The sequence below is a fragment of the Muscardinus avellanarius genome, assembly GCF_963383645.1.
Source record: "Muscardinus avellanarius genome assembly, chromosome: 1".
Classification (NCBI taxonomy): Eukaryota; Metazoa; Chordata; class Mammalia; order Rodentia; family Gliridae; genus Muscardinus; species Muscardinus avellanarius.
The window spans coordinates 188,797,231-188,941,409 of NC_137786.1; the positions used below are offsets into that span (position 1 = coordinate 188,797,231).

At 39.4% G+C, this 144,179-nt stretch overlaps 3 protein-coding genes across 13 annotated transcripts; 1 reads left to right on the forward strand and 2 right to left on the reverse strand.

The window, feature by feature from the left end:
- Nucleotides 1-1,020: 1,020 nt before the first annotated feature.
- On the forward strand, nucleotides 1,021-32,546 carry BMAL1 (basic helix-loop-helix ARNT like 1; the record flags this gene model as incomplete). 11 transcript variants are annotated; one of them, XM_080707114.1, is made up of 17 exons in its annotated part: nucleotides 1,021-1,160; nucleotides 1,664-1,684; nucleotides 3,332-3,370; nucleotides 3,655-3,696; nucleotides 4,801-4,958; nucleotides 6,671-6,750; nucleotides 10,947-11,039; nucleotides 12,345-12,462; nucleotides 14,834-14,983; nucleotides 17,629-17,875; nucleotides 19,757-19,863; nucleotides 21,295-21,445; nucleotides 22,300-22,388; nucleotides 24,184-24,307; nucleotides 27,169-27,262; nucleotides 31,624-31,726; nucleotides 32,386-32,546. In XM_080707114.1, the coding sequence occupies 17 exons, from the start codon at nucleotides 1,021-1,023 to the stop codon at nucleotides 32,544-32,546; spliced, it is 1,917 nt and encodes a 638-aa protein (XP_080563240.1). The 11 variants fall into 11 exon arrangements, with proteins under 11 accessions (XP_080563240.1, XP_080563243.1, XP_080563244.1 ...); XM_080707117.1 differs by having other exon boundaries at nucleotides 24,199-24,307; XM_080707118.1 differs by having other exon boundaries at nucleotides 17,632-17,875; nucleotides 24,199-24,307.
- Nucleotides 32,547-34,828: 2,282 nt separating this feature from the next.
- Nucleotides 34,829-89,843, reverse strand: BTBD10 (BTB domain containing 10; the record flags this gene model as incomplete). The annotated part of the gene is made up of 8 exons (XM_080690233.1): nucleotides 34,829-35,139; nucleotides 43,126-43,236; nucleotides 46,353-46,550; nucleotides 51,701-51,821; nucleotides 54,277-54,379; nucleotides 57,358-57,643; nucleotides 60,175-60,371; nucleotides 89,743-89,843. The coding sequence occupies 8 exons, from the start codon at nucleotides 89,841-89,843 to the stop codon at nucleotides 34,829-34,831; spliced, it is 1,428 nt and encodes a 475-aa protein (XP_080546359.1).
- Nucleotides 89,844-132,459: 42,616 nt separating this feature from the next.
- Nucleotides 132,460-132,909, reverse strand: PTH (parathyroid hormone; the record flags this gene model as incomplete). The annotated part of the gene is made up of 2 exons (XM_080712801.1): nucleotides 132,460-132,721; nucleotides 132,824-132,909. The coding sequence occupies 2 exons, from the start codon at nucleotides 132,907-132,909 to the stop codon at nucleotides 132,460-132,462; spliced, it is 348 nt and encodes a 115-aa protein (XP_080568927.1).
- Between the last annotated feature and the right edge of the window lie 11,270 nt (nucleotides 132,910-144,179).

The window sequence follows — 144,179 nt, forward strand, 5'->3', positions numbered from 1 at the left end:
GTTTCACTGTTTTCCAAAATGTACAATGTGGGCACTCTCTTAGCCCACCAGCCCCACTTTTAGAAATATATTCTTAAGAAATAGTCGCTCAAATACATGGGGATATACACACAAAGATGTTCACTCCAGCAGTGCTTATGAAAGTGAGAAATTGGCACATGCCTGACAGGAGGGTCTGGTTCACTAACCCGCGGGTGTAACAGTGAGACTCACACTCACTACCTTGCTTTGCAGATGAGGGAACCTGGGCCCAGAGGGAGGGAGTGACAGCTCCAGCCAGATCCTCTGGGTCTCAGAGCCCTGACTGCAGGGTGGCGCGGCCTTATCAACTGGGTTTGGAGTTGGAGTCCCTCACAAGGTACTTACCAAGGTACTTTTGGGTGTGTGTGGGGAGGACAATGGCCTTCATACTTGTAAAACATGAATTTTCAAAATGCTTTGAATTTGTTTATAATATCTTTATTTTATTATGCAGGAGGAGGGTGGGTATGGAAAGATGGACTTTGCCTGGGCTGCAGATAGAGGGACCATAGTAAAACTTTAAGTAGAACTTACACTTTCTTTTATTATGGGCCTTCCTACAACTTTTTACCAAAGTCATAACAAAAACAGATAATAAATAAATTGTATTTGTTTCATTTGATCACTTATTTATTGATTACAAGGAAATAAAAGTAGGGGTTTGAGGGGGCATATGGAACACCGAGTTGCCTCCCAGAGCCTCGGTTTCCGTTTAGTTCTTCAAAGGCCCAGCATGGGGCCTCAAAGCTGCTAGGCTTCTTTGGGCCTTTGTGTCTTCACCAGAAAAATGAACAGGTTGGTCTATATTACCTATTAAAACTCTTAAAGTAAAAATGTGATGTTCCTTCCATTCCGTCATGTGCTGCCAGTTCTGGGTTGGCTGGGTGAGATGTTAACGCCAGAGACCAGCCCCCCTGCCCCCCCTGCCACCCAGCCCTCTACCACCTTAGCAGAGTCCATTGAAACAAATACCCCCTTATAACTTTTCCAGCACTTCCAATGGCGGACCAGAGAATGGACATTTCCTCAACAATCAACGACTTCATATCCCCGGGCCCCACCGACCTGCTCTCCAGCTCCCTGGGCACCAGTGGCGTGGATTGCAACCGCAAGCGGAAGGGCAGCTCCACCGACTACCAGTAAGGCCCTCGTGGCTGGCCTTCCTCTTGTTAAACATGGTGTCAGGGGACGGGCATGGAACAGCTGCCATTGCTCCCAGAGGAAGGGATGGGAAGGAAAGGGCCGACTTGGCGCGCTGGGCAGTTGGCTTTGGCTCTGTCTTCCCCAGGATGGGAAGCAAGGAGGAGCCTCTGGCACCACTGAGGCGTCTGGCCCCCTCCTGTCCCCCAAACTCCACATAAGGGGAGAACGAACAGCCTTAAAGCCAAGTTCTGCCTTTACCTCCTTCGCTCCTCTGAGCAGGAGGGCTGAGCCTGTGGATGTCGTTTTGGGGCTTCAACCAGGGCTGGCCCGAGGCCTCCCGCTGAGAAAGACAGCAAGTAGCAGGCGCTTGATTAACATGTGTGGAATGGATGAGCCGAGATCCCTCTGCAGACATCGTAGGAACATTGACTTTGACCTTAACCAGTATTTAAGTTAGCATGTACCTGTTATGTTAAATAGTATTTCTGTTTCTTTTTAGACTTGATGACTTTTCTTTTGAGTAAGTAAATTTCCCCACTCACTGTCCACTCTTCTGCATCTGTAAAGCCCTAGGGAGGAAGGCAGTGTAGAACATTCAAAGGCACATGGTCCTTTGCTGTGTGGGATCTTGCCCAAATGTCCCTTAAGAGGTGTTCTTTGTTTAATGAGGGAAAATCTCCAAGGAGGTATCCCCCCTACAGCAGATGTCCTTTCTGCTGAAGTTCACAGGTCGAATTTGGGGAGCACAATGGCTGGAGGTCAGATGCCCACTAGGAGGTGCTATGATTAATATGTAAGTTATCCCAGATCGTTAAGAGAGTCAACACCCAGGGGATGGAGAGCGGGTGTGAGGACCAACAGGGCTCTTCTGTAGCACTGACTTTTCTCAATAGAGACCAGGAAGTTTTCCACGAATTCTTTGTCTTGGGCAAGTGCCAACGGAGCCACTGAAGTGTTCTAAGATCTCTGTTACCTAGACCTGTGGTTTCCAATTGTGTCATCACTCAAAACCCTTCGGGTTTCCCTTGTGGACCCCAGTTTGCAAATCTGCTGTAATTTGTGGAGAATCGATTGCTTAAGCGGCCACGGCCTGTCGTTTTCTCCAGCTAAGACCATGAGCTTCTCCTCACCTGAGTGGATCAGCCCGGCCTCAGTAGCGGATAAAAGCCTGGGCAGAAGGGGATGATGTATTTTGCAATGTAGCCTGTGGGTTCCTCGCAGCTCTAGGACCTCCTGGAGAAACTCTGCCTGTGAGGGTGCCCAGGGTGCCTACTTGGGAACTGTGCTGTAGAATGCCCTTGATGTGATCCAGCACTAGAACCAGTGTACATTGTTTGGAGGACCAGAATCCCTGTTTTCTTATGGGAGAAAGGACAGAAGCCCAGGTGGTGGCTAGCGCCCTCCTGATCAATGTGTGGGTTGGAGGAGGAAGAAGAGATGGGGACTGACCACAGGGGAGTTCTGAAACTCCTGCCTTGGGGAGATGTCAGTCTATTTTTATTGAGTGCACAAGATGCCATGAAATTTGGGTTTCCAGGGTCTGTGAAAAGGAGGCAGATCCTACTGTGGCCCTAGCACCCACTCCTTTTGCCATCCTCATTCCTCGAGCCCAGGGGTTCCCACCTAGATGGCAGCAGGACATTTGGGCCTTCGAGACACTGCCCGGGACTCTCTGCTCAGTACTGTCTTGGTGCTTTAATTAGCCCTTCCTCACTTACCCTCTTCCCCACACCACCACTAAATAGATATAGACCCACATGAATCTTTAATGCTTGGCGTGTTTTGCAAGTGAAATAAGCTCCATTTATCCAGAATGCCTGGGGAATGAGGTGTTACAGACATCTGGATACTCTAGCTAACTAAGAGTTTCTATAAATGCTATGTTTCCCCAATTTTCAAACAATCAGAATATGGTAAAATATATTTAACACACAAACTCTATTGAGATTGCGTATCACTTTTGTTTGGTAATCTGAAAAGCCAGCCCAGGCTTTATAATAGGTCCAACATAATTCTTTGTCTGTGTTATACAACATTAATGCATACTGTGGCTGTTTCAGCTTTCTAGTTGTTTGGTTTCTGGATAAATGAGAGCCTTCTATATTATGGTAAGAAGGTATTCTGTCCATCTCTACTAACATGCGGTTATATTCTCTTGTTTTTGCAGAGAAAGCATGGACACAGACAAAGATGACCCTCATGGAAGGTACCATGACCCTTGTCATTTGGACTTTAGCCTTTTTTTTTTTTTTTTTTTTGCATGGTTACACATGCTATGACTTGGGGCATGTTCTACCTTGTTTCAATTGAAGATAAGCAAGGAGGCCATAAGCCTCTTCCCTGACCTCAGTGCCCAGTGTGGCTAACAACCAGGAGCCTTAGTGTGTCTGCGGAGAAGTGACAGGGATCCCATAGGAAGAAAACAGAAATTTAACTTCACCGTTGACCTCCAGAGGATTGTATTTTTATCTTTTGCTGTTTTATTCCCAGGTTAGAATACACAGAACACCAAGGAAGGATAAAGAATGCCAGGTAAGCTTAGACCCTCATTTCAGCAACAAACTGCCAGTTCTGGTTGCTTAGAGTGTGGCTGGGGAGGCCTTGTATTTGCTCCTAGTCTATGGAGTCCTTTTGGGCATCATCACATGCTTAGAACAAGACAGGAGATAACAGGCCTTGGCTTGATGGGGCCTTCTGTCCTCTGCTCCCGCCAGGCTGAGCTGGCTTCGCTTGTCTCCATCTAAGCCTATTTGACCTGAAGGGGACTTTGGAGGTGACAGAAAATCAGCCAAGACTACTTTTTCCCTGGCCTTAGGAGATTGCTCCTTCCTGACCCCAGACTCCAGAGAGGAGACACGGCTCGGTGATTCCATCCCTAGGCGGTACCTAGCCTCTCACTGGCCCCTTAGTGTGCTGCAAGTTGCATATGAAGGCCAGACCAGGGACAGGCCCCACTCCCCTGAGTAGATCCCCTGACGTGGTCCTCGCTACCTTCAGCTACACCTGCAGACCCCTTTCCATTGGGCCCTAGAGCTCTTCACCGTCAGTCCCAAGGCCATCTGAAAGCACCAAGGGCTGCAGAAACTGGCTGACCTAAGACTTATAAATGGGGCATCTGCTGCATCCAGGTGTGTCCTGGTGATTCAAGGATGGCAGTTAGGACTTGGCACCACAGTCAGTGCAGTTCTGACCTGAAGAACAGTGCCGCAGCTGGCTGCACACAGACCCCATAGGCACCCACTGCGGGACCCAGGCCTGCTGTGGCCACTCTGGATGTTTGGCTTTCTGAAACCTCTACCTCTCTTCTCTCCTTCCTCCCCACCTCAAAATCTACTTCTATAGAGGCTGAGAGGAAAAGCAATGAAAAAATCAACAATTCAGTTTACTATGAAAAGGAAATTTTTATATTTAGGAATGAATTAAGCATTAAAAAAAAAAAAACTAACTCTGACCTTGGTAGCAAGACCCTTTAGGGAGTGATTTTAGTAAAAAAGTCTAATTTGAAACATTCCGCAAATTCTAAATTTACCTTGTCAGATGAGTACTGAAGACAGTTACAACTCATTTATTTTTGTCATCGTTTCCTTGACACTTGCTTACATTTTGAAAGAAATAATTTTTCATATTGTTGTTCAGGGAAGCGCACAGTCAGATTGAAAAGAGGCGTCGGGATAAGATGAACAGTTTTATTGATGAATTGGCATCTTTGGTACCAACGTGCAATGCGATGTCCAGGAAATTAGATAAGCTTACCGTGCTAAGGATGGCGGTTCAGCACATGAAAACGTTGAGAGGTGAGGCCCCAGACTTTGTTGTCTTTTATGTCCTTGCCCACGGTGTTCTCGGGTCCTAAAGGCAAATGTTGATTATTTGCAAGGTGTGTAGCCCTGAGTAATACAGCTCATGCTTTTCAGCAACAGTGAAGATGCCAAATGAAGTGGTTATTGAGCCTCTGTGGGTAGCGAGGTGCAGACCTGTAGCTGCACATCCCCAGATGCATAAGCTGTGAGCTCTGTCCAGCTCTGTATGTGCAGGTGCTGGAGCTGCTGCAGATCAGAGGGGGACACCACCAATGTCCACCCTGGATCCCACCCCTAGTTATAAAAATCAGAAATATAATGATATCGTGATGCAGAAAAGTCAGTTTTGGTTCTTAAGAGGAAATTTTATCACGGTTTCTTTGAAGAGTGAGTCACTAGTTGATAGACAGTTCTTGCTGCATTTTATTGTCAAGAATGAACACCGATGATATTTTCATCTTCCTGGAATTTTCCCGAACTAGATTGACTCTTTGTGAGGGAGGCAATATTTTCCTTCTTTGCCGAGTGTGGGGAGGGTGAGAAAACAGAGGCAGAAAAGTGGAAGTGACTTATCCAAACCATGGAGAAAGCTAAACTGTATCAGGCATTTTAGTGGATGTTGGTCCTGGAATTTTCCATAACTTAGACCTGAACTATTAAACACATTTGGAAAGTAGATGCTCAGTCACCTCTGACTTCATGGTAAAAGGGTCCCAGCTTTATATATGCGTGAGGCCACCAGAAAGAAGAAATGGTGGGATTTCTTCCTGATTTGGGTCATTAATCAAAATAGAAATGTTGAATTATATGCTTGAAGAATGGCATTTGGAAATTAATTTTAGTGAAAATGACATGGGTTTTTATTGTAAGCTGATTTCAATTAAATTGGAAAGGGGGGGAAAGCAGAAAATCTCAAGGTATAATAAAAAGCGGGGATGTGGATTACAACACATGCCTCATTAGCGGATGTGAAAGCCACCTCCTGTTTGCCTCCTTCCCCACGGGTCTGCGAGTTGCTAGAGATCTGCTTCATTTTATTCCTCACTTTTCTGCAGATTCCAAGTCATTTACTGCTGGCATTTTTCTCAGCTACTGTTCTCCTGAAAAATGCCTGATTGACAACCTTTGAAACCCAGCCCAAGTCTTGTCCCCTCCAGCCCTGGGAGCTAGCGCTGCAGTGACTGGAGCAGCGTGTTCCTCTGGTTGCCCGGCTCGCTAGCTCACGCTGATGAAGAGGCGCGCACCTCAGTGCCCTCTGCTTCATGATCACCCTGGGCCCGGCAGACCGAATGACTTCCCAAGAATGTGTAGAGGGCCTATTTGCTGAACCCATAGACAGCCCGCTTAATACAGACCTCGGGAGGTGAGGATCCTCCCAGGAGCCTTCAGAGTTTGCTTGTAAAGCTGCCTTCCATTTTAGAAGCAGATTCTTAGCTTCCTCTCCTTATCTCTTGGTCTTCCCTGTAACAGGGAAAGCATGCCTGTCAGGGCTTCTGTGGGCGAGCGTTCGCTTTCCAATAGAATTATCTCTGGCATGACAAGATTCTCTCTGAAGCCAGATCTAGCCTCGTTTTAGTGAAGGAAAAGAAAATCAAACGTCAGTCCCAGCAGGTCCTAGGCCTCATCTAGAAGCACGAGGCAGTGAAGCAGAATGAGATATCTGAGTGTAAAGTCTCCCAACTCTTCCTCTATTTCTTCTCCCTCAGGTGCAACCAATCCATATACAGAAGCAAACTACAAACCAACTTTTCTGTCAGATGATGAACTGAAACACCTCATTCTCAGGGTAAGTTGCAATTATGGGATTGTTTTACACACATTGATTTTTTTTTTTTTAAATCAGGTTCAGAGTGCGTTCCTGCATATGGGGATGTGGTATGTCAACACTGAACTCTTTTAGGGTCATCCTTTCTCAGGTCTCTACCTTCATCTTATTGTTTGGGCAGGCTTCACATTCCCTCCACAAGACCTTTCACCTCTCTTCTATCCTTGCTTAGACAAAAATAGAAGGTCTAGCCAGGCTTTGTGCTGGATACCTATAATTCCAGTACTTGGGAGGATGAGACAGGAGGATCACAGGTTCAAGGCCAGCCTCAGCAACTTAGTGAGAGTCCCTCAGCAATTCAGAGAGACCCTGTTTTAAAATAAAAAAATAAATAAGTAAAAGAGGACTGGTGGTGTTGCTCAGAGGTAGAATGCCCCTAGGTTCAATCCCCAGACCCCCCCCCCAAAAAAAAAGGAACTTCTATGCTACTGTGATAAATCAGAAGAGGCAAAACGGGGGGGGGGACCCTGCAGCAGTCACATTACTGCATGGAGGTTTTAGGAAGAGACTGAAGCTGACAGCAATTGAGACTTTCTCTTCCCCTGACTTAACCACTGGAACAAAAAGGTCTGTTCATCAATCCATCAAAGCAACAAAATGGCTGAAGAGGAAAATGAATGAGAAGGCGCATGCTTTTCCCCGCTTGACTTCTGTGCTTGGTGTCATGTCGTTTCTGCCTTCCATGCAGGGTTAGGCCTGCACAAGGCTCCAAGGTGAGCTACTGGATACAGTGAGATTAACTAGGAAATTGAAGAGAAAGAAACTACATTCATAAACATGTCCTTTTGCAGACTGCAAAATGCAAATAGAAAAACCCAACTAAAAGAAAGGATACCTGGCCCCTCTGTCCATGCAGCCAGGGCTGACCTTACCTGCCTGGCCACCTAGAGCACCCTCGCCCCTGTGTTTCAGCAGGAATTTGCAAAGCCCCTGGGTAGAGGTCAGCCAGCTGGATCTGTGTATCATCACTATAGTTTTCAGTTCAGCCTGGCTCCAGGCACTCCACAAGTCTGGCCTGTCCACTCTCTCCAGTGATTTCATCTAGCGAGTAGGAAAGATTTCAGTGGCAGGGAACAGAGGAGCTGATGAATACAGTTTTGTTTCTCGGGCGTCCGGGGTCTGGGTAGGTGGCGTGGGTTTCCCTTGGAGGACGCTGAGGTCTGCAGGAACCAGGCTCTGTGTTCGCACACAGCTGGCAAAGCGAGTACACTCCTCAGCATCCTTCATGGAACAAGGTGGCTGCCAGGCCTGAGTAGTCAGACCAGGGAGGGAACGGGAGGCTCTGGGCTGGCTGAGGATATGGATATGCCTTCCCGGAAGCCTAGCACTGGATTCCAGCTGATCTAGAAATATGTTGCGTGGTCACCTCTGGCTGCAGGGCAGGGTGCAGAAGCAAGTGTGTGTAGATGTGCCAGCCTCCATCTTGGAGACACAGAGGGGAAGTGGGTATGGGTTGGGAATTGGCCCCCATAAAAGTATTCACACACACACCTTCCAGAGCTACGAGCATTTGCTACATTTTCGTCTCCAAGGGGCTCATACCACCCAGCTCATGGTTCCAGCTGTGTTCTGGTTGGCTTGAAGCTGAGGGAGCCACAGAGGCATCTCAGCACCACAGGTGGGGCAGCTGCAATGTCGTCCCTCCCTCATTGTCTTGTATGTGAAACACTGTTGGGTCAAAGTTCTGATGTCTTGTGCAGATGCAGTTTGTGTTTTTTAACTTAAGGCAGGACTTCTTTGATCGCCGTCACCATCTGTTCATTGGATGGCTGCACATCCCATCCTTTCCACAAAGCTGTCCTTGTTCTCAGGAATTCACTCAAGTAAAATATAAGCTAGGTGTGAGCATCCCTGGAGCCGCTGCTGGAGCTGGCTTCACAGACACACAGCCTAGGCCCAGGGCCCCTGCTGGCTTTAATGCTCAGGCCTTGCCATCTTGATTTTTGAACACGGGTCCTCGCATTTTAATTTTGTGCAAGACCCCATAAATTATGTTATAGATCCTGATTGCCAGTACTGGTAAATCAAATTTTGTTAAGAAAAGAGATGTATGTGTGTGCACACACGCACACGTGTGAGGGTATATAGTTCAATCCCCTTTGGCAACATCACATGTTTAGTAACTTTCTTGTTGCTGCTTTTCTAAGTGGTTCTTAATCAGATGCCCACACAGAGTCGGGTAGAAGGGTCGTAATGCTATTTCATACAGCACCGGCAGTGGTCTGTGTTTCCCGGTGCCTGGCCCTACCGCTGTGGTGCATGTCAGTGGCCGTGAAGCCCCGCACTGGCCCTTGCCATGGCCAGGGGCCCAGAGGCCCACAAGTAGCACTGACAGGAGGCAGGCTCCACTCAGGTGGTGTCCAAACAGTTAGGCAGCAGGTGCTGGACTTCCACTCTTCTTCAACAAGGCAAACCTGACCAATCGCTCTCTTTACTAAGTATTTCAAAATATCTCTAATGAATGGTGTGTCGGATCAGTCAGCCTTCCCAGTTCATAATGTCAAAATACTCTACCTCTGTGTCTTGAGAATTAGGCAGACAAGCCCTTCTGTGTCACTTCCTCATTGGCTCCCAAGGAGCCTGGCCTCAGCTGGCCTGCGGCCCTTGGTGGGAGTGGTGTTCTCACAACCTCTGCTTTCAGCGTGCCCTCGGGCCCACAGCTTCCCTTGGGGGTGTGAGGAATGGGGGTGTTGAGGTCTTCCCTGCACACACCAGCCTTCCCAGCCTCCTTGCTGCCCCTGGGATGTGTTGAGACCTGTTCGGGCCAGCACTGCCGCCAAGATTTCATAGTCACCCTCTTCCCTGACACCTTTAGTGCCACGTCACCACATCAATGAAAAGCCTGAAAACACTTTTCCTGTGAGATAGAAGATTGTCTGCAAGGCAAATGAGGAAGTTATTAATACTCTATTTTTTGACAGAATGAGGCTCCCAGCAGATGGTGCTTGGAAAGTTACTTCCCCTCACCAGCATCCTTTGCCCCTGGGCCCGCTTAGGGACCTGCCTCAGAAAGGATCCTCCCCAGATGCTGCTGGCTGGCTGGCCTGCCACGTTTAACAGCGCTAGCGGTTCCGTTCCCCCCACTCTCTCTTCAATCCCAGCACAAGCGCGCACACCATCCTTTTATCTTCTAGAGCATGAACTCATTTCCTAGTTCTCTGCATTAAACTCCTTCCCGAAGGCCCTTTTGTGGAAGAGAAAAAGAGTGTCTCTAGATTTTCCCAAAGAACAGACTGAAGATCTGTGAGTAAAGCAAGTGTTTTGAACCAGGAGAGCGGAGTTAGACGAACAAGCGTGAGGCAGGTTAGGGACCCACCCCGCCATTAGAGACCCACACACAGAGACAGAAGCTACGAGCTCGGCCACTGTGGCCTGAGCAGCTCCCTGCTTCAATCAGCCAAATGTTCTGTCTCTGTACCTGTTGTTGTTGGCATTTTAGATGTTTACCTGCATTCACACTGAAGAAGGGGTAAGAAGAATCTAATGGGAAATTTTTGCTTTGCTTTTCTTGTCTCACTTAAAATACAAATCGTCCAGTGACTGAGGGATCATGACTGAGCACAGCAGTTCCCTTCCCTGTGTATGTTTGAATCACTTTGGGTGGGGGCCTAAAACAGCACCAGGGAGCCAGCCCCCTGCCAGAGCACCAGTACAAAAGTGAAGGGAAAAGCCACCACTCCAATGTTGAAAGCCCAAGTTCTGGAGAGCGCCCTGTAAGTGGCGGTGTTCAGGTTGAGGGCAGACGGTGGCTGAGATGTCCGAGATGGATTCTGCACTTAAAGGGCCCTTGCAGTCTCAGGTTCTAGGTTCTCCAGAGTTGCTATAAGTAGACCAGTGGAACATGGTTTCTCTGAACTGTCATACAAGCAAAGGAAAATTCTTAAGCAGAATTCAACTTTGAAACAGAATAAATGAAATTGGACTTTGTCCTATAATCTAGAGATGACCCGTGGATAGAAATGTCCACCTTAGAGACAGACAGTCTTACTGTTCTCACAAAGCATTTGTTTCAAGACTCCATTCTTGGGACACTGTCAGGGAGCGTCCCTGTGCTTTGGTGACTTAGAAAACGAATCCTTCATTTGCTGGCAGTCAGAGTGAGTACAAGTCACATATCCGAAAGTGTGATCAATTGATTATCCATTTCTCCTGATTAGGCAGCAGATGGATTTTTGTTTGTCGTAGGATGTGACCGAGGGAAGATTCTCTTTGTCTCAGAGTCTGTCTTCAAGATCCTCAACTACAGCCAGGTATTGTTCTGGTTCCTGTTGGTGGTGGGCCATTCACAACAGTCATTGGTGACACGTCAAAATGTCACTCATTTTTTCAGAGTAATATGTGTAAGTCACAGCTGGGTGTGATGGTGTAAACTTGTAGTCCCACTACTTGGGAAACTGAGACAGAAGGGTCGCAAATTTGAGGATGGCCTCAGCAACTTCGCAAGGCCCTCAACAACTTAGTGAGACCCTGTTTCAATTAAAAAAAAAAAAGGCTGGGGGGTGTAGCTCAGAGGTAGAATGTCTGTGGGTTCAATCCCTAGTACCGTACACTGACACACAAAAGGAAGTATTTAAGTCATGTATAATTCGTCCTGAAAATTCGTAACTTCTTAATAAAGAAAGGGATCTAAATTTAGAAAAATCTTTTACTCTGCCCCATATTTTCCCTACCAGAAGGTTTGACTCTGATCTGGCAAACAACGTTATAGCTGTCCTATTGCTGCAAAATAAACATCCCACAACTATAGACTAGGGGTAGGAAGCAAAGCCGTCTGACAAGGGGGCAGGCGAGGCAGGCAGTGTGATAGATGCCTGAGAGTCGGAAACTTGGGAACCCACCCCACACTGTGCTTGCAGTGACTTGGAGCTCTGTTGAACCTCAGCTTCCTCTCGAGATTGATTCTAATAACCCACACCTTTCATGATTGTAGGATGAAAGAAGAGCAATATATAAAAGCGTCTATAACCAACCTTCTCACCTGCTGCATCCCCGGAATCCTTGTTCATTCACTCACTCACTCCCCTTTTCACACACTGGTGTTTGTCTAGAAGCTTGGAAGGCAGAATTGAATCAAAATGACGTAAATTAGAATTTATGTTTTAAAAAATGTTTCGCTCTTTCTAATTGCAGAGCAAAGTTATGGAAGAAGTTAACAGACGAGGCAACTGAGGCCCACGTAGTGCCCGATCTAAGAACAGAGAGGCTTAATGGCAGTACGTAGGGTCAGAGCCCACCGTCCCGCTCCCCGTTATGAGGTGCTAACTGGGAACTTGAAAATAAGTTAAAAAGAATACACAAAGCCAAAAGATTCTTGCCTTAGAGAATCACGAACTATTTATATCCTTCTTCCTCTCTCACGTTGTCAGAATCAGCCTCCATAGTGTCTGTCTAGGCGAGGGGCTGGACGTGTGTACAGGCCCGTATATGAAATGTTTGAGATCCTCGTGCTTAAAAATACATCATTAAGGCAAAAGGATGTGCAGGCTGTGAGTGCTTGCTGCATAATTTATATTCCACCTGCAGCTGACTTGTCTTCTAACGCTTCATCCCCACAGAATGATCTGATTGGCCAGAGTTTGTTTGACTACCTGCATCCGAAAGACATTGCCAAAGTCAAGGAGCAGCTCTCCTCCTCTGACACCGCACCCCGGGAGCGGCTCATAGATGCAAAAAGTGAGTAGAGGGGAGGGCTGGGGGCTTCCCCGCCCACCTGGAGCCAGTCAGCGACCACAGAGGGGACATGTGGTGGCCTCCGCCCCTCCCTCCCACCTCACTGCCCTCTTCCTCATCACAGCTGCTACCTGTGGCTACAGGGACCTGCTATGTTCTTTTGGGTTTGTTGTCATTTGCATAAAGAAAAGTTCCATGTTGGAATTCATTGGAAGGAAGAATTTGACTTGATCCTTTTAACGATTTGGGAATTCATAGTTGTGTGCTCCCAGAACTGCCTTTATCTATGTGAGTTACACATGTGCACCTCAGAAGATGAAAGTAGGAAGATTTAAAATGTAAATGTGGTTTCTTAGAGCCAGTTGGTTCTTCATTAGATTGGCTCCCCCCGTTGGCTTCCTCCCGCAGCGGTGGAACTGCCATTCACATTCCCCCGTTTCCCAGGCTTGCTAGTCCCACGGGCAGCTGTGCGCTCCTGCTCTCAGGGTGTGGACTCTGGAAGCTGGCTCTTGGGTGCACATCTGGTTCTACCACTCTCTAGCTGTGTGTGTGGCTTTGGGCAACTTTTTGTGCCTCAGTTCCCTCATCTTAAAAATAGTATCTATTTCACAAGTTTGTGGCAAGGATTAAATGTGTAATATACTACATAAAGAAAGTGGGACAATTCCCAGCACAGAGCACCAGGTCAGTGCTGGGTTTGCCTTGGCCCAGTGCAGCTTCCTGTTTCAAGCTTTTCATGTTGATCTCTGAGGGAAGTACCACCAGGTGAACCTCCTTTGAAGCCTCCTTTTCATTAAGGCACTTCTCTTCATCCTCAAAGTAACACATAGTCCTTAGTACCATACCAGAGTAAGGAGTGGCCTTGGCATTTTTTTTAGTGACCTAAGGAGAAAAGGATGAATGGTGATTGGCCCTTGCTTCTGAGGCTCTTACCATATAGTCAGGAGACAAGGACACAAACCACACCCTGTACCATAGGTGCAGCCATAGAAATAGCACCAGGCATAGAGAACGGGATGATTCATTCTTGTGTGGGCGTGGGGACAGGCGTCACCGAGTGGATGACAGCCGAGGTGGATTTGAAAAGGAGAATTAATGTTTGCCAGGTGATGGAGGAGGAAGAGAGCAGAGGAAATGATTTGTGAACAGGTAGAGAGGCATGGGCCCTCCTGGCCTGCTTGGTGGCACTTCTGGAGCTCGGAAGAGATGGTGCAGGGCTCTGAGTCGGCTGGGGCAGGTGTTGGAGGGGACAGTGTGTGAGGTAGAGGAGAAAGGGGGCACCCCAAGGAGCTGTGCATGGCATCTTCCACCGATGGCTGGCTGAGGGTGCTCTTTCCCGCCCCGAATGACTTGCAGTCCTACCTCCTGCACCATATTGTAAGGAGGCTTGCACATCAGAATCACTCAGGGAGTGCCGAATGTGGGCAAGCACCACCTCTGGAACTTGAACTAAGTGGGTCTAGAACTGCCCAGCCCAATAAAAACAAAGCGCAAATTCAAAGCACAAAATACAAGCCACAAGTAACTGTACATTTCCTGATAGCCACATTTTAAAAAGTAAAAAAATAAATTTAATAATATATTTCATTTAAGCCATACAACTTAAATATTTTGACATGTACTAATTATAAAAAATCAGTAAGTTCTTATACATTTTTTTGGTTACTATCTTTGAAATCCTATGTATTTCACCCTTACGGCACATCTCAATTCAGAAAAGCTACCATCATGTATACTATTTATGTTCAATAAAAACATTGTTAAAAAAAATAAAAAGAAAAGCTACCTTCAAGTATCCAATAGCTGCATGCAGCTAGTGGCTATCGCAGACAGCACAGATAGAGAACGAGGTCGAAGAATCTGTGTGTCAAAAGAACCCAGGGATTCTGGCCTATAGCCAGGCTGAGAATTTAAGGCAAACCCCACTGCCTCCCTTCCGGTTCAATACCTAAGTCCTGCCCAGCCCTTGCTTGTCAGCCGGTGTTCTTCCTCTGGGAAACAGGCTGTCTTTGCCACCTGTTTGGCACTAATCATACATTACCTTATTATTATTAAACATTTCCCGGTGCATTTCAATTTTCTCTTCTTATTCAAAAGCTCCTGCTGGATGGGAATGCTGTGCTATATTTCTTTTTCCCTCAGAGAACCTAAGCCATTTGTCCAATAGCACTTTCTACATGATCTGTAAACATTCCAGATTAACAATGCATCCATTCTTAGTGCATTTTTTGAGGTCTGAGCTGGTAAGAAATGTTATTCTCACATCATGGTTATAAAACAGTGAGACAGCAAAGAAAAGGCTTTGTCAAGGCCACGCTCCCCCTCCGGACAGACCCCGCTCTCAGTTCATCACATTTTGTGTGTTGATTTGCAGCTGGACTTCCAGTTAAAACAGATATAACCCCTGGGCCGTCTCGATTATGTTCCGGAGCACGACGTTCTTTCTTCTGTAGGATGAAGTGTAACAGGCCTTCAGTAAAGGTTGAAGACAAGGACTTCCCCTCCACCTGCTCAAAGAAAAAAGGTACAATTTGACAGCTCCTTAAACTCCTGGGGCAAGAGGCTGGCTTTCTGTAGGGGGTTCTGTGCATAGTGCTGGCTCCTCACCCACTAGAGTATGGCACCCAGAACTGCAGACAGGACCCTGCTCTCCCCCTGGAGCACAGGAAAGCAGGCAGAGCCAGGAAGAAGCCTGGATGTGTTGCCATGGTAATGGAGATTTGTGGAGAGGCTTCCTCTGTTTAAATTCTCTTTTGCTTAATGTGGTTTGGAAAGAATACTGTCAGCCACAAGTCTAAATGCCTCCTGAGCACCAAACAGTCCACCTGAATTACTATTGCCAACCTCATCGGGGACTTTGATGTGTCTAAGTGCAAGAAGGGCTTCCCACCGTGCCCCCTCCTTGGCCCAGCATTCTTATCAGCCCTGCCCTCTGCTGGCTCCCCTCCCCTCTGTCTTGGGGCTTCTTTCCTCTCTTCACAAGATCCTTAGGTAATGTTACCCCTCCCTTGGCTTTAAATGACACTTACATGCCAGTAACTTCCAACTGTATATTCCCAACCTGGGCTTTTCTTCGGAACCCACATTAATGAACTGCTTCTTAAATCTACCTGCTTTGATATCGCAGGAGCATCTCAAACATGATACACACCAAAGTAGCCACATGGGCCCCTCCTTCAGTGCAGATGGTACCACCATCCAGCTGACTGACTGGAGGCTGGTGAGGAAGCTAGCCCTCACGCCAGCCAGGCCCATCTGCAGAAGTGGCCCGAGGTGTGTTCTGCTGTCTCGAAGCTCACTGCTTTCACTGACCCAGGCTGCCCTTATCGTACACCGGGCATGGGGAAGTAGGCCCGCACACCTTCCACCTCAGCACAGCTGCCAGAATGATCTTTTTTTATTTTTCATTTTTTGTGGTACTGGGGATGGAACCCAGGGGCATTGTTCCTCCGAGGCACACCTCCAGCCCTATTTTTTTCAGTCTTTTTAATTTTGAAACAGGGTCTCACTGAGTTGCAAAGGACCTCGCTAAGTAGCTGAGGTTGTCCGTGAACTGTGATTCTCCAGTCTCAGCCTCCTGAATGCTGGGATTACAAGTGTGTGCCACCACGCCCGGCTCAGAAAAAGTGGATCTTTTTATCCATCCCCTTATTTAAAACCCTTTGTTTCCCACTGCTCTTTTTTTTGTTTGTTTTTGTTGTTATTGTTGTTGTTTGGTGGTACTGGGGTTCCTGGAAACCCTTCTACCTCTGGGCTACACTCCCAGATCTATTTTTATATTTTTATTTGGAAACAGGGTCTTGTAAGTCAGCGCAGCTGGCTTCAAACCTGCGTGATCCTCCTGTCTCTGCCTCCCAAGTGTGGGGATTACAAATGTGTGCCACTCCACTGCTCTTGAAGAACTAAAATTCTTCATGTGACCCTACACCCCTGCCATTACTCAGTACGTGAGAGCCCTGCTGGCTCCGTTGTGAGGCCTCAAGCCCCTTCCTGGGCAAGGCCTCTGTGCATGCTGTCCTCTCTGATTGGAGCCTCTTTTGCCCTTTCACCCTAGCCTACACTGCCTAGGTCTTCTTACGGCACCTGCAGGCTTTTTTTCTAGTGCTTTCTTATCGCTGCAGCTCCATAGTTATTTGTGTGGTTATTTGTTTAAGGGTCTGCCTCCCCAGCTAGACCGTACACTCCCCTGGGATGTGTCTGACTCGTTCTCCACTGTGTTGCAGTAGCCAGCGCTGATGTTGGTAAGCACTCCACCACAGTCTGGTGTTGAAGTGCAGAGGTGCTTCGAACGTGATCTGGCCCAGATTGAAATCTTAATTCTCTTTTTCATCTGATCTGTGTTCTTGTCTCTGAATCAGCGAGTGACACCAGCAGCCACGCAGTTCAGAAGAGAGGGCCACCCTTACGTTCCTTCTTTCCTGTAGGCTTCACGTTCATGCTGAATCTTCACAGTTTTCAACATTTCCTCCTGCTTCCCTCTTGCTGTGCTCCTGCCACTAGCCTCAGAGCCAGCCTCTCTGCTTCCAGTTTCTACTCTTCCCATCCCCTCATCCCTCTGCTCCCAGATCATCCAAGCCATGACTTGATTTTGCCGATTCCCCACTTGAATACTTTTGGAAGTGCTCCATTTACTGTGTGAAAAAAACCAAACCAAACAAACAAAAAATAAAACAAAACAAAACTAAGAGATTTGTTAGCAAACAACCCAAGACTCTTATAATCTGCCTCCAGTTTGCCATTCAGACTCAGCCCCCAGGACCTTCCTTCCTTTTTACTTCAGCCACAGGGCTCTGCTATTCTTTATGTGGGATGTGTCTCTGTGCCTTGCACATCCTCAGCCTGTACCCATTCCAGTTCCTTAGCCACTACTCATTCTTGGTTAACTTTCTACGCTGATTTTTTTTGGGGGGAGGGAGTCTTCCTCTTCTCACATAGATTTAGATATTTCTAAATGCCCTTGGTATTATTGGCTGTACTAAGCGCGTATGATACTAGATGACCATTGTCAATTTTTCTGTCTGCCCCATTCACTAGATGCTCATTTCTGGAGAATGAGCCCTTTTAAAAAAGTCTTTTGACTCCCGACCTGCATCCTCTCCCACCATCAGCTGCCTGTGCTTCCATTACCCAAGCCCAGCACTGACACTAACCATGGACTTCGCTTTCCAGCAGATCGAAAAAGCTTCTGCACAATCCATAGCACAGGCTATTTGAAAAGTTGGCCGCCCACGAAGATGGGGCTGGACGAGGACAATGAACCAGACAACGAGGGGTGTAACCTCAGCTGCCTTGTTGCAATTGGACGACTACATTCTCATGTGGTCCCACAACCAGTGAACGGGGAAATCAGGGTGAAGTCTATGGAATATGTTTCTCGGCATGCAATAGATGGAAAGTTTGTTTTTGTAGACCAGAGGTAAGTCTATATGTCACCCTTGAGCAGTGCGGCAGAGAATTTTCAACACTGTGTTGAAAAGCAGAGATTGGGCCATCAGCTAGCTCCCTTAAAAATAAAGAAAGGGAAGTGATGAGTATCTCGCTAAAACTCAGACTCATTAGGGTATCATCACAAATACGGAGATCTTCTTGGTGTCATTCTTTGGTATCTATAAATAATTAAAGTAGGGTGGCTTGATATCCATCGCTAAAAGGAAATACTCACGCTCTCTTAATCTATAATGTTCCAAGACTTATACTTTAATTGGAATATAAAACTTGGAAGCAATTACTTAGTTAGGCCTGAGCTGTCCAATATAGCATCATTACCCATCGTAGCCTCATATGGCAATTTAGATTTGAATTTAATCAACTAAAAAATAAATTCAGTTCATCAGGCCCACTGGCCACATAAATACACGATAGGCACATGTGACTACTGGCACACAGACCACGTCTGTCATTATAGACGGTCCTACTGGACAACACTGAACTAGTCTAGTCTCCTCATTTTCTGGATTATGAACTGAGGCTGCCTGGGAACCAGTCTCCTTCCAGGTTTATAGCTCAAATAGGTTGTAGACCTGGGCTGAGAACCCACATATCCCATGTCCTCTGCTTGCCTCCTTTAATAACATTCACAGGCTACTATATTTCTAGCTACTAGAGCCAGGCATAAAATGTCATAAAAGTCCCTTATGGCCCCAACTGCTAGACCTTCTGGAATTGGCTTCCTGGTTAAAAATATACAGTAAAAAGGAGAAGTGTGCAGTGGGATTTAGATTTCTACCACGTTTACCTAATTGTTAATATATTTGCCATTTTAAAACCACCTACATTTTTATTTCTTGTGATATTAGTCTTTTTGAAAGGCTTTCTTGATTGGTTTCCTTCATTTTTGTAGCCTTGATTAAATTCAGAAGCCTGAAACAAAAGGCCCCCATGGTAAGCCCTCTAAAAGCCCACTGCCAAAGCCTTTCTACTTCTAGCTTTGGCAGTGCCCTCTTAGTCTGTAGTCTGTTCATCCACGGAAAAGTTGCCACTCATCACCTAGATGGCTTATTCTTCCTTAAAAAAAAAAAAAACCCTTATTGGCCGGGCGTGGTGGCGCACGGTTGTAATCCCCACGCTTGGGAGGCAGAGACAGGAGGATCTCGCAGGTTCGAAGCCAGCCGTGCTGGCTTAAGAGACCCTGTTTCCAAAAATAAAATAGGTCTGAGAGCATAGCCCGGAGGTAGAAGGGCTTCCAGGAACCCCAGTACCACCAAAACAAAACAAAACAAAAAAACCCTTATTGGGGTTGAAACCAGAGGACTACAGTAATATGTGTATACCCTTGTTCATAACAGCACAATTCACAAGAGCCCAACTAGGTATCCATCAATAGATGCATGGATTACATAATTATGGGAAATACACACAATGGAATTCTACTCAGCAATAAAGAACAAAATTAAATCATTTACAAGAAGATGGAAGGACCTAGAGAACATTGTTAAGTGAGATCAGCCAAGCACAGAAAGTGAAGGGTCATATGTTTCCTCTAATATGCACAAGCTAGGGAGTAATTGGGATACCAGAGGAACTCAGGATAACAGAGGAGTCCCTGAGGAAGAAGACCCTTCCTCGGTGGAGTTAGGGAGGAGGGGTAGGGGAAGAGGAAGACTGAGGTTCATTAATAGAAATACTAAATACTAGGTGTATGCATGTAAAAAATGCCATTGTGAATCTGGGGGCTTGGTATTGGGAGGGAAGGGGGTCAAGTACTGTGTGCATGTATATCATTGTCAACATAATTGACATATGATATGAGACTATAATGCACCAATAAAAGCAAAAAGAAATCCCTATTCTTTTTTAGGGCAACAGCTATTTTGGCATATTTACCACAAGAACTTCTAGGCACATCATGTTATGAATACTTTCATCAAGATGACATAGGACATCTTGCAGAATGTCACAGGCAAGGTAAGCTGGGATATATGAAGGGTCTTAAGATTAAAGTGTCCCCCTGCTTCTAGACTAGTTCACAGACATTCCAGAGAATCCGCCATGGATGTTTCAGGCCTAAACATCTGCAAGGAGAGGAGGCAGATGGTCCCAGGCACCCCTCATCCCTGTATCTACTCCTGACCACACAGCACTTCCCTCTATATAGGACATGACTTGGAAACCATCTCATATTCAGAGGGATTACCTAGACCCTGTGAACAATTAATATGGCCCAGATGGATATGGTTCTCTTTTCTGTACTGGCCTACACTGCCTCCTGTACTTTGATTTTTATTTTTTTATTATTTTTTGGTGGTACTGGGGATGAAACCCAGGAACAGTCTACCTCCGAGCTACTCCCCCAGCCCTCCTTTCTATTCTTTATTTTTTGAAACAGGGTCTCACTGAGTTGCAAAGGGCCTCATAAGTAGCTGAGGCTGGCATGAACTACGATCCTACTGTCTCAGCCTCCCAAATGCTGGGATTACAAGCATGCGCCACCATGCCCAGCTGTACTTTGCTTTTGACTAATGGTGCGGCCATCCATGTAGTCTCCTGAGGAACAGTGACCCCTTCCTTCACTGTTTCCACCAGCTCCTGTTCATTCCTCTCAGACATGAATTTCCAAAGTGCCTGCTTTTTACCACCCCCATCACTGTGACCCTGATTCAAGCTTCGTGCCTCCTGTGATATTCTCTTAACAGGCCTTCCTTCTGCCTTTCACCCCCAATCTGTGGACTCAAGCTCAGATCCCTAATAAGTATTGGAATTCAGGACCTCACCCCTCCTGGCCTGGCCCACCTCCTCAGCTTAGCTCTCCATCCCTGACTCAGCCACGCTGACCCTCTCATCAGTGCCTGCTGTCAGGCTCTGCCATCAGTTCTTCCTTCCTCTTCTTGGCAAAGGGGTTTGTCCCTCAAGACTCTGATCTTGATTTTTCCTGTAGCCTTCAGTTACTCCTCTGCTGAGAGCAGGAGTCATTTCTTGTCCCCTCTGCTGTCTCTCAAGCCTGGTATACGAAGGGTCTCATAAGTTTGTTACAAAAAAGAATGAGGTACAAATAGGTTAATGGCCTCCATTGATTTGGATTTCCTAAAACTGAGATAAGTGCTGCATTGCTTTTGAGCTTTGTGATGGAGAAAGAGCAGGCCCTTTGCACAGTGCCTTCTCATTTGTTGTTGTTCACATAAGAACTGGTTCAAGTATTCCTTGGATCCTTAATTTCAGAGTAACAGATGGACAAACAAACTGAAAGGCTCAGAGTTAGATCCTCAGAAACAACCTGTTTTCTGAAGTTGCTGGCTCCCTGGGCTTATTAAAGAGTGATGGAACCTGCGGACAGGTGTTTGGTACTGGGTGTCTTATTTAATACTGAGTTGAAAAAACATTTGTTTTTGTTTTTTTCAGTTTTACAGACAAGAGAAAAGATTACAACTAATTGTTATAAGTTTAAGATCAAAGATGGTTCTTTCATCACACTACGAAGTCGATGGTTCAGTTTCATGAACCCTTGGACCAAGGAAGTAGAGTACATTGTCTCAACGAACACTGTTGTTTTGTAAGTGTTTTCTGTATATCAGAAGCTCCTTTACTTCAAAGGGAGATGCCTTGGGATCTTACCTGGGAAAAGGGGTGCAGGCCACAGCCTTTATTGCATCCTTTAATGCTCCCTTGCTGCTGTCTTGTGAAGCCTCAGGATGGGCAGAAGCCAGAAAGGGTTGTTAAGAGAAGCTTCAGTACTCACACCATGCAAGCCCTGTCTTGTGGAATTGCTCCAAGGAAGCAACAATCTGTCCTTCCAGATAAAACAGTCGTCCTTTGAATTCCACAGGCCCTGCACACTGGGCATCCACTTGTGCTACGGTGGAGGGAGGGGTTGACCACATGAAAGGCACACTCAAACACTAGCTCATACTGGCCTTGGCTGAGGACGGCAGGTCTTCATGCCTGCCGGGCTGGAGGCCCAAGCACTGGCAGCTAGGAGGCCCCCTCAAAGGCTGCTCCACCTCCTGGGTGGGCAGGGGAGGCAAGACCTGCTCCCCATACCTCCTTCCCCACAGTGTCCAACCCCACTTGGGGTTAGAGGTGAGTGAGAAGCTGGGACAGGGTGTGCTGCCGGCTAGCAGGAGAGAAGGTGCAGTTGCAGTAGCAGTGGGCCCTTGCAGCCACCACTTCTACTGGACCGTGTCCCACACAAACGAGGAAAACCCAGGCAGGCAGTGAGGCCAAAGGCCGGGATGCTGTCCATCATGTTATCAAACAGTGAGGAGACCTGTTCAGCCACTCAGACAGACACTTCATTTTCTGGCCTGTCCAGGTCCAGAGTGGACACCGGACACCTTGGCCAAGGTGAAAGGTGCACGGTTCTGAGCAGGCCTGACTCACGTTTCCTTATTGCTGGGATGTTCACAGAGCCAACGTCCTGGAAGGCGGGGACCCAACCTTCCCGCAACTCACAGCGTCCCCCCACAGCATGGACAGCATGCTGCCCTCTGGAGAAGGTAACTATGTTCTGCCGGGGCATTGGGGCTTGCCCAGGAGAAGCTGCTTGTGGCCAAATACCCTCCCCCAGTGACGTGCCGTCCCCTGCCTCACACTCTGTAAACAAGGCAGGCCTGCAGGGGATGCTGTGCTGCCCTGCCCTTAAGTACTGAGGACGTTGCCATCTCACTTTCTGTGTTGAGCCTGGAATACTGGGAACTCACTGTTGCTCTTCCTGAGGCTAGCTGGACCCTGGAAGCCCTCGAAATAGCAAGCTCCTTGTTCCTCTTCTGTTTTCTCCTCCCTAGTTGCCTGGTGACTGTCACTGGCTCCTGCACTTGGGAGGAAGTTGCCTGTCGGCCCTGGGGTGTGCCCCTCTGCAGGGTCCAGCCTTGGCCTCTGCTCTCCACACTGGACTCATCCTTCCTGGGGCCACTTTTGCTTGCATGGCTTCCGTCCCTACCTTTCCATGGATGACTCTCATGCCCAGGGCTCCAGCCCTGATTTCTCCCCAGCTCCAGTTCTGCCTCTCCAACTGCCTCCCAGACAGAGGCACTGGGAGTCACTAAGGCACCTAAAATTCAGCATACCATGATCCCGTTCTCTGCACTCCATCTGGTAATTTAACCCAGAAACCTTGCCTCTTGCTCTCCCCATGATAGCTAAACAAGTTCTTTCCCTTTATCTTGTAAACTGCATCACCAAACTGCTACTTTGGCCTCCTCATCTGCCTCCTGGATTGCTGCAAATAATTTCCTAACTCTAATCTCACTCCCTCCGCCTCATCCCTCCCTATGTGGCCATGCACAGCATAAGAGCATTTCACTCACCACTGGACCAGAGTCCCCCATAAAATCATAATGGAGGCGAGAAACTTACTGCCCAGTGACATGGCCATCTGAATGTCTAGAGCAACACACTGCTCACCACCTGCTGAGGTACAGTTAGATGCCATTGTGTTACGGTTGCCTAGTTTTCAACACAGTGACATGCTGTACAGGTTTGCAGCCCAGGAACAACAGAATATATGGCATTGCCTAGGCTAGACCCTCTAGGTTTGTATTGACAAAACTGCTTGCTTAATGACATTTCTCAGAATGTGTCCCTGTCCTTAAGTGGCATGTGACCGTAGTTTATTCTCTCTGTGGTGGACTTTTAATTACCAAGTCTCATTCAGCACCTTCTCTGTGAAAGCCCTTTGGTATTCCTTGTGGATACTGTTCAGATTCCTTAGTATGGCATGAAGGACCTCATGATCTGATTGACACCCCTGCACCAATAAATTTCTCATGCCTTCATCATCATCCATGAATCCCTTGAAGTAGATTCCCAAGGTCTGTCCTGCCTCCGTGCTCTTGCAGATGTTGCTGTGCCTGGAATACTTTCCCTTCCTTACCTCTCTGCCACGCTAATTTGTATTCATCTTTTAAGATTTAGCTCAGAGTTGACTTCTTCCAGAAAGCTGCACCCGGCCCTGGATGAGTGAGGGACCCTCATGTTTACCTGCCGAACTTAATACACTTTGCTAGACTGTGAGCTCCTTGAGGGCAGGATGCTGTCTTATCTCTGTAACCCTGGCACAGAACACAGTGGTGGTCAGTAAGCATTTATTGAATGCATGGAGGGAACAAGCTGCTTCATGTCAACACTTTGGCCTCTGACGCTGGAAGGAAGCTTGGGCCTTCCCCGGCTAGAACGCCTTTTCCTGACAAGGCACAACCCTGATACTGAACTTCAAGTGGATCATGGGATGAGCTGGTTTTAATTAGTGCATAACAGCATTGCTTCCTGAGTTCTCTCCTTTCCCACACTCAGATTTCTTTGTTGTAGGTGGCCCAAAGAGGACACATCCCACTGTGCCAGGGATTCCAGGGGGAACCAGAGCTGGAGCAGGAAAAATAGGTCGAATGATTGCTGAGGAAATCATGGAAATCCACAGGCAAGTAACACCTTCTGGTTGTTCCCCTAAACCAGAAGCTTTCCACACAGGACCCCACCCCGGGAATGTTTTACAATGTCTACAGACATTTCTGGTTGTCCTGACTGGGTTGGAGGTTGCTGCTTCACATCCAGGGAATGGAGACCAGGGATGCTGCTTGCATCCTATACTATACAGGGACAGCTCCCTTACCCTTGACCCCCCAACAAAGGAAAACCCAGTGCAAAATATCAATAGTGGTGAGATTTAAAAATATTGCCTTAAAGAAGTAGCTAAACCCAAACAGGTCAGCGCTGAAGGATACCACTGAGGAGGCTTCATTTCTCATACTTTGTATATGACTTAAGGAACTTCCCAAAGAGGATGGATGCACATTAACATTACAGGACTGTAGCAGGGCTATGAACTGCCAGTGATCTGGGCCTTAAACATTCACTTCTTCAAGCTACCTAGGGCTAAGAGTAGAGAGCATGCATATCAATTAGTAGTAGAGACCTCCTTCCATTTGAAAGAGAGCTTAGAAGATGTGTCCTATGCCTGCCTCTCATCTGGCTATACTTAGGAGATTCATCTAACCTCTTGGTCTCTATTGACTTAAACCATAAAAGGGAGCTACTGCCTACTTCCCAAGGATTGAATTAGTATTGAGGGAACTAGGGAAGGCCCCTGGGAACACAGCTTGACATTTAGTAAATGCTCTAAAACTGTGAGTTAAATCTAAATCTTTAAAAGCAGTCAATGATAGGGAAACAGCTATAAGAAGTCCATCTGAATTTGGGAAATTGAGCAAGTTATATACTTGGGAAGTGTAACCTTAATGGAACATAATCACTAGAAAAGGAAAAAACAACTAAGACCAATATTCTCTGCTGCCACAGGATCCTCAGAACTGGAGGCTAGCCTGTCTACCCGGCCCCAGAGGGGCTCTTATCCCTGTCGTAGCCCAGTTCTACTCCAGGTCCACAGGACTAGTGGGTCTGGCAACCTGCCTCTGCCTCAGGAAGGACAGTGCACAATATAATCAGGTTCAAACCAGCAACTGACATGTTCTTTGCTTTGTGGAAAACTAGCATTCTTAACCTCAAGAACCTTATAATCTTTGAGAAGTCTATTCTCTTTATGGTACTGGGAAAAGCAGAGAATGCATGGATTGAAACAAACAAGGGAAGAAGGTTTTGAATGGCCTCAGCCAGGATTTGCAATGAGAGTGATGCTCCCTCTAGAAAACCAGGAGGCCTCTTGATTGGGCATTTGAGCCCTGTGTTCAGGGTCAGGAAGCAGACAACCTAACTGAGCCGCCTGTGTGTAGGAAGGAGCCACAGAGCTTTGGTGGAAAATTATTAGGAATGCTAAGAAGTAATGCCAAGCCGTTTGAACTAGAAGAAAACTGTAAGACCCCATTCATTGTAGAATGCTTGACAAGTGTCCACAGTACTGTCTTAAGCATTGTGGAAGTTGCACTGGAATAGGGTGAGGTAAACTGGGTGTGTTTGCTAATGCAGGAATGAGGCCTAGCCTACAGTGATGATGTTATCAAGAGAGAAATCAATACTCTAAGGACTGAACATTGAAGATGAAATAAGCAGAGGTGAAAAGACAATTCTAAGATGGGGAACCTGGGAAAAATAGTTACTCTAGTCATAAGCAGGGGACATTGGGAGAGACAGTCAACAGTTTTCCCGTAAGCAATTAGTAGCCATCTCTGTATGCTGAGGATACAGGGTGTGCAGTATCTGTGTGTAGAGCAGATGATACATGATAGAGTATCTTGCCTTTGAGGAGCTTCTAATCTATAAGAGAAAACATGTCCAGTCATAAATACAGAGAAGTAGGCAGTATAGGCTGAGAATCATGAGACTTGTGGGCAGTGAGGAGTCCCTAAGTGACCCAAAGGCTGCCCTCATTCATCCACAGAGGAGCTGAGCGCCTAGTGCTAACACAGCTGCCTCTTCACTCCATAAACTCTAGCTCCAGGAGGAAGCCATCCTCTCCTGAGGCCCATTAGCCTGATGGGCTTATGTGTATTTAAAGTTCTAAGTTTTTCCCTCTTTATAAATGACCCAGGTGTACATTCCATCGACCTCCTGCTTTTAGAGGCTCCTGCTATTACTACTGCCACATTTTTAGGTGTGGCTGAGCTACCCTGGTACCTTCTATTTCCTGAGAGTATTCACTAACTAAACTTTCTGGAAGGGAGGATAAATCATTTGCTAAGGATTATAATTCATGGAATCAGAGATGTGGTTAAACTTCAAAGGTCTCCAACTCATCTGGTTTCTGTGAGGAAATAAAAGTGGCTACTTACTTGAAATTCACCGAGCCAAATTCAAACCCGAATCCAAGGGCTTTGTCAGTGAGATGTTTGGCTTCACGGTCAGCATTCCAGATTAAGTGCCTGCAGAATGAATCCAACTCATCACCTCTTTGCAATTTATAAAGTTTTATAGTAATACAGCTTACTCATTTGTTTATGTATTGTCTGTGCCTGCTTTAAAGCTAAAATGGCAGAGGGAAGTAGTATGACAGACCATATGGTCCTCAGAGCCTAAAAGTTTGATACTATCTGGCCTTAAAGAAAGTTTACCAATCCTCAGTCTGGATCTTATCCTTGCCAGGCCTCATGATGCACTCCTGTAATCCCAGTACTTGGCAGGCTGAGACAGGATTTCAGGTTCAAGACCAGCCCCACAGCAACCTAGTGACACTGTTTTAAAAAACAAAAAGTAAAAAGGGCTGGGGTACAGCTCAGAGGTAGAATGCCTCTGAATTCAATCCTTCGTCTTGCCCTTTCCCCTTAACAAAGCATAACCTCCTGTGAAAAGAGAAAAGGCAGTGTGATTAACTCTTCCCTTCTCTGACAGGATAAGAGGGTCATCGCCATCCAGCTGTGGCTCTAGCCCACTGAACATCACAAGTACACCTCCCCCTGATGCCTCCTCTCCAGGAGGCAAGAAGGTAAGGCTGATGATTTAGGCTACAGACTCTTGTGCAAGTTGAGGTATGTTGGGGTGTGAATCCAAAAACTTTATTTGCGTTCACTGAAACTTGGACTTTTTTCCTCCTTGAAGTACATGCATCTGTGAGGCTGGGCAAAACAGACTACGGAGCTAGGGAGGCTTGCTGATATCTCCAAGAGGATTCATTTTATGTGAATAAGGGAATTTAGAAGGAACATTTTAAGTAATGAGGGGCTGTCAGTACACTTCACTGAGGGAGCAATTCGAACATTTCTGTGAGGGAAGGCTCAGGTACCTCACATAGAAAAGTATCTCACTGCCCGCCAATTTTCAAGGGAGAAAATTAGCATTAGTGTCGAGGGTAGGAACTAGAAACGGCAACAGCACCAGCAGCACTTGGGAGGTAGAGCCAGACTTTGCAGCTGCAGTGTATGTGGGGATCTGCCACCTGTGATGGGACAGCATTGGGAGCAAGTAGCTTATCAGTCACCAGCTCTCCTAGAGCGGACTGGGGACCACACCAGAGAGGTCTGGAAATCACTCATCTGTTTTCATCACTGCCGGAAAGTATACAAACATAAATCTATCTACAGTGCCAGACCTCAACGTAGGTTAGGACAGCCCAAGGCCACTATCTTTAGACATGAAGTTTTCTCCTTCCCTCATCTCCCAACACACCACACACACACACAGAGAGAGAGAGAGAGAGAGAGAGAGAGAGAGAGAGAGAGAGAGAGAGAGAGAGAATGGGAATGAATATGAGAATATGAATGAAAATCAGGAATTTATATAGGTCAGACCCTTAGGGCACAAACTATCAAAAGCAAGGCAGAGGTCAACACTGGGCTCTTCAGAGGCTGAGGTTACCAAGAGATGTGATGCTACCTGGTGGGCCAGGAACAGGGTGACTGGTAAAGAAAGGGTAAGGACAGAACTCCTGCTTCTACCAGGGTAGCTTTACTTCTATCTTATATGTGAATCTTCTGAAAAAGTTTCCATTTGAAAAAGGGGTTTGCCCCCCCCCAAAAAAAAATAAGGGGTAAGAACACAGCCAACATAAGATCGACCTGGGTTTAAGCTTGGCTTTGCTGTGTACTAGTTAAGTGACCTTATACAAATTTTAAGTTTTAGTTTTCTTTATAATGGAGCTAATATTGGTTGGAACAGCCAGCATCTTTGTACATTAAGTGCTCTTATAAGAAAACATATGTGAAAGTGCCTGGTCCTCAGGAATGACTCAGAAAAGTATCTTCAACAGATGAAGTCTAGGCATGGTCCCCCCACCTGCTTGCCCGTGATGCTCTAAGCTTTATTCTCCTGTTATACCCGTTATACTTCCATAGCTCCTTAGTGGTGTCTCACTGTATCTGCCTCTCACTACAGCTTTTAGGCACTTGATTTCTTTGTATTACCAAGACTCTACTACTTGGATTTGAAATGTTTTCACTCCAATATGTACTAAAATATTACTCAGAAAACATTCATATACACTTTCTCATCCTATTCTCACAACTTAAAAATGATAAAACCCAGGCTCCTCAACATTTAACAAGTAGGGCCCTAAACTACAGTCCAGATCTGGTGACTTCCAATTCACTTCACATCAATAATTGCCAGAATTTCAAAGCTGTGCTCTGCATTGTAAAGCTCCAAGAATTTTTGAGGCATTTATGAATTTCTTTCCTTTTCTTTGGGTTTAAAAAAAATGGGTCTGAGAGAAGAAACTTTGAATGTATTCCCTCATGAGATGAGTCCTCAGCAGCAAGACTTACAAGAAGAGCAGCTTAAACAAGATGGAGTTCAGAATGACCGCAGCATCAAGTGGTGCTGCGGACCCAGAAGAGCAAAGGCTGCTTCCCGATCTCCTTCAAACCGGCCATTTAGCTTGTAGTTCTGTCACTATTAAGCTCAAAGGGGGGAGGCTACGTGAACCTTCATAGATCCCAGGAGTGTAAGGCAGGCACTGAGACACTAAGGCAAGTTTAGATAAAGTAGCAGCTCTATGAATGTCACCTGTGGTCCTTTGGGGCCCCTCAGTATCATTTTGAGGGATTATAAAGTGAAAGCTATTTTCATAATAATGCTAAAACATTACCCTTTTTATCCCCACTGTGTTGAAATGTACACTGATAATGCAAAAGCAATGCTGAGTGAAACTGCTGGTGCTTTTGCAAAGATCAGAGTAGTGGCACCAGACTATGCTAGAAGTCACTGTGTATTCCACCACCATGTACTTGCAATACAGTAAAAATAATGATAAATCCAGTATGATTTAAGACAGCCCTTAATGAGGCAGTACTCAGAGAAATGGAAAAACTATTAAAGTGCAGGTGCTACATAGTAAATGTAATAATTGCATCAAGAAAAGGCACTTGTACAGTGAAGTTGAGGGAGAGAGTGAAACCAGCTGCTTGTTTCATAGGATACTATTCCTACTTTGGCAAACTATGGCTATGCAGACTTGATCTGTCATTTCAGGGAAAAAAACAACTGATGGTATTTTTTGCCAGTGAAAACAATCTGAGCTTTCAAGCAAAAAATTGAGCCTTTAGAAAACTTGTATTTGCTACTTTATGCACAACAGCTTCCCAACTTCCAAAATGGTGGTGTGTGATGTTATGTAATAAAACATGTCAACATCTGAAAGACCTGCATAACTCAGTGATCCTTCATAGTCAGTACCCTATAAGTGGCCAATTTATAAATGGCCAATACTTCAAAATCTTTACGGGGTAAAAGATTCACCCTAAGTGCCAAGATACAACAAAAGACTAACATAACAGAGGACAAAAAAAAAAGTTGATATGGTTTGATTCCATACTGTACTAACATTTAGGAAATCTTTCATATCAGAGAATACCATGGTTATTTGAAAATGCTATTAAACTACGCCTCTCTTTATTTAACTGTGAGAGGTCGGACTTCCTTCATATACTTCAAATAACATTGTCTACAAACTGAATGGAACATATATGAGATTCCAGTTGAAATCTCAAGCCAGGCATTCGATTTGAAAAATTTAAAACAATGACTTCTCAATAATTTTTTTGTTTTGGAAGTTATTTTTCACTGCTATGAATTATTCATGCTAACATGTAATGGGCCCCTAGAGGTCGGGCCCTCCAAGTAGACGCACTGCCCCACTACGGGGGGAGGGGGGGACTGTAACAACATGTAATGGGTTTGTTATATTTTTAAAATGTTAATTTCAAATATATTAAATATTGACAAATATAACCTACATAAGCAAAAGTTCTTTGGAGTCTTCAGTAATTTAGTCTACAGTGGCACATGCCTGCAATCCCAGCTGCTAGGGAGGCCACAGAAGATCACAAGTTTGAGGCCAGCCTGGTGAAAGCTCAGTGATAAAGCACTTGCCAAGCATGCAGGAGACCCTGGATTTGGGGAACAGGAGTGGCATGGTGTGTAGAACTGTGGATGGAGTTATAATGCCACCTACTGGCAAGGCCTGGAATCCCTGCTTCTTCTGAAACCCAGCAGCAATAAAATTGTCAACTGACTCAGCCAAGGGAAGGGAGTTGGAAAGAGAAGGGATTTTGAGACATAATTAGAATTTTACTATCAAGGAAAAATAATGTTCCTCAGAGCTGGGCGTGGTGGCGCACGCTTGTAATCCCAGGATTTGGGAGGCTGAGACAGGAGGATCATTCTCAGCTACTTAGTGAGGCCCTTTGCAATTCAGTGAGACCCTGTTTAAAAAATAAAGAATAAAAACAAATAGGTCTGGAGGTGTAGCTCAGAGGTAGAGTGGCTCTGGATTCCATCCTCAGTAATAACAATAACAATAATAATAATAATAATAATAATACTCATGTTCCTCGGTAACCTATCTTAACATAAACCAGAGGTTAGTTACTAAAGATGGCACCTGTAGTATACGTGATGACAAGATTTACTTCTAGTGTTTTATTCATTTGTGACTCCTGAGAGTTCTTTGCAGCTTTTTAACAATTCCAATTATTTCTTCTTCAGCAATGTATGTTGCCATGTTTTACTCCCCTGCAGGGGAACTGCCTAGCTAGGCTCACTGATGTTTAGGCCTTGGTCTGTAGATAACATGATCCTAGGCAACTTGTGATTTTATTCAGCCTAAATAACCTGTGGGCTGAATCAAGTGCAGATAAAAGAATGCTTTAGGGAGAGGCATTTTCTTGGTATGACTATTCCTAACAGTCCCTTGTTTAAAACCATCTGATAGGAAACTGAACCCATTTGAGGTCTCCCCTACCTTCCTCTTTCCAACATGCTTCATTTCCTGGGTGACATCATACTTGATACCGACTGAAAACTCCTAATTTAAGAGTGTAAAACTTAATGCTTTCTCCCTTTTGTTTGTAGATTTTAAATGGAGGGACTCCAGACATTTCTTCCAGTGGCCTACTACCAGGGCAGGCTCAGGAGACCCCAGGATATCCATATTCTGATAGTTCTTCTATCCTTGGTAAGTGGCATTACTATTCATTTCCATTGTAATGAGCTTGCAGTACATCTGACATAAAGAAAAATCAAGAACTGATTGTACAGAGCAAGTTGGGTTCTAGATAAATTTGATTAGAATAAAGTAAAGAGTTGAAATTTAAGTATTTCAAAGCTGACTTAAATGGTTGTGTTTTGGTGGAGATCTACATGTCTGGAGCAGCCTAGACATAGGTTTTTGCCTGTGTCAGGCATAATCTTCAGAGGAAACGTTAATGCAGGTTCATAAATGCAGCCTAAAAGAATGGCCAATAAGATTCAAAGGGTATTAAAAGCCATTAAGTGATGGCGGTTTTCTTCCCCCATCCTATACATTTTTTTCTTGATCTCTTTTTCCTATTTGCCATTCTTTCTATAATTCTCTCCACTTAAATAGTAACTAGAATATTAAAATGAGGTCAACCCCCAAAAGTTTAACATGTTAAATTTTAAGCATTTTGTTCTTATTTCTAAAAAGTTGGTCCTTTCTTCTGAAAAACAGAAGTGTGTATGTGTTAATACAGCCCCCCAAACAGCCTCAGCCTACTGTTAATATAATTCTCTTACTTAGAAATTGCTTACAAAATATAAACATGCTTTTTTTATTCCTGAAAATCACTGACCAGTCTTTGTCTCCTCCCACAGGTGAGAACCCCCACATAGGCATAGACATGATAGACAACGACCAAGGATCAAGCAGTCCCAGTAATGATGAAGCAGCAATGGCTGTCATCATGAGCCTCTTGGAGGCAGATGCTGGGCTGGGTGGCCCTGTTGACTTTAGTGACTTGCCATGGCCGCTGTAAACACTATGTGTTGCTTTGGCAACAGCTACAGTATCAAAGTGCATTACTGGTGGAGTTTTACAGTCTGTGAAGCTTACTGGATAGGGAGAGAACAGCTTTTATGTACTGACCTCATAAAAGCCATCTCAGAGCCATTGATACAAGTCAATCTTACTATGTGTAACTTCAGACAAAGTGGAACTAAGCCTGCTCCAGTGTTTCCTCATCATTGATTATTGGGCTAGCTGTGGATAGCTTGCATTAATTGTATATTTTGGATTCTGTTTGTGTTGAATTTTTTAATCATTGTGCACAGAAGCATCATTGGTAGCTTTTATATGCAAATGGTCATTTCAGATGTATGGTGTTTTTACACTACAAAGAAGTCCCCCATGTGGATATTTCTTATACTAATTGTATCATAAAGCCGTTTATTCTTCCTTGTAAGAATCCTTTACTATAAATATGGGTTAAAGTATAATGTATTAGACAGTTAAATATTTTTAATAAATGTTTCCCTTGTTCTATAAATTCTGTTCCCATTGCAAATAATTAGAAAAAACTCTTACATGCTGCCGGGCTGAATCATCAGTTCCAGTAGTGGGCATTTAAGGATGATTTATGCCAGTAACATTTGCAATACCTTTCTGATCTTCATAAGGATTCAGGGACATAATCTCCCCAGGCCACTACCTTAGTTATATTGGGAGAAATAGTTTCCAAATTGTTACCATTTCAATTTATGCAAGAACAAAGGTGTTACTGCTTACACACAAATTTCAAATCCTTTGAATTTATAAACTCAAGATTATGGAAACAAACTGGCTTCTTTACTGTTACATCTCTCTTCCACTACCTACAGGTATATGGCTTCAAACATTAAGTGGCCCAAACCACCAAATATTTCTGATTCCATCTTGAATTAGGTTACAGAATTGGGGGAGGGGAGATTACTGGGGATTGAACCCAGAGGCATTCTACCTCTAAACTATACCTCCAAACCCCCTTTTTGGAAACAGCATCTCCTTAAGTTGCTGGGGGTTCTGTTAAGTTGCTGAGGCTGACCTTGTACCTAAGATTCTCTTGTCTCAGCTTCCCAAGTACTAGGATTACTGGTATGTAGCACTGTGCCTGGCTGCTTACAGAATATTTAGGCTAGCATTGAATGAATAGTTTGCCAAGAAAGGCAGGACAATAGAAAAAGCACTGAACTGGTATCAGGAATTGGCTCTGAAACTTAGGGGTTAGTATATACACCTGGCTAAAGTCTTTCACCTTTCATATCAGGTTGGACTAGAAAATATTCTCTTTTCAAGCTCCTGATGTTGCTTTGGAATTATAGTATATTTAATAATTAGAGAATTTAAGTGCCTCATCACACATATACTGAATTAGAATTCCTTGGGCTACTATGTAATTTCTAGTTGTACTCACACCAATAACAGAAAATCTACTAATTATGAGATTAAAAATCTGATCAAGGTGGTTATAAAGTTGGTCAGAAACATTAAAACAATGAAATTTTATTTTGATGAAAAACTTGAGTTTACAATCATTTAGTAAATGAAGAGCCAAACACTTCATTTTCCTATCTCAGAACTCTTAAGAAAGCATTAGTAAATAAATATCTGTGAACAGATTAAGGATAAGGCAGACCGGATAATAAACCACCTCTGATGTTCACACTCCCTGCATGTGACTCACTCAAAAAGGGTGAACCGGCACTGGAGGTAAGTGAACCAAGAAGACATGAGCATTGATCTCATCCTAATCATTCAAATAAGCCCAGATAAATACTTTTTTGCTCATCATGGGCAGCAAACTATACACGTTTTACTGAAGACATACTTTGATAGAAGCACTTAAGTTATATTGTGCATCACAACTATAAAATGGCTTCAACAGTTCCATTTAACCACCATTTATAAAGTGCAACTATGTAATATTCTGCATTTTATCTGGGGTATGATGAATATCAAGCTAGACTAAAAATACCCCAACTGCCAATTTCCACCACTTTTGAAAAAACCTAGATGTGTGAAAAAGGACTGTCCCCCATACAAAGAACCAATTTCACAAACCTACTGGTAAACAAATACATTTATATAACTGGAACCTCAGGATGCTAGAGTTGTACTCATTTAAAAAACCATTCAGCTACCTTTGGTCTTTAAAAATGCCTACACTGCAATATCCTAAAAATTATGTGCATCTCACAATGAAGAAGAGTGGCCTTGCAGTGCAGAATGAGGAGAGTACAGCGTCACTGTGAAGAGTAGCATGCTATGGTTTCAGGAGCAGCATCACTGCATTGGATTCTGTGCGTCAGGATCGAGGTCATTGTTGCCAGGAGGGGGATGGATGGGGAGGATATCCAGCTCATCCACTTGCGGAGTTGGGTGCATGACTACCAGCTGGTCTTGGGGAATGTCTGCAGCAGCTGCTGCCAGGTTGGTGATGGATTTACTTTTTACACACTGAAAGTCTACATGCCGACTCTTTCCTTCTTCCTTCTCCCAGGACATCCGAATAAAGGGTCTTTGGACATAGTTGTAAATGACTTCTGGGCGGCCCCCAGGCCTTTTCTTTACTTTTTCTTTGTAGGTAGGATAACCTGGAGGAAAGAAAGGTTTTAAAAACTGAGGACACACAATTTCTTACCCAATTTACTCTTTAAGAGCTTTTCTGATACAGATCCTGAGCAAATGGAAATTAAACCCAAGAAGGGAAACCAACCAATATTTCATCTATCTAGTCACCCAGTTCATCAGTCAGAATCTAAAATTCTACTGAAGTAATTTAGAAAACCTTCCACCACTCTTCCAGCTATTCAATAAACCAAGCAACAAAAAGCATTCTTATAGAAGTATGGAGGGGATGGGTCCATAAAATACAATGGCATATCACCTGGCACAGATCCAGGGTTCTAGCTGTGATTCCTTAATATCCCTGAACCATTACTACAGGATATTCTGGCTGCAATTTACTGCTGCATTATCTCCTAATTCTCTGATCTTAAGTCTCACTTTTATTTTGCTCTGGGATATTGTTTGCTTTTGTTTTTGTGGTACTAGAAATGGAACCAAGGGGTATAACCTCTTAGGGTATAACCATTGAGTTATACCCCCAGCCCTATTTTTAAATTTAAAACAGGGACTTAGTAAATTGCTGAGGCTGGTTTCAAAACTGCAATTCTCCTGTCTCAGCCTCCTAAATACTGGGACACAGGCATTCACCACACCTGGCTAGTCTGGGATTTTCATTTCCTTTTTTGTTAAACCACAAGTCTACAGCTAAGTCAGCAAGGCCAAATTTTAATCTCCTATTCATCCTGACCAATTAATGTAAAATTGAATAATTTCCAAAGCAGCTTTCCCTACTTACATATTCTCCTTTTGAATAAGTCACTGAAAAGTAACTAGACAATCTTACGTTTCAGAAAATTTTCAATTACCTACCAATAAGGCAATTTCTCCAAAGATACAATGTCCTTAGAAACTACTGCAAGTCCATTTCCTCTTTTATACTAGAAAAAAAATACTAATCAGGACAAAAGATTAACAAACATTTTCTGTAGTGGGCCCAAGTTTTCTATTGCAGCTTCTCAACTCTGCCACTGTAAGGTAAAATCAGCCACAGAGAATATATAAATGATTCCAATAAAACGGTTAAAAATAGGCTATTACCTGGATTTGGTCCATGGATCAAAATCAGACCATAGGTAATAGAAAATAATAGGACTCACATAATACAGGCTCAATTAATGATTACTGCACAAGGGAACAGATGTAGGTATCTTGGTGGCCAGTGTCTTTAGCTACATGTAGAATGTATGTGTATGTCATGGGAGTGAGGGAGGCCTAGGGGGAGAAATGGGAATTTGTAAGCAAGGCTAAGGACCTTCTAAAGACTTTAAAATGTTTTCTTCATTTCATACTTTATCACTATGTGAAGAAATCAAAAAGGTCTCCATCTCTATTCCTTTGTCCTCAATTCTAAGGACTTTTAGAAATTCCTTAAAATTCCTATCATATTACATTCCAGTCTGTCCTCCACTCAGAATCACTCTACACAAATTTAATTACATTGTATTCTTGCTTAGAAATTCCCAATGATTTCCTAATGCTTCAAGGGAAAGGTCCATACTCCTCAGCATAGTATACAAGGCTTTGGTTTCAACCTACTTAATCTCATTTACCATCGGTCATAGAGCTCTCAAACTATCCACATTAAACTTTGCACTTTTTCCTAAATATGCCCTGGTGCATTTACACTTAATTTTCTGCTGGTTCCCTCTTGGCCTACTCACCCCAGCAACTCCAACCTATTTTCTCTCCTGGCAAAAACATTAAGACTCCCCACAGATTTAGTCATTTGTTTCTTATGCTCCGCATCACTGCCATCATAACAATACTTACAGCACTAAATTGTAATTACCTTTTTTTTTTTTTACATCTGAGTCTCTCACCTAAACATTGACTTCCTACATGGCAAAGCTAGCATCTTTGTATCCCCAGTGTTTAGCACGGTGCCTGATATGTCACAGGCACTAAAAAATACTGGAGCAAAAAGTGAATTAACTATCAGGATGTAAGAGTTACAAGTGATAACCTCTTCCTGGGTACCCATCAGAGTGAGGAGGGCATTTTTTCCTTTAAAAGTAGTCTGTCCCTGACTTCCAGATTTACCAGCCTGAAAAAGTAATGGTTTAGCAGCTCTTACATAGAAACATTGCAATGCCAGGGAGCTGCCTTAAATAAGGTGTTTACCATCTACTGAGGGTGATGAAATTTGTCCTTAAAGTCAAAGAATAGCAAGTCCCAAATATCAAGCGTATGCACATAGGAGAGAGTGCTAAAGCAATGGTGGAAGAGTGAAATTTCCAGAAAAGGACATTCTAATGGCTTTCCTTGTGCTGGATATTAAAAGATGAGCAAGACAGATCAAACATACACGATATGCTTAGCAGACCCTGAGACATGAGTGATTAAAGCAGAAGGTGTGTACTAGAGGACAGTGTGGGGGTAACAGAGGAACACTTGGATTAAATGGGGAAACAAATTATGAGCTGCTTTTTTTTAGGGTCTCACTATGCTTATGCTAGGCAAAGCACTGTTCCACATCCTCAGCTCTAAACCTTTAGTTTGTTAAATCTTATAGAGAACAAAATTTCCTGCATAGCTCCAGAAAGACAGAATTGGGAAACCAAGGCTTTTGTATTTATCTGAGTTTTCAGCAATAAGAACTAATTTTTACTGTTATCTTGCAGTTCCTGTTCAAGATGTAAGAAGTAGTAATTCATAATCTACTCAACCTTGAACTTCCTGTATTCTAAATCACTGTCCTTTAACAATATTACTTCAAGGTTTTGCTTGTTTTCCCTTTAAACTTCAAGTTCTATTCCAGTCATAATTAAGTGCTATGACAGAAGAGGGCTGTCCATTGAGCACTGCAAGGTTCCTAATGATGGAAGTAAGGCCGTGTCAATATAGTCTGCTGGCCAGAGAAGCAAACCTATGCAGTCCTAAAGCCTTTAGAATTAAACCTGGTGAGCTGGGCGTGGTGGCGCACGCTTGTAATCCCAGCATTTGGGAGGCTGAGACCTGAGGATCGCAGTTCGCGGACAGCCTCAGCTACTTAGTGAGGCTCTCTGCAACTCGGTGAGGCCCTGTTTCAAAATAAAGAATTAAAAATTGGGCAGGGTACGTAGCTTTGAGGTCAAATGCCTCTGGGTTCCATCCCCCAGACCCACAAAAAAAAAAAAAGAAAAAAAAAAGAATTAAACCTAGTGAGACTGACAATGTTCCATTACGGGATAGGTGAAGAATATTAAAAAAAAAAAAAAATCTAAAATGTGTCTTACAGTGAAACTGTAGTGTAGAAAATGATTTAGGAAGTAGTTATTTATGATTTGCCAGCCTCCACTCCTAATACTTTTTAAACAATACCCACCAATCCCAAAATCCTGCTTATAATTAGTACACTGGCCTTAAACAGGCCTGACTAGAGCAGTATTTGAATTCAACAATATCTGAATATATGAGTATAAAGAGTCTTTAAAAAAATATCCTTCTAGCCTTATCCATCATCCCTACTTATATACCCAAGGTCTCTCCTATCTTTCCATGTCTCTTTTTTTTTTTTGAGTGTGTGTGGGTTTTGGGGTGGAACCCAGGGGCATTTGACCTCCGAGCTAGACCCCCTGCCCTATTTTTTTTTTATTCTTTATTTTGAAACCAGGCCCGTCCCTCCCTCCGCCCCCCCCTTCTCTCTCTCTTTTTTTTTTTTTTTTGCAGGTCTGGGGATGGAACCCAGGGGCATTCAACCTCCGAGCTACAGCCCCTGCCCTATTTTTTTATTCTTTTATTTTGAAACAGGGTCTCACTGAGTTGCAAAGGGCTTCACTAAGTAGCTGAGGCTGTTTTCGAACCACAATCTTCCAGTCTCAGCCTCCTGAATGCTGGGATTACAAGAGTGCGCCACCACACCCAGCTCTCCCATGTCTCTTATATACCAACCCAATTTACCTTCCACGAACACCAACACATTAATTTAATATATTTATACTTAATATAAGTATATGCTTATATATTTATGATATTCTATGGGGTTTAAACTAGGGGCATATATTATATATGTACATATAATACATATGCATTATATGTAATATATATCACATATATACACATACAATATTCTATAATCAGACTTTTTTGAGTACAGGACTTGAAATTGGGAAAGCAGACAGGTAAACAAAAGAGGGGAGTAAAAAAATGACTAACTTATAAATCTGAATTTTTTCTTTTGTCCCAGAAGCATCTCAATACTTCTTCTAGCATAGAAGCTTTTGTTTTGTTTTTTAGTCAACTTAATGGCAAAATATAGCTGGTAGTCATTATATTAATTAAGAAGAGAAAGGAATACTTCAGAATCTAGAAGTAGTTATTAAAGAAAGTATAGAGGAGCCTATTTAGTTACTGTTCTGCCAGAATCCAGACCAAGTATACAAGCTTTAAATACATAGGCAAATAATGCTGCATACAGAATTCCCATTTAAACTGGGCATGGTGGCACACAACTGTAATCAGAGTACTTGGGAACCAGAGACAGGGGGATCACAGGTTTGAGGCCAGCCTTGGCAACTTAGCAAGACCCTGTTTCAAAATTAAAATACAGTTGAGAGTGTAGCTCAGAGGTAGAATAGTCCTGGATTCAACCCCCCAATTAAAACACACACACACACACACACACACACACACACACACACACACACAATTTAATACAATATTAAAAAAACCTCAGATTCTGAAACCACAGAGACCTGTATTCAAATTCTAGCTCTGTTATTTATTCTCATTAAAACTATATTACTTAATCTCTTAAACTTCAGTCTTAAAAATAGAGGTAATTATAGGTATGGTACTGTGTGCCTGTAATTCCAATAGTTGGGAGGCATAGACAAGAGGATTATAGATTCAAGGCCAGCCCCAGCAACTTAAAGAGACCCTTACTGACTGGGTTTCAAAATAAAAAGTAAAAGGCCTAGGGCAGGAGGTAGCTTAGATAAAGAATGCTCCTGGGTTCAAACTCCAGTACCAAAACAAAGGAAAAAATGAAACAAAAATGGAGATATGTTTGGATAGCGAAATAGCCTCATTTAATAGGGAAAAGCTGTACTTCACCAAAATATGAGCCAATGAATGTAAAAGGAATGACAGAATAAAAAGATGCAATATCTAATAAAATTACTGATTCAGGCAAGAATTATCAACCAGTCTTTATAATCTTTAGTTAGTGGTTAGTGGAAAGATGAATATTCATATGGTGCCAGAGATCAGCTCAATCTAACAGGAGGATCAGACTGTTACAACTTAGTAAAAATTTACTGTTTTTTGCTTTTTCTTTAAGTTTATATACTGGGGTTTGAACTCAGGGACATTCTACCTCTGAGCTATAACCTCCTTTTAATTTTCAAACAGGGTCACAGTAACTTGCTGAGGCTGACCTCAAACCTGAACTCTTCCTGTCTCAGCCTCTTGAGTACTGGAATTATAATGCCTAGCATGTATGCCTTTAAACCTAACTTACAGATTTACAGGGAGTACAGAAGAGAAAAGAGTAAACAAAAGGACAACATAAGAAAGTGGGTGGGAAGATCCAGAAGCAGGATGCTGGCTCAGATTCTTCAATAGACCCATGCCATAAATAAAGAACTACTCAAACAGAGATCTGGCAGAGAGTCACGGCTAAGACAGGAGGGTTCCAGATTCAAGGAAATCTCAGCAATATAGTGAGACTCAGCAACCTAGCATAGCAAGACCCTGTTTCAAAATAAAAAGGCAAGAAATAAAAAGGGCTGGGTTCTATCTTGAAGGTAGAATGCCCTGGGCATAATACCTGGTGGCATAACATCTGATATCTATCTATCTATCTCTCTCTCTCTCTCTCTCTCTCTCTCTCTCTCTCTCTCTCTCTCTCACACACACACACACACACACACACACACACACACACACACACAGATTTGATACAACAAGCAGTTAGTTATAAGCTGTGGTACTGGACTAGATAAAAAAGATATTTTGGGGGACTAATGGAGAATTATAATACAGACTAATACTAAGAGATTATTCTTCATTATGTTGGGTGAGTTAAATTATTTTTTGAAAAATACTAAAATATCTGGAAGCAGAATATTATGAAATATCATGTATTATTAAAATTGATTAGTGATAAATAGTATTGTCACTAGGCCCTTATGATTATATGAAAATTCACTTCAGAGTCCAGCTGACTGCTTAGCACACTGCTATAATTTCCTTGTAACAAAGAAAGAAGTCCTTGTGTTCAGTAATGACTTACGTATAGCTTTTACATAAATCATTTATTCACTATCTGAGATGTCCCATACGCTAAGCACTAGGCCACATGGTAAGTATGCACTTCATAACTTTACTTCTCTCATGGAGCTCAGAGCCCATGCCTGAACAATGTTATATAGAACACTATTCTAAGAAGCAATTTCACAGAGGTTCCAAAAATATTTCAGAGGATTTGAATGATAAACAGTAGCTGTCAAAAAGCAAAGAGAAAATAAAGTGAGGAAATTATAACTTCTAATAAATCTCATTTTATTATCATGACCATCCTCTAAGATATAGAGTGTATTATACCCACTTCAGAGATATAGAAACTGATGCTCAGAAAGGCTAAGAGACAGTCACCTTAACACACTTGGCCAGTATACTCACCAACCATGACCAACAAGATCCTGGATTTTTTTTTTTTTTTTGGTGGTACTAAATATGGAACCCAGGGGAAAGTAGTTTGGCTCCAGAGCTTTTAGTATTTATACTAGCTTTTATTGTGAAAAAAGGCATTTGTTTATAATAAGGATAATTAAAATAAGAGAAGCATCTGTCAAATCATATAGAAAAATTCATTTAAATCATAAAGTAAAAAGTTATCTAAACATATATATATTTAAATAACATGAAAAGAGCCGGGCGTGGTGGCGCACACTTTGTAATCCCCGTGCTTGGGAGGTGGACACAGGAGGATCACGCAGGTTCGAAGCCAGCCGTGCTGGCTTAAGAGACCCTGTTTCCAAATAAAAAAAATAAAATAGATCTGGGAGTGTAACCCAGAGGTAGAAGGGTTTCCCTGAACCCCAGTACCACCAAAAAATAAATAAAATAAAAATAAATAAATAAATAAGGTGAAGTTTTGTAATTTGTATTTAACTTGAAAATAAGTTATTATCATACCTTAAGATACCAGCAAGCTACTAGTAGTACTACTTCTAAATGAAGTTTGAAAGTGGTTTTTAACTCTTTGGGGCTTCAAAAATCAACAGTAGGCAAAGAGCCCTGTCACTATTGTACGAAAATACACACATGCATGCCCCTACACACATGAATTTTGTCAAATGTGAACTTGTGACCCATGGAGAAAAGACAAGGTCATATCATATCTCTACATCAATAGAGAATGTTATGGAATAAATAATTTCTAGTGTCCGTAGATCTATTCAGAAGAAAGCCGATTTCTGTTATATATACATACATATATACACACAAACATACACACACACATATATAAATTTTATTGAAGACTGGGCCCAAAGGCATTCTATCTCCAAATTACACCCTCAGTCCTTTTTAGTATTTATTTTTAAATAGGAGCTGGCTTCAAACCTGTGACCCTCCTGTCTCATCCTCCCAAGTACTAGGATGATAAACTATGCGCCACTGTGCCTAGCTTTTTTTTCCTTTGGTGGTACTGGGGTTCCTGGAAGCCCTTCTACCTCCGGGCTACACTCCCAGACCTATTTTATGCTTCTTTTTATTTGGAAACAGGGTCTCTTAAGCCAGCTGGCTTCGAACCTGCACGATCCTCCTGTCTCCGCCTCCCTAGCCTGGGGATTACAAGCATGCACCACCACGCCCGGCTCTGCCTAGCTTTGATTCCTGTTATTTATGTATTCTCCATAAGCATTCAGTAATCATTTGTCAGATTTCTTCCTCAAACTGTTCAAACCATATACTAAATAGGATCCAATTTTTCACAAGAAAACTAATAGAAAATGAAAATTTCTTACCTTCTATTCCCAATCTAATCTTCTTAAGACCCCTCTCCTTCAAAACTGATTTTGCCACATCTCTGTTTTCAATGTACTTGAAAAATCTATATAATTTTGTGCTATAAATAACTGAAAACAAAAAGACAATATTTCATATTAAAATCAAAGTACTTAGAGATGAACTTAAATTTATGTGATCATCAAAGAGGCCTGACAGCCCTAAAAACCCAAATAATAGATGCACTAATGCCAAAGGATGACTAGCCAACATGACAGGACAATATTCAGTATAGTTAATGTAGAAGCAAATGTCTATTTAAGTGGAAACAAGGAAAGCTTTGATAACCAATCAGGTGACCCAATCCATAGGAAGAATCTCCATCTGAAAAAATAGATCATATATACACTCACTGAATGGGATCTGCCCAACATTTCAAATGAGAGAACCAAAGAAGGTATCAATTTACACATCATTATTGGGTAGGCAAAGGGTTTTGCTAGCATGCCTACAAGGCCTAGTCTGGAGAGGGAATGACTGCCTTGTCCAAGGGTACAAAACACATACATTTTACATTTCATGGATTGAGCAACTATTAATAACTCCCCAAAAGGCAAAGACCCTCCCCACAAACTCTTTTCCATTCAGGCGAATAGCCCCACTTAACACTGATGTTAAAAATGGCAGATTCGAGCATGTTCTGCCTAGGTTAGTCTGTTTAGAGCAAACTGGCTTTGCACAGGACAGACATTCCACTGACAACATGTTGAGTCTTCCAAATGTGCTGGGAACTTCAGGGAGTTACACTGATGGGCCTTCCTCGCCTTCTCTCTCTCAGGTGGAGTTATCTCCCTTAAAAGGTGAACTGCAGAGGTTTTTTCAAAAAAGAGAAACACACTCACAAACCAAACATGCTGGTTTAAGAGCTTATTAAGGAAAATACGTAAACAAATTTTACTCTGTGATTACTACTACATTCTTAAGATTACTGGTATTTTAAAATTAAGATTTTTGACATGTTAGAAAAGATAAAGTCACATTAAGGAAATCAGGCTGAAAAGGCTATAGCTAGCTCCACAAATGTATCTTATTTAGGATGCAACTTTATGGCACAAAATGAAGATAGACAAATTGTTTTCCATCTTTTTAGGTTTCAAAACTTAAAAAAAAAAGAAAATTAAAAATATTGAATTGGAAAGTTTAATAGTGGGGGGGGGGGAAGGCCAGGTCTATTATAATTCCTTTATCACTGTAATGTTATTTCTGTGTTCTATAGTTAGCTCTACTTTCTTCAAGTTCTTCTTTTTTTCTCTCCCAATACTGGAAATTGAAGCCCAGGGGCATTCTACTTCCAAGCTATACTCCTAGCCCTATTTTTTAATTCTTTATTTTGAATCAAGGTCTCATAAAATTGCAGAGGGTCTCACTAAGTAGCTGAGACTGGCCTCAAACTGCAATCCTCTGGTCTCAGCCTTCCAAGTCCTGGGACTACAAGCATGCATCACCATGTCCAGCTTTATTCCTCTTTCATAAAAGAAAACAGTTTATTACTTTTTTATTTTCTGTAACCTTTTCTTTTTCTTTTTTTTTCTTTTATGTGGTACTGAAGATGGAAGACAGGGGCATTGTATCTCTGAGGTACACCCCCAGCCCTATTTTTTAGTTTCTTATTTTTGAAAGAGTCTCACTGAGTTGCAAAGGGCCTCACTAAGTAGCTAGGGCTGTCCAAGAACCCTGGTCCTCTGGTCTCAGCCTCCCAAATGCTGGGATGACAAGCGTGAGCCACCATGCTCGGCTTGTAACCTTTTATTTTTATTCCACATATTATTATAGAAAACCATTGTCAGGAAAGAACCTAGGACTGAGGAAACAGCAAGAGAAATGACTATTACAACTATCCACAAAAATCCCAACACTCATTCTGATACACCATGCAAAGGAAATATCTGAATCAATTCTAAAAAATGCTACCCTAACTTGTTAAATAATCATCTGAAAATCTTTTTAAGAGAACAACAAGAATACTACTTGAAGTTGGCTGTTTTATTTTTAGAAATGAGTACATGTAATAAAAATCTGATATTAAATGGTTTTGGTACTTTCTAAATTTCTGTACTTGTTAAACTAATTCTTACTGAGCCAAAAGACTAGAGTACAAACAAGAAGGAAGGCTATTTTACTAAGCTTGAAAGAGCCATTTTTTCAACTATTCTCCATCTATGAAACTGCTAAAAATGCTAATATTGGCTGATCAAAAAATAATATGAGATAGATTTTCTAACAAATATATTAAAATATTTCTAACAAAAATATCAAAAATATCTAGCCAGGTATAGTGGCACATGAATGTAATCCCAGTAATGTGAAAGGCTGAGACAGGAAGATTCCAAGTTCAAAGCCAGCCTCAGCAATTTAGCAAGACCCTCACTCAGCAACTCAGTGAGATCCTACTTCAAAAAAAAAAAAAAAATACTGTACACATCTATAATCCCAGTACCTGGGAGGCGGAGAAAGGAGGATTTCCAATTTCAGGCCAGCCTTAGAAATCTAGTACAACGTTGTTTCAAAAAATAAAAAAAGTGAAATATAGGGGCTGGGGGTATAGTAGCTAGGAGGCAGAATGTTCCTAGGTTAAATATCCAGTACAATAAATAAATAGATAAGGACTGGGGGGTATAACTTGATGGTAGAATGCCCCTGAGTTCAATCCCCAGTTCCAAAAAAAAAAAAAAAAAAAAAATCAAATAACACATAAGTTTGGAAGTAGAATAAGAGAAAAAGTCAGTGCTGCTCAAAACAATGCTGTTTTGGTCAGAAACACCTAAGGAATTACAATTCCACAATGCTTTCTAAAGGATCACTGTATTCTCCAGGAACACATACGAAATTTAAAAATAAAAAAAATTTGGAATTTAAAGTTATCTTCAGATGGTCACCAAAGAGCGAAACACTTTTGTGCATGTCAGGGGCAGGCTTTTTTTTTTCTGTAAAGGGCTAAATGGTAAATGTTTTGGGCTTTGCAAGCCATGCAGCCTCTGTTGCAGCTACTCAACTCTACCATAATAGCATGAAAGCAGCCATAGGCAATACACAAAACTATTTTAAAAACAGGCAATGGGCTAACAGGGTAATGTTGTTGATCCCTGCTATATGCCAAGAGTTTGATGTACTTTTCTTTACGCAACCTAACCTCCTACTAATATTATAAACGATAAAGAGATAATCTGTGACGAGTCACAATACTTACTTTGTGAATACTCTTCCCCCATCTGTGGTGGGTACTCCTCATCCCAATCAACAACATCATCATCTGTAAGCACCACTATATGGCATTCTCGTTCTCCACTCTGAGCACTAGCTACCATGAGAGGGAGGATCATTTCTTCCAGATAAAACTCAAATTGTCTACGAGCACCATCATTTGATAATTCATGCATCAGGGCGCCTGAAATGAAACCCATAAAAATATCTTGATTTTTTGGATGGCTGATAAGTAATAGAAAGAGAAGCAAAATACAAATAAAACACCAGTTTAGGCCAGTATCTACTTTGGAATCCTACAGAAGACATACTGGTTTATTCTGTAATCACTTAAACTTTTCCTAAAGAGCTTTTATAAAAAATGAGAGAGAAGGTAGCTAGTAGTAGAACAACCACATTCAATGGATGAAGGAGAAGGTAGCAAGTGAGAGAACCATAAGCAGAAAAGTTGAAAGAAGGATGTCTAAGAGTTAGAGAGAGTAAAAAAAGGGTGACTTGTCGTTGAACCCTAAAGGAAATGTGCCTTTAAAAGAGAGAGATGCCAAGCCGGACGGGGTGGCGCACGCTTGTAATCCCAGCATTCGGGAGGCAGAGACTGGAGGACTGCAGTTCACAGAAGGCCTCAGCTACTTAGCGAGGCCCTTCACAATTCAGTAAGACCCTGTTTCAAAAATAAAAAGACAAAAAAAATATGGCTGGGGGTGTCACTTGGAGGTAGAATGTCCCTGGGTTCCATCCCCAGTACTGAAAAAGAGAGAGAGAGAGAGAGAGAGAGAGAGAGAGAGAGAGAGAGAGAGAGAGAGAGAACGATGCCAGAAATACCACTAAATCACTAAATTTAACACTGTTCAAAATCTTCTAGCCAACTCAATGTGACAAAAATTAAATTAAAAAGTGCTACTTACAACAGGGTCAATTATCTACTAAGAATATATGAGAATCAACTGAAAGACTATTAGAAACAAAGACTGTTCTATGAGATTTCTAAATACAATTGTACAAAATTCAGTAACTTTCTTACATGTTAGAAGTAAACTGAATCATATTCTACAGTTACAAAAACATCTAAGGATAAACTTAACAAGCCAAATCAGAACTATATGAAGAAAATGGCAAGACTCTATTAAAAAGACAAAGGAAGTGTGAATAAATGGAAAGATAGAGTATTTGGAGCAAGAGTTAATATGGTGAATATGTTAATTCTTCTAAAAATTAGTTTTAAATTTTTTAACGAAGAGCTCAATTTTTTTAAGTTATAAAAATATGAAGATAAAGTAATTTATTAATTCAACAAATAAGTTTGTACATCCATACTATGTGCCGGGGACTATGGACACAAGGCCAAAAAGGTATAGACCCTGTTCTCAGTCCAAACTAGTTTATTTATACAAACTGAAAAACTGAGTGAGAATGAAAGTAGAGCAAGGGAGAGAGAACATGAGAAAAAGAAAAAACAAATGGACAAATTCCATATGTTTCAGTGACTCAAGACTCCTATCTGCCTTTTTCAACAGGCCTGGACAGGGATAGCAATGTAGCTCAGTTGTAGAGCACCTGCCTAGCACGCACGAGGCTCTCCAGCACCACACACATAACGGGCTTGACACAACTTCAGTGTTTTAGTCTTTGGTTAAGGTCCCTTTATCTCCTGTATTAACAATGCCTTTCTTCTTAGGCCTACTGAATTGATGCCTTGTTCAAACCTTAATGTATAAAAATTATACAGGAGATGCTTTAAAAAAAAAAAACTTTACTTTTCATCACATTTTCTCCCAAAGACAGTGTATTATCATTTCTTTTTGCCCTAAGCTTTCGATCCTGAATTTGGCTCTTATTCTCAAAACCTTTTCTGGATTACAGTACACTTGCCTGGGAAGAGAATGTGGCACTGATGCCTAGAAGGGAGCTACTGATTAGTGCTGTATGCTAAGTTCATGACAGAAGTCTGAGAGGTCAGTTTTGCCCTGTCCCACCTCCCTGCCTCCGAGCATGTCATGCTTTCTACCTAGAAGACACTTCTTTCTTCTCCAGCAAGCTTCCCCAGCTGTCACATGAATCAGGCACAGCCCCTACGTGCTCACTTAGCACCTATTTTTCCTCTAACAATACGATTTACTTTTCAGTCTTCCATAATATACTAAATCTATGGATTTTTTTGGCTATTATATACCTAATATGTGATATAAAGTGGGCAGTCAATAAAAATGCAGGATAAATAATTACTACACAATCAGTAAACAAGTTGCAATTAAAGGTTATTTACTGTTTATTTACAATACATTTCCATGTGAAAATATTATAAAAGAGTATGGACAATATAAACTCTTAGTAGTTCTTCTAGTTTATTTGGTGGTTTTGATACCTTTTTTTAAAAAAAACCTTTTATTTATACTGAATATTGGTTTATTTAATCTTCCCAACAACTTTGTGAGGTTAATAGTTTAAAGCTAAAAGGACTAAGAGACAAGAATTTAAGCCAGGTATGATGTTGCACATGTTTAATCCCAGTACTAAGAAGGATGAGACAGGAAGATCACAGGTTCAAGGACATCCTCAGCAAGTAGTGACACTCTCATTAACCTGGCAAGACCCTATTTTAAAGTAAAATAAAATACGGCAAAGAATGTAAATCAGAGGTAGAATCCTCCTGAGTTCAATTCCTAGTACTAGCCAGGCACACTGGCGCACATTTGTAATCCCAGCATTTGGGAGGCTGAGACAGGAGGATCGCGGTTTGCGGACAGCCTTAGTTACTTAGTGAGGCCCTTTGCAACTCAGGGAGACCCTGTTTCAAAATAAAGAATAAAAAAATAGGACTGGAGGTGTAGCTCGGAGGCAGAATGACTCTGGCTTCCATCCCTGGTACCGCAAAAAAAAAAAAAAAAAAAAAAAAAAAAAAATCCCTTGTACTAAAAACTGGGGGAGAGTGTATTTAAGTACCTTGCTTAGGAAACTCGAGTCTCTATTCAATGAACATTTATTACTTTCGTTTTTATGAGACAAGCCTAGATATTTTAGTGCAAAGTGTCATTCCAAATATTCAGTAAATTCATATATTTGCAGGGAAAAGATATTTTGGGACTCCAGTCTACACCTACAGTATTCTTTTACATTTTTGCAGGACTATTTCTAATCTCTTAAGATTCTATATAATTTTTTCTTAATAAGGCCTTTGAAAATTTTTAAATTTCTAGCAATAATAAAGTAATCTAGAAACAAGTACCAATTTTAAAAGATAAATGCCCAAAAATAATATACATATTTTATATAAAGATTCTTATTTTAATTCCATAACAAATAAAAGATACTTAATAGTGATGATAATATAAACTATATCCAAGGGATTACAGAACTAAAATTCATATCATCTGTAAGAAATTCTAGTGTTTTTTTTTTAAATCTGAGAGTAACCAAACTTCAACATCTAATAATAAGTATAATTAAAAGGTCCCAAAAATAAAGATACAAAACTAGAAGGCAAGAAATTATAATGTTCATGGTTACAACTAAAACCATCCTTTGAGACAGGAAAAAACAGCAACTAGTTCAAGTTTACAGTTTTATGGTCTTGTTATCCAACTATTTGACTTTAAATTTTTAAATATCATTTATAGAGAAATAGGTTCAGAGGTAGATCAGCTTCTCCTACCTACTGATATTTTTATGGAGATTAAAGAATATTTGGAAAATAATGATACTATGGGACAGATTTAATAATTCTACTAATATTCAAGGAGTTAGATGATAACTAAGTGTGAAAAAGGAGAGTTATATATAAGTATATAGTAGGTGTCTTAAAATCCTTCATAGTTCCTAACACACCAATATTTGAGAAAGTAAAATACCACTCTTCCAGGCTAGGGTTGAGATAAGGTAATGAAATAAAGATGCACTGGAAGCTAACATGTTATAAACCACATGTACAATTTTTCATTTTCTTTTTGGTACTGGGGACTGAACCCAAGAACATTCTACCTTTAAGATACACCCCTATCCTCATTTTAAAAAACATTAAAACAAGGTCTCACTAAGTTGTTGAAAGCCTAGCTAAATTGCTGAGCCTGGCCTTACACCTGCAATCCTCCCCTCTTGGCCTCCCAAGTACTGGGATTACAGATACATGCCACCATATCTGGCTATAAAATTTTTAAGAGGCTCCACATTGTATATACGATAAAAAGTAAGAACATTAGTTTAGTGTTTGAAGTCCTTCTATAATCTGGCCTACCTATTTACTCCCCTATTTCCTTTGGTCCTGATATAAAGTTTGCTCCAAATCAGCTCTTTCTTCCTTCCTTCCTCTCTCTCTTTTTTTTTCTTTGCGGTACTGAGGATTGAACCCATTCTACCTCTGAGATACACCCCCAGCCCTATTTTTTAATTCTTTATTTTGAAACAGGGTCTCACTAAATTGGAAAGGGCCTAAGTAGCTGAGGCTGGCCATGAACCTGTAATCTTCCTGTCTCAGCCTCTCAGGTGGTGGGATTACAAGTGTGTGCCACCACACCTGGCCAATTACGCTATTTCTAATTTTATCTATTACAACTTTATTCCAAAAACCTGAGCTATTAGAAGAATCTCCTGACTCTTTCTAAATTGCTCCTATTTTTTACTACCTGTCTCCTCTGAACTCTTTCCTAACCCCTCTTGGTCCATATGATTTCCACTTTTTTTTAACTTCTCTATTTAATGTCCAAGTCAATTTATACTTCTCATATACTATTTGACTTTGGGGGTATATTATCACCTCTTTTTTCCAAGCATAGTATAACAGAAGGTGCTGCAGAGGTGATAAGAGAATAACAATCAAGAGCTGGGATTCCAAAGTTCTCGACCCTGCTCTAATAATCTATTTAAAGTTCTTGGATAAAGCCACTTTAATATTATATACACATGAGGGCTAGGAATTCAGTCTATAATCTCAAATAACTACTGTTTATGGAAATTCTGATTTTCATAGTGCTCAAGATACTATTTCACGTAATACACAAATATTATAAATTTTTAGATAATATGATCTGAGGAAGGAAGCCAAATCACACTCAACGAAACCCAAGGCTCCCAAACTAGGAGAAAAGACTGTAACGGCTGATATAGGAAGTAGTCAAAGAAAAAGTCTGGGAGAGTTCATAATACAAATTATTTAAGTTAAAAATATCTGGAAAATAATATAAAAGATTATCCAGAACTTTAAAAGTTCCATAATCTTTATGAAACCAGAGTGCTTTACAATTTAAACAAGCACTGACGTCTAAGTAAATGAATAGTATACTGTCGGCTTTGCATTTCAACTTACTTCAACTCTACAAAGCACACACAAAACATCATACTTACTGAGATCTCTACATTTAATAGTACTATATTCAAAAGAAATACAAAGATAATCGCATGCTTCTCTCAGCTCAGGAATAGATATGCCATCAGGACAACGGATTATTCCTGTCTTATAGTAATCCTGAAAGAATAAAAAAATTTCATAAAATATCCACAGCACAAGGTAGCCAAAACTTATTTATTAAGGTTGGGTTGATGGCATTTTAAAAATAGCGGAGCTTTGACATTTCTAACTATGGAATTTTAAAGTTAGGTGGAACCTTGGTTTGCCTAACACCTTTTTCATTTTACTAATAAAGATAATCCATGCACAGACAGATTCAATGACTTATCCAATCATATAATTATTTAACAGCAGAGATGAGCTTGAAACCCAGGTCTCCTTATTACCCTGTTCATCTCTCTTCTCTACTATACCCCATACCACATAGTTCATATATTTTCCCCCTAGAAGTTATTTTTCTATACAACTACCATAAAATTTTAAACTTAATTTTAAAAATAAAGAAGTTACCGTAAGAACTTAAAAATTAAATTTAAAGAGTTTAGTAAAGAATTGTAAAGTAAGACAGGAGTGGTGGTGCATGCTTGTAATCCCAGCATTTGGAAGACTGAGACAGGAGGATCGCGGTTCTCAGAGAGCCTCAGCTACTACTTAGTGTGGCAAGTTAAGACCTTGTTACAAAATAAACAATAAAAATAGGGCTGGGGGTATAGCTCAGAGGTAGAATACCCCTGGGTTTCATCCCAATATCGCCAAAAAAAGAAAATTGTAAAGTCATATGCAAGTATTAAGACAAAATGCACAATTAGATAATCTTCCTAATACTATCCTTCAGTGTTTCTATATCATTAGTCATTATCAATTATTTCCAAAGTCTACTTTATTTATTTAATTATTATTTATTTTGGTGGTACTGCGGGTGAAACCAGGAGCTTTTCTATCTCTGGGCTACACTCCCAGGCCTATTTTATACTTTATTTGGAAACAGGGCCTAAGTTGCTGACAGCCTCACTCAGTAGTTGAGGCTGGCTTTGAACCTGTGCAATCCTCCTGTCTTAGCCTCCCAAGCACTGGGATGACAAGCGTGCACCACCATGCCTGGTTCAAAGTCTACTTTAAAAACAACTTAGTGAGACCCAGTTTCAAACTAAAGAATAAAACATAGGGCAGGGGGTTGTAGCTTGGAGGTCGAATGCCCCTGGGTTCCATCCCCAGACCCGCCAAAAAATAAAAATAAATAAAAATAAAAGCTGTTAAGGACTAGTTCTAGAATAACAGATAAATTATTCTATAGTAAATAGAATAATTTCTATTATTTCTATTCCTATTAACTTCACAGTAGATCTAATAGAAATATGGATAGCTAAAATTTAACCCCCCCAAAATAAAGACATGCCTCAATCTTTCAGCCTTTTTGAGGTTCAGAATCATATTAACCAGCAACATAATTGCTACAGTTATGTAAAATAGAAGCAAACATCTTCTGATACTTGCCCAAGAATTAACAATTTGATCAAGATCAACTACTTTTCCTATCCATCTTTTATCTCAGGATCCTCCTTCTCCTCTTCCCTCTCCTTAATATAGTTATTTAAGGGAACTATATTTTTACACTGTGGCATAACTGTCACAAACTATAAATCAAATTTTTATCAGTGAATTGAAATTACAAAAAGGAATTCTAATATTAATTCAAATATTCATCAAAAAATGTTAAAACTTCAAAAAAAAGGGGGGGGGAGGTTTAAAAAGAAAATGCTAACCCGTGCATTCTGGGTATTTTTCTTTTCTTTTCTTTTGCAGTACTGGGGATGGAACCCAGGGGCATTCTACCTCTGAGCTATACCCCAAGTCCTATTTCTCCTATTTCTTAGTCTTTTTTATTTTTATTTTTTTGAAACAGGGTCTCACTGAGTTGCAAAGGGCCTCATTAAGTAGCTGAGACTTTCTGTGAACTGTGATCCTTCAGTCTCTGCCTCCAGAATGCTGGGATTACAAGCGTGCGCCACCACACTCTGCTAGTCTTTATTTTGAAACAGCCTCACTGAGTTGCAAAGGGCCTCCCTAAGTAGCTGAGGCTGTCCACAAACCTCGATTCTCCTATCTCAGCCTCCCAAATGCTGGGACTACAAGTGTGTGCCACCACGCCCAGCTTGGAGATGATTTTTAAATGTTTATAAGCTTCTGAATTGTTGGTTTGGGGAAGTAAAATATTATAAATGAAGTAGCCATATTCCTTTTCAGCAAAAATGATTGTCATATTGTACTTAAAAACATTAAGGGAGAAACAGTGACTCTACAAATATTACCACTAAATACTTGAAATAACTGCCTATTCATACCTAAGTTGAATGCGCCTGTCTTATCTTTCTAAGGTCATAAAATTAATTTCTTCATATCATGGTATCTTTTTCTACTAAAATAAACATAAGTTAAACAGTAGTTAAAAAAACCCAAAACAATACCCTGCATATCTACAATCAGCGAGTCAAATAGAACTCTGCTTCCAATCCAGGAACCTACCAAAGAAGGTCCTTTAATGAAGAAATGCGTGTAAGAAACACTCACTCACCAGAATAGCTCGAAACACAGTGGAACCAATTCCCTCTGCCACCTCATATTCTCCCTTCTCGTTGGGACGTGTAAAGTTATGTTCCCGGCCAGATCCAAACATCCTATGATAGGTAACAGTTAAAAAACATACCAATAGAATACTTCAAAAGGGAAATTCAATTTTGTGTACAAACATAAAAAAGAAACTATAAACATTAAATTGTATCATTTAGTTAAGAATTTTCATTAAAAACTCAGGCCAACATTATAAAGGAGTATGAGAAATACTTTGAGGGGATGGGATGTAGCACAGTGGTAGACTGCCTAGCACATGCAAGGCTCTGAATTCAATCCTTAGCACCACAAACACAGAAAGACAGGAATGAATAGTAGTAGAGATTCCCTGTAAGCCAGAATAAAATTAAATGATGAAGTTCAGAAGGTAAAAGAACTTTCCAACTCCTCCTCCAGAGGAAAAAAAAATCATTCCATAGAAAAAGATTATTTTTATCCAAGAAACAGAAAAGAAAACCATGTGATATCTGTGTCTTTTCCTTAAACTGTTGTTTTGCATCTATGATTAATGCTATAGCCGGGCATGGTGGTGCATTTGGGAGGCAAAGACCCAGCCTCAGCTACTTAGCGAGGCCTTTCCCAAAGATGGTTTCAAAAAATAAAAAGACTAAAAAATAGGACTGAAGGTGTAGCTTAGAGGCAGAATGCTTCTGGGTTCCATCCCCAGTACCAAAAAAAAAAAAAAAAAAAAAAAAAAAATTAATGCCACAATGCAGAACATACAATAATCTAAACTGGAAAAAGCAAAATGATAAAGGCAAGTTATGTTGTCTTATGTTTCACAATTTTAACTCTAAATTTAAGAAGCCCTATACAAAATTCTTAAACTTGCATCCTAGAATTAAAGCAAACAAACAAAAAACAAGTAATCAAATGCTAGAATAGCCAAGAATGGAGAAACAGAAATTGAAAGTCTAATTAAATAAGCAAAAATCTCTTAATATTCTTTTTTATGTAAAAAATACAAATAATTTTTTTGAGTCACACTGCTGGCCCTTTAACAGTAACTATTTTAAAAAGACATTTGCAAAATATGTCCTTTGCAATAAAAAGTTCAATGTACTACTGTAATGAAAAATTTAAAATCATGATTAAAGCTGAATCTCTGAATTCAATAGTACCACTATTCCCAAAGTAAATATGGTTGATTTAAGTTTTTTACTCAATAGTTTCCTAATTTAAATGGCTTTCTCTTTTGTTGTAACACAGAAACTCAGTAAGAACAAAGCTTTTTATTTCAAACTTTCCAAAGGAATGTCAACTGCTTTCCAGTTCCCATGAATATTAATTTTCATCTCCAAAGAAATGCTTTAGTCAATTGACATGAAAAGAAGCTTTCACTGATTAAAAAAAAGACAGGCTTTCAAGAATCAAATGTCACACAATTTTCTCAAATGCTTGAACTTTTTACAAAAGAAAACTATTCTTTTCAGATCAATATGAATACTTTAATCTTAAAAACTTGAATACTTAAATTTTAAAAACAGCTAAAGCAAAACTTCAATTATCTGATTTTTACTGTTTAAAACTTTAGGTAAAAATAAAAGTGTTATTAATATGCTTCCATCAATAATCTCTCCCTAAATACTAAAGATACATAAAAGCCAATCATTCAGGTATTTTTTTCCTCATGGATATAGTCTGTATCAATGTTAAGAGAAAATATATAGCTACTCAAAATGTATAGAGTACCACAGTGCCAGTATTTATTCTACATTCTTTTTTCTTTCTTTCTTTCTTTTGCAGTACTAGGGATTGAACCCAAGGGCATTCTACCTCTGAGCTACACCCCCAGCCATATTTTTTATGCTTTATTTTGAAACAGTCTCACTGAGTTGCAACCGGCTTCACTAAGTAGCTGAGGCTGGCTGCAAACCTGTAATCCTCCTGTCTCAGCCTCCTAAGTATTGGGATTACAATTGTGCACCACCACACCCGGCATATTTATTCTATATTCTGAGACACTAACAGATCACATATAAACAAACTAGAAAAATACAAGTTTTTTTTTTACCTCATTTAAACTTCTATTTCATTTATCTACCCCTTTATTTTCATTGCAGTCAAAGATTTTGATTCTACAGTCAAAAAGTACTTGATGCTTATTTTTGGATCTATTGAAAGATCAAGTGTAAGGCCAGGCATGGTGACATTAGCTTGTAATCCCAGCATTCAGGAGGCTGAGACAGGATTGTGGTTCACAGACACCTTCAGCTACTTAGTGAGGCCCTTTGCAAGTCAGTGAGACCCTGTTTCAAAATAAAGAATAAAAAGTAGCTCAGAGGTAGAATGCCCCTGAGTTCTATCCCCAGTACCTTAAAAAAAAAAAAAAAAAGAAAGAAAAATCAAGTGTATAGTGTTCATATCCTTTGATTGTGGTTCCCATAACTACAAACTTCAATCTATTACTGTTTACCAGTACAAATCAGAAATTTTACTAAGGGCACTTATTAATGATCCCCCCACCCCAGTAGCTACATCAAAATGATAATTCATGCTAACTTTACAGCTAACCAAATTATTTTTTTCCTTTAAGAGATGTTGATACTGCAACTGGGGATGAAGCTCTATAATAAGAGCATATGCCTATCATGTGAAAGGCCTTGAGTTCAATCTCCAGAACTACAAAAAAGAGAGAGAAAAAGAAAAAAAAAATGCTAATATCATTTCTATTTGGTAGTTGATTTGGGAACTCAAGTGCAGGAAACATACATATCACTGCTAACTAGATTCAATCATGGCGTCACTCTGTAACAATCTTTTCCTATCTTGACTTTAATATACTTGGTATTTCTACTGGTAACTGCAAAGAACATTAGATATAAAACCAAGCTCAAACTTTATCCTACGACATTCTAATTATAGTAACTTGAGCAAGTAATTTCCAAAATTCAGTCCTTCCATTTGTAAAATAGGAATGCTACATTCCAACAGAGAATTCTTATGAAACTTAAATGAAAAACTAAAATAATGGCTGTGAAAGTACTTGATCATCGGTAATCTAAAGAACAGCAATAATACAAACCTGCCCAACATTGTATTTGGTTGTGCAGTAAAAATGGATGGATCTACAACAAATCTAGTGTTATCCACGATTAGTGTCACTCGTTCTGAAGTTCTTAGATTCCGAGCGCCTTCTTTTGCATTTTCATATACAAACACCATTTCCCCAGATGTCTTACAGCTGCCATCTGAACTTGACTGGCTACTGTTTCTGCTGCTGTTCCCAGTGCTGCTAATGGAACCGTTTGGGGAGGCTTTCTGAGGACGAGGACTGCTTGGACGAGAGGAACTATGATCCTTTTCTCGTTCTGAAATAAAGATGTTAAGTCAAGTTATGTCAATTTTCTATAAAATAACAAGATCTGTACACATCTTTTAAAATCTTTAAATTAGAAAAATTGTCTTAAATCACAGCATTTGTTTACTTATTTCAAATAACATTTTAAAAAATATAATAAACATTCAATTTTTAGGGATAAAACCCAAACATCAAAATGTCTTCTAAAATATTTATTTGTATACTTTTGAAAATAGGTGTATTACTGACTAATGTTGACCCAGTTTATATCAAAATTACAATAAAATTCTCCATTCAAAAATACATAGAAGCCAGGCATGGACCCACATGCTTGTAATCCCACCATTTGGGAGGCTGAGACAGGAGGATTGTGGTTCAAAGACAGCCTCAGTGACTTAGTAAGGTCCTTTGCAACTCAGTGAGACCCTGTTGCAAAATAAAAAATAAAAAAAAACTCAGCTAGAGTGTGTACCTTAAAAGTAGAATGCCCCTGGGTTCCAACCCCAGTATCGCAAAAAAAAAAAAAAATTAAAATTAAAAAGTTAAAAAGAAAAATACACAGAAATAAAAAAAACTGAATAATCTCACAAGTCAAATAAATATACATTGAAAGTTAGTAGAAGATTAATAAGAATACCAATTTAAGCTGTCCTAATTACTAAAAGGGATAACACTATTCTGAGAACATAAAGTTCAAACTCTGGAATCTCATTATGTTAACAAGGGCACTCTTAAAATGAGCAATATATCTCATAAAAGAAAAATCCAAAAGGAAAATAAAAAATATCTACTAAGGGCAACAAGAAGTACTTATTTTTTCAAATGACTTTCAATAGAATTTCAATATCTATTCAAATGAAGTTGCTTTAGCAGCTGATGATATATTGCCTTCTCCTTCTCCTTTTTGTTTTTTTTGTGCTACTGGGGATGGAACCCAGGGGCTTTCTACCTCCAGGCTACACTCCCAGACATATTTTATATTTTATTTGGAAACAAGGTCTCACTAAGTTGCTGAGAGCCTCACTAAGTAGCTGAGGCTGGCTTTGAACCTGCGCGATCCCCCGTCTCAGCCTCTCAAGTGCTGGGATTACAAGCATGTGCCACCACGCCTGGCTTTATATTGCTTTCTTCTCATTCCCATATTTGTTGGGGAAAAAAAACATACTACAAATGCTACTAAATCCATAACTACTGTCTATAATTTCCATAGGTAGAAAATACTGATAAAATTCAAAAATTTTTCTTCAGATGTTCCAATAGCCTACAAAGGGAAATAAAAACTAAGATTTTGTGATACATTACATTTAGAGGCCAGATCACTACTTTAAAGGTGACCTAAAAATGTACCTCCATCTCATCAGCTTCATCAGCTTTTGCCAAATTCCTCCATGACTCAGGCTACTTAGAACACTTTGTACAGCATTGCTGATTATATAATTAGGTTTGCTCTATCTCCAGAGATACTTTGACACCTCCGTTTTACTGCCTGTTTCCACAATGCTTGTGGCATCCCAAAAGCAAAATTTGCTCAAGTAATAAAATAATTTATTATATTCTGCATCCTGCTCTCAGACACTGAATTCTGCATATAATAAAACTGTCAATTCATTTATAATTCTGTTAATTTTTGGCCTATAAATTCTAGTCTGTCTTCAAGGACTTAGATATTAAAAACTTCTCTATATAACATAGATGATTCTGATTTACAACAGACCATCAGAAATTACATCACACAGTTAAAGCATATTTTGCATCTGTGCTAGGTGTCAAACCTAGAGCCTTATGCATGATAAGCTGGCACTCTACCATGGACTTATGCTCACAGCCAAAATATACTTTTTTCCCCAGGTGCTAGGGATTAAAATAGGGCCTTGTTCGTGCTAAGCACACACTTATAACTGAGCTACACCCCAGCCCAAAGTCAAAATATTTGTCCCTAGAGGAAAATGAAAATCAGCAAGCTCACACTGCTTAGCCGCATCTGCTTCACACTGGTGCTTTATGGGCATACAATGTATTCACCTGAGGTAATAACATTCAGTTATAGTAATGAGTGGAAAGGAGGAAACAGACTTGAGCTAGTTACTAGGAATGTAAAACACTTCATTTTTCTTATTACATTTGAAACATGGTCAAAACGCAGAATAACTCCAAGATAGTTATTGCTTTGTTAGCATGATTAACCAGATATTCGTATTAATAATTTACTTTACCACAAACTATTTTATAGTAAACCACTGCTCTGGATCTCATTAGATAAAAACTTGAAAATTTGAAAAATCTACATATCACAATTTCAAAGGCATTTCAAATTTTTTCTTTCATAAGACTGTCCCAGGCTCTTAAAATAGTTACCTTTAAATTGCAGCTGATAAGGTGTTTTTCACAGACAGAAGCCAAGCTTGGCTAAGATACAAACAACTAAAGAGATGAAACTAATTTATTCTTGGGAATTAGGCACAATTCAATGTCATTGCTACTTAAAAAAAGGTAAATGCATGCCTTTAAAAACTGGTGAGAAGGCCAGTTGATGTTACATACCAGCATGGTGCTGTCGTGTTGGAGAAGTAACATTTCTAATACAAGGAGTGAGTTGAGACTCTGTTCTCTCATGAGATGAATCTCGTGACCGGTCACTTGACCTCCGTCTGTCTCTTGATCTCTCTGGTCCTCCACTAGCACCATGCAGACTCATTTTGGTGTGGTCAACTCCTCCTTTTATCACACGTGAGGGAGTACTGATAAGTTAGAAAAAAAGTTAACCAAAAAAGTAGAAAAATAAGGAGCAAGACACTTTTAAGAAAAACGCAAGTAATATATAAATAATATTTTAATTGTAATCAAGTGCTACTTTCCAATTTTAAAATCTAATTTACATCAAACTCTTAGGCTGTATAAAGTCTGGAATACTGTGTCTGTAAAGATCACATTAATTGAACTGAGTTTTTTTGTTTTGTTTTTGGTGGTACTGGCGATAGAACCCTTCTACCTCCAGGCTATACTCCCAGACCTATTTTATATTTTTATTTGGAAACAGGGTCTCTTAAGCCAGAGAGGCTGGCTTCGAACCTGCAAGATCCTCCACTCTCCACCTCCCAAGCACAGGGATTACAAGCCTGCGCCACCACGCCTGGCTGAACTCAGTTTTTTTTTTTTTTTTTAAATTAATGAAAACACTAAAATCCAGAAAGGTAAGCTGACTTTTGAGTTAGAAGTAGAAGTAGTAGATCATCGACTATACCCCAAATATATAACCACTAAATGAGTAGAGATGATGAATCCTTTAAGATCTCAAAGGAAGAAATTGTAGATTACTAGTTACTAGTACACCAGACTGATATGATTTTATAATCAGAATGTAATGCAGATAAGAAAATTGATGGTAATAAAAATGAGAGAAAGAGACCTAAGCAATCTGAAAATGTATCATGTTAGCATATATAGTGGAGTATAGTTTAAAAATATTGAACTCTATTTCAAAAATAAACTTCATGACCTTAGAGTAGTAAAAACTTATAATCAAACTGACCTTTAATACTAAAGTTGCTTGACATTTAATATTCTGAAAACTCAAGTTCTTCATCTGTAAAATGTAAATTCTATTCACTTTCTAAATTGATAAAGTATAATAACAGGCCAGCTGGGCCTACCGGTACACACATGTAATCCCAGTATTTGGGAGGCTGAGATAGGAGGATCACAGGTTCAAGCAACTTAGCAAGGCCTTCCACAACTCACTGAGAACTTGTTTCAAAAATAAAATAGGGCCAGACGTGGTGGCGCACCCTTGTAATCCCAGCGCTTGGAAGGCTGAGACAGGAGGATCACACAGATTCGAAGCCAGCCTCAGCTACTTAGTGAGGCTCTCAGCAACTTAGTGAGATGCTGTTTCCAAATAAAATATAAAATAGGTCTACCCAGAGGTAGAAAGTCCCTGGGTTCCACCCCTAGTGCCACCAAAAATAAATAAATAGATAGATAGATAGATAGATAGATAGATAGATAGGAGCCGGGCATGGTGGCGCATGCTTGTAATCCCAGCATTCGGGAGGCTGAGACCAGAGAATCACGGTTCGCAGACAGCCTCAGCTACTTAGTGAGGCCCTTCACAACTTAGTGAGACCCTGTTTCAAAATAAAGAATAAAAAAATAGGGCAGGGAGTAGAGCTCGGAGGTCAAATGCCTCTGGGTTCCATCTCCAGATCCACAAAAAATAAAATAAAATAGGGCTGAAGGTGAAGCCCAGGGATAGAATGCTCTTGAGTTCAATCCCCAGTACAACCCCCCCACCAAAAAAAAAAAAAAAAACACCAGGCACGTGGCACAGACCTGTAATTACAGTACATGAGAGGCAGATACAGGAGGATGGCAGGTGTAAGAACAGCCTCAGGAAGTAGTGAGACTCATTAACCTAGTGAGACCTCTTTTCAAAATAAAATAACAAATAAATAAATAAATAAATAAATAAATAAATAAATAAGGCCAGAAATGTACCTGGCACAATATAGTTGCCTCTTAAATGCTAATTTCTTTAGTTATGGTAGATGAGGATGATGATAAAATTTGGCCAGGCATGGGGGACCACAAATTCAAGGAAACCTTCAGCAATATAGTGAGACCTTGTTTCAAAACAAAAATAAGTAAAATAAAAAAGATCTGGAGTGTAGCTCAGAGGTAGAATGCCCCTGGGTTCAATCCCTAGTGTACACACACACACACACACACACACACACACACACACACACACACACTTCAAGATTTGTTCAGTCACATAGTATTTAGTGGAAATACTAATAACACTAAAACCTGAGCATTTAGTTTAAGTGTCCTCTCCAAAATATCACATTGTTCTCCCTTCAAAAGCACACTATTTAAAATTTAATCTCTTTAGTGATTCAGAAAGCAATTTTAAATCCTTTCACATCTCAGGGCCATCTTTTGTTGTTAGCTATAACATTTTTCATTATTTTAGTGGTTTTTTCATTATAAAACTCAATCGTCATTTTGCTATAACACTAGATAGGGCTGTCTTTACCCTGAAAGAAATAAAGGCCACCGATCAGATTTTACCAGCCATTTATTTCTCATAAATCTAAAGATGAAAAAAAAAAATCTCACTCCCATCTTATTTCTAGTAGGGGAAAAAAAAACTGAGGACAATCACAATCTTAGAATATTAGCATACATTGAAATTATGCTGCATTTATGTTTAAAATCCTCTGAGTAGAAACACTAAAGTTTTTGGCTCACTTTCTAAAATAGGAAAAACAAAGAAATCCATACTAATAAAGAATGGATCATATATAGAAAAAAACTCTTCAAGTTATTCTGACTACTAAATTATCATTTTCAACTATAAGAAAATATATTTCCTAAATGTGATTCTGAAATTTAATGGACAAGGTACAATCACAACTATGGCGATGGCAAATGCAAGCTAAATGTTCAGTTTGAGTAAGGGCCAAGCAGACAAATTAATTGAAAAAGCATTTCTACCAGACATCATTGTAACTAAAAGATTAAGATGCTGCTATGCATTCTGCTGCAATATTGGCTTCGTTTCTAAACTGCCTAGATTTTAAATAAATGTAAACCATGTCACAATATACTTCTATCTTTTCTTTTCATTCCCAAATAGAATATACCCTGAATCAGACCTCCAAAATGAGATGCTATGGAAGACTAATCACGTCCTCCTCTATTTAATTAAACACTTTTAGGCCAGAAAAGCACCGTACAGGCAAAAACAATTTGTGCAAAAGAAAATGAGGACGAACAAGTTCAAACAGGACAACTCTGCTTCCGGCCACATTGAAAGAGTTTGAGATACAAGAATTGAGGACAAGTAAGAAAATGAAGAGTAGTACAGCACTAAAATTTGCTTTCAGCAAGATAGAGTAACTAGGTCGACATTTACTCTTCTGTCTGAAACAACTCCAAAAAATATATTCAACAATGATTTGCAAGACACAGTACATCAGGCAATAAAGGGTAGCAACTCTGAAAGACAGAAAGCAAGTGAAATAAGACCAGCAATTGTGCCAACTTGGTATCTTAAGAGTTTCCAGAATAAACACAAAGAGAAGGAACCCAAACAGAACCTAGGAAACTCTCAGCTAAAGATATGGAGCCAGGCTTGGTGGTGCACACTTATAAACCCAGTACTTAGGAGGCAGAGACAAAAGAACTGCAGGTTTAAAGACAGCACATGCTAACTTATAGCAAGACCCTGTTTGAAAATAAAAAGGGCTGGGAGTGTAGCTCAGTGGGTAGACCACCACTGGATTCAATCCCCAGTACCACTACAATATGCGCAAAGACCTTAAAAAGATCATCATAACCATATTCCTCCAGGAAGTTATTTAGAGAAACAGAAGATTTAAGAAGACACAAATCAAACTTCCAGACATAAATATGACAATATCTGAAATAAAACACACTGGGAAAAAATGGGAAATGACATTACAGAAGAAAGATAATATGAAACACAGAGAGAAAACAGAAAATCAAATAAACAGAGCATGAATATGCTGTGGGTCAACTTCATGTGTCCTAATACTAGTGTAAATGGAGAACATTAAGGGAGAGAATTGGGAAGAGAAAAAAGAAGGAGAAATAATGTCTGCACTTTTCCCAACTTTGATGAAAATTATAAACCCACAGATGCAATATATATACAACAAATTCTATACAGACACTGAAGAATGAAAACAAATCAAATCCTGTCAATCTAGTTTGTTATAGTGAACAAAATCCTCTTCCAAAATTCAAGGAGAAATACAAATATTTTCATACAAAGAAGGAAAAATTCATCACAAGTAGACCTGAACTAGGAGAAAAATTAAAAAGATCTACCAGAAGAAAAAATATGCCGGGCGTGGTGGTGCAATCCCAGCATTCAGAAGACTGAGACAGGAGGATCGCAGTTCGCAGACAGCCTCAGCTACTACTTAGTGAGGGCCTTGGCAACTAGGTGAGATCCTGTTTCGAAATAAAGAATTTTTAAAAAGGGGCTGGGGGTGTGGCTCAGAGGTAGAATGCCCTGGGTTCCATCCCCAGTACCAAAAAATAAAAAAGAAAGAAAGAAAAAAGAAGGCCAGATGAAAATACGGATCTATGCACAGGAACAAAAAGCACTGGAAACTATTTAACTACACGGGAAAATAGGACTTTTTTCTATTTAAATCTCCTTGAAATGACAGTTTAAATAATAATTATAACAACATAACATGGGGTGTATAATATATACAGATGACTACAACAGAACAAAGTCTAGGAGGATAGAAATGGAAGAACACTGCTAGAAGACTTTTATACTACACGAGAATCAATATAGTAACACTGGGAGGTAGACTAATCAGAAGCAATACTAAAATAAGAAAACAAAGAATTACAGTTAATATGCCAATGATGTTGATAAAATGAATTTTTTTGGGGGAGCAGGTCTGGAGATGGAACCCAGGGTCATTCTACCCCTGAGCTACACCCCCGACCCTATTTTTTATTCTTTATTTCGAAACAGAGTCTCACTAAGTAGCTGAGGCTGTCCACAAACCGTGATCCTCTGGTCTCAGGCACCCAAATGCTGGGATTATATGTGTGTTTTTTCATGCCCAGGTAAAATGAAATTTTTTTTTTAAAATTCAGATAATCAAGCCGGGCATGGTGGCTCACATTTGTAATTCCAGCATTTGGGAGGCTGAGAAAGGAGGATCTGGGTTCGAGGGCAGACTCAGCTACTTAGTGAGGCCCTCTGCAACTCGGTGAGACCGTTTCAAAATAAAGACTAAAATACAGGGCTGGGGGTGTTGCTTGTAGGTAGAATGCTTCTGGGTTCCATCCCTAATACTGCAAAAAAAAAAAAAAAATTCAGTTAATCAAAAAAAGGGCAAAGAAAAAAAGGAGGGAAGGACGGGGGTCAAATAGAAAACAATAGCAAGATAACAGACTCAATTTTATATACAAAGTAAGCCATTTAAATGTAAATGGCAGGCCAGGCATGGTGGAGCAGGCTTGTAATCCCCGTGATTGGGAGGCTGAGACAGGATTGCGCTGGTTTGAAGCCAGCCATGCTGGCTTAAGAGACTGTTTCCAAAAATTAAAAAAAAATTTTTTTTAAGTATAAAAATAGGTCTGGGAGTGTAGCCCGAAGGTAGAAGGGCTTCCAGGAACCCCGGTACCACCAAAAAACCAGATAGATAGATAGACAGATAGACAGATAGATAGATAGATAGATAGATAGATAAATGTAAATAGCAGCCATGCATGGTGTTGCAGGCTTGTAATCCCAGCATTCAGGAGGTTGAGACTGGAGGATCTCAGTTCGAAAGCCTCAGCTACTTAGTGAGGCCCTCTGCAACTTAGTGAGACCCTGTTTCAAAATAAAGAACAAAAAATAGGGCAGGGGGTGTAGCTTGGAGATCAAAAGCCTCTGGGTTCCATCACCAGACCCACACACAAAAAATGTAAATGGCCTAAACCATAAACATTAGAGATTATTTGAATGGCCATAAAAGCCAGACCCAACTATGTCCCACCTACAAGAAACACACTTTAAATAGGTACAAAGAAATTCAATATAAAAAGATGAGGAAAGGTATACTATGCTAGTACTAATCCAAAGAAGGAAGAAATAGCAAATTAGAGCTCAAAGCAAAGACTATTTCAAGGTATTTCATGAGGATAAAGGGATTAATACATTAGGGGCACATAACAACCCAAAAGTTTTTCTCCCTTATAAAAGAACTTTAAAATACACAAAGCAAAAACTGAAAAGATCATGAGAACTAGATAACTCCTAGTTAATTTGGTCAAATGATTTTAATCCCCCTCTTACAATCTAGATATTGAACCTGTGGTCTTACTCATGATACACATTACCACTGAGCTATGCCCCTGCCCTCACGTAATAGTTAACAGAGCAAGTTAACATAAAAAAATCACTAAGATTTGAGTATCACTATCAACTAACTTAGCCTAATTAATATTTATGGAACACTTGCTGTGTGTGGTGGTGCACACTTGTAATCCCAGCATTTGGGAGGCTGAGAGAGGAGGATCCAAGTTAGGGTTCTCCGCCAGCCTCTGCTACTTTTTTTTTTTTTTTAAATTGGTGCACTGTAGTCATGTATCACATTGGAATACAAGACTTGAGAGGATATACAAGCACACATCATCCAATTAGCCCTCATCCAGCCCCATCCCATTCCCTCCCCCTCCCTGGATCCCATGCTTGTTTGGTGATTAACTTTGATACATTTGTTTATGTACCTCCTGCATTTTAAAGAGGCTCCATCCTCCCCTATTCCATACCCTCTGATTAGTCACCTTAGTTGCTTCACTATAGGGCCCTTTCTATAGCTTGACCTCTTCCTGTTGCCCCTTTCCTCCTAGTTATTGCTGATTAGGGGAAGCATCTGGTTTTTATTTTCTGTGATATTTCTCTGTGCATGCCACGTTGCAAGTACGGATCCCACTCTTGATGGCCCCAGTAGTGGCCTGGCTACCCGGTGGACTGATCCAGACCTCGCTAGCTCAAGCAGTGGCCTTGCCTCATGAGAGGCCCCGATTCTGGTCTCGCTGGCCCCGACACCAGCCTAACCCCTCGGCTGGCTCTGATCCTGGCCTTGGTGGCCCCAGCATCGGCCTCGCCTCAAGGCAGGCTCCAATCCCGGCCTCGGAGGCCCCAGTACCGGCCTTGCCTCACCGCAGGTTCTGATGCCGGCCATTGGCCCCGGCACCAGAAGCCTCTGCTACTTAATGAGGCCCTTTGCAACTATGGGAGACCCTGTTTCAAAATAAACAATTTAAAAAAATAATTGGGGGTGTGGCTCAGAGGTAAAATGCCCTGGGTTCTACCCCCAGTACCGCAAAAATAAATAAATAAATAAATTATGGAACACAACACAAAAGAAACAGAAAAATCATTCTTTTTATATGTACACAAACATTTATTAAGACAGGCCATATTCTGTACAATAAAATAGCTATCAATAAATTTAAAGGAATTTAATCATATCAAGTATTTATTTGATTACAAAAGAATTAAAATTCAGTAACAAATATCTGGGTAATTCCTAAAGATCTGCAAATTAAATAACACCCCTTTTTGAGGAGGGTATTGGGGATCAAACCCAGGGGTATCCTACTCCTGAGTTACATCCCAAGTCCTTATTTTTTTATTTTGAATCAGAGTCTTGCTAAGTTGCTGAGGCTTGCCTCAACCTACAATCCTCTTGTCTTAGCCTCCCAAATACTGGATTATAGGGATGCACCACCACCCCTGGCTAAATAATACTTTAATCTAAATAGCTCATTGAGTAAAGAAGAAATCAAAAGGAAAATTAGAAAACTTTAAACTGAAAAAAACTCAACATATCAAAATTTGTGGCATACTAAAAGGAGAAATTATAGCATTAAATCCCTGCATTAGAAAAGGAAAAAGGTTAAAGAAAAATTACCTTAGTTTCTACCTTTAGGGAAAAAAAAAAAGGGCAAATTGAACCCAAAGAAAGAAGTAAATAATAAGGATAAAGTAGAAATCAATATAATTAAAATACAGAAAAATCAGTGGAAACAAACACTGGTTCTTTGGACCATCGATAAAATTGATACAGCTCTAGCCTGTCCTCATAGGAAAAATATTAAGAAGATACACATTACCAATATCAGAAATAGCAGAGCTGGCATCTTACAAAGTCTAAAGATATTAAAATAAAATAATAATAAACTGGCTATCCATTTGTAGAAAGTTGGATCTGAATCCTTATTTCTCATCATGCACAGGAATCAACTCGAAATGGATCAAAGACTTAGAAATTAGACCAGAGACTGTGAAGTTATTAGAGAAAGGTATAGGATCTACACTCCAACATATAGGTACAGGGAGTAACTTTCTCAATAAGACTTCCAAAGCGCAGGAAATTAAAACAAGAATTACTAAGTGGGATCTCTTCAAACTAAAAAGTTTCTTCTCATCAAAGGAAACCATCAAGAACCTAAAGAGGAAGCCTACAGAATGGGAGAAGATCTTTACCAGCCACCACTCTGACAGGGTGCTGTTATCCAGAATATACAAAGAGCTCAAAGGACTCTACACTAGCAAAACAACCCAATCAAGAAATGGGCAACTGAAATGAATAGACATTTCACAAAAGAGATACAAATGGCCAATAGATACATGAAAAGATGTTCAACATCACTAGCCATCAGGGAGATGCAAATCAAAACTATGCTGAGATTCCATCTAACCCCAGTCAGAGTGGCAAGCATAAAGAAGTCAAACAACAACAATTGCTGGCGAGGATGTGGGGAAAGAGGAACTCTTTTACACTGTTGGTGGGAGTGCAGAGTAGTTCAGCCACTATGGAGATCAGTATGGAGATTCCTTAGAAAACTGGGAATAGATCCACCATTTGATCCGGCTATACCACTCCTGGGTATCTTTCCAAAGGGGTTGAAATCAGAGAACTACGTTAACATATGCATACCCATGTTCATGGCAGCACAGTTTGTAATAGCCAAAATATGGAACCAACCTAGACCTCCATCAACAGATGAGTGGATTGCAAAATTATGGAAAATACACACAATGGAATTCTATTCAGCTATAAAGAAATATAAAATATTAGCATTTGCAAGAAGATGGAAGGAACTAGAGAACATTATGTTAAGTGAGATTAGTCAAGCACAGAAAGAGAAGGGACATAGGTTTTCTCTAATATGTTCAAGCTAGGGAGTAGTGGTAATACCAGAGGGATTCCAGATGATGGAGGGGAAATCTCAGCAAAGCTTGAACGGAAGGATAGGAGAGGAAGAAAGCTGAGGTTGTTCAATGGAGGAGCTACATACGAATATAGCATAAATACAACATGATTAACCTGGACACTCTCTATTGGGGGGAAAGGAAAGGAAGGAGGAAGGGCATGAAGCACAATGTAAATGTAAACCACTCTCAATATGTTCCACTTAAAAAAAATAAAAATTAAATTAAAAAATAATAAAATAAAATAAAATAATAATAAAAAGATATTATAATTTTAATATATTAAAATAATAAAAGGAAATTATAATTTTAATATATTAAAATAAAAGGATATTATAATTTTAATATATTAAAATAAAGGAATATTATAATTTTAACATATTAAAATAATAATAAAAGAATATTATAAATAACATGCCAATACATTCAACAACTTAGAAGAACTGGATAAATTCAAACCTACCAAAAGCTCATTCAAAAAAATACAGATAAAATGAACAGTGATATATACATTAAGAAAATTACACACTTACTAAGAAATTATACTTCTCACTAAGCATTACTCAGACATCAAAACCAGACAAAAATATCACATGAAACCACAAACCAACCAGGTGTGGTGGCATACACCTGTGTGTGCACCTAGTACTTGGGAGGCTGAGACAGGAGGATTGCAGGTTCATGGTCAGCCTCTGCAACTTAGTGAGGCCTGCCTCAACCTAGTGAGACCTTGTTTCAAAATAAAAAAGAATAGGAAGCCAGGCGTGGTGGTGCACGCTTGTAATCCCAGCATTTGGGAGGCTGAGACCAGAGGATCATGGTTCGCAGACAGCCTCAGCTACTTAGTGAGGCCCTCTGCAACTCAGTGAGACCCGGTTTCAAAATAAAGAATAAAAAATAAGGCAGGGGGTGTAGCTCAGAGGTCGAATGTCCCTGGGTTCCATCCCCAGACCCCCCCCACACACACACACAAAAAAGAATAGGGATGGTGGTGTATCTCAGAGGTAGAAAGCTCCTGGGCTGAATCCCCAGGTGCCATAAAGGGGTGGGGAGGGAGTGAGAGAATGAGAATGAAACCACCACAAACCTTAGAACACAGAGGTAAATGTTCTAAACAAAATTTTATTAAATCACATACAGCATTATATAAAAAGGATAATTATATCACAACCTAAATGAGATTTATCTTAAAAATACAAGATTGGTTGAATATCCAAAAATCAACCAATACAATCCACCACATTAACAAAATAATGAAGAACATGTATATCTATATATACAAGAAATACATGTGACAAAATTCAAAACCTATTTAACCAAAAAAAAAAAAAAATCCTTAGCAATGTACAAATACAATGGAACTTCATCAACCAGATAAATATCTATGGAAACACCTCATACTTTGTGGTCACAGACCAAATTTTCTCTGATTATGGTAAGAAACAAGAAGAAACAAGAAGACAAGGGTATCCACTTTTGCCATATCTCTTCACTAGTGTACTGAAGATTCTAGCCAGTGCAATATGTAAAGGAAAAGACACAGAATGCGCTATCGTTTGTAGCTTGAGGGTCCACCAAAGGCCCATGTGGTGATGAAGGCTTGGTCCCTCAGGCTATGGCACCACTGGGAGGTAGTGGAACCTTTAGGAGGTTGGGCCTAGCTTAAGAAAGATCACTGCGGTCTGCCCTGGAAGGAGATTTTTGGGACCATGGTTTTTCCTGTCTCTTTCTCTGTGCTTTCTTAAAGTAAGCACCCTTTCCACCATGCCCCTGTCATGATGTACTGTGCTGCCACAGGTCCAAAGCAACAGAGCCAAGCAACCTCTGAAACTGTGAGCCAAAGTAAACCATTTTTCCTAGATTATCTCATGTAGAAAACATTCAGATTGGTGAAGTGAAACTAACCACATGATCATTTATTTTAGATCCTAGTACAAAAAAGTTACTAAAAGCCAGGCATGGTGGTGCCTACTTGTAATCCCAGTACATGGGAGGCTAAGATAGGAGGATCGATCACAGTTTCGAGGACAGTCTCGGCAAATAGTGAGATTCTTAACCTAGTGAGACCCTGTTTCAAAATAAAAATAAAATAGAGCTGAGGTATATAGCTCAGAGGTAAAATGCCTTTGGGCCCCAGTGCCACAAAAGAAAGAAAGAAAGAAAGAAAGAAAGAAAGAAAGAAAGAAAGAAAGAAAGAAAGAGAGAGAGAGAGAGAGAGAGAGAGAGAGAGAGAGAGAGAGAGAGAGAGAAGAAAGAAAGAAAGAAAGAAAGAAAGAAAGAAAGAAAGGGAGGTCGGTCAGGAGGGAGGGAGGGAGGGAGGGAGGGAGGGAGGGAGGGAGGGAGGGAGGGAGGGGAAGAAAAGAAAGAAGTTACTATAATGAGTGAGTTTAGAAAGGTTGCAGAATATAAGACCATTATTTTAACAATCAATTGTATTTCTATATACTAATAACAATCTGAAATTGAAAATTTTAAAAAGTCATTTATGACAACATTGAAAACTAAAATACTTCTGAGTCAAAAGACTCAATACTGTTAAGATTCAATTCTCCCCAAGCAAATCCATAGATGGGAATCATTCCAATAAAAAAAACAAGTAGGTTTCCTTAAGTAGGGAGAATTCCAATAAAAAACCAAGTAGGTTTCCTTGTCAAATGTGACAAACTTATTCTAAAATTCAGAAGGAAGAGGAGAGCTCAGAGGTAGAGGTGTTCTTAGCATGTGCAAAGCCCCCCCCCACCCACACAGATACACATGAAATGCAAAGTGCCTAGAATACTCTAAAGAAAAGTTGGAAGATTAACACAATTTGATTTTTACTTCAAAACTTATTTTAAAACTACATCAACAAACACAATGGGCTATTGGTACCATGACACGAAAACAGATAAAGGGGCCAAGTGACTGGAAAAGCATTGCTAATATATACATATAAACAAGTCATTTTCAATAAATGTTTAAAAGCAATTCAGGGAAAAAAGATTTTCATCAAATGTGCTGGAACAAACATATATACACTGGATATTTCATTTCCTGCAGTTCAATTAAAAAAAAAAAAAAGATCGCTAGTCAATAGATAAAATCATGCAAAAAAGTTAACTCAAAATAGATCACAGACCTAAATCTAAAATCTGAAGCTATGAAATTTCTAGAAATAAAAAGGCACAATTTATGAAATGAGTTGATAACTGAACTTCATCACAATTAATCATTTATGCTCTTCAAAAAAAACAATATGAAGACAATGAAAAGACAAGTCACAGATTAGGAGAAAATATAAATCATGTCTAAGTGATTGTATATAGATGACAAAGAATTCTCAAAATAATGAACAAAAAGGTTGAGATATACATATTAAAAATAAGTACATGAGATGATGCTGAACATTCTTATTTGGAAATGACTTGCTGGAAAATGCCAATTACAACTACAATGTTAGAGGCCAGCATGGTGATGCATGCTTATGATATCAGTACTGAGGAGGCTGAGACAGGAAGATGGCAGATTCACAGCCAGCCTCAGCAAATTACTGAGGCTCTCTGCAACTTAGTGAGACCCTGTTTCAAGACCCTAGTGAGCCCACAAAGATGTATGGAAGGGCAAGAAATGGTATAGCCATGTTGGACATCGTTTTGGGAAGCAGCTTGTTTCTTATTAAACATACACTAACCATATACTCCATCCTATTTACCCAACAGAAATTAAAACTTATGTCCATAAAAAAACCTGCACACAAACATGCTTAGCAACTTTATTTGTAATAGCTTAAAACTAGAAACTACCTAAATATTTATGAATAGGTGAAAGGATAAACCAGTTATGGTATATTCATAAATGGAATAACATTCAATAATAAAAAAACAATTAACTCAAATTATAACTGAGTCAGTCTGAAATTAATTACGGTGAATGAAAGAAGACAAACTAAAAACAAATATAGAAAATTTTAGGCCAGGTGTTGTGATGCACTATTGTACCTTCCATACTTGGGAGACTGAGACAAGAGAATTGCAGGTTGGAGGCCAGCCTCAGCAACTTAATAAGGCCCTCAAAAAATTTAGTGAGACCCTATTTCAAAATATAATAAAGCAGGGCTGGGAGTGTAGCTCAGAGATAGAACAACCATGGGTTCAATCCCCAATACCACAAAAAAAAAGGGGGGAGGGAAAGGAAAAGAAAAATAATAGGAATAGTGTCAAAAAAGCAGATTGGTGGTTGCAAGAGCACAGAGTATAGGAATTAAAAAGGAAGAGTTCCAAACAGCCCCAAGGAAACATTTGGATGTGATATATATGCTCTTTATCATGATTATAGTGAGGTTTAATGAGTGCATATAAACATCATAACTTAATAAATTGTATACCAGAGCTGGATTATGGTCAAAATAGTCTATTTGCTTCCATACCAGGAAGTTGCTATTTAGCCGTTTTAATTATACTTAAAGTCCAATCTTTCTTCTAAGAGTCTTTTCCTCTTATGCATTTCTCATCAGAGTTCACTAAATTCTATCTCGTTGACCTATTCAGACTTCTGCATACTATTTTTATGGTTTATGTCTCAAGAAACCAAAACATTTTTTAGCAATCAGATTAAAAACAATTAGCACTACCATTGACCACCACTTGAAAAGCTTAAAGACCAACATATATTTCATAATAGTTATGATAAAAACCAAATCAGAACCCTTAATCATGAGTCCTTTGAGATGACAAATTTTTATCAACTAAAGAAAGCACCTCTAGTTATATAAATAACCTTTAGTTTTGTAAAAAAAAAAATACACCTGAAAAATCCAACTGCCAAAATAAAACTTTTACTTAAATTTTTACAACTTTATAAACAATGCTTTTTATTTCCTTATGTAATGTCAAATTTTCAATTGATTCCTAAACCACGGTTTGCAACAAAGTGAATAAAAAGGCAGCAAAGTCTTTAAAACTGTTTAAATATTACTAACATGGTCACTCTCAGAAGCAAATGTCTACTTACATCAAGTTTTAATAATAATCTTGCATGAACTTCTATATTTAACTTTCTTTATATAACTTTGAAACTTAATTTGTTTAAAAATTCTAATTACAGGAAGTTTCCAATGGCCGGCAGGTTCCCAAGGACTGACAAAAAATTTAAGGGCCTTGTTTTATTCTGGAAACTACAGACTCCTACAACAGAAAAAGACAGTAATACTAAAGTAATAGCTAGAGGTAAAAATCCAATTTTACTGCAAAGTTATAAATTTAAAATGTCACAGAACCATGTAGCAGGGGGAAAAATGCAAGAAAAATTGATGAAATCCACACCGGGCATGGTGGGGCACGATTGTAATCCCCACGCTTGGGAGGCGGGGACAAGGAGGATGGCGAAGGTTTGAAGCCACCCGTGCTGGTTTAAGAGACCCTGTTTCCAAATAAAAATATAAAATAGGTCTGGGAGTGTAGCCCGGAAGTAGAAGGGTTTTCAGGAACCCCAGTACCACCAAAAAAAAAAAAAAAAATTGATGAAATCCAAACCATAAGTGCTTTCTGAAGGGATTAATACCCGGTAGTAGAGCCATACAATGAGTACTATTCAGCAATAAAAAAGAACAAACTATTGATATATGCAACTATGTGAATAGATCTCAAGGGGATTATGTAGAATAAAAAATTCAAACTCCAAATTTGGTACTATATATTCCATTTCTTAAATGTTCTCAAAATGACAAAATTATAGTGATGGATGAACAATTTGGGCTGCCAGAGATAAGAATTAGAGATGTAATCATAAAAGGGGCAGTATGAAAGTTTCTCTGTATGATGGAACAGTTCTTCATCATGACTGCAGTGGAGATCATACATATCTATGCATGTGAAAGAAGTGTCACAGAACTATGTAGCAGGGGGAAAAAAGTGCAAGAGTCTGGAATACAAAAAGGTCAACACTTCAGTTAATAGTATTGTACAAATGTCAATATCCTGGGTGTTTTTGTTTGTTTGTTTAGGTACTGGGGATGGAACCAAGGGGCATTTCACCTCTAAGCTGTACCTCCAGCCATGTTTATTTTCAAATGGAGTCTTGCTAAATTGCTGTTAGCCCAAAATCTGCAATCCTCCTGTTTCAGCCTCCCAAATACTGGGATTGCAGGTATGCGTCATGCCACCACAGTTGCCTTATTTCCTGATCTTGATAATGTACTACACATATTTAAGATGTTATTGAGAGAAACTGGGCATTCAGGAACTCAACAATTCATGTGACTTCTTATAAATCTATAATTATTACATAATAAAAAGGTTTTAGAGAAAAAAGTAGAAGTTACAGAGGCAAAAAATTAAACTATAATTGATAAATTTAATTACATAAAAGAAACTGCATACATAGAACAAAAAAGAGATTGCAGGTTTATTTTTACTTATTTATTTTTGGTGGTACTAGGGATTGAACCTAGAGGCATTCTACTCTAAGCTACACTCCAAGCCCTATTTTATTTTTCATTTTGAAACAGGGTCTTGAAAGGTTGATGAGAGTCTATCACTCCTTGCTGAGGTTGTCCTCCAACCTGCAATCCTCCTGTCTCAGTCTCCCAAGTACTGGGATTAAAGGCATACCCAGCTCTGAGACTACAATTTTTTTTTTAATTAGAGAATAAAAGCCAGGCACGGTGGCGCACGCTTTTAATCCCAGTACTTGGGAGGATGAGACAAGAGGATCATGCAGGTTCGAAGCCAACCTCAGCTACTTAGAGTGAGGTTCTCAGCAACTTACTGAGACCTTGTTTCCAAATAAAATATAAAATAAGTCTGGGAGTGTAGCCCGGAGGTAGAGTCTCTGGGTTCCATCTGAAAGAAAGGGGGGGAGGAGGGAGGGAGGGAGAGAGGGAAGGAGGGAGGGAGGGAGGGAGGGAGGGAGGGAGGGAGAAAGAAAGAAAGAAAGAAAGAAAGAAAGAAAGAAAGAAAGAAAGAAAGAAAGAAAGAAAGAGCAGGCCAGGCGTGGTGGCGTACGCTTGTAATCCTCGCGCTTGGGAGGCAGAGACAGGAGGATTGCGCAGGTTCAAAGCTAGCCTCTCTGGCTTAAGAGACCCTGTTTCCAAATTTTAAAAAATACAAAAAAATAGGTCTGGAAGTGTAGCTCGGAGGTAGAAGGGTTTCCAGGAACCCCAGTACCGCCAAAAAAATAAATAAGAAAGAAAGATTTCTTAGACATTCAAAGCACATTAACATCAATTTTTCAAAATTTACTAGAAGGATTGAAAATCTTTTTGGAATATCCTCAAAAAAATGGGTAAGAGTAAAGGATAAGAAAATTGGGCAACTAATTAAACAGAGTGATATTCAACTCATACCTGTGCTCCATAAAGCACAGAGGAAATAGAAGTAAATTATCAAAGAAAAAAATATAAGGAAAAACTTCAGAAGTAATTGATATAAGTAGCACTCATATAAAAATTGTTGATAAACACACAAAACTATAATACGTACAATGTAAATGCACTCCCAGATGTGATAGCATAAATTCCTTGAAGAAATTATCTTAATTTTAAATACTTTCAATAGTTAACATTATGACCTGGTACATCTTCCTAATGTTTGTTGAATAGAGCTGAAGTTTCAGGATATATATAATAGCTAAGGTTATAGATAACAGGTTATAAATAACATTTTACTTCACCCACTATTTTTATTTATTTATTTTGTAGCACTGGGGATTGAACCCAGAGGCATTCTTCCTCCGAACTAAACCCTCTGCCCTATTTTTTATTCTTTATTTTGAAACAAGTCCTCACTATGTAACTAAGGCTGGCTGCAAACCTGTGATCCTCATGTCTCGGCCTCCCAAGTACTGGGATTACAAGAATGCACCACCATGACCACTTCGCATCCACTATTCTTTGTCAAGCACTATCATGTGTGTGTGCTTATGTAGAAATAAAGATGAGAAGATAAACTTTCAATCATACTTTGAAATAAAACATTTTTCTGAAAGGTTGAGATGAGCATCCTATATTATAAACTCCTGATTAGATGTTCCTATACATTTGAATTAGTCCGTCCACAATTAAAAAGTAGTATTTTAAACTAGGCATGGTGGTGCATACTTGTAATCCCAGTACTAGGGAGACTGAGACAGGAGAATTGCAGGTTATAGCCAGCTTCAGCTCCTCAGTGAGGCCATCCACAACTTAGTGAGATTTTGTTTCCAAATAAAGAATTAAAAAATAGAGGTGGGAAGTGTAGCTCAGAGGTAGAATACCCCTGGGCTCAATCTCCAGTACCCAACACACACACACACAAAAAAAAAGTACTATTTTCAATTTAAATTTTTTTTTACTTTATTTTGAGGGGAATATGAGCTGTTTTTATTACTTCAACATATCATATATTAGTTCTTGTTTTTAAATTAAACCTTTTAAAGGGTTTTTATATTAAATTTATTTTTGGAACAACTTATTTGCATTTGCTTATTTTAAGAATCTTTAATATGTTAAGTCAGGAATTGGCAAAACATGATTCCTAGGTCAAATTCTACCCATTGCCCAATTTTGTTAATAAAGTTTTCTTGGTACACAGCCATGTCTATTCATTACAGTATGAGTATCCCTAATCTAAAATAAATCTGAAATCCAAAATGCTTCAAAATCCATGTTTTTTAACACCTCAAGTGGAAAATTCCATGCCTGATTTCCTGTGATGAGTCACAGTCAAAATGTCAAAACGCAAGCACAGCCAGGCATGGTGGTGCACGCTTGTAATCCCCGCGCTTGGGAGGAGGAGACAGGAGGATCGCGCAGTTTCGAAGCCAAGTGTCGCTGGCTTAGGAAACCCTGTTTCCAGAATAAAAAATTAAAAAATAGGTCTGGGATTGTAGCCAAGAGGTAGAAGGGTTTCCAGGAACCCCAGTACCACCAAAACAAACAACAAACAAACAAAAAAAAAAACCAAACAAACAAAACCCCGCAAGCACATTAAAAATACTGTATAAGAGCCAAGTGTGATGACACACACTTGTAATCCCAGTACTTGGGAGGCTGAGACAGAAGGATCGCAGGTTCGCAGGCAGCCCAGCTATTTAGTGAAGGCCCTCTGCAACTTAGTGAGACCCTGTTTCAAAAATAAAGAATAAAAAATAGGGCTGAGGGTATAACTTGGAGGTAGAATGCCAGTGGTTTCAAGTCCCAGTACTGCAAAAGAAAAAAAAATTGTATAAGAAGCCTGGTGTGGTGGCGCATAACTGTAATTCCAATACTTGAGATGCTGAGACTGAAGGGTCACAGGTTCAAGGCCAGCCTTAGCAACTTAGCAAAAACCTCAACAACCTAGTGATACCGTTTCAAAACAAAAATTAAATAGGACTGGGGATGTAACCCAGAGGTAGAATTCCCTTGGGTTCAGTTTCCAGAACCCAAAAAAAAAAAAAAAAAAAAAAGAGGTACAAACTGGGTATGGCACAAATGCCTATAATCCCAGTACTTGAGGAGCAAGACAGGAGGATCACAGATATGAGGACAGCCCTCAGCAACCTAGATGAGACCCTATTTCAAAACAAGAAATAAAAAGGGGCTTGGGGTGTAGCTCAGAGATTACATGTCCCTGGGCTTAATTCCCAGTCAGTGTGTGTGTGTGTGTGTGTGTGTGTGTGTCCCTCTCTCATATACACACACATACACAATCTTATAAAATTACCTCAGGCTATGTATATAAGTTTAGATGAAATATATATGTAGTTCAAGTATAGACCTGAGTGGTGGTTTAATTGGCTTTTCCACAGCATTGACCAAAATACCTGACAAAAACAATTAACATGGAGGAAAAGTTTATTTGGCTCACTATATCAGAGGTACAGTCCATAGTTGGCCAACTCCAAGGCAGACAGATATCCAGGCAACATGGCTTGGTGGAGGAAAGCTGAGCTCAATTCAATGGCAGCAGGAAGCCTAGAGCCAGACAAGAAGGGTCCAGGGATACCTAGTCCCCAAGGTCATACTACCCAGTGCCCCCCCCACCTAAATTACTACCCAGTGGATCCATTCAAATTATTAATCCTTCAGTGAATTTATCCAGAGATGAGACTAGAGCTCTAATTCTCTCATCTCTAAATACTGGGATTGGGGGACATGCTTTCAACACATTAGCCTTTTAAGGATACATCTCAAACTAAACCATAACAGGCCTCATGTCCAAAATATCTAATTTATATAAAAATATTTACTTTTTTTGCAGTAGTGGGGATGGGACCCAAGGGCCTCCGAGCTACACCCTAGCCCTACCCCCCCCCCTTTGGTGGTACTGGGGTTTCTGGAAACCCTTCTACCTCTGGGCTACACTCCCAGACCTATTTTACACTTTTTATTAGGAAACAGGGTGTCTCAATGCTGGCTTCGAGCCTGCACAATCCTCCTGTCTACGACTCCCAAGTTCGGGGATTACAAGCGTGTGCCACCATGCCTGGCCCCCTGTTTTTTTATTCTTTACTTGGATACAGGGTCTCACTGACTTGCAAAGGGCCTTATTAAGTAGCTGATGCTGACCTGGAACCTGTGATCCTCTTGTCTCAGACTCCCAAATGTTGAGACTGCAAGCATGCACCACCATGCCTGGCTAAAAATATTTCATACTTTTAAATATGAAATCTTGAAGCACTTCAGATCCCAATTATAGATTTAATGAAAATTTCTTTCATTCCCTTTTTTGGTCAATTAGCCTTCTATAAATGTGCTGTTCTTATGCTTAATATATAGTCAGTTTCCCAAGGAGGAAAGCTAATTACTCAAAAGGGAAGTTCTCAGCTAAGAAATGTGCTAAATTCTCAAAGATCATCTGTAAGTCTGTTTTTAGATACATGTTCTGCACAGAAATTTTTAAAATGATATTTAAATTCTAGACTTACTCCTCCAAAAAAAACCTGGAGGAAGAAATATAGCCCAACAATAGTTTTAACACTAGTCCTAAATCCTATAATCTTTTTCTTCTTCCTAAAATCTCATTACCAGAAATGTCAGCAATTCTAGCGAGACAAAAGCAGTGGCAACAGCAGGGAGCTTGACATTGTACTGTATGACTACACTAAAAGCATCTTTTCATATTTCAACAGAAATCACCAAGACCTTAGATACAACAGTTCTGACAGAAAAAAAATCATTATTTTACTACAAAATAAGTTTTCCAAATAATAAAAATCAACGTTATATAAAATGCAAAGAGGACATGGTAGTGCATGCTTGTAATCCTAGTACTTGGGAGGCTGAGACAGGAGTATTGCAGGTTTATGGCCAGCCTTAGCAACTTGAAGCCCGCCACAACTTAATGAGACTCTGTTTCAAAATAAAAAATAAAATAGGGCTGGGGGTATAGCTCAGAGGTACAATTCCTCTGGGTTCAATCCCCAATAAGCCCCCACCTCAAAAAAAAAAAAGAAATGCAAAGAACCTAGAGGGTTTTCCCCCTTATTTTTAAATGTTTAAGTGGTCACAGTAGCACATGCTTATAGTCCTAGCTCTATGGAGGATGAAGCCCAGGAATTTGAGACCACCCTGGGCAACATAGTGAGAATCTGTCTCAAAAAAGAAAAAAAAAATATTACCTTGTTTCTGGCTTTTGAACTTTTTAAAAAAGGAAGACATATGTAATTAAGCAAGCACTTCTCCAAATTGAGGAATATTTGAATAGAAACTTTTAATATATTTGTGAAAAAACAATCATATGCCATATACTGTTCTAATCTTGGTATATATAAATGAAAATGTCCTTGTCCTCGAAATTAATACAGCCTAGTGAAAAGAAACATATAATATACACAAATTCATATATTAAATATTATATGGAGATAAATGCTATGAGGGGGAAAAAAGCAAAGTAAATGACGACTGAGAGTTACCAGTTTGAGTAGTCAAGGCAGAACTCTCTGAATGAAGATGTCTGAGTAAAGACCTAAAGAAGTGAGAAATACAGAATTGTGTAGGCCTCTGAGGGAAAGAGAAGTACAAAAGGCTTGTAGCAAGTTATCCTTTAGGAGTTTTAGTCTAGCTTTGGAAAGCTCCGACTTAGGCAGCTTTTCCGTAACAGTAAGACTTAAACCTAGCCACATGGGTGGCACAACACTGCAATCCTAGCACTTGGAAAGCTGAGACAGGAAGATCACAGGTTTAAGGCCAGCCTCAGAAATTTAGCAAGGTCTTCCACAACTTAGTGAGACCTCATTTCAAAATAAGAAATGAAATAGGGCTGGGGGTATATGTAGCTCAGAGGTAGAATATCCCTGGGTTCAATCCTCAGGGAAAAAAATTAAATTAAATTAAATTAAATTAAATTAAATTAAATTAAAAAAGGCTTAAAACCTCTTAACGTGACCCTAGTTGTTAATAATTCTGGTTTTGTACACTGCAGGATATTTAGTAGCATCCCTGGTCTCAGAACATCAGACACTACTGGTACCCTCAGCCACAAGTTATAACAATCAAAAGTGTCTCCAGACACTGCAAATGCCTACTACAGGACACAATCATGCCAGACTGAAAACAACTGCTCTAGTTCTACTTGCTGAGATCAAACAACAATGATGACAATGTTTGGGCATTTAGCATAACCCTGAAAAGATACTAATAAGCACTTCATTTCTCAAAACTATCCCCACTTTACAGTTGAAAAAAATAGAAGCTTAGCGCTGGGCATGGTGGCGTACGCTTTTAATCCCAGCACTTGGGAGGCTGAGAAAGGAGAATTGTGCACGTTCTAAGCCAGCCTCAGCTTAGTGAGACTCTCATCAACTTAGTGAGACCCTAATTCCAAATAAACTATAAAATAGGTCAGGGATGTAGCCCGGAGGTAGAAGGCCCCTGGATTCCATTCCTAGTACCACAAAAAATAAAGAAAGCTTAGAGGTTAAGCTACCTGCCTGAAATCATATAGTTAACTAAATGGTGGGTGTGATCCACAGAGGTCAAGTTCAGAGCATATGCTCCTAAACTCAATCAAACAAGTCTGACTCAAACTAAGTTTCAATTTCTTCACCAAGGGACAATTCTCTAAATATTTGGAGACAGCTGTTAGTGTGAGATTCCTTAACACCTACCTGGAGCTGATCCAATATTTCTTAAATTCTTAGTTCCTAAAGCTTACAAAGCATGCAACTTGCTCATATTCTTTCTCCTCAATATACACAGAACTAAAGACAACATTCTCAGTATACAGTAGAGTGCCTCTATTCTTCCAGTAACTGAGAAATTTTGGGGAGTTAGGGGAGAGGGAAAAGGATGAAGAAAAAGAATATTATAGACTGTTTTCTAACAAGTTTACTTACAACCGCCACCCTCAGGTGTTTTTTCATGTGATGCTTGTAAAGCAATGCTACCTTTCAGGTCTTGCATAAACTCCTAATAAATGCATTTACATTTAGCCCAAAAGTCCAGTCTCATGGATCATCTTGGATCACTCAGTATACTGTTTACTATTCATTTTTCTTCACTGTTAGCTGTAAATTTGCTTCCTTCAGAGGAGCAACAAAACAAAGCCACCTCTTAAGGTCAATCGACTTTGGATGGGGTTATTCAAAATCAAAAGTGGGTTTAACCCAAAACCAACTAGTGGATAACTAGTTCCCTACATTACATTCAGTGATACAGAAAAAACAAAAAACCTTCACCAAACGCTAAGCTTAAGTCTAAATTTATCATATTGCCACTGGTCTAAGTCCATCAGAGAAAAATAAAATCTACTTTTAACAAACCTATGCTACATTTTTTTAATCTCTTTTTTGCTTCAAGTTTACTATAAATTATCCTTTTCATATTTGTTCCCAAATATTATACCTGTTTCAAAATCAGCCCGCAATCTTCCATCTTCAGAAGTTGTTACATTCTCATGAAACCAAAGATCACAAATATTAACAATAATTTTAAATGTTACACAGTAGTTCCTTACATAATATATTTTAAATGGCCCAGATGGCAACTTGTTTAACTACATGCATGCTCCACCTCCATGCCTATATTCATTTTTATTTTCTTCTTAGCAGTACTTTTGTTGGTAGTGTTTGTGGTTTGCTCTTCCTCTTTGATAAAGAAGCTTGAAAGTAAGAGATGGGGTTTGTCCCTCAGTGATGCACATTATTATTACACTTTCCTGATTACCTTCTTATCTCAAATGTTATCTGAATAACATTTTGGTTTGTGTTAGCATTTCTGAAAGGTCACTTGAGCCCTACTTTAAAATAATTTTTTATATTTTACTATGGTGTGTGTGTGTGTGTGTGTGTGTGTGTGTGTGTGTTTACTTTTTTTACTAGGGACTGAACCCATAGGCATTCTTTCTCTGAGATGTACTTACAGTCCTTTCTTAATTTTTTGTTTGAAACAGGGTCTTTCTCAGTCGCTGAGGACAACAGGAGAGTCTTGAACCTGGGATCCTACTGTCTCAGCCTCCCAAGTACAAGGATTTTAGGCATGCACCACCATGCCTGGCAATTTGGTTCATTTTAAAAACATATGCAGCTCTTTTAAGTGATCAGTTTAAAATCACAATAAGAATCTTTTACTCTCAGAAAAATATCAAAATTGCATTTTTACTTAACTACATAAGACTTTCTTCCTTTTTGAAAAAATCAATCTATGAAATAAAGTTGATCACTTTTCTGATCGAATATCAAAATAATTCAAATTAGTGAAATAAATTATAAAGTATATAAATACTATGTAATTTATATACTATAGTATATAAATACTATGTAATTCAATTATGCTATAAAAATGATTTCATGACATAAAGGATTAATAATTTTTTAAAGATCAGGTTATATAACTACATACAATATCTGGACATCATTTTTAAATTTACAAGTATAACTTTACATATTTATATATATATATACAGGAAAATGGGTTAAATATCAAAATTCTACCTTTAAAAAAGTCTTATTTCAATAGTAGAATAAAATTTTTTATTTCCTTCTATGCTTTTCTGGGCTGGCCAAATTTGTGAAGTGAGTATGTACCACTTTTACATTAAGATAGGCATTATTATCTTAAAAGGATCAGCAGTTTTAGAGGAAAGTATTCTAAAAGCTATTAAGATATAAAGGTCAAGCTTGAGATTCTGCTTTTATAATTCTATTACTATTATAAGCTTATGAAATTATTTCTGGTTCCAAAAGCACAAAAATATATGGACAAGATACCACTAATCTAACTACATATACAAGTTTTAACAACTATCAAGATGACTATCCAAATTTTTTGAAATTAAAGAGGAGAAAATTAAAAGAATTTCATTATATTTTTAAAAAAGGATGTTCTGAATTACTTATCCATTTTAAAAATAATTTCAAGATACTTAATATTCCTAAAGTCCCTATAAAATAAAGGATCAGCAGGATAGTGGTAATGATGACATATGGAAAAATATGAGTTAAAATGTTTAAATTGTGCTAAAAATCAGGAAAACACTGTCACCTGTTATGATTTAGAATCACACAGCAAGAACAATTATCTTTATTTAGAAAATCTTATCTGGTTGAAATCATTTTGTACTATTTCAAAACTTATCTAGCTTATTGTGTTTCACTGGCAGTAACTATTCATAGTGCATGTTCTACAAGACTAGAAAAAGTCATTTTAACCAATTAGAGCTTTACCATTCAAATATTTTTAGTCTTGTAACATACTATTACATAGAAGTAGTTCAATTAATTTTTAATGCACAAAAAAGTAAAAATATATTAAACTCCATCCTTAGGAAATTATTTCAATTATGACATTTCTATCTTGAATTTTATTTTCAAAAATATCAAACATTTCAAAATTAATCTTAAGTTTTATATTCATAAAACAGTATCAATCATAATACATTCTCAAAAAACAATAAAAAAGTATCAAAACCATGAACACACTCCATTTATTTTAAATAAATGATCTTTTCATTCTATAAATGTAAATGATCACAAAGAAACAAAGGTCAACATTTCTCTCTCAATTTCTCTTTCATATTCATATATGTATATAATTATAACCCAAAGATTCATGTAATAAATGAATACACACCTTCCTTTAGTATATGCCAAGGTAGACACACAGAAACAAGAAAAAAATTTTGAAATCAGAGTATAAAGGGACTCTGCTCTTTCAAACAATGCAGCACTGAAAGCCAGGTCAGCATCCTTGAGCATTACTAGCAAACTTTAGCACAACTGATATTTCCATCATCTTCAAGATTCTTCTGAACAATCAGAAAATTTCCCAGTCTCCCCTACCTCACCTGTCCACAGACTTCCTTTAGCTTTCCTCCCTCTAATGTGTAATATGGCTGTTGCGGATATTTAGGCTCTAAATGTTCAGAGAATCAACCCCCTCTCTATATTAATTCAGTTCATTTTCTCACAGACACTGACTCAGCCGTGGGTTGTGCAGCACTGACGTTTCTAACCAAACAGCATCGTGTGAGCTGTGATCATCCCATTTTTCCATCTCTGAGCAGTGATTGGATATTGTAACTGATAGACAGATGGAAGAAAACACAGGAGATGAGGGCTTAGAAATATGTAGATATGTTGCCAAATGCCATCTGTAAAGCTAATTCTAGCTCTGACAGCTTGCCAGGTTTTAGAAAACTAGGATACAAATAACTTTCCTTTTTTTTTTTTCAATGTCTGTGTATCCATTTTGACAATAAAGTTTCTTTTTAAAACCAAAGGAAAAATATTATTTGTACTTTAAAAAATCCACTCAAGGACTATTCTTTTAGGCAACCAAACGTTTCCATTCTAAACTGCTGCTGAACTATAAAGCAACTTAAAAGGGAAACTGGAAAGCTGGTACTTCGTGCAGCCTCAGAAGAAATGAGCATGCGTATTTCTATGTGGGAATGAAACCCTGCGGCAAAGTCTGATATTGAATGTATGATGCATTTATCTTTAGTAACCTGAGAAGACTGCGGAATGGAGTTTTACATAGTCATATTCTGCCCAACTCAAGTATTCAAGAGATTTTAGCATATTTTCTAGCTGTATAGAAAAGGTGCCTTTTTATCTTAAATAACAAATACTCATTTAATTTACTAGGTGCAGTGGTGCAGAGTCTGTAATCTCAGCTACTTGGCGTGCTGAGGTAGGAGGATGGCAAGTTTGAGGCCAGTTTGATCAACTTAGGGAGACACTGTCTCAAAATAAAATAAAAAGAGCTAGAAAGATAGCTCAGTTGTAGAGTGGCAACTGGTTTCAAGCCCCATGACTTTAAAAACAACAAATCCAACCTCCTCTAATTGACAAATTAAATTTGTCACAATTCAGGCCAAATATACTTCTTTAACTGAAATGACTTTTATCATATTAGCTACCAAAGCACTGATGAAACAAAATCAGCCATGAGTTGTTACCTTCAGCTGGGTTAGGGGTAAAAGAATTTCACTGCAACTGGACTATTATAATAAATCATTTAAAATTTGAAAAAGAAAAAGAATAAGAAACTTATTTACAAATTCCAAGCCGGGCCTGGCGGCACAGGCTTGAAATCCCGCATTCGGGAGGCCTGAGACTGGAGGATTGTGGTTGGCGGACAGCCTCAGCTACTTAAGTGAGGCCCTCCACAACTTAGTGAGACCCTGTTTCAAAATAAAGAATAAAACATAGGGCAGGGGTGTAGCACGGAGGTAGAGTGCCCCTGGATTCCAACCCCAGACTCGCAAAAAAAATTAAAATAAAAAAATAAATTAAAAAAATTCTAACTCTGACTGGGCATGGTGGAGTACACCTGGAATCCCAGTACTTAGGGAGGTTGAGACAGCAGTATCACAGGGTTATGGACAGTCTCAGTAAGTACTGAGACTCTCCTCAACCTAGTAAGACCCTATTTCAAAATAAAAATAGGACTGGGGGTATAGCTCAGAGGTTGAATGCCTCTAGGTTCAATTTTCAGTAGCACACACACACACACACACACACACACACACACACACACAAAATTCCAACTCTGCCATTTACAAGTTGAATGGCCTTTGAGCAAAGTTGTTAGCCTCACTTTTTTCATCTACCAAGTGGAGGCAGTAGTACTACTCAGAGGTCCACCTTCAGATCCAGCCAAGATAATCTCCTAAAAATCCTAAAAGTTTGGCAGAAATGTCCTCTGCCTATCTTAATATTCTAACCATCTAATGATTAACTCATGGCTTCCCCCCCCCCCTGTGGTACTGGGGATGGAACCCAGGGGCATTCTACTTCCAAGCTACACCCCCAGCCCTATCTTTTATTCTTTATTTTGAAACAGGGTCTCACTGAGTTGCAAAGGGCCTCACTAAGTAGTAGCTGAGGCTGTCCATGAACCATGCTCCTCCTGTCTCAGCCTCCCAAATGCTAGGATTACAAGTGTGCCATGCCCAGCATCTTATTTTCAAATACTCAGGTTAATATTGATTTCTTTTCTAAACTTTATTTTGTAGCTCAGTACAACACTTTAAGTGCCAGATAGTCCTCTGATATATGGGATCAAGGCATTGCTTAATAGTATCCTGACACACTGTAGAATTTTTCCTGAAATGAGGGCAAGTTCTCAGTAAAACTGCTGTTAGTTTTTCAAACCTTACAGTCTGTTTACTATCAATGGACCTTACAGTTTGTTTACTATCAACTTTAAATGTTTTAAAGTCTAACTATACTTTAAATATTTTCCTTAGTTATAAGTTCCTAAATACATAGGATCAAGAAGATCTCTAAAAGTCAGCTGTTCTTTACTAGGCAGATTTTTCACAAATGATACATAAACATTCAGGATTTCACAGTCTTTCCATAAAAAATTTAAATAAACCTATTGATATTTATTTTCTACTTTTTCCACTAAAACAACCCTAAATATTGCTGCAATCACCTTAAAACAGCACCAAAAAGTTACTTATAAAGGGCTAGGAGCATAGCTCAATGGCAAAGCCATATTGTATGCATGTAGCTTTTATAAAGCAATCAATAGACAAATCTCCACTATACAATGCAGTATTGAACACATCAGCAGAAAAATATCAAGAATTAGAAAGGATAACATATAATTCATCTAAAAATATATATAACACAGTAGATATAAATCATACAATAGGATAAAACCCAATATCGCTTAAATCTCAAAGACTATTATCCATGACACTCAGAAAAAGAATTAGAGCCCCACTGGAGAACACACACACACACACACACACACACACAAAGACAAAAAATGCTGTTATTATTTGGCATATAATTATAAACTAAGTAAACCTCACATTAATACTTTAAGATCATCACAGTAAAAGTTGATAATAAAGGCAAACATTTTGTCAGAAGACTTAAAAGGTACCATCATATTTTCTAGCTGTAATATAAGTTTGAAAGTACCTAAATTATTTGTCTAAAACTACAAAAAAGATTTCAATATCGTGGAATGTTTTTCTCAAAAAAGCTGGTATTTGTTATAAGTGATCAGGAGAATTTTATATTCAATTAAGTTAAATGTTCATGACATCCTCTAAGTATGTCATGATATATTCTACTCATCAAGCAAAAGCCTCTGGAAAACATGCTTACCTACCTGTAACATGTGATGTTTATAAGCTGTCAATGAACACCTTGAAATATCAGATCACAAAATAAAAATTTAAAAATAACATATAGATAAGCATAAGCTTTTGAAATCAATTTCAGTTCATGCCTCAAACTTTATATGAGGCTGGGCATGGCACAATGCCTAAAATACCAGTACTTGGGAGGCTGAGACAGAAGGATCAGAGATTTAAGGCCAGCATCAGCAATTACCAAGACCCTTTTCAAAATAAAATAGGGCTTGATGTATATCTTGATGTATATCTTAGAGGAAGAATGCCTCTGGATTCAATGCCCAATGACACAGGTGAGGAGAGTTTTGTATAAACCAGTGAGTCATTCCACAAAGATTAATTAGAATGGGGTAGCATGACAGCACAATATAAATTCACAGCCTAAAGTATATGGAGGAAAAACCTGACATAAACCTATAAATTATCATGTGTAATCTACACACATAATGATGTATTTGGAGCACAAAATAAATTCCTATTACAGAGTTTCAAATACAAAGAACTAACTCATCTTGCCAGAGTCCCCAATTAAACCAATCAATCAATCATGGAGCCAAAGTCATGTTCCCAATTAAACCAAGCAAACAATCATGGAGCCATAAAATACAAATATTTAAACAAATAGCAATATTTTTTAAATTTTAAAAGAAATGTTTCTCTAAAAGCTATATAAGGAGTAATGCAAACATGCACGCAATTTTGCAAACCAGCCCCCACTCTGACAGGACTTGCCACAACCAACTGTAGCAGTAGTCTTTAAAATCAATTTTAACAGAGCTTTGATATGTAAAATATATATTTTCTACCTACCTTGAATGTTTATAAAGTTTACGAGGTCTACTATGCAATTTCCGATCCCAATTCTCTGGATCACTGGAGTTACTGTCATAGGGATGAGGCCGTCCTGCCATCCCACTTCAAGTTTCCTCACACTATTGCTTTGAAAGCACACATGTAGCACCCATAACCTACATAAAAGAGTAGTGTTGACCTTAAAATCTATTCCATGCAGAATAAAACAGCCATAGAATTTTATATACTTGATATTTCTGTGACACATTTTTAAAGTGATGAACACATCATAAAATACTAACATACAAAATTCTATAATCTGATTAAAATAAGTCCCAAAAGATTTTTTTAGGTACTTTTCACTTGATTTATCCATTAAATTTGCTATGTAACATTTTAATGATGTACTAATTATATTTAATAAATATACTCAAATGACCCTATTTAGATATAAAATTTAATTTGGAATAATTTCTTAATTACAAAAAGTCAAAATGCTTAACAAAAACTAGTAAGATCAAATAACAAGGTTATTTCTTTAACCAAGTTAAAAAGCTGAATAGAAATTTAACCTTTGCTCAAAAATAAATGTATATAAACATCCTGATGTTCCTTATAGTGCAATTACCACAAGAAAGGTGTTTTATCAATATGATTCATAACTTCCTTTCATATATGAGATTTGTAAAAACTCATTTAATAGCTTTACAAAATACCTGGACTATGCATTTTCAAAGTATACACACTATCTAATTTAATCCTCACAATTGCCTTTGTTAGGTAAGCATAATCTCATATATAGAATAGAACTTAATTATAATATAATTTCCATATATAGAAGAATTTAAAAAATCCACACATTTATAGCCAATTAATTTTTGACAAAGGTGCCCAACACGTATGTTAGAGAAAAGACAGCCTTTTCAACAAATGGTGTTAGAAAAACTGGTTATCCAGTTGTGGAAAAAATGGAACTAAATCCTTACCTCTCACCCTGCATAGGAGTCAACTCCAGATGGATCAAAGACCTGGAAGTTAGACCAGAGACTCTGAAGCTACTCTAGAGGAGGGCATAGGTCCAACACTCTAACATAACAGGTACAAGTAGAAACTTCCTCAACAATATTCCCAAAGCTCAGGAAATTAAAACAAGAATTAACAAATGGAATAGCATTAAATTTTTCTAAAGTTTCTGCTCACCAAAGGAAACCACGAAGAGTCTAAAGAGGAAGCCTACAGAATGGGAAAAGATCTGCGCCAGCTATCCTTCTGATAGAGGAAAAATACCTAGAATATACAAAGAACTTACAAGACTTTACACTAAAAAAATCAAATAACACAATCAAGAAATGGGCAACTGAACTAAATAGACACATCACAAAAGAGATTGGCCATCACAAAATGGCCAATAAATACATGAAAAAATGTTCAACATCATTAGCAATCAGGGAGATGCAAATCAAAACTACAGAGATTCCACCTAACCCAAATCAGAATGGTAATCATCAAGAACTCAAAGATAATAGAGTTAGCAAGAATGTAGGGGAATTAGAACTCTTCTACACTGTTGGTGCTGCTATGGAGATCAATCTGGAGATTCCTCAGGAAACTGGGAATGGTTCCACTATACAATCTGGCTATACTACTGGGTATCTTCCCAAAGGGGTTGAAAGCAGATAACTAAATAATATATGCGCCGGTGTGGTGGCGCAGACTTGTAATCCCTGCGCTTGGGAGGCAGAGACAGGAGGATCATGCAGGTTCCAAGCCAGCCTTGCTGGCCTAAGAGACCCTGTTTCCAAATAAAAATATAAAAAAATAGGTCTGGGAGTGTAGCCCGGAGGTAGAAGGGTTTCCAAGAACCCCAGTACCACCAAATATGTATGTAAGTGTGTGTGTGTGTGTGTGTGTGTGTGTATACACACACACAAATATATATATATACACTTATGTTCATAGCAGCACGATTCACAGTAGCCAAATTATGAAACCAACCTAGGTGTCCATCAACAGATGAATGGATTACAAAATTAAGAGATATACACACAATGGAATTCTACTCAGCAATAAAGAAGAACAAAATTATGTCATTTGCAAGAAAATGGAAGGACCTGGAGAACATTATGTTAAAGGAGATCAGCCAGTAACAAAGTAAAGGGTTATATGTTTTCTCTAGTATATGGAAGCTAGGGACTAATGGGGATCCCAAAGAGGCTACAAATAATGGAGCCAAAAATAAAAATATAAAATAAGTCTGGGAGTGTAGCCCGGAGGTAGAAGGGTTCCATCCCCAGTACCACCAAAAAAATAAGTAAAAACAGGGCTGGGAGTGTAGCTCAGAGGTAGACTGCCCCTGGGTTCCATCTTCAGTACTGCAAAATAAATAAATAAATAAGTTAATTAATTAATTAATTAATTAACTAAATGGAAAAGGAGGAAAAGGATAATTGTATAGCCAATTTAAATCTTTAAGCAAATGTTCCATGATTTGTTACATTTTCCTGGAAAAGGAAATCTACTTAAGGACCACTGAATCATCAAAATTCAATTAGGTATTAAGTGAACATAATAACCACTGAAATTATTTTGAACACAAAAATATCTCAATCCCATCTGAGTTTTAATTATTAAAAATGTATTCACTTTAAAGAAAACTTTAAAACTCCCATTTTATATTATGGATAGTTATATCTGTTTTAAAGAGACAAGACAGGATGGAAGAAAAAGGGGAGAAAGAACAAATCTGAGAAAAAGGAAAAGTCAGAAAAAGTGGTCAGCCGGGCGTGGTGGCGCACGCTTGTAATCCCCGCGCTTGGGAGGCAGAGACAGGAGGATCGCGCAGGTTCGAAGCCAGCCGCGCGCGCTGGTTTAGGAGACCCTGTTTCCAAATAAAAATGTAAAAATAGGTCTGGGAGTGTAGCCCGGAGGTAGAGGGGCTTCCAGGAACCCCAGTACCACCAAAAAAAAAAAAAAAGTGGTCTCAAAAAAATACAAAAGGTATAAATAAAGAACAGTAGAAAAAAAACAATAAAGAGGAAAAAGTAAGATGTACAGATTTAGCAGGGTCTGTAAAACGAGATTTAGAACATTTTCTCCTGACTTTACTGGCTCTCCAGCAAGCTATTTCAGGGATTAACATTTCTTGACAAGAGCATTTTCTCTTCCTTACACTTAGCTGAGACAGGCGAATGAACAGAAGAGTCACAGATGTCTACTGAGGGAAAACAATCCTACACCATAGGAGGCAGTGGCCAAAAATTAAATCACAAGGAACAAATAGGCAGATTCAGATGCAGCTCTTCTATCACTACTACAGTAGGTTGCATGTATCTAGCAGTAGGGAAATACAAGTATGTTGTCCTAATTAATCCTATTGAAAGTAATGAGCATGTATTTCAAAGCAAGGAACAAGTAAATAACGTTCAGATGAGGACTATCAAAAAGCCAATTGAAAAATCATATTCATGCTTCATTTTGTAAATAGAATTCAAGTATTCATATGAAAGAATTCTTCCCACCCCTCACATTCAATACTCATTGGAATACAAGCATGCTAAGAACAAGTGAAATTCCATCTGAGAAGTATTTTTGCCTATACACGCTAGTATATTATATTTTTATCACTAAGCTATAGATAAAACTAAATGGTTATATACTTTTGTTTTGTTGTGTTTTGGGTTTTTGCGGTGCTGGGGAATAGAACCCAGGGGCATTCTACCTCTGAGCTACACCCGAGCCCTATTTTTTATTCTTTATTTTGAAACAGGGTCTCACTGAGTTGCAAAGGGCCTCACTAAGTAGCTGAGGCTGTCTGCGAACTGTGATTCTCCTGTCTCAGCCTCTCAAATGCTGGGATTACAAGCATGCACTACCACACCTGACTTTATATACTGTTTTGTACTGTCTAATGATCTCTTCAGTTTAAAATATCATTTGTGCTATACTCACAAACTTATATGTCTGATTTCATTCATTCATTCTCTCATTCATTCATTCACTCACTCACTCAAACATTTACCTAGCATTTATGAATACATGACAGCAATTTACAAGATGCTCAAGTAAATTGGGCATTATTTCTCAAAAAACTCAGAGGAACCCGGGTGTGATGGCGCCCACTTGTAATCCCCACACTTGGGAGGCGGAGACAGGAGGATCGCACAGGTTCGAAGCCAGCCGCGCTGGCTTGAGAGACCCTGTTTCCAAATAAAAAGTATACTAATAGGCCTGGGAGTGTAACCCAGAGGTAGAAGGGTTTCCAGGAACCCCAGTACCACCAAAAAAAAAAACCTCAGAGGAAAAAAGACTCCTCTAATGGTTCTATAGGCCACCTGCTCCATCTCTCTTCTGCCTGTAGCACCTCTACTCAAGTTCTGGCACTGTAACCCACCCTTTTTCTCCATTAAATCTTTGTGTTCTTTAGGATTTCATCTTCCTTTTTCCCCTGCTTCTGAGTTAAATGAGGCCAAAGACAATTTAAAAAAAAAAATGAGGATGAAACCCTGCAGGATTTTCATAATACAAACAATTCCATTATCATCATCTAGATTCAACAGTCTCCCCAAATAAACAAAGAAATATCATCATCTGGCCCTCCACATCGGCTAGGGTCATCTGTATTTACCAAGTTAAAACTTTGAAGTCATCCCTGAGTTGACTTTGAGTTCGTATTTCCCCACAAAAGTCAACTTTAAATTTTGCTCTTGACTCTTTGTCTCCCTTTTCTTTCATAAGGCTACTGCTGACTTATTTAAATCCTTGTAATCTGCCGGGTGTGGTGGCGCACGCTTGTAATCCCCACGCTTGGGAGGCAGAGACAGGAGGATGGCGCAGGTTCGAAGCCAGCCGCGCGCGCTGGCTTATGAGACCCTGTTTCCAAATAAAAATGTAAAAATAGGTCTGGGAGTGTAGCCCGGAGGTAGAAGGGCTTCCAGGAACCCCAGTACCACCAAAAAAAATAAATAAATAAATAAAAAATAAATAAATAAATCCTTGTAATCTATCAATAAGTGTCCAGGCTGACCTCCTTAACACCATTCAATTGCATATTTGCTCCATTATAATCTGAATTATGTTTCTAAAAATCTTTAATGGCTCTCCATTTCCTATATCTAAATTCCTTAGCATTAAGAGTTCCTTCAAAATCTGGCACTTGAACTCTCAATGCCTTTATCATGTTAGGTAAACTAAAATATATTGTCTGGATCTTAAAATCATTATAAAACAAATGCTAGATTATTAGAATCAAAGTTCCTAGAAAGCATGCCACTGTTCCCTTTCCATTTAGACAATCTAAATTCTAAATAATCTAAAACCAGCTGTACAGAGGCTAGAACTGGTCTTGTTGATTAGGAACATGCGCTGGTTTGGGAAGAATACCAAAAGTCAACTGAGAAAAGAGGTGTTTCAATTATTTTCCCTTCTCTTGAATATTATTATCTAAAATGGGAGAAGGGAAAGTTATGACAGAATCTTTAAGACAACAGTAATATAATAAGTGCTACCTGGTATCGAATTTCAAGATAGTACTAATGACAATGACCCACAGAATGATTTTTTTTTTAAAAAAAGGAATTGACAATGTGAGAGACAGGAATTTAAGGATACAGAGAGCAATGAATCTCAAAAGGAAAAAAAGGCCCATGAACCACTGGAAAGCAAAACAACTCACAGGCAACTCAGCCCTCTTCTTTGCCCACAGCTTACCCACTGGCTAATAAAAAAGCAACAAAATCCCAAGATAACCACAGGCATCTGAGAACTAAGTAACAGGATTAAAACATCCAAAGGCAGCAATGTACTAGCCCAAAGAAATGAGCACAAAACTGTGTTATCCCACCCTCACACCTTAGCTCAGCCCCCTACCTACTCTATACATATTAGAACTCTAAAATAAAGGGATACAAGGGCATTTTCTTGTATCCACCTGTACTCCCCTTCTCAAGTGTGTTCTGTCCCTTTATAATAAATATCTTGCTCTGCTATTCATACCTGATGCATCCTTAAATTCTTTTCTGCAAGATAGCAAGAGCCTTAAAGGTCCAAGGTCTCCCTGCCTCTGGAGAGACCTCCTCAGACCCCCTTAAGGTAACATAAGAAGATTGTTTAGTTCTTACTACATATCAATGAACTAAGCAGCTTATATAACTACTTCTACTTAAAGCTTAAAACAACCCTATGTCATCATTTCATTTATGAGTAACTCTTAGAGCTAAAATTTAAATCCCAGTCTAACAAAAATCATATGTTCTTTCCAGCATATCAAGCTAAGTATACAGGAATTGATATTTTTGTTCTCCTATGACCAAAAGATTTCTTTAAACCTCAGCTTTCTTGTGGCTTTGTCTATCCTACTGAGATCTCAGTCTAAATAGTTCTTTATGCAGGCGCTTTCCTATTAACATGAAATTATTTTTCTCTCTTAAACTGGAAAGTAATTGTGTGGTAGTTTCTAAAGAGAAAAATCTGCTAGGTAAAAAAGGGAGAACAATGAAAAGGATAAAGGACCTAAAGCCAAGAACTGCCTTCAGCTAAACAGAAAGCCAATTATCTAAAGGTGTGGGTGGTAGAGACCTAAAAGGAAGTACAACCAAGAAGATATCTCAGCCAGCTAAACATCCTAAGGTAATCTTTCCTATACGGAAAGGACCAAAATGAAGATAGCCCCACAGAATAAATGAGTCACTTAAAACTGGCAGACAAAAGAATAAACACCTGCCTGAATGTTCTATACTAATTATACAGAAAACCTTCACTGGGGCCTAGATGGAAAATTTTGAAGGAGCTAAATTAAATATATCCATCATGAATTTTTCTAGAAAATGCCTATATTTTCCTCATGATTGTTAATCCACTTTAAATTGTCTCAGGAAGTGCAATATAAATTGTGTCAGGAAGTGCAATATAAATCCGTAAGTTATCTCAACAAGAAACTAAACAGTTATTTGCAGGAATATCAAGGACTAGAGGACTTTGAGGGATGGAATACTACACAGATAACGGGGCAGGACAAAAACAGGTTAAAGTAAATTTTAAAAGAAACAGAAACAAGAGGATGGAAGGAAATTTGCAAATGCAACCAGGTTAAGTGATCATGCAAGCACCTTTGTAAAAAACAATTATTTAAATATTACCTAGAGCTATTTTAAAACATTGGGAAGGACCCAAAAGCAAACTAGCACAAGAGTTCATTCCTGAAAAACCATGACCAGAAAGAACAAAATCACAAATACAGTTGCAAGTGAGTCTTTTTTGTTTTCTGCCTTCCCTATCCTTCACAAATACACTGAATGAAACCAAGCAGCAAAACAGCTCAAAGTATTAGAGAACATTTCAGGGCTGGAAGAATACATGTAAATTTAAGGCAGACATACTAGAAGTGAAAGAACATAGAGAAGCAAGACCCAAAATCTGAACTAAATCCCTGCTTAATTAAAACTTTGCTTAAATCCCTGGTTGACAGCTGAATTATGTGTGCATGGTGGAGAGACCTAAGGTAGCCTGGCAAAAAAGCAGCCAGAGACCACAGCAGAGTATACCCTTGAAAACTGCATGGCATCTTTTTTTTTTTTTGAGGTACTGGTGACTGAACCCAGGGGCATTCTACCTCCAATTCTACCTCCAAGTTACACCCCAAGCCCTATCTTTTATTCTTTATTTTGAAACAGGGTCTCACTGGGTTGCAGAGGGCCTCACTAAGTAACTGAGGCTGTCCGCAACGGCGATTCTCCAGTCTCAGCCTCCCAAATGCTAGGATTACAAGAGTGCGCCACCACACCCAGCTACATGCATCTCTTGAATTGGATGCTTTTTAAATTAAGTGTATTCCTCAAACATACACAGTTCAAGAAGCAGAAAGGTGAACCCCTTACTGATTAGGGTATCAGAGAACAAAGACCACCACTAGCAGATAAGCTACAAATTAAGAGGGAATTCCCAGAAATAAAGGACCCTGGAGAAGGTAAATTCCAAAATCTAAGTATAATTCTCTGCCCAAATTCTTGGTTGACCACCAAATTACATAGGTATGGGAGAACAATCTAATAAATAATTAGCTGGAAGAATAAATTAGCACAGGCAGAACTGCTAAATACTGCAGGAGAAATAAGTTTGCAGTATGAGTGCAGGCAAATGAGTAGTCACTAGAACAACAATTTTAAAAAGTCCTTGTGTAAATACTACAATGCCTAGGTTTCAACTGAAAATTATGAAACATGCAAATAAACATAATAGTAAATGAAATTCAATAAAAACTGACCCCAAGGGGGACCAGATGTTGGGTTTTGCAGAGACGTTAAGGCACTTATTAGAGAGTCAAATAACTTAAGTGTTTCTAAAGTACTAAAAGAAGAAAACAGGCTTCATGAGTGACAGAATGGGATGTTAGCAGAGAATTGAAAACTGTCAAAAAATAAAATGTAAAGTCAGCTCTAAGCGAAAAGTACAATAAAATAAAAAATTAGATGGGCACAACAGCAAAAGGAAGGAAAAAATGAACAGAGCTGCTGCAGAGACAGGTGTGATATTAAATGATACCATGTACAAGCATTAGGAGTCACTCCTGATACATGTGACAACATGAATAACTCTTAAAGCATTAGATAAGCAAAAGAAGCCAGATTAAAGATAATGTCTAGAAATATTATATAAAACATGACTGGCTCTGAGGAAATGATAAAAGTAAAAAAGTAACTTATTTTCACTGCTTTCCCTCTCATATTATTTCAATTCTCTTCATACTGTATCTATAATGATAATATTGAGGAGGACCATAGTAAAATATTTGGAAGTGAGTGTGTTATGGGTTTTCTTCCTGTTTTAATTTTACTATTAAGTATAGTTTTTTACTTTTTTATTGCCTACATATGGCTAATATATATGTACGATCCTTTAGGACAAGAACAAAATATAATTCACAATTATGTCCCCACAGCTTAGTATAACTTGCATTATAAGCTCTTACAAAATGTTTTATTTAACTAAGATGAAAGAAAATGACAAACAGTTTAGGATATTTTATTTAATATAATCCATTAGTGCAGAAAAAATACAAAGTATGAAGATTTATAGATTTATAAGCAGTCTTTAGGTTCAAGTTTTTAAAGAATATTATCATATAACTATACCTAAGTTTTAGTCTTGGCAAAGAGCACTAGTCATGTGACTTATCCTCAAACAAGCAAAAATTATAATAATTCTATTTCTAATGTAGTTACCACCTTCCAGGAAATATATATATAAAGAAAGTAGAAATAAAAAAGAGACTATTTTAGGCTATTATTAAATGAGAGGGGCATGGTGGCACACACTAAAAATCCTAGTACTTGGGAGGCTGAGACAGTAGCATTGCAGATTTGAGGTCAGCCCGTTAGAAACTTAACAAGACCCTGTTTCAAAATAATAAAAGGAAAGACAGAGATACATATTCAAAGAATGAATGTGGGCCAACTCATGAGGAAAAAAAAGAGAGAGAACCAGGCAAAGTGGCACATGCCCATAATCCCAGTACTTGGGAGGCTGAGGAGACAGAAAAATCACAGGTTCCAAGAAAGCCTCAACAACGTGGCAACCTAGTAAGGCCAAAACATAAAGAGGGATGGGGTACAGCTCAGAAGCAGAATGCCCATGGGTTCACTCCCCAGTTCCAAAAAAAAGAATGATAATGATGACAATACTACTATTGCTGCTACTACTACTACTAGAACTGCTACTGCTACTGATGCTACTAATAATAATAGTGCTGGGGGTAGAGTTCAAAGGTAGAATACCCCTGAGTTATAGCCCCAGTATCATACACAAAAAAGACAGTATTAATGAGCCTTAAATTCTCCCAAAACATTCCTCAAAGATGCTAGGTTACTTTCTTTTTTGATTTGTTGCAGTTAAAATATCTCTTTTAGCTGGACATGAAGGCACAAATTTGTAATCCCAGTACTTGGAAGCCTGACACAGGAGGATCATAGGTTCGAGGCCAGCCTCAGCAACTTAGTGAGGCCATTGGCAACTTAAAATTTTAAAAATTTTTAAGTTGTTTCAAAATTTAGAAAAAAATACTAAGACTGGGGGTGTAGGTCAAAGGTAGAATGCCCTGTTTCATCCCCAGCACCACAAATGAATGAATGAACGAATAAATAAATAATAAATAAATAAATAAATAAATAAATAAAGCATCACACTCATACTTCCTATTCTAGTTTTGTTAACTTCTTAGTCAAGGTACTAATCAAAGAAAATTTTTTTTCTCATCTCGAACATGTTTATGACTCTAATTTTCCTTTTTTCTAATAATTTTCCTTTTTTCTACTTTTATAGTTTCCATAAAATAAAAAAATAAAGCCGGGCGTGGTGGCGCACGCTTATAATCCCCGCGCTTGGGAGAAACAGGTTTCTTGGTCAGAAACAGGTTTTTGTGGGCTTCCAGAAACCCCAGTACCACCAAAATAAATAATAAATAAATAAATAAATAAATAAATAAAGCAAATCACCTTGGCATAATATTATTTAATATAGGCAAAGCTCCTGTAAGCTGCTAAAGTGCCGAACCAAAGAAGATTACCTTCAACTCCTAAGAAGTGACACCCTTTAAACAAAGTCACACTCTTAAGCAGTATTTTCTCTTTTCCTACATGAAAATTTTTGGTAAGCTATGTATTTTTTTTACATAAAACCTTTACTATGCTGTTCCATTTTTACTTCTTATTCTCTTACCTTCCATTCCTTTCAGATTTTTGCTTGTCTTTTTTTTTATCTGTCATTAACTCAATAGTCTAGAAAAGCTCTAAATATGATTCAATCTCTAGCCCATATGCTGCCCAACAGAACTTTACATGAAAATGAAAATGTTCTACATCTACACTGTCCAAAAAGTAGCTACTAGCCACATGTATTAAGTACAAGAAATGTGCCTCCTACAAATGAATTATTATTATTATTAATTTTTTTTTTGCAGTACTGGGGATGGAAACTAGGGGCATATTCTACCTCCGAGCTACACCCCAGCCCTATTTTTTATTCTTTATTTTGAACAGGGTCTCACTGAATTGCAAAGGGCCTAAGTATCTGAGGCTGTCCACAAACTGTGATCCTCCTGTCTTGGTCTCCCAAATGCTGGATTACAAGCATGCCACCATGTCTGGCTTACAAATGAATTTTTAAATTTTCTTTTTTTTTTGCCGGGCGTGGTGGCGCACGCTTGTAATCCCCACTCTTGGGAGGCGGAGACAGGAGGATCGCGCAGGTTCTAAGCCAGCCATGCGCGCTGGCTTAGGAGACCCTGTTTCCAAATAAAAATGTAAAAATAGGCCTGGGAGTGTAGCCCGTAGGTAGAAGGGCTTCCAGAAACCCCAGTACCACAAAAAAAAAATCTTTTTAATTAATTTAAATTTAAATAGCCACATGTGACTGGTAGTTGTCATATTTGCTAGCATAATTAGAAGCAAAATACCAGAACTTTCTCCATCAAAGAAGTTATTTTTCCTCTACATACTTGACTTTAAGGAATCTAAAATCTATCCTGAGAAAAAACACTAGCTCACAAAGAAATACTCTAGATATCTTTGTGACTTAGTATTCCACATAATATTGCATTTTAAGAAAATAAACTGTTTTCAGTCAGGAGTGTTGTCATACATCTATAATCCCAGTACTTGGGAGGCTGAGAGGAGTGCAGGTTCAAGGACAGCTTCAGCAAATAGACTCTCATCAATCTAGTGAGATATTGTTTCAAAATCAAAATAAAATAGGGCTGAGGGTGTAGCTTGGAGGTAGAATGCCCCTGGGTTCCATCTCCCAGTAACACACACACACACACACACACACACACACACACACACCCTGTTTTCTTATAATTAAGATTTCTTTCGATAACCTGCTTTAATAACACATAGCCAATAAATAAGCAAAGACCCACATCTCAGTTTATCAAATTCAATGTTGTTTTCCCCACCATACTGTATTATTTTTCAATTTTAACACAAAAGACGTCAAAATCCCACACCCAGAAGAAAGTGTTAGGAGTGACATTTCAAATCACTAAGAGATAGAAAGAAAATAGATAAGATTCTAAAACATTAACTATTTGAGCATAACATCCTTCCCTCTCTCTTATCTTCTACAAATTCCAGATAGCTAACAAGTTCAAGGTAAAGCATAAAATCATAAAAAGCCAAGAAAATATATAGGTGAATACTTCACTAGTCCTCAGAATAAAGAATTCTGAGGACTAGCTAAGCATCAAATCAAATAAAAATATCTTCAAGCCAAAGACTTCAAGCATAAGAAACAGGAATGTGCAGCCAGCCACTTTATGCTAACATTTTCAAGGAAGACTAGTGAACACACCAGGTATCAAACCAACTTAAGCTATCCAAGATATGTGACAAACTATAGAAGATTTTGTAATTTAAAATAAAGGATCAAAGTCTTAAATATATTAGAAATATGTACACATCTATACTTTAAACATCTGAAAACTGAAGCCAGGCATGGTGGTGCACACCTGTAATCCCAGTACTTGGGAGGCTGAGACAGGAGGACTGCAAGTTCCAGGACAGGCTCAGCAAGTAGTGAATCTCTCAATTTAACAAGACTTTGTTTCAACATAAAAATAAAATTGGGCCAGGCATGGTGGCACACACTTGTAATCTCAGCATCTGGGAGGCTGGGACAGGAGGATCAGGGTTCTCTGACAGTCTCAGCTACTTAGTGAGGCCTTTTGCAACTCAGTGAGACTCTTTGTTTCAAAGTAAAGAATAAGCCAGGCATGGTGGCTCACACTTGTAATCCCACCATTTAGGAGGCTGAGACAGGAGGACCTGGGTTCGCTGACAGCTACTTAGTGAGGCCCTCTGCAACTTATTGAGACCCTATTTCAAAATAAAGAATAAAAAAATAGGGCTCGGATATCACTTGGAGGTAGAATGTCCCTGGAATCCTCCATTCCCAGTAACACACACACACACACACACACACACACACACACACACACACACAAGAGTAGTGACACTCTCATCAACCTAGAGAGACTGTTTCCAAATAAGAAATAAAATTGGGCTGGGCTGGGGTATAGCTCAGAGATAGAATGCCTCTGGGTTCAATCCCCAGAACCCCCCCCCACAAAAAAATTAATCCTAAGAAATATGTTTATCAAACATTTATAGCAAAAAGGGGTGGAGGGGACTAAATTTCCAACCATAGGGAATTGATTAAATAAAAACAGTATATTCTCACAGTATTGAAGAATATAATGATATGAAAAATAGTTCCAAATAAAATCTTAAATGAAAGTAATAGGTCATATGATAACTAAACATATATAATAAAATGCTAACTTTTAAATCTAGTTATATATGTGCTATTTGAATTTTCTTTCTCAAAATATATATATATTTTTTGCAGTATTGGGGATGAAACCCAGGGGCATTCTACCTCTGAGCTACACCCCCAGCCCTACTTTTTATTCTTTATTTTGAAATAGGGTCTCACTGAGTTGCGAAGGGCCTAAGTAGCTGAGGCTGTCTGCGAACCCAGATCCTCCTGTCTCAACTTCCCAAATGCTGGGATTACAAGCATGAGCCACCAAGCTTGGCCAAAATAAAAATTTAAAATAATTGCATATAAAATAGTCCTAATTCTGAGTGTGTGTATGTGTGTGTTCAGTTGAATGTATATTTGTGACTAAAAGCAATTATCACTTGGTAATGGATTATGATTGTTTTCTTTTTTTGCTAAATGTCACAAATTTCAGGTAATATACATAAATTTTATAGTAAAAAATTGCTCTAAGGAAATCTAATTTTATAAGAAGTTTTACAGAGTACTCATAAAGCACTCAAAAAATAAACAACTATTCTAAGGTATTGTAAAAAAAATTTTTTTTTTTTTTTTTTTTTTTGGTGGTACTGGGGTTCCTGGAAACCCTTCTACCTCCAGGCTATACTCCCAGACCTATTTATATATATATGGTATTTTTTTATTTGGAAATAGGATCTCTTAAGCCAGCGAGGCTGGCTTCGAACCTGCACGATCCTCCTGTCTCCGCCTCCCAAGTGCGGGGATTATAAGTGTGTGCCACCATGCCTGTCAGTATTGTTAAATATTATTCAGTAGGGAAGCATAGAAGATCAAAGATGCCCTGCCATTTTTTCTTTTAAAATATGGTAGGTTTTAGCTGGGCGTGGTGGAACACGCTTGTAATCCCCACACTTGGGAGGCAGAGACAGGAAGATCACGCAGGTTCGAAGCCAGCCCTGCTGGCTTAAGAGACCCTGTTTCCAAATAAAAATATAAAAAATAGGTCTGGGAGTGTAGCCTGGAGGTAGAAGGGCTTCCAAGAACCCCAGTACCACCAAAAAAAAAAAAAAGGCAGGTTTTCTCCTTCTTAATATGTTCTTAGTTCAGCTAACTCAAAGAACTGTATATACATACATTTATAAGTAGTTCACTAAACTATCAAACCAGAATTCTATATATACTATAAACACACAAAAATGATAATAAAGATACAGTAAAAATATAAATATAAATGCAAGTTGTATTATTTTCTTCATGTTACATAAGAGACAAGTTTTTCATAAATCCCTGAAAAGAAGCATACACAGCCCATTAGAGAGTACACTGGCATGAGACACTCAGAATCAGGAGTCTCAATCTTCTAATATCAGGTCTTCCCTACCATCTTTTATCTTTTATCTTTTATCAAAATCAGTTACAGGGGTTTGATTTGTGCTTCAGTTTTCTCTTCCAAAAATCAAAGCATTAATGATTTTAAAATTCATTCAGTACTGTGATTTTATAATCCCATTAGTCTCAAGTAACTAGATATACCCTTTTAAAGGAAAAACTCGGGAAACTTGGAAAATCCAACAAGAAGGGAACAAGAGTTAAACACCTTACAGGACTTTAAAAAGTTAAAAACTCTAGGCGGGTGTGGTGGCACACACTTGCAATCCCAGTACTTAGGAGGCTGAGACAAGAGGATTACAGATTCACTGCCAGCCTCAGCAATTCTGTGAGGCCCTCCCACAACTTAGTGAGACCCAGTTTCAAAATAATGAATAAAACAGAACTGTGGGTGTAGCCCAGAGGTAGAATGCCCCCTGGGTTCAATTCCCAGTACAAAGAGGAGAGGGGAGGGGAGGGGAGGGGAGGGGAGGAGAGGAGTCAGGTCAAGAAGAGTCTAAATGGGGCTGGGAATGTAGTTAGTGCTTTCTGAGCATGTGCAAGGCCCTGGGTTTGATCCCAAGCACCAAGGGGGGAGGGGAGTTAAATGCATAAAACAAGAGAAGAAAAGAGCAGGAATGTATTGCTTGCTTTCTAGATGTGACAAAAATCAAATTCAGGCCCACACTAAATAAAACAAACTGCCCTAAATAAAATGATTACCTTTAAATAACTTTGTATACCCATCCAAAAATGATCAAATCATAAAAAATGTTTGTTGCACAATTTTGCGCCTGATATTCTTTCTTAGGTATCTGAGCTTTAAATTTTAGTTTTAAGCTGACATAATGTCTACAAAGAGAAAACTCAGGTTAATTTTCTCCTCATCTGTTATAAGCATTAATGTTCAAAATTCTTAGAGATATAATCCAAATTAATAATGTTTTTACTTCTTAAAAGTAAAAATTATCCCAATAGATAATTTTTTAAATGCCATACCATGTTTCTTCAATATGTTCTCTTCACTTCTATTTTTCTACTTGGCATCCAAATTATATAGAATACCAAGTATCAACCAGGAGATGCCAACAGAAAAACAGGATAAAGAGGTTTCTATTATTCAATGCTTACTAGAATAAATCAAAAGGAAAAGCTTTTTAATGTCCAGTGGAAACATCAATACTGGCAAAGCTATAAACACTCATTTGAACTTGTCCTTTCCAAATCAGACAGGCAGATATGAATGTAAATTAATTGATATGTTTCAAGATCACTGAGGGTAGGGATAAGGAGGCAAGGATGACAGGATACTATTTTCTGGGCATAAAGTGCTAACAACTGATATCCATACACTATTTTACTATTTACATGGCCCTTTACATGCTTTCTTTACATGCTTTATTTCATTTCATCCTTAAATTCCTGAATTTATGTATTATGTTCTGTACACATTTTGCATATGAGGAAACAAAAGACTCAGAGAGGTTAAGTAACTTTAAAACCATGTGATGTTTAATGTTGAAATGCAGACCTGATACCAAACAACTTATTACAAGCAGAAAAGTATGATTACAATTCTAAATGGTTTTAGAAAAGTATTATTCATAGTTTCTAATCAAGTAGCATTTCAGTGATCACAAAAGACTCTCATCCAAAGTAAATACTAAATGTTCATTTCAGCTTGTGACCAAAAATTACTTAAAAATCATTCATTTCAACTACAAAGATAAAGAGTAGTCAGTCCTCTGTATTTTTTAGGTTCTGCATTCAGATTCAACCAATGATCATGTATAGACTTTTGTCATTATTCCCAAAACAGTACACTCTAGCATCTATTTCATAGCATTATCATATTAGTCATTATAAGTAATCTAGAGATGGTTTAAGTGTATAGGAGGATTTACTCTGTGTATGATATATTTAAATACTACTATTTTCTATAAGAACTTGAGCATTTGAGGATTTCATATACATGGGAGACAGTATCCCAGAACCAATCCTCCTTGGATATCCAGGAATGAATGTAACATGTAATCATATACCTTACATTTTAAAACAGAATAATATATTGAGCTATTAATAAGTTAAAGAAAGATGCTTTTATTGGCAAAGATACTAGAATTAATCAACCTTTGAATTTTGAATCTACAATCCAGAATTTTGACATAAGGTCACAAATTTAACACAAGACCTTTCCTCTATGTTCTACTATGTCAAATATAGGTCAATTATCCTTTATCCAAAATGCTTGGAGTTTTTCAGATTTGAGAATATCCATATTGACTACCTGTTAAACATCCCTAATTGAAAAATCTGAATAAAATGTTCTGTTTGTTGCATTCACATTGCCTATATTTAATATTTACCAACTTCTTAATCCTCTTCCAGAGAGCATCGTTTTGAATTCTATTTGCTCACCTTCCACCTCTGAGTTCTTCCACCTCACTACATTCACAGCAAGGTAGGTGTCAGTTTCAAGGATCCCAAAGTAAACCAGAGCAGGCCATAATAGAGGAAATGAAACATTAGTCTGAACCTTAGTAAATATTTTATTAAAGGAAAATTTCTAACAGGGGTTAAGTACCTCTTACTTGAAATGCATGAGACATTTCTGTAACATCTGTGTTACAGCTTTGGGTATTCTGGGACTTTGATTTCGAATTATTTGCAATATACATAATGAGGCATCTTGGGGATGAAACCCAAATCTCATTTACGTCTAATAAATACCTTACACACGTGGCCTGATATAATTTTATATAATATTTTAATATTTTTCCACAAAAAACAAAGTTTGCCTATGGTGAACCAATGAACTTGTTTTATGTAGGTACTCAAAATGATTCAGATTTTGGAGCATTTAAGATTTCAGATTTTTGGATTAGGAATGCTTAACCTGTAACTTTTCCTCCATAAACAAACAGATGTCTGCCTGCCCCCCTCCTTACTTTTAGGTCATAAGAAAAAAACAAAAACAAAAAAAACAAAGGAGCCAAACAGATGAAAATAATAACGTAACTTAAACAAATGGCCAAAAAATATTACTTCAGTTGTAAATTAAACTTACCCAGTTAGAACTTAAGTATTCCATTTCCTTCTCCCTCACAGGGGTCCAGCCTGCTCAGATAAACCTATTCATCTGTAGATGAATAGAAAATGTGTATCCTAAGAATTGAGAATTACAAAAACAGAACCAGAAGGTACAGGTAAAAAGTATACTCAACCCATTCTCCTAGCTTCTCCCAAGCCACATTTGGGAAGGGGACACTACTTCCAAGAAAGAACTCCTACTTTATGACTCACGTAGAAACACAGTGAAAGAGAAATGATGCTCCCCTCAACAAATACAATTTTCACAAATACAAAACAAATCCCTCAGAAATGTTTTTAAAATTCTCAAACAGGAATACCTCACAAAAAATAATGGATATCTCCTCTTTCACCTCCTATTCCAAACTGCACTGAAGTGAAGAAAATAAAGTCTATAAACTCTCAATGCAGTACTGACTAAAATCCAGTATTCTATGCAGTCTTTGCATGAGTTATTATAAATTTAATTGTAAATGGCAGTCCTCTTTATAAAACTGCACAGTACGCAAAAGGATTCCTAACCAAAATCTTCCCTTTTAAAAACTCTGTCCCTCCCCTGGCTTCCTCTCTCACTTACTTCAAATAAAGACCTTCATCTTGTCCTCTTACTTAAGCTGACCTGTATAGCTCCCATTCCCCACAGCCCAAGTAGGTATGAATCAGATTATGTGATTAAAGTACTTCCTATTAATGGGTAAATGAGTTTTAATCCACAAGTTCAATTCCACAAATGCCATTAAGTTCTACCATGTATAAGGCACAAAGTTTAATCAAAGTACCTATTTGTTTTTTGGCAGGAGGGGTAAGGAGAATACTGCAGATTAAACCCAGGAATAGCCGGGCGTGGTGGCGCACGCTTCTAATCCCCGCGCTTGGGAGGCAGAGACAGGAGGATGGCGCAGGTTCGAAGCCAGCCGCACGTGCTGGCTTAGGAGACCCTGTTTCCAAATAAAAATGTAAAAATAGGTCTGGGAGTGTAGCCCAGAGGTAGAAGGGCTTCCAGGAACCCCAGTACCACCAAAAAACAAAACAAAAAAACAAACAAACAAAAAAAACCAGGAATATTCTACCTCCAAGCTATGCCCCTAGCCCTTTTTATTTTCTGTTTAGAAACAGTCTCACTAGGTTGCTGAGGCTGTTCTCAAACCTGTGATCCTCCTATCTCAAGACTCCCATGTACTAGGATTACAGGTATGCACCACCACATCTGGCTTAAAGAATCTATTAAAAACAAAAAAAAAAACTAGTTCATAATTCATCTAAATCAATCTTTTAATAATCAATGTATAGAAATGGCACATCAAACTTTCCTCCTCCCACTGCCAACTTCCCCCTCCATATGTGCCATGGGGATTAATGTCTACAAAAACAATGTGGATGGCACAACAAAGAAAAAAAAATTCAAATCCTGGATGGCCTGTAAAGGGTCTCCTGGATTTATTTTTACCCATTAGTTGCTTCAATATTAATTATATAATAAAGAACTTCTAAGCCAATTTTCTTACGAGATGTATAAATCAACTCTGCTCAGAATTCTGAATTATTAAACCACAAACACTGAGAGGTTTCCTTCAGTTATATCCAGTTAAAAATGTTAATATAGTACTTGCCCCTGCCCCTTATACTTAAGATATATGTTCTAAGTCTCCCAATGGATGCCTGAAACTACAGCTAGTTATCCAATGAAAACCCTATATACATTTTCCTACACATACATACCTATGATAAAGTTTAATTTATATTTAGACACAGTAGAGATCAACAATTGCCCAGTGTGGTGGCACATGTTTATAATCCCAGCATTCCGGAAGCAGAGACCGGAGGATTGTGGTTTGCTGTTCATGGATAGCCTCAGCTACTTAGCGAGGCCCTTCACAACTCAGTGAGACCCTGTTTCAAAAAATAAAAAGACTAAAAAATAGAGCTGGGGTGTAGCTTAGTGGTACAATGCCCCTGGGTTCTATCCCCAGTACGAAAAAATACAGAGAGAGATTAACAATAGAATAATTATAACATAGTGCCATAAAAGCTATGTGAGTATAGTCTCTCAAAATGTCTTATTGTAGGCCAGGCGTGGTGGCGCAGGCTTATAATCCCCGCGCTTGGGAGGCGGAGACAGGAGGATCCAGCAGGTTGGAAGCCAGCCTCGCTGGCTTGAGACCCTGTTTCTAAATAAAAAAATATATAAATGGGTCTGGGAGTGTAGCCCGGAGATAAAAGGGTTTCTAGGAACCCCAGTACCACCAAAAAAAAAAAAAAAAAATTATATATATATATTTTTTTCTTATTAAGTCAAGAATTTTTACTTTTTTAACTTATAGAAAGCACTCTGTTACTTCATTTTGGCATATTTGAATTGCTTGTGCTTTAGGACCATTATTAAGTTAAATAAAAGTTCTTAAACATAAGCACTGTGATACCACAATAGTCAGTCTGATAGGCAACACAGCTAAGTCACTAAGAGATGGGTAACATATACAGTGTGGATAGCTGGACAAGAGAAGATTCACATCCCAGGAAGGACACAGTAGAATAACCAAAGATTTCATCATGCTACTCAGCAACAGCACAAATTTAAGACTTGTGAATTCATATCCAAAATTTTCCATTAATATTTTCAGACAGTGGCTGATTAGAAGTAAATTACAGAAAACAAAACTGAGTAAGAGGAGACTATTTTAGAAAATCCCAGTACAATTTATCTCACTTTATTTACAGGCTATTAAACTTATCTACTGGTTTCAGTTAGACTTGATAATTTTCCCAAATCCTCCAACAAAAGTTTGAAAATTTCAAAGTAATTGGCATACTTGCTTTAAACATCTATTTTTATCCTGTTATAAAATTTGTTTATTCTGGCCTATAATACATCTACAGAGCAGACTATAACTATAAATAGGTATGGGTTTGATTGGACCACATAGTTATTTTTGTTTTAATTAACTATCAAACTTTTTTTTTTTTCTTTTTGGTAGAACTGGGGATTGAACTCAATCAAGGACAGTCTACCTCTTGGCTACACCTCCAGCCCTATTTTATTTTGAAATGGGGTCTTGCTAGGTTGATGAGTGTCTCACTATTTGCTGAGGGGATCCTCCGACCAGTGATCCTCCTGTCTCAGCTTCCCAAATACTGGGACTACAGGTGTGTGCTATATCTGGCTTGTCAATTAAAAAAAAAAAAAAATCAAAAAAACTGCATGTAAAAAGTCTAGATTTCCTGTATTCTCTTGAGAAACCTGAAGACTAGAACCATATTCATATACAGAACCAATCAAGTGGACCTGAATACTGGATGTCCCTTCAAGACAAAGCACATACTCTAGTGCATTTCACATTTTCATTATCTGACTAGTATCTGAAGACATACAGGTTTGTTATTTATAATCTTTTTAAAAGGTATATAATACTTTCCTGATCACTTTCACACTTCACCAAGGGTCTTCAATCTAAAGAGCCACAAACTGGACAACAGTTGTATTTCACAGATAATAATTTTTCACAAAACTTAGAAGAAAGGATGAGAAAGAGTAAAATTCAAACGGGTGGATGGAAAACAAACTAAAAAGCCCATCTGAAAGTCTTTTGGAGAGTGAGAAAAAATGGTTCAAAAACATTGTTGAGACACTAAATGCCTTCCTGATTTGATGTTGTTACTGTTTCCTAACCAGGCTCCATTCTTCAGAACTTCCCTTCTTCTACATAAGAATAGCAATTAGGTCATAAACTCTGAGAGATGCTAGGGAAATTTCTGAAACACATTTACACCTTTAAAAATAACTCTCCACATAGGCTTTACCAATCTCAACCATTAAATCCTTTCCAAATACTTTCACTGCTATCCACTTTATATTCAAATGACAACTCTAGCCCTTGGTTTCAAAGCCAGGACTTCCATCCTAGATGGGATCTCCAGCATGGAAACTCTATTGGCCCTTATGCTTGCTTCCCTTATTATATCTTTTATTCCAGTTTCTACAGTCTCTTTCATTAAAAATTTATCCCTAAATCCCTCAAAATTTTTTTATCATATTTGTGTAGTGGAGGTAGGGAGAGAAGGGAGTAGGGGGAAGGGTGGGAAGAAACATAACAGTCCAAATAAAATCAATATACACTGTGCTGCTTCATTCAGATAATTATATAAAAAGCATAAAATTCTTTAAGATAAAACATCTGAAAAAATTTCATTTGCCAAGGGCACAACGTGACAAGCAAATGAAACTCCAGCATTGTCTAGACTTTGCATCATGGACTCAAAATAAGGGAAAAGAGAAGTAAGAAATGTTTGGCTCGGGGCTGATCACATTGGCCCATATTAACAAATGATTATGAGAAGTTCCAAAGACCTCAACCCCATTCCCAAAGACAAGGGATGTTAAGGGACTTGCATCTGAAGAAGGAAGAAAACAGAATCTTTCTATGCAAGTTTTGGGGAAACAAAGCTTTACCACGCGCGATACTCTGACAGCATCAGAGCACGAAGCACATGACTGGGGTCTCACTCCTCTACACTTAAAGGGAGACCAACCACCATCTTATCCCCTAACAGGGAGACCACTCGCCACCCTATTGTGATGCACCCTCCTCAGGATGTCGCTGCACGAGCCCAGAGATGACAGGAAAGGGGCGGGGCACAGGGTTACTCTGCCCTGGAGAGGAGGGATGAAGGCATCGCCCTCATCCCTGGGGAAAGGCCTCCGGACTCCGACCAATAAGCAACACCCCCGAAATCCAAGTACCATCTCCGCCCCTCCCAACCGGGAGCCGCGGCCCGACTCCGGGACGCCCCCTCCCCTCAGCCGCGCCGGGCCGCCCAGACCACAGCCCCCGGCGCGCGGCTCCCCAGCCCACACCGGCCTCCGCCCCTCTCCCTGCGCCCGCCTAGCCCAGCCCCCCAGGACCGCTCCTCACCCTCGAGCCTGCAGCCCCCGCGAGCGCCCACGGAGGAAAGCCAGAGGCCGAGGCCAGCGACGCCTCCGCTTCCTCCCGAGCCGGATCCTGCCCGAGGTGGCAGCCGAGCCGCCGCTCCGCCCGCCGCGCCTCCCCAGCCGCCCGGCAGGTTGCAGGCCGGCGGCTCAAGCCTCTTCTCGCGAGAGCTCGCAATCCCAAGCGCGCAGGCCAGCCGTGTTCTCGCGAGAGCGCTGGCTCCGCCCGGCGTGGGCGGGGCGCCAGCGAGAGGGCGGCCGAGGGGCGGCGGCCGGGGGCGGCCAGCCGTCCCCAGGGGGGCGGCGGGCTGCAGGGGAGGTGCCGGGCGACCCCACCCCACGGACGTCAGCCCCGGACCGCGGCGAGCAGTTACCCCCAATCCCACGTGTCCCCTCCACTTCCTGTCGGCGTTAGAAAAGCCGATGGCGTCTCCAGCCCAGAGTGGAGAAACACCTCTGGGACGTGGGGAAAGGACAGCGGGCGGGTCCCTCCACCGAATGGACTTCAGGATCGCCGGCGTGGACAGACGGGCTGAAGAAAGGGCTGTCGTCGCGAGGGCACCCTCGATTCCCTGGCTCAGCCGCCGCTGATTTTCAAATGCTCAGTTGGCGGGAACCGGGCGCCAGCTGAAACTCCTGCAGCTTGGCCACCTGTGGGACATCTGGAGTAACCCAAGTGGGCACGCCTGCGGCCGCAAGGTCGCCCAGTAATACGGCTTCCGTCACTCAGCATCACGGAGCCCACCATGTGCCAAAAATTAGATTATTGATAGTTGAAAAAGTAAAAGATTAGGCTTCGCCCTAGATGCCTGGGGGTGAGACCCACAGGATTACAGGTAATCCCGCTGTGCTGTGCTAAAACACAGCAGTGAACTGTGAGAGCTGAGTTGAGGAATAACCCGCTGGCCCTTACCAGCCTTTAGAGAAAGCCTCCCGCCGAATGACTTTGGAGCTAAAATCTTACGGATGAGTAAGGCTTACCATTTTTGAGGAGAGTGGGAAGTGCGTTGCAAAGGCGTACCAAAGAAGAGGACCTGGTTTGAGTGCTTTGGTGTGAAAACTGATTTTGCAGAAAGAACTTTGCTGAAAATCCTTTAATCAACCATTTCGCTCGAAAAAGAAAAAATTTTACAGCTCCCATGTGTAATACACAAAGTGCTTTCCAAGCCCGTGTTTATTCTAAGGAAAGGAGCATCGAGCCGGACAATTATAGGATCCTTTTCCTCCTCGAGGGACATTTAGGTGTGAGAGATATCTAAAAGAAAAACAGATTATTGTCATTGTACACAAAGTTATTATTATAGCCAACATTCTGCTAAATTGGAAATTGACAGTGTTCTTTGAAAATGTTTAGGTTAGGAGCAATCTAAAGGAAATTTGCAGTACAAGTAATCTCACAGAGAAACTTCAAAAAAAACTCTCAGGCAAAAAAAGGAGGAAAACAAAAGCCTTACTAATCTTGATGTATTATGGAAGTTTTCTCCCATAAGCTATGCTCGAAGAAAATAATTCCTTAGTACACATCAAGGTTAATGAGTTTTGCCAAACAGGAAGTATTAACATATCAGAATAAAAGCTGTCAACTTGGTAGTGGTACTTGCTTGTAATCCCAGTACTTGGGAGGCTGAGACAGAAGGATCACAAGTTCAAGACAACTTCAGCAATTTAAGTAAGACCCTGTTTCAAAATTTAAAAAAAAAAAAAAAAAAAAAACTGGGTGTGGTGGCACACGCTTGTAATCTCGCTTGGGAGGCGGAGACAGGAGGATCTCGCAGGTTCGAAGCCAACCGTGCTGGTTTAAGAGAACCTGTTTCCAAATAAAAATATTTTTTAAAAAATAGGTCTGGGAGTGTAGCCCTGAGGTAGAAGGGCTTCCAGGAACCCTAGTACCACCAAAAAAAAAATTTTTTTTAAAGGACAGGATGTAGCTCAGAAGTACAGCACAAAATTCAGTCTCTATTAACACAGAGAAAGAAGCTGTTCTTTCTAAAAGAGACTCTGGTATCTCAATATCCCTTTAGACACATATTCATATTTTTTTTTTGTAATCCTGGGGTTCCTGGAAACCCTTCTAACCTCCGGGCTACACTCCCAGACCTATTTTATACTTTTAGTTGGAAATAGGATCTCTCAAACCAGCGAGGCTGGCTTCGAACCTGTGCGATCCTCCTGTCTCCAACTCCCAAGCGCGGGGATTACAAGCGTAAGCCACCACGCCCGGCCTACATATTCATATTATATATTTATGTATAGTTTAATTTGGCTCACCCTACTCTCCCTACAAATAAGTTCGTCACTTAATAGAATTTTTTTAATTGTTATTTTAAAAAGTCAAGCCGGGCGTGGTGGCGCACGCACGCTTGTTATCCCATTGCTTGGGAGGCTGAGACAGGAGGATCGCACAGGTTCGAAGCCAGCCTCAGCTACTGAGTGAGGCTCTCAGCAACTTAGTGAGACCCTGTTTCCAAATAGAATAGAAAATAGGTCCGGGAGTATAGCCCAGAGGTAGAAAGCAGCCCCTGGGTTCCACCCAGAGTACCACCAAAAATAAAATAAAAAGTCATTAAGATCCCGCTGTGAGCAAATCAAATGCTCTGTTTATTATAATTAACAATTTTTCAGGAAACATTAGAACAACCATAACAATAAGGCACCCCTTATTCCTGTTTGCTGTGGGGGCCAGAAGTCATCCCCAAAAGAAAAAAAAAGGAATCATAACAGTAAAAGATTTCAGGTGAAACATGGGAACATTCATTCCATGCTGTACTCTGTTCAAAGTGTCTTATCTTACTTTCATGAGGACTGGAACTTATGCATTTATTCTTTAAGAAGAAAACTAGAAAGAAAATCTAGTATAGTTCCCACTATCATTTGCTTAAAAAGAAAATTAACCTTTCAAATATTAGTTTAGATCTGGGCATGGAGGTACACACTTATAATCCCAGTGCTTGGGAAGCTGAGACAGGAGGATTGCAGGTTTGAGACCAGCCTCAGCAAATTAGTGAGGCCCTCCACAACTTAGACTTTGTTTCAAAATAAAAAATAGTGCTAGGGGTGTAGTTCGGAAGTAAAATTCCCCTGTGTTCCACCTGCAGTACTACACACAAAATTAGTAATAGCTATACATATAGCATGTAATGTTCATTCAAATCATCACAAGCTTGCTCTGCACAGGCATTTATAAACGCTAATTGGCTGCATGCATCAAGATTCAGATCCTTAATGAAAGTCTTTCACAACATCAATACATGCACCAAAGAAGTCAATACAGAAATAGAGGTTTCATAAAGGAGCAATGAATTTTTAAAATTCCTTTGGATAAGACAGAGGATAAGGTATGATACAGTTGAATGCTTGCTTAAATTAATGATAAGCCACAGACTGGAATCCTTTTTAATTCTTTAAGCCTGGGATTTGGACCTGGAGAGGTAAGTCAGTAATAGAGCACTTGCTTAGCATGCATGAAGCTCTGGGTTCAAGTCCCGTTCCCACAAAATACTTTAAAACCTGGGATTTCTTTGTACTACAAAATTTGTGCACTGCCATCTAATGGCAGGAACAGGAAAATCACATACACAAGAATTCTATCCTTATTAGCAAATACTGTTTATTGGGGCGCCCGTAGCTCCATTGAAGTATAACTTACATAACATAAAATTTACTCATTGGGAGCAATGATTATTAACCTATGTAATAAAGTCATGCAGTTTTCACCATCCCTTACAAAAGATTACTCTTGCTGCAAAAAATTTCCTTGAACCTGTTTACAGTCAACCATTGCTCCTACTCTCAGCCCGACATGGATCAACTCTCTATAAATTTGCCTATTTGGGAAATTTTATATAAATATAATTATACAAAATGTAGTATGGAACTGGCTTATAGCTGAAGAGTATTCATTCCCTAGTATGAATGTACCACATTCTGTTCACTCACTTCATTATTTTAAAATTTTGGTAGCTATGGATAATGCTGCTGTGAACATTCATATATAAGGTGGTGGTTGTTGTTGTTTGGTACTAGAGACTGATCCCAGGGGCATTCTACTTCCAAGCTACACCCCCAGCCCTATTTTATTTTTTATTTGAAGACAGGGTCTAAGTTGCTGAGAACCTCACTTACAGAGGCTGGCTTCAAACCTGCGCTCCTCTTGTCTCAGCCTCACAAGTACCGGGATTACAGGCGTGTGCCAATAACATATCTCTATTGAGTTCTTCATATATGAGTTTTTATGTGAATGTGTGTTTTCATTTCTCTTAGGTAAATTTCTAGAAGTAAAATTGTTGGACAATATGACATAGGATAGGTAAAACTTTCCCTCTATCTTCTTAGGTTCAGGTTAGGAGGCCAGTGAATTAAACTGGCAACAAGCAGATTGACAGGAGAAAAGCCAAACACACATTTATTCTTTTTGGTGGGGGCAGTACTGTGATGGAACCCGAGAGCATTCTACCTCCAAGCTACACCCCCAGCCCTATTTTTTTTATTCTTTATTTTGAAACAGGGTCTCACCGAGTTACAGAGGGCCTCACTAAGTAGCTGAGGCTGTCTGCGAACCACAAGTCTCCTAAATGTTGGGATTACGAGTGTGCGCCACCACGCCCTGCTACATTCATTCATTCATTTTTAGAATGTATTCACTTACATGCATGGTGCATTGTAGAAAGAAATGAGTACCCAAAGAAGCACTAAGATTTGAGAGTTTATATGCTATCTAAATAGGGGAAAGAAAAAGGAAATTTGGGAGAACAAATGATTTTTAGAAAACATAAGTGATAACCATACAAGAGCCAATGAGAGAGATGCTAGTTTATAACAGTGTCTGAGTGTGGTGCCAACTTCTAGTTTCTTGTAATAAGAGTCAATTTCCTTGATTGATGAGACTCTGGGAAAGGGGTTTATGAAAAAAGAATTTTTTGAGGAGTGTGTGTGTGTGTGTGTGTGTGTGTGTGTGTGTGTGTTGGAGATTGAACCCAGGGGCATTCTACCTTTGAGCTATACCCCCAGACCAATTTTTTATTCTTTATTTGGAAACAGGGTCTTACTGAGTTGCAAGGAGCCTCACTAAGTAGCCGAGGCTGTCTGTGAACCGTGATTCTCCTATCTCAGCCTCCCAAATGCTGGGATTACAAGCGTGTGCCACCATGCCAGGCTGAGGATCTGTTTTTAGGCAGATAAAGAGTTGGAGAAAGTCTTATCTTTAACTGATTGATTCTCAAATGTCTTCAGCTAAAAAAATAATCCTTATACTACAGTGGCATATTTTAAAGTGGCATACTTTGACTTTTTACAATGGTACATTTATATTTAACATTTTTTAAACCTACCAAGCTGCTTTCCAAAATTACTGCATTATTTTGTTCACTAAAACAATGTATGAGGATTTGAGTTTTTTCCTTATCTTTGTCTACACTCATCTGCTTTTGATTATAGCTATTCTAGCACAGGTAGTGGTATCTCATTATGATTATAATTTACATTTATTTAGTGATTAATGATATTAAGCATTTTTTCTTGTGCTAATCAGGCATTTGTGCACCTCCATAGACATGCCAATTCATATCTTTTGCCTTTTTTTTTTATACTGGGGATTGAACTCAGCAACGTTCTACCTCTGAGCTATACCACTAACTCTTTTAACTTTTTTTGTGTGTGTGTGGTACTAGGGGTGGAACCCAGAGGCTTTCTCCCTCCGGGCTGTCCTCCCAGACCTATTTTATATTTTATTTGGAAACAGGGTCTCACTAAGTTGCTGAGAGCCTCACTAAGTAGCTGAGGCTGGCTTTGAACCTGTGAGATCCTCCTGTCTCAGCCTCCCAAACACAGGGATTACAAGCGTGCACCACTACGCCCGGCTTAATCCTTTTAACTTTTATTTTGAAATAGAGTCTTGCTAAGTTGCTAATGGTCTCACTTAAGTTTCTGAGGCTGTCCTCAAAGCTGTGATTCTCTAAGCCTCAGTAATCCAAGTACTTGGATTACAGAACTACCACACCTGGTTTATGGACCTCATTTTTATCAGTAAAATTTAAATATTAGTAAAGTCTGTATTTTATTTATTTATTTATTATTTATTTATTTGCAGTGCTGGATATCAAACTCAGGACCCAATTGAGTGTCATTCCCAGCCCTCTTAGTATTTTTTATTTATATCTTCCCAGAGGAAAAAAAAATTTTTTTTTTGAGATACTGAGGATGGAATTCAGGGACATTCTACCTCTGAGCTATACCCCAGCCCTATTTTTTATTCTTTATTTTGAAACAGAGTCTCACTGAGGTGCAAAGGACCTCACTAAGTAGTAGCCGAGGCTGTCCTTGAACCGCAATCCTCCTGTCTCAGCCTCCCAAAAGCTGGGATTACAAGCATGTACCACCACGCCCAGCTCCCAGAGAAAATTTAACCTATTTAAAAAGCATAAAAGAAAAACAGAAGATATGAGGACCTTTACAATTTGATAAACAGGATAACATAGTAAAGATGGCAGTTCATCCTGAAACTAGAATGGGAGTGATTTTAATACACCCCAATACAGCTGTAGGAGGATATCTTAAAGAAAAGAACTCAAAAACTCATGAAATTAATATGATAGTAGAAATATCTACAAAGAAGGATTTGTGCATATTGTATACTTCAATATTGCAGGAACAAATGTCTCAGTTAAACAGAATACACAAATAAAGTTAAAAAGTAGGTCTGTGTAACATCAGCAGGTTGTCAAAATTGGAAATCCCAGACTTCATTCCTCAAAGAGCTATTGGTTTAGCTATGATACAGGGAGAGAAGTAGGCCCAGAAACAATTTAAAAATAGCAGCAGTAGCAGAAGACTGAGAATAGCCAGACTGAATTTGTGGCCATGCCAGAAAAATTCAGAAAAGAATCAACATGTTTCATGCGCCTGAACTTCAGTTCTTTGTTGCTTTAAGACAGGGATGTGATCTTTAAAAGTGCTGTTAGGCCCAGCATGGCAGTCCGCACCTGTAGTCACAGTACTTGGGAGGCTGAGACAGAAAGATCTAAGTTCCAGACCAGCCTCAACAACTTCACCAGATTCCCAGCAACCTAGGAAGACCCTGTTTCAAAATAAAAAATAAAATAGGGCTGCGGGTGTAGCTTGGAGGTAGAATGCCCCTGGTTTCAATCCCCAGTACAAAAAAAAAAAAAAAAAATCTTTGAGGTCAGTCAGGCCTCAAAGGGTCTTACTGTGTGACTGCAGTGTGCTGCCTTACAGCCATGCTTCCTCCCAACTCAGCCTTTGCTGATGCTGCAGCACCCATGTGGAAGGCTGGCCTTCTCTCTGCCTCATTAGCTCTCGCTCATCTTTTAGGGAGATCATTTCAACATTGATCTATACTGTGTCAACACAGTGGCCACTAGCCGTGTGTGGCTATTTAAATTTAAATTAATTTAAATGTAGAAGCAGTCACTAGTCACACTAGCCAGGGTTCAGAGGTTCTGAAACTTATTGGCTTATTGCCCCCTCTTCAGAAAAAAATTACCCAGTACCCCTCTGGGGGCTTCCACTTCCTCTTTATTTTTACTCAAGGCCCTCCTATTATACCCAAGGATACGACTATTACCCAGATAGGTCCAGCATGCCACCCCCCACCCCAGGAATGGTATGACCCACTTTGGGACTCTATGGTGGATAAATGCACATGTGGCCGTTACAGCAGAGAGCACAAGTGTGGAATATTTCATCATGGCAAAAAGTTCAGATGGCATTGATCTAAACAGGACAGGGCTCAGTGCTTTACACTTCTACAATATTTCACATTTTTCCTACATAGCACACCTGAGGTTAACAATGAGTAGATGTAAGTAAGCTGGGTGTAGTGGTCCATGGCTATAAACCCAGTACTTGGGAGGCTGAGGCAGGAGGCTCACAGGTTTAAGACCAGCCTCACCAATTTAGTGAGACTCTCAGTAACTGAGTGAGATCCTGTTTCAAAACAAAAAATAAAAGGGCTGGAGGTGTAGCTCGGAAGTAGAAAGCCCCTAGGTTCAATCCCTAGTATCACAAAAATAAAAAGTAAAAAATACAGGTAGAACGGCCCTGAATTTAGTCCCAAGTACAAAAAGAAGAAAAGAAAGATTGTATGCGTGTGTGTGTGTGTGTGTGTGTGTGTGTGTGTGTGTGTATTCCCCCAACTAAATTGTGGGACACATGAAAAAAAGAACCATGTCTGTTTTTCTACCAGTTTATACATGGTGCCTAATACAGTTAATAACAACTAATGGACAATAACTAGATACTTGGGAAATGGCAAAAGAAGAAATGAAGTTATCTTCTAATAAATACAAAATTTTATTCCTTCCAATTTGGGGTTCTTGAGAACATGATCAGTGGGTTTATGGACGGAGAAATCCTTTTGCATTTGAGTTTTAGAACACTTCCTTCCTTTTCCCCATGAGCATTTCATTTCCTTTCCTGAAATGAAGAGGACAACAGTATCTAGACAGTGAAGATTTAGGGGGCCTAGTACTAGGTTTATGGTCACAATATCAAACTGTGAAGCTCATGATTGAAAAAAAAACAATATTTTGTGTTGTTCTGTGTAATTATAATTAATATAAACATGTGAGTGTCCATCCTACCCCAAAAGTACATGGTTTTAGATGTTAGACACATTTAACTTCAGCCAGGTGTGGTGGGGGTGTGTGCTTATAATCCCAGTATTTAGGAGGCTGAGACAGGAGGATCACAGGTTCGCAGCCACCCCCAGAAACTTCATGAGGCCCTTTGCAACTTAGGGAGACCCTGTTTTAAAGTAAAGAATAAAAATAGAGCTGGGGGTGTAGCTCAGGATAGAATGCTCCTAGGTTCCAAACCCAGTACTGCAAAATAAAATAGAATAAAATAAAAATGCTTTTAGTATTCCAAACCATATCAGTGCACTTATAGTTTCCATTTATAACCATGTTTCTGATCACAGATTATTATAGTAACTTGTGATGGTTGGGTTGGTGTTCATGAGAGGCTTTGGGAATCCTTCTCTTTTTATTATGAATATGTTAGTAACTATATATACATAAATACAGTTATGCAACTTATATATATAACTACATATATATATGTATATACTGAATGAGAAATTAGGTTACTCATATTTTTTAGCTATCTTTTTGAGATTTCTTGTGCAAGGTTTAATATATGAATTTTAAGCCTCGTGATGAGTGAAAGAGCCTTCTTTTGAGCATTTCCTTCACATTTTGTGTTGGTTATGAATAAATGCTTATAATAGACTTGAAATTAGCCTCTTAATTAGATGAAATTTTATTGCTGCTTATTGAGTTAGTAAATGTTATTTTATGATAAAATTTCATTTCCGGCACTGCCATAATAACCATAAATAAGAAATTTGTGGGGTCTGATTTTGAGATTTTTTACTCAATGAATGCATGCTTCTTCTGGCATTAAAAATAATATGGGCAAACACTTAAAAACCACCTAATTAGTTACTTATAATATGCGTCTTGAGCTTAGGCGCTTAATAAAATACATGTCTTATCCTTTCAATTAATTTTATTAACAATTATTTTTCAGTATAACGTTTAGCTCTTTCCTCTTTTGCTCATAATGCTTTTTACAGCAATATAGACTATTTTGGTCTTATTATTCATTTCAATTATTGCAAAGATGCTTTAGAAATACTTTCTCTAAATGTTCACTGTTCTTCTGCCTCTTAGCAGATACATACAGTGGCTATGTGTCCCATTTTAAAGGGAAATCGTATCCCTTAAAGTAGCTTTAAATACATTCTATTCTGCTACTCTATTATAGTCTGCTGCCCTATTGTATTCTACTCACTGTGCCTTACGAAGCTATGCATGGAACAAAAAAGTAAAGTCTCTGGGGCTTGGCAAAAACAAGCACTGTAGCTGGAGGGTGGAGGCACTGGTGTCTAATCCTAGATTTGTCCTAGATGACCTCACACATCTCTGCTTTGTTTCCTTGTGCTTAAGAGGGAGATGGGCTTCTTACAGGAATGCCAAGAAAGGGGCTGAAAATTGATGGTAAAACAACCTTAAAACTCATGTACACTTTTCAGAATAAAAAATCAAGAAAGGCTTTCATATACATACAGGGCTTCTTAAAAATTCAGCAATCAGTGAGTGTTTTCCCAACACTTAGTATACAGACTAAGCTCTCTATAAGCCATAAAATAAATAATCTAGGTGAGTAATCCGCAGGAAAAATGGAAATTTATTCTGCTTTAAAATTTTATATTACTTACATCAGAATCATTTATTTTCCACTAGCCAGTTTTGTTTCAAAGTTTCGACTACTAAAGTATATAATGCCAAAAGTTCGTCAATTTTCTGTAATTTAAGGTAATTTTTTAAAGTTATCTCAAAGGCTTTAGTCACAAAAACAAATGATGTGTGAATCTTAGCTTTAATTTTTGTTGTAGCAGCTTATAGAGAACACAAGTCAACCCTCAACATGTCATCATGAACAAACAGCATGACATTTGTAGAAAATGGTACACATTGAGTAATTCTTAATCATTAAAGATCTCAAAACAATTAAAAGAAATTTAAAGAGGACTATCATGCAAAGATGGATATTTCTCCCGGTGAACTTGTAGCTGATACTGTCTTATTGTGTAGTAAACTTGAGGCAGCTGATGATTAGACAGCAGACTCTCCAGTGTGGCTGTTATATGCAGGTCTGCTCACCAAGAGGAGCTTATTTATTGTTACAGATGATGTCACTCCCAGTTCTCTGGATCTCTACTGTAGGACCAAAGCAGTCACACACCTCTACTGAGCTGTGCCTATTCCTCTCACGTTTCAGATAATCGGATACTAATATAGTTTATTATTGAGTTTAGGAATTGAGTCAAAGGTGTCTGTCTGCCTTGCTACCAATATCTTGTGTTCCAGTGGGTGTGATGGTGCATGCCTGTAACCCCAGTACTTGTGAGGAGTTAGGCAGTTAGGGCAGAGGACCTAGAAACTGGAAAGATTAATAGTATACAGAGATAACAATGGCCAGGCAGGGACAGTTTCATTCAAGGGCCTCAGGTGAGGGGTCTGAATGAATATTCATCCCCTCCCTTGGGCCTGATTACTGAGAACAATCAGTATGAGCAGATTCCAGAAATAACCAAGAGTTTCAGAAGGCACCAGAGATTAGAAAAGCCACCAAACTAGTATAGTGGGGATTAAAATTCGGGATCGAAAAGCCAGGCCTGGTGGCACACGCTTGTCATCCCAGCATTCGGGAGGCTGAAACAGGAGGATCTCGGTTCACAAAGCTACTTAGTGAGGCCTTTTGCAAGTCAGTGAGACCCTGTTTCAAAATAAGAATAAAATATAGAGCTGGGGGTGTACCTCAGAGTTAGAATGCCCCTGGGTTCTATTCCCAGTACTGCAAACAAACAAACACAAACAAATTAGGGATTGAAACTAAGACTCTAAAAGGATGAACTATAGTGAATATGTAAATAAAGGATTGAAACAGGAGAAAGATTCAAATTAGGGATTGAAAGTGTGTGTGTGTGTGTGTGTGTGTGTGTGTGTGTGTGTGTGTGTGTTTTACTGGAGATTGAACTCGGGATTCTGCCTCTGAGCTACATCCCCAGCCCTTTTTTATTTTTTTGTCTTGAAACAGGATCTTGCGAGGTCATTGAGAGCCTCGCTATATTGCTGAGGCTGTCTTCAAACCCGTGATCTTCCTGTCTCCGCCTGCCAAGTACTAGGATTATAGGCATGTGCCACTATGTCTGGTTTACAACTCTAAAAGGACCGATTATAGTGAAGATATAAATGAAAGATTGAACAGATTTAAACTGGAAAGAGTTTAAATCTGAGCAATCAGGGACAAATGAGAAGTCACAAAAATGGGGGTAAAAACTGGTCTACATAAGAGCCTTCAACAGCTACCCATTTTCCAGGATCCCTCTCCCAGGCGGGAGCTTTGCTGTTCTCTCTTCCTCTGTGGTTGTGTTTTGAGTACTGAGGCCTAGCAGTGTGCATTTGCTGGCACTTGCTCCAGGTTTCTTTCCAGACAGTGCCAAAAGGCCCTCCTGACATTCAGTATTCACCATGGCTACAGGGTGTTACATTTCCACTCTCTCCTGGCTTAAAATAAACTTCTATACTCCTGCATTTACCCTTTTATTATCTGTGGATTTCTTTCATTAACTTTTTGTGTGACCGAGAACCTGTCCATTAGGGAAACCCAACATCACTGAGACAGGAGGATCATAGGTTCAATCGTGGACAGCCTTGGCCACTTCTCAACCTAGTGAGACCCTATTTCAAAACAAAAGGGCTGGAAGTGTAGCTTGGAAGTAGAATACCCATGGGTTCAGTCTCTAGTAACACACACACACACACACACACACACACACACACACACACACACACTTTTTCCTACTATAGAGGAAAGAAACTGTTGAGTTTCTACTGTGGTTAGGTGGTTATGCTATAGTCAAGCGATGTTAACTTTTTCAGGCCTGGTTTATAAATCTTCCCATATGGCCACTCTGTCATTCCTAGTTCCAGCTCTACTACAGCGTGATGGTAGGTGTGGAGTCCCTGGCCAGCCTGTTGACATCCTCACCTGCCCTGTAATATAACACTCCAATAATGTTATGTGAACAAGAAGTAACCTTTTACTTTATTTATTTTAACAGCAATCTGTTTACCCTAAAGTCAGAAATTAAGTGGGAAGCCAAGTGTGGTGATGCATGCTTGTAATCCCTGTACTTGGGAGGCTGAGACGGGAGGATTGCAGATTCATGGATAGCCTCAGTAACTTAGCGGCCCTGTGCAACTTAGTGAGACACTGTTTCCAAATAAAAAATAAAATAGGGCTGGGAGTGTAGATCAGAAGTAGTATGCCCCTATGTTCAATTCTCAGTACTATAAAAATTAAATTAAATGGAATATTGACTAGGAAACCTGAAAATGTGGAGATTGGGTTTATCCATGGTAGATGGTGAAAAAATGGGCATTGCAGGCTAGAAGATAGTCTCTGTTTTGCAAAAGTAGGCACCTGAAAAAATAGTACTGCACTATTCAATGTAAACAAAGGACAAATATAGATGACTAAATGATAATAGTAGCATAAAAATAATGATAAGTATAAAAGTAAGATTGAAGTTGAAGGGGGATTGTGAAAATATGATTATCTATCAAAGGATTAGCTTAACTTAAAGTAACTCCATTTTGTAAATCCACCATTTTTATTATGCTCTTGTTGGTAGCATACCTTTTTTGCAAAAAGTAAAATCACCTTGCTGAGCCATTTTCAAACATGTGTCTTTTCTTAGGACACCCTGAACATTTACTTCTAACATGAAGGACTTACAAGAATTGATAAGGTACAGGCCTACTCTAATCTCATGTTCAGTTACCTTTTCTCCTAAAAGTTTGCATAATTATTTTACTTATGCTTCTAGGTATACAACAAATTTTACTATTTTAAAATTGAAAACATACTGACATGATGTAGATTTTTCTCATGCATGCAAAACTATTCAGTTTATCACTTTAACAGACTAAATATGAAAATATGTGTTGAGAGGAAAAGTACTTTATAAATTTTAACATCCTTTATTTTTAATGGAACTAGCAACTGAACTCAGGGAGGATTCTAACTCTAAGAGACCCCCTCCTCAAGCCCTGTTTTATTTTATTTTATTTTATTTATTTATTATTTATTTATTTATTTATTTATTTATTTATTTATTTATTTTGTGTGGTACTGGGGTTCCTGGAAGCCCTATTTTATTTTTTTTATGTTGAAAGAGCCTTTCAACATAAAATTGCTGAGGCTGGCCTTAAACCTGTAATCCTCTGGTCTCAGCCTCCCAATTATAGGGAGTACGGGTCTAGTCCACCGGGTCTAGGCCACCACACCTGGCTTTAATACCCTTTTCTAATGTTAGTAGCACTTTAGAAAATCTACTTAAAGTCTCCTTGAGCAATTAAAGATGCATTGTCCCAGCCGGGCGTGGTGGTTCACACTTGTAATCCCAGCTTTCTGGAGGCTGAGACCAGAGGATGGGGGTTCGGACAGCCTCAGCTACTTAGTGAGGCCCTCTGCAACTCAGTGAGACTGGGTTTCAAAATAAAGAATAAAAAATAGGGCAAGGGTTGTAGCTCGAAGGTCAAATGCCCCTGGGTTCCATCCCCAGACCCGCAAAAAAAAAAAAAAAAAAAAAAAAAAAAGATGCATTATCCCTTTAAGGTTAAAAATTGAATAAGGACTGTGGGGTGGTGGCACATGCTTGTAATCCCAGCATTGGGGGCGGAGGCGGAGATCGGAGGATTACAGTTGGAGGACAGCCTCAGCTACTTAGTGAGACCCTCTGCAACTCAGTAAGACCCTGTTTCTAAAAATAAAGAATAAAATATAGGGCTGGGGGTGTAGCTGGAAGGTAGAATACCCCTTGCTTCCTTCCCCAGTGCTGCAAAAGAAAAAAAAAAAAGTAAACTATTAGACTAATAACAGAGTCCAGCAAGCTTTTGAGAAGTAAGAGAAATTTTAAAAAGTAAAGCTGAGCATGGTGCCTCACATTTGTATTCCCAGTACTTGGGAAGCTAAGATAGGAAGAACACAGGTTTGCAGTCAGCCTCAGGAACTTAGTGAAGCCCTCACAACTTAGTGAGACCCTGTTTACAAATTAAAAAAATAAAAAAAGGGCTGGGGAATAGTTCAGAGGTAGAATGTCCCTGGGTTGGTTCAATCCCCAGTACTACCAAAAAAGAAAAAAAGAAAAAAGGAAAGAAAGAAAAAGAAAAGAAAGAAGAAATGTCCTATATGCCCAAAATAACCATCTAGAAAATGTAATAACATCTTATCTTTCACAATAACCACACAACTTTAAGTACTTAGCAATTAACAGATGTTTTAAAATTGAAAACATACTGACAAAAAAAGGAGGTCAAAATAAATGAAGACCCTTAGCCGGGTGTGGTGGTGCATTCTTGTAATCCCAGCGCTTGGGAGGCTGAGACAGGAGGATCGCGCAGGTTCGAAGCCAGCCTCAGCTACTGAGTGAGGCTCTCAGCAACTTAGTGAGACCCTGTTTCCAAATAAAATATAAAATGGGTCTGGGAGTATAGCCCGGAGATAGAAAGCCCCTGGGTTCTACCCCCAGTACCACAAAAAATAAAAAAAAGTAAAACCCTTTCTATTTTGATTATAGCATAATAAAGATACAATTCTAATTCCAAAAACTAATGTACAATATTAATATAGGCTTAATAAAAACTACCCCTAGGTTTTTTGGGGGGGTTTTTTTGGTGGTACTGGGGATGGAACCCAGGGGCATTCTACCTCCGAACTATACCCCCAGAACTATTTTTTTGTTGTTGCTTTTTTGTTTTATTTTTGTAGTACTGGGGATGGAACCCAGGGGCATTCTACCTCTGAACTACACCCCCTGCCCTATTTTTTATTTTTTATTTTGAAACAGGGTCTCACTAAGATGCAGAGGGCCTTACTAAGTAGTTGAGACTGTCCGCGAACCACGATCCTCTGGTCTCAGCCTCCCAAATGTACCCCTGGATTTTTTTTTTTTTAAGAAGAAACTCAATGAACTAATTATAAAATTTATATGGCAGAATGAAGGTCTCCAAAGAAAGATTTGTGTATGTCATAAAATGTACTTATACTGCAAGAACAGACAAATATCTCAGGAGAGCAGAACACATAAACAGAGCTAAACAATAAACCTATTAGAGACATCAGCAAGATGGTAGAATAGAAAGGCCTAAACCTTATCCCTCACCACAGAAACAATGATTTTACTCTACTGTGTGGAACTAAATACCTTCATGGCAAATCCAAATTCAGTTAAGAAGTTGCAGTACCCCAGAGGATTACCAAACGAAGAATAGCTGCATTGAAATGGTGGCCAGAGCAGAAAAATTAAAAAAAAAAAAAAAAAAAACATGTCTTATCTGCCTGAAATGCAGTTATGTGACACATACAGACAGATACAAATTAGGCAACATCTTTGTCATGCAAACATCACAGCAGGTACTTACCAAGATGATATGCCTATTTCATACCCAGGCTGTATGGAATAGTCTATTGCTCCTCGACTGTAAGCCTCTCTATCATCTACTCAATACTGTAGGCAACTGGAACAACATGGTAAGTGTTGTGTATCTAAACATATCCAAACCAAAAAAAATGTGGTTCAGTAACTACACTGCATAAGAACTATTATATTTGTTTTTATTTGTGTGTGTGTGTGTGTGTGTGTGTGTGTGTGTGTGTGTTTATGAGAGAGACATTGGGAATTAATTGAACCTAGGATCTTTGAGCTACAACTGTAGCCCTTTTTTACTTTTTATTTTGAAACAGGGTCTCACTAAGTTACTGAAGCTGGCCACGAACCTCTTGATCCTCTTGTCTCAACCTCCCAAATCCTAGGATTAGGAGTGTGCACCACCGCACCCAGCAGAACCATTGTACTCTTATGGGACCACTATCATATGTGCCTTCCATTATTCACGGAAACATCCTTATATATGTATGGCTCTACTCAGAGATTCTTGTTTGACATTCTGCCAACACAACTTCTACTTCACCTGCCTCCGTCCATTTGGAGAGGAAGAATCAGGATGGCCTTTTTACTTGCCTACAGTGGGTATCTATTGATCAGAGGATGAGGACCAAACATGGTCCTGGGGAAGCTAGTGGCTGAGATCAAAGTGAAGACACCCTTGCAATGTATATGCTACCACATGCTAGGGTTCTGCATGAACATGATTCTGGATCCAGCCACGGCTAGTGAATTCCTTAGATCCTCTAATGACCCGCTGAGTGTGGGATGTGGCTGCCTCCAGATGAGATGCCAGATAATGCTCAGTCATTCATCTCCACCGAATGTGTCCCCAGGCCCTCCTGAATCTCTGTGGAGCTGGGGGGCGGTGAGGTGTGTCTGTAGTCTCACCCCTTTGAAGTCTAGAGGGTCTCAGTTAAGCCTAGCAGTTCAGGGCTAGCCTGGGCAACATAGACCCTGAAGAGGGGAAAAACATGAAAGGAAGCCAGGTAGGGTGGTGCATGCCTATAATCCCAGTACTTGCAAGGCTGAAACAGGAGGATCACAGGTTCAAGGTCAACCTCAACAACTTAGTGAGACCCTCAAGAACTTATTAAGATCCTGTTTCAAAAAAGAAAGGAGTGTACTGGTAGTATATCTCAGGCAAAATTCCCCTGGTTTCAATTCCCAATATTTAAAACAAAAAGTGAAGGAATAGCAGAATAATCTCTGTGTTTTTGCCTTTGCAGGGACTCTGCATGTCAAGAAGGATTTTTCCTGGTATTTTCCAATCTGCAGGTCTGAGTCGTGAGCCTGGAGTACGTATGTCTGGAAACCAGGACTGTACTGCCTACGAAGCCAAAGTTACCCAAGGTCAGGTTTCTTCTGGACTCTGACTTAAAATCCTCTTCATTTTCAACACCTCTGATTGTTTCCATTTATACACCTTCACAGCAGGACTGCCCTGGAATCTGTCTCCACTCTTCTGGCCTGGGATCCCAAGGAAGGATGAGAACATACAAAGCAGGAAGATGCTCCTGTGCCGAGGCAGCTACAGATGGTGCGATCTGGCCACGGGGCTCTCAAAGGTACATTTGATCTCTGCCCAAAAAGAGCATATGGGCTAATAAAACTCCTGAGGCATACATACCCAAGCTACTCTGACAACCAGGAGTATGTAAGGTTGAGAAAACCAGGCAATTTATATACACTAAACAGGAAGGTGCAAGATTTAAATTGTAAAACTAAGTGATTTACTTTAAAACCTGACAGTTCTAAATACTAATCTTTGCTTGGGGTGAAGTGGAACCAAACTCAAAGGGCCCACAGTTTAGGGCTGAATCTTCTTTCTTCTTCTCATGTGTTTATCAGGGGCCACCTCCAGGAATTGTTGCTTCAGGATGTACCCTAGAACTTGTTTCTGGAATGCCTGGCTTGTGTGTCCAGGAGCTTAACCCCTGAAGGTTTCCGGTAAACATGCCGCATAGAGAGGAGAATCATAAGGCTGGAGACATTCAGAGGGATACAGTGTCCAAGGATCAACTCAGGAGATGGAAGTGGTAAGGTAGAATAGAAGAATTAAGTTTTAGGTAGAAAAGAAATGAACTGGAAAGCAAATATAGTTTTAAAAGTCAGTGTGTGTGTGTGTGTGTGTGTGTGTGTGTGTGTGTGCGTGGTACTGGGGGTAGAACCCAGGGGCTTTTCTACTTCAGGCTACACTCCCAGACCTATTTTATAGTTTGTATTTGGAAACAGAGACTCACTAAGTTGCTGAGAGCCTCACTAAGTAGCTGAGGCTGGCTTCGAACCTGTGCCATCTTCCTGTATCTGCCTCCCAAGTGTTGGGATTACAAGCGTGTGCCACCAAGCCCTGCAAAGGTCATAATCTTTAACTCATAGTGTGTGTTTTAGGCTGAAGCCTGATGGACCCACACTTTTAATTACAATGATTGCTTTTCTCCTGTAGGCTGCCTACACTTTTAATCACAATGCCTCTTTCCTCAACTGTATTCCTTGCAATCTAAGGTTCAGAGTAGAGCTATGATCTGTGAGTTTATGTCGGAATAAATGCTTTTGTATTCACATTGCAGATCACTTTTTTTTTTGGTGGTGGTGGTACTGGGGTTCCTGGAAGCCCTTCTACCTCTGGGCTACACTCCCAGACCTATTTTTTTACATTTTTATTTTGGAAATAGGGTCTCCTAAGCCAGCGCGCGGTTGGCTTCGAACCTGCGAACCTGCGCGATCCTCCTGTCTCAGCCTCCCAAGTGCGGGGATTACAAGCGTGCGCCACCACGCCTGGCTGCAGATCACTTTTTGATGACAGTATTCAGCTAGTGAGGATCTGGGGGCCTAGCACTTTGGTATTAGAAATGGTTTATAAAGCCGGGCGTGGTGGCGCACGCTTGTAATCCCTGCGCTTGGGAGGCAGAGACAGGAGGATCGCACAGGTTCGAAGCTAGCCGCGCGCGCTGGTTTAGGAGACCCTGTTTCCAAAAAAAAATGTAAAAATAGGTCTGGGAGTGTAGCCCGGAGGTAGAAGGGCTTCCAGGAACCCCAGTACCACTAAAAAAAAAAAAGAAAAGAAATGGTTTATGCTTGCTGGGAGTGGTGGTGCACAACTGTAATCCCAGTACTTGGGAGGCTGAGACAGGAGGATCACACGTTCATAGCCGGCCTCAGCTACTTAGTGAGCCCCTTGCAACTTAGTGAGACTTTTTTTTCCCAAAATAAACAATAAAAAATGGGTCGGGCATGGTGGTGCACGCTTGTAATCTCAGCACTTGGGAGGCTGAGACAGGAGGATTGTACAGGTTTGAAGCCAACCTCAGCTACTTAGTGAGGCTCTCAGCAACTTAGTGAGACCCTGTTTCCAAATAAAATATAAAATAGGTCTGGGAGTATATCCCGAAGGTGGAAAAGTCCCTGGGTCCCACCCTCAGTACCACACACACACACACACACAAAAAAAAAAAAAAAAAGAATAAAAAATGGGATGGGGTGTAACTCAGAAGTAGAATACCCCTGGGTTTAATCCCTAGTAACACACACACACACACACACACACACACGCGCGCGCGCGCACATACACACATGAAATAGATTATGCTCAAAATACCAAACATGTGGAACATGTGATTGGAAATAAAAGCATTTAGTTTTACCTGCTCACATCGAAACGAATTTTAGGGTGTCCATCATAACCCAAAAGACATACATCTAACAAGTAAGAAAGACTTCATTTCTTTAGACTTGTGATCATTCAATTTTTATTTTGCATTATAAGTAGGGAGAGAAGTGAACACATGCAATTTTATAAGTTATGCAATAATGTCCCTTAAAAAGAATAAGCAATAGAAAAAGAATAACTAAAAGGACTCTTAAATGAAGAGAAGTAGAATAAAAATACGGTCCCAGCCATCATGTCTAGCAGTGGATTACATGAAAAGTTTGATAGTGTTGGGAATATTGGCATTTGCTCTTTTTAGTAGATCTTGGAAATGTTAGCAGCGAGTAATTTTGTAGAGCAGTGCACGGGTCACATCTGTATTCACTGGGATTTAGCTTTAATTAACACATCCACATCAGCTTTGTCTCCCTCTCCAAGGCTTTTCTGATAGCTGTCAAGCAGGCCATTGTCCTCCTTTGGAGGAGGTCTCTGGTAAACACCCTCTCTGGCAGCTATTGGAGCTCCCAGACTAACAAACTTGTGCACGGCCTGCAGCTTCTTCCGAAGCCATTCTACCCGCTCCACAGAGGCCAGGTGTTTGCCCAGGTTGTGCATAAACTGTATCTCACTCACAGCTCTCTTCCTAAGAAGAACAGAAACACAGGGCCATTGTTAGCTTCCATTTCCCAATAATAAAGACAAACTTAAGAGTCCAAGTCCATGCAGGACAGGCAGCAGTACTTACTGCACAGGCTTCCCATCCGTTTGTGTAAGAAAAACGATCACCAGTGTGACGATCACCACTTTAGCCATGTCCTTGGCAGCCATCATCTTCAGGAAAAGGAAAGGCAAAATGGAGGCGTTTAACAGTCTTTTTGGTGTTCCACATCACATCAGTACATCCATGGTAGTTTCCATTTCTAATCAGGTAACCAGTCACAGGTTGGTGATAGTAACTAATTGGGTTGATTTTCAAGAGAGGCTTTGAGAATCAGCCTCTTTGAAGATGGATATGTTAATAACATTATACATACACATATTCTGAGAAATAGGACTGATGACTTGTCCTTTCTCAGCTATTTTTTTTTTTTCGGCACTGGGGATTGAACCCAGGAGCATTCTACCTCTAAGCTACATAAACTCCCAGCCCTATTTTTTATTCTTTATTTTGAAACAAGGTCTTACTAAATTGTAGAGGGCATCACTAAGTGGTCGAGGCTGGCCTCAAACCTGCTATTCTCCTGTCTCAGCCTCCCAAGTCCTGGGATTACAAGTATGCTCCACCACACCTGGCTACTTAGCTATCTTTTTTGAGAGTGCTTATGTATGGTTTAATATATGAATTTTAAGCCACATGGTAAATAAATAAAAAAGCTTTTTAAAAAGGATCTCACGTTTTATTTTGATTGTACTTAAATGCTTATAATAGACTAGAAATTGACTAGTCTCTTATTAGGGAAATTGTTATCACTGTTTATGTAGTTAGCAAATGCTATTTTTATGATTAAATTTCATCTCAGGCACTGCCACAATAACCATAAATACTAAATTTATGGGCTCTGAGTTTAGGCCTTTTACTGAATGAATGCATACTTCTCCTAGTCTTGAAAAGTGTGTATCGAGCCAGGCATGGTGGCACACTCTTGCAATCCCAGCATTCTGGAGTCTAAGACAGGAGGATCGCAGTTCAAGGACAGCCTCAGCTACTTAGTGAGGCCCTCCACAACCAGTGAAACCCTGTTTCAAAATAAAGAATAAAAGCTGGGTGTGGTGACCCACACTTGTAATCCCAGTGCTTGGGAGGCTGAGACAGGAGGATTGCACAGGTTCGAAGCTAGCCTCAGCTACTTAGTGAAACCTTGTTTCCAAATAAAGTATAAAAAAAGTCTGGGAGTATAGCCCAGAGGTAGAAAGCCCCTGGGTTCCACCCCCAGTACTACACTAAATAAATAAATAAGAATAAAAAATAGGGCTGGGGGTATAGCTCTGAGTTAAAATGCCCCTGGGTTCCATCCCCAGTACTGCCAAAAAAAAAAAAAAAAAGTATATCAGAGCATTTAAAATCTAAAATCATCTAATTATTTCAATATGCATTTTGAGTTCTGGTTCATGTGTGTGTGTGTGCGTGTGTGTGTATGTATACATGTGTGTATGTGTGCATGTGTGTGCATGTGTGTATGCATGTGTGCATGTGTGTGCATGTGTGTGCATGTGTGTATGTGTGTATGTGTGTATGTTTGCGTGTGTGTGTGTGTGTGTGTGTGCATGTGTATGCATGTATGCATGTGTTACTGGAGACTGAACCTAGGGAGTTCTATCTCTGAGCTACACCTCAGTCCTATTTTTTAATTATTATTTTTTATTTGGAAATAGAATCTCCCTAAGTTGATTATTAAAAGCTGAGGCTAGCTTTGAATGATCCTCCTGTCTCAGCCTCCCAAGTATTGGGAGTATAGACATGCACCACCATGCCCAGCAAGTTCTGGCTCTTAAGAAAATGTTCATTTTCATCTTATTTCTTTCACTTATTTTGGTAACAACTAACTTTTAGCTTTTCATTTTATTTTCATTTTATTTTAAACTCAGGGCCATCCTACCTCCCAGCTGTACTCTCAGCCTTTTTTTCAATTTTATTATTTGGAAACAGGGTCTCACTGAGTTACAGACAGCCTCACTAAGTTGCTGAGGCTGGCTTCGAGCCTGCGGTCTTCCTGTCTCAGCCTCCCAGGTACTGAGATTGCAAGCATGTACTACTACTGCAGGCAGCTTCTCATTTTAATATAGGACTTTTAGCTTTACCTGCATTTCAATAATTGTAAAAGGTTGTGTGAGTGTGTGTACACGTATGCACGCATGTGTATATGGTGCTGGCGATTGAATCCAGGAGTATTCTAGTTCTGAGCTATACTCTCAGCCCTATTTTATTTTTTATTTTGAAACAGGGTCTGTTGCTGAGGGTCTTGCTAAATTGCTGAGGCTGGCCTCGATCTGTGATCCTCTTTTCTCGGAAGTTCTCAAGTACTGGGATTATAGATGTGTGCCACCATGCCCAACACAAATAGTGTTTTATTAAGTGTTTTTACTAAATGCTCACTATTTTACCTCTTAATAGATACATACAGTCGCTACATACTCCTGTTTAATTAATTGATTAATTAATTTTTGTAGTACTGGGGATTGAATTTAGGGGCATTATTTATTATTATTATTATTATTATTATTATTATTATTATTTTGGTGGTACTGGGGATGGAACCCTTCTACCTCTGGGCTACACTCCCAGACCTATTTTATATTTTATTTGGAAACAGGGTCTCTTAAACCAGCATGGCTGGCTTCAAACCTGCACGATCCTCCTGTCTCCGCCTCCCAAGCCCAGGGATTACAAGTGTGTGCCACCATGCCCGGCTAGGAGCATTATTTTATTCTTTTATTTTGAAACAGGGTCTCATTAAGTTACTGTACACTGGGTTCCAACCTGCAACCCTTGTCTCAGATTCCCAGTACTGGGGTTACAGGTGTATACTCCTGTACCCAACTATGTACTCCTACTTTAAAGGGAACCTGAGTGGGGGATGATGGCACATTCTCGCAATCCCAGTATTTGGGAGGCTAAGACAGGAGGTTTTCAGGTTCAAAACTTCCTCAGCAACTAAGACAGACTATCAACAACTTCTGAGGCCCTGTTTCAAACAAAAAACTTTAAAAAGGACCGATGGTGTAGCTCAGAGGTAGAATGCTCCTGTATTCAGTCCCCTGTACCACTTCCAAAAAGGGGGGGGGGCTGTATCCCTTAAACATAGCATAAAGACATTATAACCTGAAAAATTTTTATAGATGACAACAAAGGAAAATTTCCTTTGGGGGTTATGTTGAAAACTATAGTAATAGTTTTTGGAAGACGGGAGCACTGGTGTCTAATTCTAGCTTCATCTCATTCACCTAGTGAACTCACACATTTCTGTTGTGTTTTCTTGTTCTTAAGAGGAAGATAGGCTTCCTACAGTAATGCCATAAAAAAGGCTGGAAAATGATGGTATTGTTAAAACATCTTTAAAATTCATGTACTATTTGCAGGGTAGAAAATCGAAAAGGGCTTTTCTTATATAAAGGGAGCAAATATTTAGCAATCAATGTGAGTTTGTCCAACCTCAATAAACAGGCTCGGCTCTCTATCAGTCTTAAAAATAACAATCTAGGTAAGGATATTCTGTAAGAAAAATGGAATATTGTTCCACTTAATAATTTATATTTACATCATAATTGTTCATTCACCACCAGCCTGTATGTATGTATGTATGTATGTATGTATGTATGTATGTATTTATTCGTTTATTCATTTATTTATTTATTTGCAGTACTGGGATGGAAGCCAGGAACATTCTACCTCTGAGCTACGCCCCCAGCCCTGTTTTATTCTTTATTTTGAAACAGGGTTTCACTGAGTTGCAAACGATCTCACTAAGTAGTTGAGGCTGTCCGCAAACCATGAATCTCCTGTCTCAGCCTCCCAAATGCTGTGATTACAAGCGTGTGGCCACCACGCCTGGCCCCACAAGCTTGTTTTATTCAAAAATTTGATAGACTACTAAAGAATATAATGCCAAGTACACATAATTTTTGTAATATCACGTTTTAAAAAGTCATCTCAAAAGACCTTAATCACAAAAATAAATGATTTTAAAGTCTTAGCCTAAAGCTATTCTTTATTATTGTTATATTTAACACAATTCAAACCCCTCTTTAACACTTTATCATGAACAAACAGCATGCTATTTGTAGAAAACGGTACATGTTAAATAATGGCTTGATCATTAAAAACCCGTTAACATTTTGGAGAAATTTAAAGAGGACTTACCATGCAGTGACTTCAGACACGCTGTTTCTTCAGGTATGCTAGCAGCTGATGCTGTCTCAATGTTTAGTAACCTTGAGACAGCTGATGAATTGGACTGCAGACCCTTAAATGTGACTTTTATATTTTCTGCTCACTAAGAGGATCTTATTTACTGTTACAGATAATGTCACTCCAAAGTCTCTGAATCTCTACTATAGGACCAAAGCAGCCATAGACCCGCATTGGGCGGTGCCTACTCCTCTTCAGATTTTGATAATTGGATAATAGAACAAAAACAACATAGTGTTGGGTAAAAGACTTATGAAGAGTTCTAACAAATATCAAGTTGTACCATCTAGGAAAATTCTTACTTAATCAGCAATACAGAGTTCATAACTTTAAAAAATCTGATATTAAAGATTTGTGATAAAGTTATGTAAAAATAAAATCAAGCCAGGCGTGGTGGTGCACACCCAGTAATATCAGTACTTGGGAGGCTGAGATGGGAAGAGTGCTAGCCTCAGCAAATTAATGAGGCCCTCTTTCGAAATAAAAAGAAAGAATGCCCCTGAGTTCAATCCCCACTACCAATAAATAAATAAAATCAGAAGTAATGCATGTTTGTTATAATCACATTATCAGTACAGTTGCTACAATAATAAGTCATCTATTTATGCTTATTTTACAAGCCATTTTCAACTACTCCATATCATTTTTTTTTGGTACTGGAGATTGAACCCAGAGATATTTTAACTCTGAGCTGTACCCCAGTCCTATTTTATCTTTTATTTTGAAACATGGTCTTAGTAAGTTCCTAAGGGACCTTGATAAATTGCTGCAGCTAGCCTCAAACCTGCTATTCTCCTGTCTCAGCCTCCCAAGTACTGGAATTATAAGCATGTGCCACCATGCCTGGCTCCATATCACTTTTGATCATCTTCCCCCAAATTATAGTGCTTTTCTTAAAGAAAATGTTTTCTTTTCTTTGGTCCTAAAATCCAGAAGCATTTTACCTCTGAGCTATGCCCCTAGCCCTATTTATTTATTTATTGGCATTGGGATTGAACCCAGGAATATTCTACCTCCAAGATACACCCCAGCTCTAATTTATTTTTATTTGGAAACAGGGTCTTGCTAGGTTTAAGAGAGTCTCACTACTTGCTAAGACTGTCCTGGAACCTGCAATCCTCCTGTCTCAGCCTCCCAAGTACTGGGATTATAGGTGTGTGCCACCATACCCAGCTAAAAATGCTTTTAATACATAATCTTAAAGGCCCCCCAAATGAGATTATAATGAAATTTATTTAACATATATTTTATTCATGCATTTTAATGTGTAATAATATTCAATAAACACTACATTCTCTACGTGTGTGTGTGTGTGTGTGTGTGTGTGTGTGTGTGTGTGTGTTAGTGCTGATAATTGAATCTAGGAGCATTCTATTTCCAAGCTACATGCCAGCCCTATTTTATTTTTCATTCAGAAATAGGATCTTGCTAAGCTGATGTAACCCTCATTGAGTTTCTGAAGCTGGCTTCAAAACCGCTGCCTCCTGTCTCGGCCTCCCAGTACTGGGATTACAGGAGCGTGCCACCACACCCGGCTCATTCTCTACTTTACGTACATTATCCCAAGTCTTACATTTGTCCTTTTGAGTATATATATCATATCCATTTCCACAGGAGGACACTTAGTCTTAGAAAGTGGAGTTCGGCAAAGGTCTTGTATGATACTCCAAAGTCACTTTAATTCTTATTACCTCAGTGTTCCATTTAAAACATAGCCTTCCTTTGAATCTCAGTATTACTGACTTTAATTTGCCTAGCACTTTGCAATCTCTTTCCCCAGTGGTACATGGTCTCCAACTCCTGATTGAAAGCCTGCTGCAAAACCTAATGGAAACACAATTCTGCTACTTATCTGATTTCAAATATTGCTACAGCCTGCTCCCAGCCTATCAGACCTCTTGAATGTCAATGATACAGCTAGGGCTCATTTAGGCAGCTCTCCTCCCACCTAAAGTCTCACTTCCATAACTAGATCTGTTTCTTAGCTCTGGTTCCCCTCAGGCTTCATGTCATCTTCTTGCTAACCAAGGTATCATTCCATCTCAAGTAAAAGTCCGTATCTGCATGGAATTTATGAGAGATGTATGTTAGTCCTGCTTTGGGTCAATCTTAGAATATGTTCCAGACTCCATTTTAGAAGTGTCAGAGACAAACTGGAACATATCTTGAGGATATAAATTCACTTGGTAAATATGCTGAAAAACATGACGTATGAGATATACTTGCATGAAACTAGAAAAGTCTGGAAAAAAGCTTTGGGATAATTATATAGCAGTATTTCCTTATTTATACGGCTACTGTAAGGATTAGCAAGCAATCTGATTGGTTTAAGAAGTTAAGGACTGGCCAGGTGTGGTGGCTCATACTTGTAATCCCAGTACTAAGACAGGAGGATCGCAGGTTTGTGGCCAGCCTCAGCAACTTAGTGAGGCCATCTATAACTTAGTGAGAACCTGTTTCAAAATAAAAGAACAAAATAGGACTGGGTATATGGCTTGGAGGTAGAATGCCCCTCAATTCCATCCCCAGTACCACACACACACACACACACACACACACACACACACACACACACACATACACACATACTAAGAACTGAAGTCAAGTGTGGTAGTACACACCTGTAATCCCAACTACTCAGAATCTGAGACAGAAGGATTGCAAGTTTTGGAACAGCTTTAGCAACTTATTGAGATCCTGTCTCAAAGTTAAAATAAAATGGCTGGGGATATAGCTCAGAGGAGAGTGTAGTAGGTTCAATCCCAATACAAAAAGAAAAAATAATGATAAAAATAAAAGAAGTAAGGACTGTGTCAATGGCTAAAGATTACAAGAAGGCAGATTTGAGATCTACTTGAATGTAAAAATAGAGTAAGGAATCAAATGCCTTCTTAAGTAATGAGTTCCCTATCACTGCAAATGTTCAAGAAAAAAAGCTAAATGAGTATTTCTCAGGGATATTTTAAAGATTAATACATAGTAGAGGATTGATTGAACTAGATAGCTAAAAGGTTCTGAAGATCAAATCCTGTGCATGCTAGACAAGCATTCTACCACTATACCCCAATGATACTTTGATCATTTTAAATACATCACTGGTAAAAAGCCTACACATGATGTTTATGTATCATTTTTCTGCTGTACTCTGTTGAGAGGAAAGAGATTTGGGAGTGCAGATGGTCTTATAAACACAGTTTTCATTGTTATTCTAAAGCTATGCTTAACATTCTGATTTTGACCCCCCCTAACTTCTTTGGATAAGTTTGAAACAACTGACAACCTTCTAAGAGTGCTGTAATTAGTGATTTCATTCCATTTCTGTTATACTTGTTTATAGAACCAACTGTCATTCCAAAAGCAACAATATTATTAAGCCAGTTTTACAGAAAAAAAATAAAGCAATTTAGACAATGATCATTCATCTATCCATTCAAAAATGCATTGAATGTGTACTATCTGCCAGGGCCTGTGTTAATTGCTACATGATTAAGACAGGATCCCTGCCCTTAAATTCAACACATAATTGTAATATATGTGACAGATATTCTAATAGAGATATGGACAAAGGCTTATAAAACAAAGGGAGTGATTAAACTTCCCTCTTGTTGTTTGAAGCTGATTTACTGAGAAGCAGTGGTATGCTTAAAGATGATTACTGGACTTTCCATCAAAGACAGGAAGAAAGGACAGAGGGAATCACATGTGAAAAATCACAGAGGCCATGGAGACCAGATAGTGACCATGTTGTAGTGGAAGGAGAGGGGAGATGTGTGATGGGAGATGTATAAGTTAGGTAAAATGGCGGAAGGCTACTGTGCGAATGCTAAAGAGTTTTGTCTTGTCCTCTTTAAATTCTAAAGATATGTGCATTAGAAATATTTCCATGCCCTTCAGTTTTTCAAAGGACTACTTGACCTTCCCACAGTGAAAAGATAGAGCTGCCAAGATCTGACAAATGGTTTATCTGAACCATCAGGCTTTGGAGCTGCAGGTATTCATTAGACAGAAAGAAATTATTTAGGAATGAAAAGGCTGAGGGTGATGTGGGTACAGGAGGCTGATGGCACCGTGACAGAGAAGAGCTAGTACAGCCCTTTGCTTTAGGAAAGCTCAGCCATGTCTTACCAATCTAATGTTCTCTCAAGCCAGGATCAGACAACCTAAGATGGGCTTTGCATTTGAGAAAGAAAGAACTATGTGTTGTGCCTGGTTACTTTATGGGAAGTTTAATTTGAGAATGATATTTTGTTCCTTTTGTTTGTTCAACAGGAATTAGTATCACTCTGAAGACATAGCATCAAGAAGAAACTTCCAAAGCTGAAAAATTTACCTAGAGTTCTCTTAATCCCATGTTCTGAGTACAGATTTAATGGTGTCCGTTGTTTAGAGAAAACAGATTCTAGCCGGGCATGGTGGTGCATGCTTGTTCTCCTGGCATATGGGAGGCTGAGACAAGAGGATTGCAGTTCTAGGCCAGCCTCAACTACTTAGTGAGGTCCCTTGCAATTAAGTGAGACCCTGTTTCAAAGTAAAGAATAAAAAATAGTGCTGGGAGTGTAGCTCAGAGGTAGAATGCCCCTGGGTTCCATCCCCAGTACCGCAAAAAAAAAAAAAAAAAAAAAAAAAAAAAAAAAAAAAGAAAAGAGGAAAGGAAGAAAAGAAAAGAAAACAGATTCTTTGAGGTATAATTGACATGCAAAGACCAGCCAATTTATCAATTTATCAGGGTGTGGTGGCATATAACTATAATCCCAGTACTTGAGAGGCTGAGACAGGAGGATCGTAGGTTCAAGACCAGCCTCAGCAACTTAGCAAGACTCTCAGTAACCCAGGGAGACCCTGTTTCAAACAAAACAAAACAGAAATAAAAAGGTCTGGGGGTGTAGTTCAGAGATAGAACACACCTGGGTCCAATCCCCAGTAACATACACACACACACACACACACACACACACACACACACACTATAACTTGATCAGTTTGGACAGATACAGACACCTTGATGCCATCATTGCAATCAAGATAGTGACCATCCAACAGCTCTGAAGGATCCCTTGATCCCCCTCCCACTTCTGTTGGGAAGAATCATAAACCTGAGACCTACCATCTTCACAAATTTTGCAGTAAACAATACATATGATCATCTGTAAGCACTATGCTGTACGCAGATCTCTAAAACTTATTCCAGACAGCATCTATCTCAACATTTGACTCACTTGTTCCCTTCAAGTCCCTCTGTGGGATATGAAGTTACTGAACTGCTTTTGATTTGTTAGAATAATCTTTCTTTCTTCCTTCCTTCCTTCCTTCCTTTCTTTCTTTCTTTCTTTCTTTCTTTCTTTCTTTCTTTCTTTCTTTCTTTCTTTCTTTCTTTTCTTTGGTGGTACTGGGGTTCCTGGAAACCCTTCTACCTCTGGGCTACACTCCCAGACACCTATTTTTTATATTTTTATTTGGAAACAGGGTCTCTTAAGCCAGTGAGGCTGGCTTCAAACCTGCGCAATCCTCCTGTCTCTGCCTCCCAAGTGCGGGGATTACAAGCATGCGCCACCACGCCTGGCCCAGAATAAACTTTCTTCCCTGCTTCCTCTCACCAGCTCCCCGGGCTTATTTGTAGTTAGAAACGATGAGAAAAATGCCTAAAATGACTTGGCACATATTAACTGATGGAGTTTAAGGTATTTTTGTAGTATTCAGTTTCCTCCCTCCCTCCTTCCCTCCCTCCCTCCCTCCTTTCTTCCCTTCCTTCCTTCCTTTCTTGTGGTCCTGGGATTGAACTGAACTCAGGGGCATTCTACTTCTAAGCTATACTCCCAACCCAACTCTTTATTTTGAAACAGAGTCTCACTAAGTTACTGAGGGCCTCACTAAGTTGCTAAGGCTGGCCTCAAACCTGTGGACCTCCTATCTCAGCTTTCCAAGTACTGGGATTACAGATGTGCACCACTATGCCTGGCTCTTATTTTTCTTTATAAACATTTTATTGATGGACATTCTGAGTATGGCTCTCTAATAGGTAACATTTATATTTGTGAGCTGTTATAAGTCCTGGCATCCTGCATATCTGGGTAGCCCTTCAAAGATAAAATATGCAGCTACCCTCATAAATAAAATACTTGTGTTTTGTCCATTATATCAGTGAACATCCAATACTACAAGTGTCTTTGGCTTTCCTCATGTTTATGGAAGAGTGGTAAGATAACCTGAGCTGTTTTCACATTTAGAAAAAGGGAAAGAGAGGCAGAGAATGAGGGAAACGGTAAGTTACCAGATGCCTGGGACACAATGCTCTTTCCAAGTACAGCAAGGAATATTTCTGTCTTTTGCAGTATAAATGCGGGTGTCACCTAGGGAAGTCTTTAGGTCTTTTTTGAATAGAAAAGATGTATAGTTGTGAAGATGCTTCTGTAAAGTTTTCTGTGACCCAGAGAAGGAACTAAACACATCCTTGAATCTTTCTCATTCAAACATTCCTTCAGATTTAATAGACTCTCAGTCTCTATGTCTTCAAGAGATGGAGGAAAAGAAGTAGATTCAATTGATATGCTGTTCCAAATGATTGAAATAAGTTGGTTGTATCCACTTTTGGCTTTTCGTGGACCCCTTGCTGATGGAATGACATTTCCAACACTGTCACAGAACTATTCTGAAGGCTAATCTTAGGATATTATTGACTTCATTGTTCAACAATGAAAAGAATCTCCAGCATGGCCTAACTCAACAAAACTGTCCATAGGAATGTCCTAATGGGTACAAAGAGGAGGCATGAAGATAAGCCTCTATTTCCCCTCTAGGGATATTCTACAAATGCCAAGGGCATCAATAAGGTGTGTAAAAGTCTCTATGAACCTAATTCCAAATGTAGTACAGTGGTTGGTTATTTTATAAAATCACCTAAATAAAAGGTAAGAATAAAAAGAACACTATATTTGGAATTAAAAGACCTGAGTTCAGATCTTGGCATTATTAGAGTTGCCATATTTAGCAAATAAAAGCACAGAACACCCAGTTAACTTTGAATTATTTCTAATTATCTCTACATATGTGCACTAATATAGAAGAAAAGTATTGCATGGTACATACTTATTGTAAAAATTTTTGTTGTTTATCTGAAACAAATTGCAAATATCTGAATTACATGCTTCTTTATATTTTCCTAAGGATGTGATTCTTAATAACTCTTATTTTCCAGAAT